This window comes from Neovison vison, chromosome 3 (genome assembly GCF_020171115.1).
Source record: "Neovison vison isolate M4711 chromosome 3, ASM_NN_V1, whole genome shotgun sequence".
NCBI classification, from domain to species: Eukaryota; Metazoa; Chordata; class Mammalia; order Carnivora; family Mustelidae; genus Neogale; species Neogale vison.
The window spans coordinates 137,309,045-137,453,223 of record NC_058093.1 but is presented as its reverse complement, the minus strand read 5'-3'; the positions used below and the strand labels follow the sequence as shown (position 1 = coordinate 137,453,223).

Below are 144,179 nucleotides of genomic sequence, written 5' to 3'. Positions count from 1 at the left end.
TGACGCCACACTCCCCTCAGGCTGGTGAGTCATCTTCCTCGTTCCGTGGCTCTGAGAGACCCACCAAGGCCCTCTCAGTTGACCACGCATTTTTCATAAGCTCCAGTCACTGAGGTCTTTGGAACTTCCTGACATGGCTCTTAAAAGGTCCAGCTCTTCTTGTGTGGCTGGCCGTAGGGAAGTAACCCAAGGACCATTTGCCTGTGGGCGCTGTCTTAGAACTGTGCGTGGTGGGGATGCCCCCTGTTTGTCTTTTCAGCGGGGCCCGGACTGGCTGGCTGCTCTCTGCGGCTGCCCCATCTGCTCTTAGGCCAGGCTTCCGCCTCTTACTCAGGCGCTGCAGGGAGGAAGCCCGCTGGACATCTTTTGCCCTCCTCCAACTCTAAATAAGGCTAGAAGTATTTTTGAAGTCATCCAAAGTAATTTAGTGCTGGCCAGGGCAGGAAAACAGAGGAGAGGATGAAAAATAACAGAAAAGTGATGAGAAAATTGTAGCATCTGTGGTTGTCATCCCTGGAGCCTATCAGGACATGATTCGCCCTGCTCTTTCTCGGTCCCTTCATGGGATCAGAAATCAGCCCTCCCCAACCCTTCCATCCCCACATTCAAGTATGGGACACTCATGGGTTTTCCTATCTTCCTTCTCCTTCTTATCTGTACCTTCCTGCCTTGAGTGAAAGATGCAAAGATCAGAATACAAATCAGAAGTCCTCTTCAAATCTAATAACTTCTAATCTAGTGACTTTTCTTTTCACTGAGTGTCATTCCCTTCCTCTGCGTTCCTCCTTCCATTTGTGTACATGCAACTCATCTGAGGGGTGCTGAGCAGCCGTACTGATTTTTGTAGATGCTCTGCTCCTCAGGAGCACGTGGGATTCTCCCAGTACTCGGTATAACTGTGTGTGTATACGACAAAGAGTCTCTTCTGATTCCGAGTAGTAAGAGTCCATAAGGTCGCCATGAGTCCTGCCCCACTTCTCTTGGGGGAAACACGGAGTTAGTTTTCTTGGAGGTTTTTTTTTTTAAGATTTTATTTATTTACTTGACAGACAGAGATCACAAGTAGGCAGAGAAGCAGGCAGAGAGAGGGGAAGGGAAGCAGGCTCCTTGCTGAGCAGAGAGCCCGATGTGGGCTCGAACCCAGGACCCTGAGATCATGGCCTGAGCCGAAGGCAGAGGCTTTAACCCACTGAGCCACCCAGGCGCCCCTTTTTGGAGTTTTGATCATATTTTCTTTCGTCAGCTGGTCAGTACTTAAACTTGCTTTCTGTGTGTTTCCTCTAAAAGACAGCTTATTTAATATATCTTGTTAATTAACTACATTGAGCTCACGCCAGTAGCGTTATAACGCAGGCCTGAAGGAGGCTTTTCTAGCCCACCCGGTTTCCCTGTGAGGCACAGCCCGGCCTTCTTGCACTTAGTGACTCAACTCTATAAAGTGCTTCAACTCTATACTCAGGGACATTTTAAACAGCAACATCAACAAAAAGCACCCAAAAATGCAAGAAACATGACACTAAGTCGATGGCGGAAAGGACACATGTTTGCATTGTGGTGGCTGAAGCAAGCCGGCGGCGCTGCCTGGTCCGCCCTGAGCTGGGAACGTGTCACATCAAGGGGTCCACATTTTTGACCGCTCCGCACAGCTCAGCAACTGACCACAGAAGCACAGGTATTGATTTGGGGGGTTTTAAGTATATTTTAGTGAGTAGGTGACTTCACAAACGAATAGTGAAAATCAGCTCTCTACACACAAGCACACACATACGTTTATACACGCGCATATACACATCCATCCATACACACACACACACACACACACAGAACTCCCAGGGCAGATCTCTCTGTCTGTGTTGTAACTGCCATGGCATAGGCCATGACACAAGCCAGGAGCTATGTTATCTGCTTCACCGGTGTACACACCATTCCTTACACCGGGCCTGGCACATTGCCCGACGAGGTCAAGGAGATACTCGCAGATGCGACAACCCCTCCATCACGTACTGTGTCCATGCAGAGATACTGCGCAGACATAGTCCGTAAGAATTGCATGTGATTTTATAGCAAACTACCAGGGCCTTTTTGAAGTTGCTCATCACATCTTCACCTTCATTAGATACATAATTTTTATTATGATTATTACACGGATGTAGCTCTTTGTGGATTGAAACATACATTCATGTAGTTTCCAAGCCTATAGTGTCTATTGTATGTAAATTGATTGTTGATTCGACCACCATCTGGAATTGCTGTGGAATGTTTGTTACTTTTAATAATGTGATGAATAGGGTAGTTCATTGGCCTAGTTCTGTGTGTTTTGACTCACTAATAATGTGGTTCTGGCTCTGTGGCCATTTGAATTTCAGGGGCCCAAAGAGGAGAGATGAATTCACAAATGTATTTGTTAAAGAGCTCAAGATATTTTGGAGATGAGAAAATGGGCACATTTCCATCTAGTGGTTAAAAGTAATATGTGGGGGCCACCTGGGTGGCTCAGATGGTTGAGCGAATGCCTTCAGCTCAGGTCGTGATCCCAGAGTCCCAGGATCAAGTCCTGCATTGAGCTCCCAGCTCCATGCGGAATCTGCTTCTCCCTCTGACCTTCTCTCCTCGCATGCTCTCTCTCTCAAATAAATAATTTTAAAAAAATCTAAAAAAAAAAGGAAAAAAGTAAAATGTGAGAATGTTGAAATGGGTTTGGACCATTTGGCATTTGTCTGCATACCTAAACCTGAGCTGCTCTTCTTGTGAGGCAGAGGTTGGGGTAAGGAAAAGGGGCAAGATTTATCAGGGAAAATCCGCCAGGCTGACCGTGGAAGATGTTATGTGAAGGTGGCCCAGTACAAGCTTTGAATCATGAACTCGAATCCAGATTCCACCTTTACCACTAAACAGCTGGTGTGATTTGGGGCAAGATCTCTGCCGCCCAAGCTCAGCCTCCTCATCTGTAAAGTAGAAATGATACTTAGAGCATAAGCTTATTTTAAGAAGTAAATAAAATGATGCATATAAATCAATTAGCATGATGTCTGGCACCTAGGAGCAGTCAGTCAATGATCAGCGTCGCTATTAAGTCTATTTGAAAGGAGGGATTTTCTATAAGGACAAAACTTAAGTGTTGCAAACATGCATGTGTTATCAGTAATAAGGCAATAGAGTTATAAAAAATATAAGGAATAAGAGTGTTGTCTGCTTTGGTGCAACAGGATATACTGAATTATCTAGCAAATAGATAACATAGCCGATAAGAAAGAATCCCAGAGGGACAGCTGGGTGGCACAGTTGGTTTAGCATCTGACTCTTGGTTTCAGCTCAGGTCATGATCTCAGGGTCATGGGACCCAGCCCCGCGTGGGACTCCACACTTAATGGGGAGTCTGCTTGGGAGTCTCCTTCTCCCTGTCCCCACTGCTCTCGCGCTCTCTTTCTCAAATAAGTAAATTTAAAAAAAAAAAAAAAGAGAGAGAGAGAGAAAGAAGGAATCCTAGGTAAAATGACTGAGAAGAAAGTTTCTGCATATTTCTGGTTGGCTCTTTTTCAGTGAAAATGCACAGAGAGTGTTAAATGGGTCATATTTATTTCCAGCACACCTACCAAAAATAAATGGCGTGTGTTTAAAATATATTTTGAGTCTTATTCTAATAATAGTATGTGATATTGGGGTCTTGTCTGGTGTGCATATGTAGCCTCCTGTAACGGATATCTGGAGGGGTAAGAATGTGGGAACTCGAGAAAACCACCATTGGCCATGATGGGGAGTCCCTGCCTCCATGATCCCCAACCCTTGACACTGGCATTGGTCTTGTGGTTTCTGCCTTGCTGTTGTCCCTTCCTATTTCTCATGAGTTGAACGTGTCCCCAAAAAGATACATTAAAGTCGTAACAATCAGTACCTGTGAATGTGGCCTTCTTTGGAAATAGGATCTTTGCAAGATGGCATCAAGAAGGAGGTAAAGATGGGGTGACACTGGAGGAGACTGAGTCCCTGATCCGTGTGACCGGTGTCTTCACGGGAAGAGCAGAGGAGATGCACGAAGAGTGCAGCATGAAGACGCAGGCGCACACAGAGGGAAGAGGATGGGAAATCACGGTGTAACGCTGCAGGGAGAGGCTCGTGTGCCACGTCTACAAGCTAAGGAAGGCCAGGGATGGCCAGAAGCACAGGAAGCTGGGAGAGAGGCCCAGATTCTCTCCTGGCACCTTCAGAGAGCATCGCGCTGCTGACACCTGGGTCCTGGAGTTCCGGCCTGCGGAACCGGGAGAGGGCACATTTCTATTGCTTTAACCAGTTTGTGGTGCTTTATCAAAGCAGCCTTGGAAAACGATACACTATTCTTCATGGAGTTCCAGGGTGGCTGGGTGGTGGGAGTTTATCTGAGCAGTTGATTCCCTGAAATTCTAACCCTACAACATTGTAGGAAGCTGCCTCTAAAGGAGAGGGATGAAAGGACTGAAATCATTTATGTTCAGAACACACTGGGCAACAGGCGATGTAGAAAGAATTTAAACATTTAGGATGTCCTGACAATGCCCACCTGGCGGGGTGGGGAGAGATGGGGATTTTCCCTCTGGGTGGCTGAGAGCCAGCTTCCAAAGCCTGGGAGTCTGCCTCTGTGTTCATAAGGACAGCATTCATTTACTCTGCCCATGCCTGATCTTACACAGAAATTTCCAGGACATGTGCCTTGTTCTCGCCTCTCCTTCCCTACTCCTCTCCACTACTGCAGCAGCCAGAGACTCCGTCCAGTATAAGATCCACTCTGCTCTCCCGGAGTCAAGAGGACGTGGCGCTCAAGCTCTCAGTCTTTGAAGTAGCCTCGCTCAGTTAACATACACCCTGCTTACATCCGCGATATGTTAACACGACTGATTTGGATTTGGGAAATGCCCAATCATCCCATTGACACAGAGCCTGAAAGAAGCCAGTGCCAGATCCCTTACGCAACGGGGACTCCCTTGGCAGCATAAAGCTTGCAATTGAAGGCAGTTCCGCTAGATGGAGCTCTGCTGAAGAGTAGGCCTTGACTTCCCGGTCAGTACTGGCAGTTTCGGGGCAATTCCGGAATGAATGAGAATCTCCAAAGGGTAGCCCTGAACTACTCTGGACAGTTTTAGAAGCCCACTGTACTTACCCTCAAATGTTTGACTTAATCTTCAGTTTGGACAGAACCTCTGACTGCTCATCTGTGGGTGGGTTCCTCCTACCTTCCCCTCATTGAAGGGTTCCAGATAAACCCAAGCAAACCTCAAGGTCACATGGAAACCAGTGAAAGGAGGCTCTCAGGGCCCTGGGGCTGTAATACAGGAAGCAGTACCCAACCAGGCTAGCCGAGTGCCTGACAGGGAGGTGGTTGGAGCAGGCAGAGAGAGCATGGCCGGCATCTCATCAGCCGATGCCATCTGGCCCTGGCTAGACGGAAGGGACAATCTGTGCCTGTTAATAACCTTCTGGAACACTCAGAGTGACCAGCTGAGAGGATGGGATGGATTGACATGACAGAGTGAAGTGCGTTTCTAGTTGGACGAGGAAAAGAACCTGTACAGGCTCTGCCCATAGAGATCCCTGTGAGTGTTTCAACATGGGAATACAGCCGGGCACCACATAAAAACAAGAGAGACTAAATAAAGAGTAATAAAACCGAGATGAACTCTTTGGCTGCCACCACTGTATACCTTGAAAGGAGCTTCCCCTTTGCATTGGCCACAGAAGACTGCTTTTACTAAGCAACAAAGGTTCTTTTGAACACCAGCCTCACAACATCCTCCTAATCCTCAATTTCCTCGACCGTGAGTTGGAAAAATTTGTTCTTTCCCTGTGAGATCACACTGTGGCTTGGAAATAAAGCACTGAACTTTCTAGCGAAGGGCCTGGTATATGGCAGGTCTTCAATAAATAAATTTCTCCTCTTCCTGCTGCTCTTCTCAGAACTCAGAGGAGACAAGGGCCCTGCAAACACAAGGGATTGATGTAGTCATTACACATGAATCACCAAAGCAAAGCTGCTGAATACTTTAGGGTAGATTTTTGCCACAGGTGCAACTAGAGCGAATCGATTCTCTCCACCTTCATTGGCATCAACGGTGATTATTGGTTTATGAATGGTGGGGAAGGGAGCACAGGGCTCCCTGCTGCCCTCCAGTCTGCCAGCTCAGTGACTGTGAGGAAGGACCCAGAATAACAAAGCCAGGTGTGCTGACTTCCCCCAGATGATCTGGACGCTGGAGCCTCGGTGGCAGCGACCCATTTTAAGCCTTCTCCAGGACACTGATGTAGACAAACCTGAAACAGGGTACCTTTCCCTTCTCCCGAATTTCCTTCTTTCCTCCCCCATAAATGTTACAGGCCTCCCTCTTTCTTCCCTTTTTTTCTCCATCAAAACTTAATCTTTTTTTCTCCATCAAAACTTGTTTTTTTCCTCCATCAAAACTTAATCTTGAGGAAAAACTGATTATCAATAACTTTAAGTCAACAGATGTTTGTAAACTGCTCTCTCTCTCTAGATAAGATTTTCCTCATTTATTCACCACCAAGAAGGTGGTGTAAGTGTACTGGAAAGCAGAGATCTTGTGGTGTCACTGACATCACCCCAGAGGACGCCTTTGCTCTTCGCTCTGTCTAGGTTGTTGGAAACGTATTTCTCGAGGCCCTCCTCAGGAACAGGTGGAGGTTTATAATAGTTGGGTATCTGCTGCTGGAATTCCTGAAATACAGCAAATATCTGTAAACAAAGTATTGGAAATGAAATACAAAATGCTTGGCATTTGGTGTGTTTTTAAAACTTTATTTACCCATTTCTTTCCTCTTTTGCCAATTGTTAGAGTTGCCAAGCAGCTCTTTAAGATTGGGCCTGGGCCCACCTCTCAGATCGCAACCCTGGCTCAAGGAAAACATCATCTGAATTCAAACAAGCCAAATGTGTATTTGTGCCTGCTTAAATATCCAGACTTTGTTCTACACCTTCGTCAGACACGTCACCTTAGGATGTGGGATACGCTCTGGGAGGCAAACAGAGGGATGGCAAATACGGAGCTCCGTTTGCCAGCGTTCTCGGCTCCCTCTGCCGCAGCAGGGGCTGCTGCTCAAGCTCACCCTTTGTTCTCGTGGGGCAGAGACAGAGCCTCACAACCCTCCTCAACGCAGCTGTTTGAGAGTGGACCCTGAGATGAGACTCTGATCGGAGTTTAATGTGGGTGCCCAATGGGAAGGCCAAAGCCACCTACCAATTGTTAGATTCTTTAAGACAATGCAGAGCAGGTGTTTCAAAAGAGATGACAGGTTGCCCCTAAAATTCCTCCCAACTCCACTGTTGGCTGAGCCCTTAAATCCTGTCATTAGACCATCCATCCCTAGAGTCCGTAGTCTTGGTGCCTACAGGGAAAACACTGTACTGAGTCCCCCTCATATGCTGTCTCATTTGATTTTCATAATCTGCTATTATCCCCTTCTTATAAATAAAAAAACCAAGGCTCTGAGATTGAAACCCCCGAGATCAGACAGCTGGTAAGTGGCAGAGCCAGGATTATTAAAATTAGATCTATTTTTCACCCCTCCCCAAGACCTTTCTTTCTGCGCCGTGCCACACAGGCTTCAGTGGGTGAGGACGGAGAAGGAGCCAGGGAAAGGGAGCATGGGAGGCAGAAGATTTCATTTCACAGGGAAAAGAGAACAGAAGGAAGGCTGCAGGCTTCCTAGGCCTGAAGAAATTCCTCAGGCTGGCCTTGGGTTGAAAGAAGAGAACCCGAGGAGAGGCATTTCCCCCAGAATCAAGGTACCTGCCTCCCCCAGGATTCAGCAGACTCTTTCTTTTTCTTCGGCGGCCACCTGAGAAGCAGATGCAGGCATCTGCTGTAGGATCACGTAACCAGAGAAGTGTTAGCATCGACGTTGGTGCTGTTGTTACTACAAAATTCTGTAGCCATGCTCTCTGAAAGAGTGAATGTTACCTTTGATGGGTGGGCGGAAACTCCTAGAGTGCTGTACCTTCTCCAGCAGTGGCCTGGAGCATGTCACACCCATGGCGGCTTCTTTCTAACAACTCCCCTACCATAGCGTACAGTTAATTTGAGTCTTCTCATGAAATTAAAGAAAAACCAGTAATGGCAGGGAAAGAAATGCAGACAATGAATTTTTTCTTTTATTAAACTTCACATACATAATCATGGCAGTTAAATATGTACATGAGTCAATTAGTAAATGAATAATATATTATCATAAGAGGGGGGGGTAAATAAATACTTATCAGTCTTTTTTTTTTTTCTTTAAAGAAAAGGGAGAACCTTTTGCCATATGTTAGGAACAAATGGAACATTACAGTTTTTGTCTATGAGACTTCTGCAGACTTGTCAGTGATTTCATCAAACTCGATCCCGAATAGTCACATTCAATAGGCAGCATTGTTGGATTTGTCAGTGTGTCTCATAGTTCACTGAGGAATGTTTTTTACTCATTTTAATTTCTAAAGTTTTCTCACCTTTTAAAATTGAAGTATAGTTGATAGACTGTGAAGTTTATTTTTACCTGTAACAAGAGACATATAAGCAGTTAAGGAAAGCCTGAAGTATGAGGATAAACTTGGCAGAGACACTTACCAATCCCATGTCATGGCAAATTCCAGAAAGGGCAAGATAGTTCGCATCTTTGTTCCTACAGAACCAATTCTAGCAGCTTGCTTTCTTTCTTTCTTTCTTTCTTTTTTTAAAATATTTTATTTATTTGAGAGAGAGAGCAAGAATGAGAGACAGCATGAGAGGAGAGAGGTCAGAGGGAGAAGCAGACTCCCTGTGGAGCCGGGAGCCTGATGTGGGACTCGATCCTGGGACTCCAGGATCATGACCTGAGCCGAAGGCAGTTGCTTAACCAATTGAGACACCCAAGCACCCGATTCGATTCTAGCAGCTTTCAAATGTCCTCTAGGTTGAAAAATTTTTTGCCAAAAACCGATCCCCTGGAAATTTATCACAGATTTCTATTGTATTTAGTTCTCAAATTTACACATGCAAAAATAGAGAAAGTGTCTGAATGACAGCAAATAGGGACTTATCTGAGCCATTGTGTTCTTGTCCAGTTCCTGGAGAAACTGACTCAGGCTTCAAACACTGCCCTATTAATTTCCCCAGGCAATGTCAGACTGGCACGTCTGCTTGTTTCTCCTAACATTTCTTCCTTACCTTTGATTCTTTTTTCTATTTATTTACTTTTTGTTTTGTTTTGTTTTTGGGAGAAGTCATAGTCCTCTCTGCAGTTCCTTTGCACTGATTTTGAGGAATCATTTTAAAGTGTTGTGTACCTTTTTCAAGGTCGATCCTGCCAGTTTGCATGCAGGAATATGGTTCCATTCGACAACATTAAAGTCACTCAAGTCCATGCCTCTGTCTATGAGGGCTCACACTATCTACTTCTCGTCCACTATTTGGAAACAAAGCCATGTGCTAAGTTAACTCCCATACAGAATACAGTATTTTTTAAAGGATAAAGAATATGAATGTGCTAATTTGGGTTTAAGATTATTCAGGGCAGGGCGCCTGGGTTGGCTCAGTGGGTTGAGCCTCTGCCTTCGGCTCAGGTCATGATCTCGGCGTCCTGGGATGGAGTCCCGAGTTGGGCTCTCTGCTCAGTGGGGAGCCTGCTCCCCGCCCCCCCGCCTGCCTCTCTGCCTACTTGTGCTGTCAAATAAATAAAAATCTTCAAAAAAATAATAATAATAAAAAGATTATTCGGGGCAGAACACTGTGTCATTAATGTTATTTAGAACTGCCAGTGCATGGCGAGTGAAAAGCAGACCAACTTTTAGATGGATTGACCACGTTTTAAAATTTCACTGCTCCGACATGGGTTCAGATCTCAGGAACATCCTGTTCTGCTCTTACAACCTCATAACTTCTTGCTGTCAAGCTGGTTTCATTAAATAGAATTAAACATTTAAAAACTGAAATCCCACAGGTTGATTTTCTCCCAGCCAAGCTGCAACCCCCTTACCTGGGAAGGGGCCCATGGATATCAGGGCCCAGCTGCATCCCGCTGGGGTCAAGGCCAGCTATTTGCAGGGAATATAGGGCTCCTTCTGGGCCTTCCCTCCAGCATCCTGCAAATTCTCTTCTTCCTGGCATCTGCAGAGTGGCATTCTCGTCTCCGTGCAGCCACTAATTAGGTGTGGGATCTCGGAACAAAAACTTTTCCTCCTGCTTGCTCACAAGCAAGCGTTTCACTGAGTCATATCTAAGGCTCCTTCTAATGTCCTCAGATACTGGCTATGAGGGCACATGACCTTGGCCGCCCATCCTGGGCTTCTGCACGTGGTGCCAGTGCAGTAAAAGGTCAGCTCCTGGCAGTCCCTCTTCAGATTGTTCCTTGTACGCCATCCCAGGGACACTGCTGACTGTTCAGACTGTCACATTTCCTTGTTTGGCATCTTTAGAACCCCTGGTCTTCGGAGACTTCCAGATGGCTTTCTTTAACCGTCAGAGCTGGATTTCCTGGGCAGTGCCCTCCTCAGCAAACGTTCTTATTTGCCATGGCACTGGCCTCAGAATGTGCAGGAATGATTTCTAAAAGACATTGCCAGCCTGTCCTGGGCCCGCACTCTTGTTCCATCCCCACTGCACACCAACCTATGGGGGAAGGGAGGGCTGGACTGGCTATACCCCTTTCACAGATGGGGACGCCAAGGTGCCAAGGCTTGAAACCATGACCATGGTGGTGCCTGCAGGGTCAGGACTGGGACGAAAGCCCTCCGATCCCCATTGTCCTATTTATTCTTCTAACTCCAACTCCAAGATGCTGAGCTCAGGCTTGGCCCAGGCCCAGTCACACTAGCTATACAACCGCTACCCAGCATGCCTTCGGCTGCAGAGGAGGAACTGACCCCATGCCTTGTGTCTAAGAATTTATGATTCAAAAATCACAAGATTTGTACACTGAGCATTAAGACGTCTGTAAAGATGTTAAAAGGTAGTGATAGCATGGTCATAGCTTATTTTTATGACTTTGTATATTTTTATATCAGGACATAAAAATCTCTTCCCTATGTTTGGCAGCAACATATTTAGGAATTGGTCCCCCCAAAAAGCTGTAGACCAGAGTTGGTGAGCATGTGGCATATGCCTGATAGTCCTTGGGGATGTTTGTGGTAGACGGTGACTCTGTCATGGCTCTCCTTCCACTTAGCACAGATGCGGCCTCAGAATCTTTCCTAACACAGCATGCCACGCAGTCACATAATTTACACTAGATTTCAAATAGTGGGCCAAGCTGAACTTGCCATCCCTGCTACACATCTGGGCCTGATTATTCTAGAAAATGGCGGAAGAGTGAAATTTTGGTGGTTTGCCCTTTCAGGGGGCTGCTCCTTGGTGTATCTTTTCTTTTCTCCCTTCACATCTTCCCCCAGCCCCCAAACAAGTGCTAAGGTCAACCGATGGCCAGGAAGTGGGTAATCCTGGTTGGAAACAGAAGTTACACAACTGAGATAGAGAAAACGTTTGCAGAGTGATGGTGGGTTACTATGTAGGGGACCCCTTCACCATGCACAGCTTCCTGCCCACCTCTTGCAGAATCCCAGAGCAGGTGTTCTTTGTAAGACACCCCAACCAGGCAGATGATTCTAATGCTCCCCACCCACCCTCCCCCCAGGAATCACAGCTTGAGAAATGATCTCTTGGATATTTGCCATTTCTCAGAGGATTGAGTCTTGAAGATCGAGTTAAATGATTTAGAAATTCTTCGTGGGGAAACTCAGCCATAGGAGTAAGTGGTGAGCGGGTATTTTGAGCACCAGTGATGATCTCCTCTCCTGGCATCCACTCCCCCAGTGCCAGCAGTAGATAATTCCAGAACTAAGAAAGAACCTGAGGGGAGCCTGGAGCCCTGAGCTGGGTTGAATAATGTCTCCCTAAAATTTCGTGTCCACTCGGAACGTCAGAATGTAATTAAGATAAGGATTGAGGTGACAATGTACAGAGTTCAGGTGGGCCCAAAATCGAATGAGAGTGATCTTAGGGGAGACAGAAGAGAGTGTACAGAGACACACAAAAGAAGGCCATGTGACAACAGAAGGAAAGATCGCGGGGATGAGTGACAAGCCGGAAATTGCCACGGATGGTGAGCAACCACCAGAAGCTGGGAAGAGGCAGCAAAGGATTCTCCCCTGAAATCTTCGGAAGGAGGGTGATCCTGCTAACACCTCGGTTTGGACTTCTGGCCTCTAAAACTGGAAGAAAGTATGTTTCTGTTCCTGTAAGCCATCTGTTTGTAGTCCTTTGTTTCAGCAGCCCTAGGAAATGAGTATGCTTTCCAAAGGATAAATCTGCTCCCAATTCTTTACTCAGGCTCTGCTCTCAGGAGAGAAGAAATCCAGACTAGGTGGAAATGTCCTCGTACTGCCGATGAGGAGCCCGAGGCAGTCTTGCTCAAAGAGCGGCTGTGGGAGGAAACAATGAGCAGCGAGGTGTGGCTTGTAGGAGACAGAGTCACTCCCTTGGCGGTGTGCTGTGCATATGACCCACAACCCACAGCAGCTCCGTGAGCTCTGGGGCCCAGCAAATGGCCTGGGAGAGGTGGTGGTGGGAGGGGCACTGGGTGCAAGAAATGTGGTCATAAAATGTAAAACGTGAGATCCTTTGTAAGCAGCGGTCCTAAGTGGCAGAAGGATGGTGGGGGATGGGGGTGCAATCTCTTCCCTTGCACCTTGGCTAAACAGATCTCTGACAGGCACTTCCCTCACTTGTCTGGTCCCAGGTTGGGAGGACACAGTGAATCAGGCCATTTTGCCCGAGAAAGCTGCTTTAACATTTGGCAGCTCAGAAGATAATACAAAAGTATTTGTCTTTCTCGTGTTTGATATATTTTTCAAGGATATATTTATTATTTTTTGAGAGCTCCTGGACACAATCCATATTTCATTTTCAGGAAGAAAAGTCCTCAAGTCTTCTTGCCTTTTCCTTAATTTACAGTTATCACTGAAAATAATAGAAAAGCATTAGCAACCTATGTTGTGTATTTTCATAAACTTAATCAGTTGGTCTGAAATCTTTTATCCCCTTTGGAAAGGACAAAGACCTTTTCCAATAAAGAAGTGTCCTCTTTACTGAAGATTTAAATCTCCATGGCATTGTTTGCGCCCCATTGGTGGACTGGAAAGAGGCCAGTTTCAGGGCACTGGTCGATTCTAGGCAGAACACAACCCAATCTCCTTGCGCTCCTGGGTGGCAGGGGCTTGGATCTGCAAACCTCAGGAATGGAAGGATCAACAGAAACAAGTGAAAAGGAGGACAGAACACCTGCCTGCAGTGTCTTTGCGTCCTGGGGTCCTCCAGGCTGCATTTCCCTCCACCTTCCCTGGAGCGCAGCCCACTTGTGCCCTGCTCATCTGCCTCTTCGCTTCTCTTATCTAAGGATGACTCAGAGGCGCCTCTGAGCCAAGGAATTTCTGCGGCCTGGAATGGCAGCCATTCCATCTCCGTAAAATAAAATGCAGATGGAGCCAAACTATGGAAAGAACCAAGATGCCCTTCAACGGATGAATGGATAAGGAAGATGTGGTCCATATACACTATGGAGTATTATGCCTCCATCAGAAAGGATGAATACCCAACTTTTGTAGCAACATGGACGGGACTGGAAGAGATTATGCTAAGTGAAATAAGTCAAGCAGAGAGAGTCAATTATCATATGGTTTCACTTATTTGTGGAGCATAACAAATAGCATGGAGGACAAGGGGTGTTAGAGAGGAGAAGGGAGTTGGGGTAAATTGGAAGGGGAGGTGAACCACGAGAGACTATGGACTCTGAAAAACAATCTGAGGGGTTTGAAGGGGCGGGGGGGTGGGAGGTTGGGGTGCCAGGTGGTGGGTATTATAGAGGGCACGGATTGCATGGAGCACTGGGTGTGGTAAAAAATAATGAATACTGTTTTTCTGAAAATAAATAAATTGGAAAAAACAATAATGCAGATGGAGGAAGGCCTTTGTGAGTGGAGAGAAAAGCAGTGAGGCTTCGTCTCTGGGTTTCCAATAAAGGCAGCAGCTACATACATCATGCTGCACAAAGGGCTGGCCGGCCCAGATAGATTGAAATCTTGGGACTGCTCGAATCTGCTTCCTCGTAGCCTCCGCGGCCTGTCCCATGAGAGGAAGGAGCCACGTAGAAGCACAGAACACGGCTGAAATGTTGCTACCTTAACATGGGTTCTAAGAAGGGCCGTTTTGTATTAGACGTGCACCAAACACGGGCCTTGTTTTCATGATTCCTGAACCGCATTTTGATACATCGGAGTGGTTTGTGGGGTTTATTCTAAATCAAGGTTCATCCCCCTCCGCCCTTTCCCAGGCATCACATTTCCCAGATTGCTGTAGAAAGTCAGTCCCTACAGAAGGATGGTACCTTTCAAAAGTCAGAAGAGACCCACAGAGCTGCCCAAGAAACAGCCATACTGCAGGGTGGGGAGAAGGGTAGTTGCCTCCACGGTGAAGGGGTAAAGGGGAGCGATCATGACCTGGTCTAGACCAGACCCTGATCTTCTACTAACGAGCTATTAACTATTGACTAGCTCTTAGCTGGAGAATCACTGGACTCTAGTTAGCTCGCCTGCTAGGCTAGGCAGGTGTCCCCTGTGACCACCCAGGTCCCATCTCTTCCTAGTAATTCCTGCAGTCAAATGCTCTACCACTGAGCTATACCCGCTTCTATCTTCCTAGTAATTCCTGATCTTGAAACCCATTTAGTGCCCGGGTTACCCCCAGGCCACTGGACAGATGCCCCGTGGTTCTCTTGGATGGTTCAAACTCCTCTCAGCCCTGAAAGGCTTGTAAATGAAAAGCAGAGAACTGCTAGCTCACCGGTGTCCCCTTCCCAAATAGTAAGCTTGAAAAACAGCTCCCTTTCCTGAGGAGTGGAGACAATAAATCAGTTAGAAATAAGAGGGTGACGGTTCAGGTCAGATGAGAATTTACAAGGGGCTGTTTCGGAAGGGCTGTTGAGGAGGAGGCCTGTGGATTTCCTCCCCATAAATTGTCACAAAGCTATAGAAGCAAACTAAGAATCATGTTGTCTACTACGTGACTATGTCTGCTGCAGCTGGGAAGGGGCGGGGAGAGGAAGAGACTACCCTCAGCTTCCAATTATGCTATGATGACTGTTTAAATTTTATTGAGTAAATAATTATCTCTGAATTGAACAAGGAACAAAGCACGGCCTAATTCCCATTAGTCGTCTGTCGGAGGTAAGACTTAAGTATGTATTTTACACATGTGTTTTTTGTTTTTTTTTAATTTAACGCCCTGATTCAGCAGAAGGCGTGAGCTACTCATACCTCCCAGGGGATAAAGGACTTGTTCTTTTGGTAAATTAGGTATTTGTTTTCCTCTCTTGTTAGAATCTTTGTTTTGGGTTCTTAATTTGTTTTGAACCAAAGGCAAGAAGGGAGAAGACTATGCAGGTGTTTCACGGGGAATGGGTGTGTTTGTGGGGGGTGGGGGAAGCAAGGCCGGTGGGGTTTCCATGGGTCTGGGTCACCTGAGAGGGACATAAATGTTGCTTTGAACCAGAAGGGAGGCATACAGCAGAGCTTTGGACATACTCATTTGTCTTTTAAAAGGACTAGTTAGTGAGGTCTCTTACAATGTCCATGCTGGGCTGAAAACAAAGGCTTTGTGGACAATGATAGCAGACATGACACTGAGGTAAAATGAAGAGGTGGACAGTGTTTCCCCCTTTGATTATAAGCAGTCACATCAAACCATTATGCGTGTGGCTGGTGTTGATTCTGCTGTCAGTTCAGATGCGTGCTCTCTCTAATTCAGGGTAGGAATGGGTCAGCTTCTGGGGTGCTGACTGCTGAAGTATGGTTTCCTACTCTTGTTCGTGATTACATCTGGATTTTCTTCCCACCCAGTACACGTTTGGGGAGTTGAAATCGCGATGGCCAGAAATGTGGGTGATTACGGTGACTTGGGACTAAATAGTAGAACTCTGTCCTACGCCGATGTGGTGGGGTTGCGGGCCGTGGAGGTTCTGGAGGGAGATGCCAGAGAACTCAGAGATGGGATCCCTTGGTGAAGTTGGAAAACTATATATTGTCACGCTTTGAACAGGTTTAGATAAAGCTGAGCCATTTGGTAGTGAAAATGTTGGGCTACATACGGATTTCCTCACCCTAGGACACCACTCTCTAAAGAGCCCTTTTGTCTTGGTTTATAACTAAACCCAATGCTTCTTGGGAAAAGGAGAAAAAAATAGGTAGATTTTGTGCTTTCCTTCATCTTTGCTGGCTAAGCCATCTTGTTCTAGTTGGAATCCCCTGGGAGTGTGAACTGATAGGCCTGGGTGCCAGTCCAGGAGCCCCTTACCTGACAGTGTACCTGTCCCCCAGCTGCTTAGAGCTGCTCGCCTAGAGAGCTGGGTTGGTGCATGGGCGCTGCCTTACCCAGGGGAGGGGTGGGGTAGCCCCTACTCCCATAAGCATCCTTCCGTGTGGCCAGCAGCCTGGGACTGGTGAGCCACCAGGGGACAATGACAGGAGGACATCAAGATGGGATAACTCTGCCTCACAGCTTGTGTTCCAGAGCTTTCTTCAGGTTGAGTGATCTTAGGCTTCAGGAAATCCTCGGACGGTTTTGTGTAAGAGATGGCGGTGGCCTTCTGGCTGGAGTCCTGTATTTAGGAGCGGAGGTATGATCTTCTCATTGGCGAGCGATGTACTTAAGATTTACTCCAGGTGGGTCAGGGAAGTAGGATCCGTACTTCTTTTTAAAATTCATTCATTCATTCATCCATTCATTTGAGAGAGAGAAAGAGCACTTGTGAGAGAGTAGGTAGAGGGGCAGGGAGAGGGACAACCCGAATCTCCATTGAGCCTGGAGCCTCATGCAGGGCTTGATCCCATGACTCTGAGGTTATGACCTGAGCTGAAATCCAGAACTGAACGCTTTCCCGACTGAGCCACCTAGGCGTCCCAGGATCTGGCCTCCTTAACCAGCTAACCCCAGCGTGCTTCTGAGTAGGGGAATGGCATAGGACCCAGCCGAGGCAGCTGAAACCAGGAAAACAGCACAGTCTCCAAGAAAAGACTTGTTACCAAAGCCAAAGCTTAAGGCAGTAATAACAACTTCGATTTATAACGAGAACTATTTGTACATAATTACTAAAATATTGATTGCACATTTAGCAGTATGCTTAAATTAACAACAAACCAAATCTGGTAACAGCGCCAAAGGAGTCTTCCTGCAAACAGTCACCATTTAGTTCTTTCTGGCAATAATCTGGTGGAATTTTATGGAGCGCAGTCTAGTCCAGTGTGTGCACTGCCGAAGCCAGTGTGGACACTGTTCAATTTATGGAGTGCTGCATTCATTGACTACGACTCCTCGTGGCCCTAAAAGAGTCCCCAGTTAAAGGCATAAAACAGTAACCATGATACAATGTCGGCTCTGATACAATATCAGAATGGGGATGGGGGTGCAAATAAATCTGGCAGAAGGGGTCAGGGAAAATACCAAAGACAGACGAGGGGGAGGAGAGAACTCCAGCCACAGGACGAAAAACATGGGACAAGCCGGGATCATTCCAGGGGTTGCTTGCAAGCCGTACTTTGCAGCTAAATTCAAATTTAAATTCATAACCACTAACTTCATATGGGCCTTGAAAGTGTGATTGCAGGCTGGTACATCCTGTCTTACTCGGCAGGGCTCCCAGGACCTGCCTCCCATCACCTCCCAGAGCCCCCAGCCCACTCTCCCACCCACACCGGCCTCTTTGCCAGGAGGTCACATAGATCAACTGGATCTGTACTCGAGGCCACTGTACTTGTCATTCCCTTTGCCCGCTGTGCTCTTCCCTCCAGTATGCCCACGTGTCGTTCCTTCATCTCTTTCAACCTTCACCCACATGTCCACTTCTTGGCGAGCTGTTTTTCCGTCCTTCCTATTTATTAAAACACAGCCCTGCTCACCGGCAGTGCTCTCTAGCCTCCTTCCCTGCGTTACATTTCTGGATATTATGCTCTGTATTTTACTTACTTGCTACAGTCTATTTTGTAATCTGTGTGTGGGCGGGGCCTTTTGTCTGTTCTGTCCATTGCTATAGTCTCCCAGCCTAGAATGGTAGTTGACTCGTGGCGAATATTAAAAACATATTTGTTCAGGGAATAAAGTGGCCTCCTCAGCTAAGTCTAATTGGCTGTCTCAACCCCTCATCAAGGGGCATTGTCTTTAACTTTTACAATTCTGTTTCATTTTTCACATTGACTTTTTTTTTTTTCCCCAAAACCTTCCTGGTCATTTTTCTGGTCTCTTACTGCTTGTCTACTTTAATGATCTCTCCCCGCAACTTTCTACATTGGCTCCATGGTTATTTTATATCTATTTGTGTCTGATAATTTCATTACCTAAAGGATGGAGGTTTAATTCTGGGATTCATAGTTTCTGCTGATTCTCACTCACGGTGGCCCGTTTGCTTGTAGGTTTCATGTTCTTTAATTCCGGATTCATTGGTTGATCTTCATTGGGCAGAATCCTGAGGGCCTTCGATGGGGATGCTTTTATCCAGAGAGGCCTTGAGTTTGCTTCTGCTGAGGGCGGGACAACCGTCCTAGCATAATGCAAGGGGCTCCATTTTTGCTCCTTACCCCCTTTGGCTGCTGGTCTGTCCCGAGGCTCACCATCTCCGTGCTGACTATGACATCAGAGCTCAAAGCAGCTCTGCCTCCCGAATTGGCTTCTTCCCTGACGGTCACATTCTCGGCTCATCTCACTCTCCTCCCTCCCTTACTTCCCTTGCGGGAGTCTGTTTTACACAGGAGTTAGTTCTATAGTATATGCAACTGCCAGACTAAATGCAGGGCTTTCTTCTGCTCCCGGGACTGTGCATTGGATTGTCAGCTCTGCTGGCCGCGGGTGCTTCTGGAGCTGTCTCACGACTCTTGCTCTCTCTCAAGCAGGGCACTTGCAAACAGTGTCCAGTATATAAATCCTGCTTTGTTGATTAATCTGTAAACATCCAATCAGGCGAGTGAACATGCTTCACAGCTGTGGCCCTTTAAGTGAATGCTCTAGATCCGTGTGATCTATGCTCACATTCTTCTCCAGAGCTCCCCTCCCGTTGCGCCGCAGGATTACGGCAGTGTTGACGGTACAGTTTCGCCCACCACCACCTCCGAGCCTGTTGCCACCCGTGGTCTGGAGTGGCTGGGCCAGCATCCCGGAGGCCTGTTTGTTTGTCCTAGTATTCATTACTCCTTGGCTCTCGTCCCATCTGCTGCCAGTGCAGAGTTATTTATAACAAACCAGAGAAGCCCTGGTGAGCTTCGCAGTGCTAACTCACATCCTCAGAAGGCCTTGCGCCCCCAAGGACTTTACACGTGGTATCCTCACAGGAAACCCTTCCCTGCTGACCCAGGGGGAAACTCCTGGTTTCCCTGGGAAGTGGCAGCTGCTCCATCCATCAGCTTGGCTGATAAAGCCTTTGCATTTAGATGCACAGTGCTGGCCCACAGAACCTGCCACGGAACTTGCCCACAGAGGTCATGACAGCTGAATCACAGAAAAGAGCGTTTACACCGCAGTCCTGGGGAATGGAAAGCATATCTCCAGACTGGGTCCAGAGTGCTGAGTCATGCCCCTCGGGCCAGCACTGCATGGTGTTTTTGAGAGCTCCCAGAAGAAGGGGACACCGCTCAGAAGTCACCAGCCCTCCCACCTCCGGGCCTGCCCTGTGCGTTCTGAGACCAGCCGTGCCTCCCCCTTGAAATGACTGCGTCAGTGTCACATGCGGGCCGCAGTTCATCAGCTCTCACGTGTTCGACCATAAAACCCATCGCCGCCAGGGTTACAGTGTTAGACACAGGACAGAGCCAAGTGAAGGTCTTCTGCTGGCCTGGCGGTGCTCTAACTCAATTAACAAATTCACATGAGTCTACAGGCACAGATCTCTACAGAAATTAGATCAGCTCTGAAAGATATCAGGTCGGAGGTGGAAAGGTCAATAGTCATTTTAAATGAAATTGAACAAATCATTGGTAGTCAAATCCATACTTCTGTTGGTGTTTGTAGCAAGCAGCATCAGAAACAGGATGTGGGGGAAGGAGCCAAAGAGAAAATGTATGGCCTGGCCAAATTTTGTGCTGAAAATAAATTTTCAGATAAAATGCATTTCTAAGTCTGCCACACACTATCAAATCACAGTGTGGGGGAAGCTGCTAGTAGAAAGCCTGCCCCATCCTATAGCCTCTGGGAAGGAGTTTCTGCCAGGGAATATCAACATTGCACCACCAGGCCAGTGTTGAAATTCAGTGGGTGCGGGGAGGTGGCGAGTGTGGGCGGTCAGTTTCAAAACAGTTTTGTAACTCCCATGGCGCTTGGCAGCCCGGGTTCGGTGGTGGCCAGACTCACAGCCGTGGAAGGTTATTCTGATTCTCCTGTTATAAAAAGGCCAGGGCCGGTTCCAGGAGAGCAAAGCAGGCAGTATTGTATTCTTCTGGTTTCATTGCCTTTTCTCTTAAACTCAGCACTTGCTGCAGAGTGTGGTCATAGGTTAAATTTTTTCCCTTTGCTCTAAAGGATTCCTTTGTCATTCCCTGAAGGTTAGTCAGAATAAATATTACAACTTGGACTTTAAGCTTAGGACAAGCAGATGGTAACTATTCCGTCACTTTTGTTTCTGGAGAAAGGTAAACAGAGTGCGGTTTGTAGAAATCCTCCAGAACTTGACGGTGTTCTTTGCTAGAGAAACTGGGCTTATGGGTTAGCAGTTTATTCCAAAGAGAAAACAGTGTGTTGACATTCCACTTTTGTTCATTAGTGAACATTTTAAGGGTTTTGTTTTGTTTTTGGTGTTTATCATGGGATATAAAAATTTCAGGAATAAAAATAAAAACCTTTGAAAGTTGATTAATATTATATCTGTTTCTCTCCTTTTCTCAAGCCTTCAACATCCTGCTCCCCTTCTTAATTCACCCAGAAAATAGAAGAACTTAGCAGAGAACTCCCGAGGTACCTACCAACTCCCTTGGTCTACTTGTCTGTCTGTCTCTGTCCTTATTTACTTTGCCTTCACTCCCCCTGTCCTTCCCTACCTGCTGGTGAGCTTGCTCTCTCTCTCTCTCTCTCTCTCGCTCTATCTCAGTTAAATAACTAATATCTTTGAGAGGGGAAAAAAAGGCCTATCATCACCATGAAGACAAACCAACGCTTTCCAACTTTTAGGGTTGATCACGATACTTACTCTGTTCAAATTTGTCCATGCAAAAATGAGGCAAACAGCGTAGAAAGCAAAACGAGCAAACAGTATGAACTTGCAGAGCTCCACAGGAAGCAGCACCAGTGGCCAATAAACACATCCCAAAATGCTAAAATTAGTAATCAAGGACATGCAAGTTAAAACCCATCAGATTAACAAAACATCTTAGTTTGTCCCACTGAATTGATGAGGCTGTAGGCAGGGGCACTTGAAGACACAGCCTTCTTGAGGAGCAGCTGGGCAAGATCTCTAAAAGTGAACACTGTGCAGCCATTTTGACCGCAGCCGTAGAGAAACCCACGGGAACCTGCCCAAGAGTGTGTACAAGAACATAGATAGCACCATTGTCTTTGATAAGGAAAGATTAGAAACGGCCTAAATATTCATTATCAGAGTTCAGATAAGCAGGCTTCCTGCGGAGCAGGGAGCCTGATGCAGGGCTCCATCCCAGGACCCTGGAATCATGACCTGAGCTGAAGGCAGGTGCTTAACATCTGAGCCACCCAGAGCGCTCTGTTCTTAACAAGGCCTGCCCTCAGGAAAGACTGGTTACCAGAGCCTAACTTACTGGGGTGTTCTCAGAGCCTGGCTGACCTGGGGAAGAGAAATAACCAATGCTGGTGCACACGCTCCACTGTGTCACACCTAAGGGAGAGAACAAAACTGAGAAATGCTTTTGTAGTTTACAATCCAGAGACAGAAGACTAGAAGACTGACATGTGTCACAGAACTCTGGGTTACTTCCCCTCCCCCACACCCTACCCCCATATTGCCAAAGAGCTATTTATATCCATTCCTCTTATCCAGTACACCACACCTGGTGAACTAGAAAAAAATTATAAGACATACCAAAAGGTGAAAACATACAACCTGAAGAGACAGAACAAGTATCAGAACCAGACATGTCAGGGATGTTGGAATTATCAGACTGTGAATTTTAAGTAACTGTGATGAATGTGCTAATGGATGAAGTTAACAGCAGGGAAGAACAGATGCGGTGTACGCAGAGAGGTGGGCGTCCTAAGAAAGAACCAGAAAGAAATGCTAGAGATCAGAAACACCATGACATCAATGAAGACCACTTTTGATGGTCTTATTAGTAGACCGGACTTGGCTGAGGAAAGAACCGCTGAGCTAGAACTATCCATAGAATGCTCTAGAACTGAAAAGCAAAGAGAACAAAAAACTGAAAACAAACCAATATTCAAGGACTGTGGGACAAGGACAAAAGGTATAAGGTGTGTAATGGGAATAGTAGAAGGAAAAGAGAGAGATAAAAGAATAGAAGAAATATTTGGAACAGTAATGACTGAGGATTTCCCCAAATGAATGTCAGACACCAAACCACAGATTTCAGGAAACTCAGAGAACACCAAGCTGGATAAATGTCAAAAACAAAAACAAAACAAAACAAAACAAAACCCCACAAAAGCCCTACAGCTTGGCATATCATTTTCAAATTGCAGAAAGCCCAAAATTAAAACAAAAAAATCCCAACAGAAGGCAGAGGAAAAAAATACCTATAGAGGAACAAAATAAGAATTATATCCAACTTCTATTCGAAATCATGCAAGCAAGAAGAAAGTGAAGTGAAATATTTAAATCATTGAAAGAAACCACCAGCTTAGGGATGCCTGAGTGGCTTCATTGGTCAAGCATCTGCCTTCGGCTCAGGTCATGATCCCAAGGTCCTGGGATCAAGACCCATGTCAGGCTCCTTGCTCAGTGCAGAGCCTGCTTCTCCCTCTGCCTGTTGCTCCCCTGCTTGTGTTCTCTCTCTCTCTTCCTCTGACAAGTAAGTAAATAAAATCTAAAAGAAAGAAACTACCAGCCTAGACTTCTGTAGCCTGCAAAATTAGCCTTCAAATGCAAAGGAGAAACAAAGACTTTCTGAAACAGAAATCGAGGTAATTTGTTACCAATAGACTGGCTTTGCAAGAAATGTTCAAAGAAGTTCTTTTTTTAAAATATTTTATTTATTTACTTAGAGAGCGTGTGTATGCACATGCATGAGCAGGGACAGGTAGAAGCAGAGGAAGAGAGAGAAGCTCTAGCAGACTCCCCCCAGTGAGTTTGGGGCTGGATCTCACAATCCTGAGATCATGACCTGAACCAAAATCAAGAGTCAGATGGCCAACCAACTGAGCCACCGAGGCGCCCCATCAAAGAAATTCCTTAGAGAGAAGGAAAATAATCCAGGTCAGAAGCTTGGATTTACATAAAGAAGGGAAGAACATCGGAGAAGGAATAAGTTAAGATAACAAAGTTTTATTTTTCTTATTTTTAACTGACCTAACAAATAATATTTTGCTCCACATAATAATGGCAACAATGTTTTCAACTATGTATACTTAGATGTAAGTGAAATGAGTGACTACAAGGGACAGGCAGAAGGAATTAGGATGAGGAAAGCCCTCACACCACCTGTAAAATGGTATAGTGATGGGGCGCCTGGGTGGCTCAGTGGGTTAAGCCGCTGCCTTCGGCTCAGGTCATGATCTCAGTGTCCTGGGATCAAGTCCCGCATCGGGCTCTCTGCTCAGCAGGGAGCCTGCTTCCCTCTCTCTCTCTCTGCCTGCCTCTCCATCTACTTGTGATTTCTCTCTGTCAAATAAATAAATAAAATCTTAAAAAAATGGTATAGTGATATTTGAAATTGAACCTGGATTCATTGTAAAAATTTATTGCAAATTCTAGTTCAACCACTAAAAAAGTTTAAAAAAGAAATAGAACTGATTTGCTAAGAGAGAAAAATGAAATCATAGGGAATGTTCAATTAAAACCACAAAAAGTAGAAAAAAAGTGGGAGACAAAACTAGGAACAAAGAACAAGGGCAACAAATAGAAAACAGTAACAAATACGGCAGAAATGAACTCAAGTATTTCACTGTATTCACTTAAACTATCTCCTCCTGATGGTGATTGAGGAGGAGCTGAGTGTTGAAAGTGTTCTGAGCTCTCTGAGCAGAATTTCAATGTACACCGCCCCCCCCGCCCCGCCCCACCAACACGACTGACGGCTCAGATAGACTTGTTCACCTCAAGGGCAGAGTGTATCAGAGTGAGGATGGTAGGGAGTCATCCTGTGTTAGCCTTGCAGGTAATTCTGGGATGTTCACTCCTTCCCCACCTACCCACCCTCCTTTTTCAGAATCCCAGCCTTCAAGGAAGATGCTGTTTGAATATAAGGCAAGAAAACCCACATACAGTCACTAGAGCTAGATGAGTTGACCTCATGGCTATGATCTCAGAGCCCTCATGATCAGCCCTTCCTACTCTGGCAAAACAAACAAAAAACAAAAACTGTCCCTCTTTGTCACCAGGGCCCAGAATTCTACAATGAACATCATTCACTGGGCTTGAGGCTTTGGTGTCAGATATGTCAAGGTCATTTGTGGAAGGGACTTGGACAGGTAAACTGGGAGACCTAACACTGAAGATTCCACAGTCACGTGCTGCCTTCCTTCAGGGTGAGTAAATTCCAGATTGTGACTTGAAAGGAGATTTGGGGAAAGGATTGTAATCTGAGGAAATGGGAATGAGAGCAGGAGGACACAAATCAAATTTGGGGTTCCTCACCTATGTGTGGGCTTTCCCACAAGCAACTTTTTCTCCTCTTGAAAGGGTGTGGGGATGGGGGGAGAAGAACCCGTCTCAGGGTATGAATTGACAAGCCTGATGGACTGGCAACTTCCCTGCAGCTTCGGGACGGAGAGTCTAAAGCTGGAAGAGAAGTGTCTGGAAAAAGCCCACCTAGATGGGTGTCGTGCTCTTTCGTCTCTCCAAAACTCACCTGTTCAAGTCCCAGCCCCTGGCCCTTCAGGATGGTAACCTGAGCTAGACATAGTGTCGTTGAGAATGTAAATTCTACATTAATTATGTTGGGTCCTGCATGGGTTATGATGGATCCTGCATGAGGATGGGCCCTAATCTGATCCATGTCCTTGGAAAGGGGGATGTTTAGAGTCTGATATGCACAGAAAGAGAACAGCACGTGGAGACTGGAGTCATTCTGCCAGAAGCCAAGGAACCTCCAGAGGCGGGAAGAGAAAGCTAGGGTAGTACCCTCCTAGAACCTTCGCGGAGAGCATGGCCCTGCAGACTTCGGGCCCCCAGAACCGTAAGAGAATCCATTTCTGTTGTTCTAAACCTCCTCGTTGGTGGGATTTCCTATGGCAGCCCTAGGAAACCAGTGCAGGGAGCTTGTGGGAGATCTGGCCTGGTCTCAGGGAAGGCTCATCAAGCCCTACACCAAAGAAGGGTGCGGGATTGGTTCCCCAGAGGCCCCTGGGCACTGGCTTCTGATCCCACTGTAGCCCTGGGGGCCCCTGTTTCAGAAGAAAGACTCTCTCCTAGGACCTCCCTCCTTGGACCCCCTCTGCCTCCCCCAGGAGACAGGAAGGGTTAACAGAAATTCCCATCACACAGAAGCCTGCTGCTGGCACATGGTTTATTTAACTATCTGGCCCATTTTTATTACTCCTGCTACACCCCTGTACAAGTGACTCATAAAATTGAATATAAAAGGAGGGTAGTATCATTTCTAATCCCTTTAATGTAATATAATGGGGAAATTAATCATTTATTACAGCAGACGATTGAAAACCACTCAGAGTGTTCTCTTCTGCCTGCAACTTGGCAGTAAGGCTCATTTCCCGCAGTTTTCTGAAATCTTTGCATCTTTTAAATCTTTGGCAAAGGAAACATCAGATAATTTAAATAAAGGGGGCTTTGTTGTTGTTGCTGTTTCTGTAAGCTTCTTCGTTCGAGAAGACCCTAAGAAGCAAAGTAAAAGTGGGGAACCCAGCCTTCTGGGGCTTCGCCGAGAGGGGACAGTGAAGGAATCATCTGCTCAGAAGGGAAGACCCACATCTAATCTGTTACTCCCATTTAGCAATCGCTCGCTCATCTCTACTAATGACCTTAACATATTTTGCAAAGGGAATTAAAACTTTATAATCACCCAAGGGGTAGAGCTAGGTCAGCTCAATTTGCAACAAAGTAGGGTAAACGAACATCTGGGGACAGAGCCCGTGGGGCCTGGACCGGCCAGTCCGACCTGGGCCTTCTCGGGCCGGCCCGACCTGAGCACCCCCACCGCCGTAGCTCAGTGCAAGTGCATCGAGTCTCAGTGCCCTGAGCAGAGGCTAACTGGCTGTTTAAGGCTCCTCCAGGTCCCCCACCAACCACGCTGGTCCCTTCCCTGTTCAGCCTCAGCGCAGGGAAGCAGAGCAGATGCTGCTGTCAACAGCCCCTACGCTGTCTGCAGGAGCGCAGCCAAGGTGACATTGTGGCACGTGGCCACCAGCTGCCCAGACGGATGCCGTGGTATGATTCAGAAGGCTCCGGCTGCCATGATGTGCCCGTCGCCCAGCTGACCGAGTGAGGAACCTGGATCTGCTCCAGGCAAGCCCCGAACACCAAAAACAAACAAACCCACAGCAACACAGGGGAGTTGTTAAAAGTACTTAAAAAAAAAAAAAAAGTCTCTGGCCTTGTTGGTGTATCATGGATTCAAATGGCAAAGCACGGGAAGGTTTCCAAAGAATTTTTGACTCAAGGTTGCATAGTGGTTCCAAGAGCCTGTCCCTGCGGCAGCGGGGCTGGAGCGAGCTTCCAGTAAGGAATGTCCTGGACCACTGGGAGTTCCGTGAGTCTTCATTCGCCACTCCTGCCACCTTTCATCAACAGGGGCGTGAAAATCACGGGAAGACCCCAGAGTAGCATTCTTCGCCCCCCTTCGCCGGTGCTGGGGTGCCCTGGCTCTGGAAGCTCCCCCTGGGGGGTCGGCTGTGATGGGGTGCACTCTCCCCACGGGACCCTGGGCCTCAGCCCATTGTCCCTCCCGCCTTCCTCTGGAAGACACCTGCTGCTCAGGAGCACACGGCCCCTCCCCCCCCTCGAGCTTTGGTGAGCAATATGATTTCTTCTCCTTCACAACTCACCAATGATTTGTGGGGTGTCCACTGGGTGCCCAATGCATAACGAAATGAAAGACTTGGGTGTAGTCGGTTCTGGAAAATGCCTCGTGTTCCTCAGACCCACGTATTTTGCACAGAAGCGTGCCCGCGGATTCAAACCTGTCGCTTCGCAAGTTTTGGAAAGTGGTAGCAAGAGATTGGATACCAAGGGCTGTTCTTTCTCCAAACTGCTCTATTTCAGAAAATTTTATCTAAATAATTCAGGTCCTGAGTAATGAATAATAAGAGGACAACAGACAAAGGAGGGACTGATGCTTCCAAGAGAGCTAACAGACTAGCTTCCCAGCACAATATTTGTTACCTACCTCAGGCTTTGTTTCCAACTTTAAAAAGTATTAGTTTGACCCAACGTCCCTCTCAGGAATGGACTTTACTGTATTTTTTTTTAAAAAGCTTAATTATTTCAAATATTAAAACAGAAACAACAGGGATATTAAATCTTTTAAAATAATGCAAAATTCCCATATCTCACAAACCAACCATTCCATTTGCCATAGTTCCTACTAGACTTTTTAAAATTTTTTATTTGTTTTTTATTTTTAAATTTAAATGATTTTTTAAAATTTAAATTCAAGTAATTAACATATGATATTTATTGTTTTCAGAGGTGGAGGTCAGTCATTCATCAGTCTTATATAATAGCCCGTGCTCATTGCAACATGTCTACCAGTCCCTTTTAAGTGTATTAACATTTTATACATAATTGTAGAATATAGATGGAAATGTATTATCCCTTCCCCCCTGTTTTTACCTTAAATCATAAGCATCTATGTAAATTTCACACTTAGAAATGCTTACTGATTCATGATACTTGGTCTTGTAAATATCTTCCAATTTACCTACCATCATTTGCCGTTACAAACACCTAGAACAAAGATCTTTCTTTGTGAGTCTATCGTTTTTTTCCTTTGGTGGACTATTTCCTTCGGAAAATTCCTAGCACTGTGAATATTTGCTCAAAGGGCATTTTTATGTTATTTTATTGTTTTTGGTAAATTGAAGTGTGTTTTGTTTGGAAAATTTCACAACAGCTCTCAAGGTCATGGGAGCACAAGGGTGTTGCAAAATCAAGGCTGGTGATCCTAGAGCCTGGCATCGCGTCTGCTCAGGCTATACTGCTGGCACAGAGACCTGCCAGACGGGCCTCGATGCACAGAGGAGGGTTTTTAAAAGCAGACAGGAAAAAGACACAAGTAAAACAATGCAGACACGGCATACGAATGACTCAACTAGAAAAATGGTCTTTTGCCTTCATTGATTTTTCTTCCTGCTCTTCCACAGCATGTTATGAAAATGTCGTTGCCAGTTTTCGTTTATCTGTGACTCATCAGAAAATCCTTTCAGCACTTTCAGGGCTAGCAGGGAGCCTTATGACAAGCACTCAGCAGCTCTTCCTTGAATTGAAGGGAACTTGAGTTTTATAAGAACTTCATTCCGTTTTCCCCTTTCTGCAGTGGACATACAGCATGAGCAATGAGTAAACCATCAAGGCTGAAAGCACAGAGCTCTGGATTACCCAAGCGTAATCCAGGCTCTCCAGGCTTTCTTTGAAAAAAAAAAAAGCCTGGACCCACAAAGGTACTTACTGTAGCAACTTACTTTTACAATGGCAAAAGAAAAGAAACTGGGAATTAGGGCACCTAGGTAGCTCAGTCGTTGAGCGTCTGCCTTTGGTTCAGGTCATGGTCCCAGGGTCCTGGGATGGAGCCCCTCGTCAGGCTTCCTGCTCAGAAGGAAGCCTGCTTCTCCCTCTCACTCTCCCCCTGCTTGTGTTCCCTCTCTCACCGTCTCTCTCTCTCTGTCAAAAAATAAAATCTTAAGAAATAAAAAAGAAACTGGGAATCATTGAGAACATAATGCAACTCCATCACTTTATCGTATCATCATTAAAATTAGTGTCCACACAGACTTCAAAACTACACGGAAAACCCTCATCCTGTGAGGTTAATATAATTATATTTTATTTTAAAAGAGCTCCTGCACATGAAGGGGGCAGGGGCAGAGGCTCAGGGAAAGAGCCTCAAACCGACTCCATGCCAAGTGCAGAGCAGGATGCAGGGCTCAATCCCACAACCCCGAGGTCACAGTCTGAGTTGAAACCAAGAGGAGGTCACTTAACTGACTGCGCGACCCAGACACTCCTGTAAGATTAATTTTAAAAGGAAGACAATTGCATATATACACAGTTAATGTGACATTTAGAAATTATGTATGTGGAAAAAGGATGAAAACAATGCAGCTGAATAACAATGATGGCTTTCAGGGCTCCTGGGTTGCTCAGTCAGTTAAGTGGCTGCCTTCAGCTCAGGTCATGATCTTGGAGTACCAGGACCAAGGCCCGCATGGGGCTCCCTGCTCATGGGGAGTCTGGTTTTCCCTCTCCCTCTGCCCCTCACCCTGCTTATTCTCTCTCTCTCTCTCTCTCAAATGAATAAATAAAACCTTAAAAAAATTAAATAAAAAACCAAAAAACAATGATAGCTTTCAAGTTGAGAGAGTTGTTTCTCCTTCTTTCTCCTTAATTTTCTAAGTGTTTTTAAAAGTGTGTATTCTTGTCACTCTGGAAAACAGTATGGAGGATCCTCAAAAAGTTGAAAACAGAGCTACCCTGTGACCCAGCAATCGCACTACTGGGTATTTACCCTAAGGATACAAATGTAGTGATCCGAAGGGGCACGTGCACCCCAATGTTTATAGCAGCAATGTCCATAATAGCCAAAGTATGGAAAGAACCTAGATGTCCATCAACAGATGAATGGATAAAGAAGATGTGGTATAATATATACAATGGAATACTACGCAGCCATCAAAAACCAGAAATCTTGCCATTTGCAATGATGTGGATGGAACTAGAGGGTATTATGGTGAGGGAAATAAGTCAATCAGAGAAAGACAATTATCATATCTCTGAGATGAGGAATTTGAGAGGCAGGGTGGGGAGTCATGGGGGATAGGGAGGGAAAAAAATGAAACAAGGTGGGATTAGGAGGGAGACAAACCATGAGAGAGTCTTAATCTCAGGAAACAAACTGAGGGTTGCTGGGGGTTGGGAAGGAGGGATAGGGTGGCTGGGTGATAGACACTGGGGAGGGTCTGTGCTGTGGTGTGTGCTGTGAAGTGTGTAAGCCTGATGATTCACAGACCTGTACCCCTGGGGCAAATAATACATTATATGTTAATTTTTTTTAAAAAGAGTGTGTATTCTTCTCATATTTTGGAGAAGACTTCTCTGCCTAGGGACCAGTTTTTTCTTACCTATTTCTCTTGTAGTTGTTCATTCAACAAATATTCATCACTGGGCTCCGCCTGTGTGCTACTCCTGGTTCCGTGCGCCGGCACGCCGTCACGAACAATGCAGACCAGACTCTTCTTGTTCCCACAGAGTTTTCATGTTAATGAAAAATTATAAGCATAAGATTTCCATAATAACCATTTATTTAAATTACTTTGGGACTTTTTGGAGGGAAAGGAAGGAGAGAGTTGTCTAAATGGGAAATTTGACCTTTTTTTTTATGAGATGTTTAAAGATTTAAAGAAAGTCATCGGCTAACACTTAAAAAAAACCTTCACTGTTAGAATTGCGTCTGCTTTGCAGTTTTAGTTAATATTAATAATTGTTACTAAAATATAGAAAATATTACTCAGTGGTTTCCTCATAAAGATGCCAGTTGTGGGCATGTACAGTATAGGGCAGGTACACAATTACTGGACTCCAGGTTCCATGGAAATGTTCAGCTTGATCCTCCGAATTCAGAATCAAAAGCCAGACTCGTCAAAGAGCAGGAAGGCATAGTCCCGCTGGCGCAGGAAGTAGCGGGGAATGGGATTTCCTCTGGCTCTCAGGGCTCTTACTTACCACGTTCTCCAAAGCCAGCCCAGAAAATTGCTCTGATTAACAAATTTTTTTTTTCCTGAAAGAAGCATAAAACACTTACAAATAAAAAACTAAAAAGAATGAGTGGGGCACTTGCTCTGATTTTTAATAACCTTTATTGTTTTACGGATTGTAAAAATATATGTTCTTCGAAGAAAGTATGAATCATGCAGAAAATGAAGGAGAGTCTGAAGCTCATCCATAATCCTGCCACACACGGATAACCTCTGTTACTAGTACGGTGAGCCTCGACGCGGTCTTCCAGAGCCTGGCTTGGCAAACTTGTTTGGCGTAGTGCCTGGTGGTAAGTATTTTCAGCTTTGTCAGGTGCAGGTGCCCACCTGTGGCGTAGCCAGAGAGGGGCCCTCCGTGACACCTGAATGAACGAGCGTGGCTCTGTTTCAACAAAGCTGCATTTACAGGAAGCAGGCCTGATTCATTCCTGGCTTATTCTAGAGCATTCCATTTGGAGAAGGACCGGCTTGGACTTACAGATTCCCATTTGCCCTCTTCTCTCCATCACGCCCATTGCCATCATCCCACTGGAGGGATCTCATTACTGTTCACCGTTATGAAGAAGTCAGCAAGAATTCACTGCTAGTCTACTGCTCTGCGTTTGAACCCAGTGAGCGGTGTCTGAGCCCACTGCCTCCCTGCCCTCCTTGAGGTAGAGGCGGTAGGAAACTCATTACAAACGTAAATAATAACGGGTGTGCCCAGGAGAACTGTTGGGTGCTCTGGGAGCAGAAGCCTGGAGGGCCTAACTGGACTGGGGCTTCAGCGACAGCTTTCAGAGGAGGGTCCGTGAAGCTGCGATCAGAAGAACAAGTGGGGGCTGCCCGGGCCACATGCTGGGAGAGTGTTAGGAAAAGGGAACAGCCAAGGCGACGGCTGAAGCGTGGGATGGCCTGGACAGCCAGAGGAGCTGAAGAGAGGCCCGTGTGGCCAGAGCATGGAGATACCAGACAGCCAGCAAGAGGCATTGACTGAAGCCAGGATGGGTTTGGGCTACAACACCGCCTGAGGCATGCACCTGAAGCATTTTGGACTTGATCATGAGTGAGAAGCCGCCTGCGTTTAAAGCCGGGGAATCATGAGATCAGCATTATTTCAGTGGATCCTGAACTCAGCACCCTTACCCCTGGCCACTAGGAAATGTCCCTTTCCATCCTCTCTGTGCGTGGTTGCAGAATGACCTCTCAAGTAGCCTTGTCTTGGCCTGGCTCTGCTAAGGCACCTTTACTGTCACGGTGTTGGGTGTGGAATGAAGATCAGACCCCTGGGGCAGGCATTACAGTCACCAGACCTCTTGACCTTTTCCCTCACTCTTCCTTCTCAAACAAAATCGTTTGCTATTTTCAGTCCATGCCCCCTAATTTTCCATCTCTGTGTTTTGGTTCAAGCCATTGTCCCCATCTAGAATGGCCTTATTCCAAATTCTGCAATCTAGTCCCACTTCATTCGTAGCCTCCTAGATCCCGGTTCATGTTCAGATGTTGGTGCGAATATCCGATCTCAAGAACAGAGGTAGCCCTCTCTCTTCCCAACTTCTGAAACACGGTGCCTTCCCTCTTTCCACCCACATCCTCATGTGTCTTGTATTAGAGTCACTTGTGCATTTGTCTTATGTCCTTCCCTTGGTGGTGTGAAGGAAAGAGACACGGTCTCTTTAAAAAATAACAAGAGCCGCTGTTTATAGAGAACTTGATGGTGGGCGCTGAGCTAAGTAACTCACGAATATTTTATTTCATGTTTACAATAACGTGGAAAGCTTGTGGTAGTGGTATTACTGTTTTATAGATGAATACTGAGGTACTTGCCCAATATTATCAAGCAAATAAAAGCTGGTGCTAGGATTTGAACCCAAGTGAACACTGCTCAGCCCTTACAGAGTTCTGGCTGGAGAGCAGCACCATAAGAGAGAGAATCACTGGAAAGGCCTAAAGAAGCATTCTGCCTAAAGCTTGACATTCCCTCCATCCCTGCCTGCCCATCTCATGCTTAGCAAGGGCAGTGAACCTCTTTTTATCATGAGGGTGGTGACTCACAGAAAAAGATCCATCAACGTTAAGGTTGCTAGGTTCAGCAAATAAAAATACAAAACAATGAATGATTTTTTCGTGTATGCCCAAGATTTATTGCTTATCTGAACTTCAACTATAACTGGGCCTCCTATATTTTACCTGGCAACTCCGATCAACAACTCAACAAAAAGCAAAAAGAACCCCATCACAGTGTTCTCTAACGTCATTAGTAGAGACTGGTTAAAATTTTCGTTGCTCCTAGAACCTTTAATTTCCAAAACTTAAAAAATTTAAAGCCTAACAGAGTTGATGTGCCAAGTTGTTACTAATATTTTAATGAAAATAATCTTTTGCCAAAAATGTAGAAACATTTAAAACACAGAAATGTATACATATTAAGGAAAAAAAAAACCTCTGAGAATAAAAATCACCTAAGATCTTGCCATCCAGAGGCGATCATTTATAATAGATGGGCTCTTTTCTTATGATTGGTATTTTAGCAGCCCTCCCGTTTAGGGAAAGGTAAAATGGGAACAACCTGAAGGCAACAGTGCTTTTTTTTTTTTTTTAAAGATTTTATTTATTTGTCAGAGAGAGAGGCAGAGAGAGCGAGCACAGGCAGACAGAATGGGAGGCAGAGGCAGAGGGAGAAGCAGGCTCCCTGCCGAGCAAGGAGCCCGATGCGGGACTCGATCCCAGGACACTAGGATCATGACCTGAGCTGAAGGCAGCTGCTTAACCAACTGAGCCACCCAGGCGTCCCGGCAACAGTGCTTCTTAGGGAGAGTGAATATTTTCAATCTATCTGCTTTTCAACAGGACAACGAAGAATGCAAAATCTTACTCAATGAAAACAACACGCTCGCTCCCCTTTCCTGCATGTGCCTCTTTCAGGGAGGGAGTGAAGACAAGAAATGGAAAACAATGACAGAGAAGAGGTAGAGCAGAAGATGAAAAGGAAGAGGGAGAGTAGTGTGTGACCAGAAGAACAAGACAGAAGAGAAAAAGTGCATCCAAGAGTTTGAGGAAAGCAAGGGAGAAACAAGGGGAATGAGAAGCTTCCAGCACATTCTGAAGCGAGAGCTTGATTATTTGTCCGTCATCTGCCTTCGGGACAAAAGGACAGCAAAGTGGAAACAGAGACCCAGGTTAGATAACGGCCCTTTTGCCAGACTCAGGCCCTGGGAGCCGAAGCACAGAGGGCCACAATGAGGTTTTGTTCCTATGTTTGCTTGGTTGGGGTTTTGGTGGGGGGGGGAGGGGGAGAGAGAATCCTAAGCTGACTCCACACCCGGCGAGTGAGCGGACGTGGGGCTCCATCTCACAAGTTCGTGACCTGAACCGAAATCAAGAGTCGGACACTCAGCTGACTGAGCCACTCAGGAGCCCCGTTGGTTGTTTTTTAAAGTATTTTTTTAGTGGAAGCACAACAAAAAGAAAAGTACGCAACTTACAATTTGTATCACTTGTTGAATTTCCCAAAGCACACACAGTAGTGGAACCGCTCCCCAGAACAGGAAATAGGACATTCTCAGCACCCCCAAACCCTCCAGTGTGTTTCCTGTCCTCCCAGTACTGACCCCTCACAGGTAATCCAGGCTTCTACAGTGTGGATTAGCGTTTGCCTGCGTGTTCTGACCTTCCGATATACATTTACATGTAAATTAAATGAGATTTCACCATAAATACCCTTGGAGACCCCGCTTCTTTTGCTCAGTATTACACTTATGAGATACATCAGTGCTGCTGTGGGTGGCAATAATTCGTTTTCGTTTGTCTCTCAATTTTCCTTTGCATGAGGATATCACAGTTCATTTACTGCTCGAACTGTTCATGGGTATTTGGGGTTGTTTCAATTTATGGCAATTATGAAGAACGCTGCCATGACCACTCTGGAACATGTCGTTTTTAGTACACACACACACACACACACACATTCATTTCTGTTGGGAATGAACCCAGGAGTGAAAATGCTGGATCACAGGGTCTGCATGTTTTCAGCTTTAGCAGAAATTGCCAAAGGGTTTTCCAAAGTAGTTTTACTGATTTGCGCTCTTACAGTGTATGAGTTCTGGTTGCGGGACATCTTCACCAGTTTGTGGTATTGTATTATCGGTTATTTGGTTTTCTTTCTGTGTAGCCATTTTGATGGGTATGATGTGGTATCACGTGATGGCTTTTTTAAAAGATTGTACTTACTTGACGCAGAGAGAGTGCGCACGACCTGAAGAGCACAAGCAGGGGGAGTGGCGGGCAGAGGGAGCAGGAGAAGCAGACTCCGTGTGAGGCTTGATCCCGGGACCGAGATCATGCCTGGAGCCTAAGGCAGACACTTACCAACCGAGCCACGCAGGCATCCCCATGATGGTTTTAATTAGCATTATCATGATGACTAATGAAGTTAATCATCTATTTATAAGCTTATCTGTCCTTTGCTCATTTTTAAATTGTTTTCTATACCTTTAAAAATTTATCTGTAGGGGGACGCCTGGGTGGCGCAGTTGGTTGGACGACTGCCTTCGGCTCAGGGCGTGATCCTGGAGTCCCGGGATCGAGTCCCACATCAGGCTCCCAGCTCCATGGGGAGTCTGCTTCGCTCTCTGACCTTCTCCTCGCTCATGCTCTCTCTCACTGTCTCTCTCTCTCAAATAAATAAATAAAATCTTTAAAAAAAAATTTATCTGTAGGTCTTTATATATTCTGGGAATGAATAAATACTTAGTAAAATGTGTGTATTAGGAATATATCTCTGGCCATGTAGCTTGCCTTTTTTTTCAATGGTTTCTTGGGTTGAACAGAAGTTCTTAACTACGATATGGTCTTTTCTTTATTATTAGTGTCTTTTGTTTCCTACTTAAGAAATCTTTGTCTATTCTTAGGGCACCTCGCTCGCTCAGTGGGTAGAACATGTGACTCTTGATTTCAGGGTTGTGAGTTCAAGCCCCATGTTGGATGAGTTGCCTACCCAAAATAAGAAGGAGAAGGAGGAGTGGAAGAGGAAGAAAAAGAAGAAATCTTTGTCTACTCCAAGGTCATGAGGTTTTGTGCTACAGTAGCCTTTAGAAATTTTATTATTTTACCTTTTACATTCATCCATCCATTATCTTTTTTTTTTCCAATTAGGTGTATTTTATTACTTCTTTCTTAAATATATGAATGACTTTACCAGTGAAGCCGTCTAATCCTAGAGTTTTCTTTGAATCAATGCTTAAATTCAGTTTCCTGGGTAGACATCAGAGTCAGATTTCTTCTTTCATCCTATATAAATTTGGATAAGTTATGTTTGCCTAGAAATTTATCCATTTGATCTAAATTTTGTTATTTATTGGTACAAAGGTATTCATGATCTTTTATATTATATTTTTCAAGTCTGTAAGATATTTAGCAATGTTCCCTACTCAGTCCTAATATAAGTGGTTTGTACCTATCCCTTTATTCTTTTTCAGTTTTGCTAGGGATCTATCCTATTTATATTTGTCTTGACAAAGAGCCAGCTTTCGGTGTTGTTGGTTTTCTCTATCGTACATTTGTTTTTTACTTTGTTAATTTGTACTCTTTATTTTTTTTTCTTCTTTTCTACTTTCTTAAGGTTTAATTTGGTGTTCCTTTTGAACTTCTTGAGATACTTAGGTCATTGATTTTCAGCCTTGCTTTTTTTTTCTAATACATACATTTAAGGCTATACATTTCTAAGTTCATCTTTGGCTATATCTCATACATTTGTTTCCATTCAATTCAAACCTTTTTTTTTTCAATTTCACTAAGATTCCTTTTTCTTTCTGTAGTTATCAAAAATGTTATCTGTGTTGAGGCAGAAGATGAAACAAGACAGACCATGAGTTGATCATTTTTGATACTTTTGGCAGGACTAAATGAGAAAAACCTCTCAACAGAGAATTCAAGATTTGGCAAAACTTGCCTTCACAAATGAAAGAGAAATAAGATATTTCCAGATAAATAAAAACTGAGAAAGTTTATTGCTAGTAGGACTGCCTGACAAGAAATGCTAAAGGGAGTCCTTCAGTCTCTAATAAGAGAACACTAGGCAATACCTCAAAGCCATATGAAGAAACAAAGAATCATAACTACATAGCTACTATTATATTATTGTATATTTGGTTTGTAATGGTTCATTCTTTTGCTTAAGGACAGATGTATATAGATTGGTAGACTAGAATTGAGAGTATAGAAATAAATCCATACATTTGTGGTCAATTAATTTTTGTTAAGATGCTCAGATCAGGGGCGCCTGGGTGGCTCAGAGGGTTAAAGCCTCTGCCTTCGGCTCAGGTCATGATCCCAGGGTCCTGGGATTGATCCCCACATCGGAGTCTCTCCCACCAAGGAGATGGGGAGCCTGCTTCCTCCTCTCTCTCTCTGCCTATTTGTGATCTCTTTCTGTCAAATAAATAAATAAAATCTTTAAAAAAAAAAAAAAGATGCTCAGATCATTCAGTGGTGGAGGAGTGGTCTTTTTACCGAGTGGTGCTGGGACAACTGGACATCAGCATGTGAAAGGATACAATTGGATCCTACCCCATACCGTAGGAAAAAAATAACTCAAAATGGGCCAAAGACTAAAATGTAAGCACTAATAGCATAAAAATCTTAGAGGAAAACAAAGGTACATCTTCCTGACCTCCCATTTGTCACTGAACTCTTAGAAATGACACCCAACACCACAAGCAACAATTAGACTCCATCAAAATTAAAAACTTTGTGCTCTAAAGGATACTATCAAGAAGATAAAAAGGTAATCCATAGAATGGAGAAAACACTTGTAAATAATATATTTGATAAAGGCTTAGAATCCAGACTACATAAAGAGCTCTTACAGCTTAACAACTAAAAGACAGACTACTCAACTTAAAAATGGGCAATGGACTTAAATAGATACTTCTACAAAGAACATATGCAAATGGCCAAAAAGGACTTGAAAGATGTTAAACATCATCAGTTATTATGGAAATACAAATCCAAACCACAATGAGATGCCACTTTCTACCAACTAGATGACTATTATAAAACAAAACCAAAGAGAAAATAACAAGTGTCGGTGGGGATGTGGAGAAATGGGAACCCTCATCATCACTGGGGGAAACGTAAAATAGTGTAGCCAGGGGTGCCTGGGAGACTCAGTCAGTTGACCAGCCAACTCTTGATTTTTGGCTCAGGTCATGATTTGGGGGGTTGTGGGATTGAACACTGCATAGGCCTCCATGTTCAGCATGGAGTCTGCTTGAGAGATTCGCTCTGTCTTCCTCCCTCCAACCCCTCCCCCGACTTGTGTGAGCACATGTGCATGCATGCCCTCTCTCTAAAAAAATTTAAAAAACCTAAAATAAAATAAATAGTGCAGACGCTCTGGAAAACAGTTTGGCAGTTCCTCGAAAAGATAAACAGAATTACTGCATGGCCCTGCAATTCCACTCCTGATAAATACTCAGAAGAACTGAAAGCAAGTATTCAAGCAAATGCTGGCACGTCAGTGTTCATAACAGCAGTATTCACAATAGGCAGACACAAGCAAATGTCTGCCAATGGATGGACCACAAAGGTGAAATATCTGTACAGTGGAATACGATTAAGCCATAAGAAGAGCTACAGTTGTACCAAATCTGTGAATGTATTAAAAACATTAAATTATACCCTTAAAAATTTATACTCAGGACCAACATGGAAGCTCATTCACTAATGTCTAAGTGACTGGTCTGCAGCTTATTCTGACTTACTCTATTTACCACTGGGAGAGCGAGAAGGAAAAAGTGGTGTAGGGAGGGTGTGTTTTGACAGGTAGCACAGCCTTAAATCAAAGTACTAAAGCTCTGGGTACATTTTCAGCGTCAGCCCACGGGTCTGAAGTGAGCTTTGGGGTCTCCTGGAACAGCAAGCAGCTGGCTTTCTCTGAAGGGAAGGCTCGTCAGCTTTGCCTTAAAAGCCATTATAATCTCCTTTCAAAGCTGTTCCACTTCAAATCTGCAAGGAAAGTCTTGCAGTTAACAAGCCTGATTGTGAAATATTTATAAGCCCTAATATAGCATTTACTCTGCCGTTAAGATATGTTGATAGTGTTAAGATTAGCTCAGGGCAACACTGCGTCACAAGGATTGTGACAGACTTAATACATATAAGGTTTTCTCATCTCACCCTCAAACATTCCTTCTGCCTTTTAAAGTAAATATTCCTCCCTTGGCATTCTTTGATCCTCTTTCCTTCTCTCCATTCCACAGCTTCTGTACTTAATGCTGCTTCCCCGCCACCAGCTCAGATCATTCCAATGCATCTGACGAGATCGCAGACTTTTTAGAAAAGCGATTCTTGGAATGCCATCTGGCTAACCATTAGATGTGTCCAGACAGACACTTTGCGGATTATCTCCAGGAAGGAAGAAAAATAGAAGAGAGTCTCAGAACTATTTATACAATGATACTGCAGGGTTTGGCCTGGAAAATAAGAAACTAGGACTTTAAGGTTTTTTGACTGAGTTTCTTCCTTCTTGTATTTCCTGAAGTTTAAATTTATAACCATCTGTTTCAGAAGATATAAAAATCCTGAAATCCATCCTCTTCCACATTAACAGAATACGAACACTTTGGGGAATCTTATGTTAATGGAGGTGCTCAGTAACAATGATACTAAAATCACATGATCTATCTACCTCATTTGCCTCTTGTATCTAATGATGAAGGGGGCATCTGTCTCCAAGGTGTGTCTTCCAATGTGAATGTTTGCCCGTGTGCTGACACTGACAGGTTTTTCTGCTCCTCGGATGACGGTGTTGCGGAGGTGATCATAGTAGTGATGGTAGAAGCTCTCTTTCCTCCATTTCTTATTAGAGGCCATTACCCATTTGGGCATATTCTTTTACTCATCCTTAATTCTTGATATAACCAAATCATTCCTAGTAGACTCAAAGGCCTTTCACACTTGGTGATTAATTTATTTTGCTTTCATTTTTACAGCCTATCAGACACTATCTGTGTGAAAAACACCTCTCTAAAATTCACCATCTGCAATGAATCTCATCCCATTCTTCCCATCCTGTTCCCCCATCCTGTTCTCTGTCCCCCACCAACCCCAATTCCATGGGTAATTCTCGGTACCTTTCCAATAAGCTAGAGGGAAAACATGACATTACAGCTGCATAAAATAACCTTTCCTATGGCACAGAGACTCATTGTGTTCCTTTTAGTTAATGTGCTAGACTCCAATTTTCTCTCTCAATAGGCTTTCTCTATTCTTCTCTCAGAAACACTTTCCCTTCTCCTTCCCATTAATAAACCTTCGTAGGACATCCACTGTTTTCTAAACACCATACCGGGGACTAGAGATGTGGAGGTAAGCAAAATCTGGTTTTTATCCCCGAGTAACCAAAATCCAATGTTTATAGGCCATGTGAACAAATACCCACAATGCAGTGAAACAAGAGCTTTAGGAGAGAAGAGCTGAGTGGCAGGGAGGAGGAACAGCCCCCAGAGAATGTAATCTACCATGGCTGATTTCCTAGTGTTCCCTGATGAATTTTTTTCTCTTACCATTTCATATAGCTTTCAAATCTCTAAGTTGTCAGTGTTTATCTTTTTCATCATCTTTTATTATCACACCATCTTTTGTGGGTCTCGCAGATAAATACAAGTTTTTATTGTGTCAGTTGGATCTTTGGGATCTGGAATGAAGTAAAGAGAAGGCTTTGGAGTGTGTGCTAATGCGGCATCTTGTTGGGGGAAAACTTGCAGGCGTTGCTGGGAGTGGAGGCGGCCCTTCAATGTCGCACAGCCTCGTGGGGAAATATGCCTCAATAAGTCAGAAGGCATGAGGAGGGGGACGTCTTCCCCCAGCCACAAAGAGAAAAGAGAAAGAGAAGGCTTGGAAGGCTAGAGAGGTTATACTCATGTGCCCTTCCAGGGAACAACAGAACACACTCTAATTTAATGACTGCGTCACTGCCAAGGGGATGCAGTTTTTAAGGAGTAGAACTAAAAGCAAGTGATTGCTCCTCAGCATGGTGCTCCTTTCTGTCAGGACCCCAAGGCCAAGGATGAGGCCAAACAATTTGTCTCAGAGTAAAGACAAACAAATGCTTTAAAGTGTTGTGTGGGGGCTGGGAGATGGAGCATGGCAAGAAAAGAGAGAGATGTATTAACTTGAGAAAGATCAGAGAAAAGGTAATCTCTTTTTATCTTGAAAAAGTGATCATGTTCTTGCCTAAGAGGAGTAGTTAACAGCTCATTTTTTTTTAAGATTTTATTTATTTATTTGACAGATAGAGATCACAAGTAAGCAGAGACACAGGCAGAGAGGAGGAAGCAGGCCCCCTGCCGAGCAGAGAGCCTGATGTGGGGCTCGATTCCAGGACCCTGAGATCATGACCTGAGCCGAAGGCAGAGGATTAACCCACTGAGCCACCCAGGCGCCCCTAACAGCTCATTTTGAGGGAAACTGAATTAATGGAATACTAGAAAGAATTTTCTGATAAGTGTTTAAGGCTTGAACAGCATGATCCATCCACCCTTGGAGTGAAATGTAGTTGCTCGGCGGTACCAGTGGGTACCTGAGGGGTTTCGGCTTGAGAAGGATTCTTTGCATCAACAGGGTGTTTTGGGTAATCTGATGGGAAGCCTCTGGGAAAGAGCCAGTTCGCAGAACTGAATTTTAAAAGTCAGCGTCAGAAACGATGGGTGTATGTAGACACCTTCAGCTGTCTGTCCCTTGGGGCTGACCACCAGAGTGCTAGTGTATTTTCAGTGAGAAGCCAAAAGGGGGATTTCATTGCAACCAGGAGCACAAGCAACTGGCTGGTGATGTTCCCAAGAGGTTGAAAAGGGCAGAGATGTTTGGCCTCTGCCACTGGGTGGCTGGCAGCTGGGGGACCTCAGCTGTGGGGCCAGCCCAGTCTGGGGCACTTAGCAGTCTCCCCCCACAACTCCTGGGGGTGCTTACATGGCTGGAAGCCCCGTGGGAGGACTCAAGAGCCAGCAGGTTTGGGGAAGCACAAGGAAGTCCTTGAATGCGACAGGCCATGAGACCTGAGAGCAAAACTCCCAAGGAGGGACTTCCCATAATGACACCGAAAAGAGCGCCAGGCCCTACCGACCATCAGCCACATTTTCCCACTGCACTCTCTGCCTCATACTCTTCCAAGGCAGGAAAGCCAGAGTGATGTTGCTGCTCAGGTTCTGGCATCCATAGGATTTAGTCCACCCTGTGTTAGTGAGGTATTTCTACCCTGGCTGTCCAGAATGGTGTCCCCAAGACAAGCTTGTCTGATTGCATGCTCCATCAATAAGACATTTGAGCATGCATCCTGGTGTGCATTTCTTTACTTCTAAATTATAGGCATAGACTCCTATATGGTATGCATGTTATAAAGCATACACAAAAATAGAAATTACAGAAGAATGAGATAAAAATTAAGGTATAATAGAAATTCTATTTCTTCCTTCCAGTGGAGTTTATTATGCATCCTATAGGGTACATAGAACCACTTTGAAGGTCCCAGGAAGTGATAGGAATCTCCTGGTACTGACTAGCTGGACGGTCCATTATCAAACCACTCTTCTGTCATCAGCATATGTGACATCAGGTATTTAGGTGATATTGGCTCAATTCTCACTCAGAAGTGTCATAGGAAAGTCACCAGTCACCAAGGGAGCGAAGTGGTCTTACTACAGTATTGTATGATTTAAACTTATCCCCACACCCAGGGCGGGATTAGTTGTTGTTTGCATATACAAATAAGCTCAATTCTGGCCTACAGACAAAGAAAACAAGTGGAAAAAGTTAGGTAATAGCTGTGAACTCATTGGAAGAAATAAGGTAGAGAGAGTCATTATATATAATTTCTCAGGTTTTTCTTTCTTTTCCCATTACTCCTGAAAGGCACTTTAATGACACTACATCTGTCTATTAAGCATTTTATCTGGTCCTCTATAATTAAATTGTGACTATTAGGCACAGATAGAAGAAGGCTGATTTTCCTCTGGTAGTTATTTCCAGAAGATTTGTTCAGTTTAAAAATAGCTCCCTTTAAATTTACTATGTCTAGTTTTGGAATGTCCCATGAAATAGAAACATTGACATCTTTTGAGAACATCTCAAATCATTATGATTCTTGGTTATCATATTGAGTTCTGGAGAATCGTGTGCAATTACACATGAACTTTGCCAATGCTACCCAGCCCGTTATTTCTCAAAGTAGTAGTGGGATTTTAGAATGATTAAATTACTGTTAAGCTGTGACCTCATAGTTTTCTTATGGACACAGTATGTAATGGTGGCATCTTTGGCATCTGTGTAAGATAGCACCAAGATGTTATCTCTGCCAGCAACACGCTTACTGCTAAAGATTCAGAGAGGAGTTTTCGGAACATAATCAAGAGACAAAAGACCATCGAAATTTATCATAGGCTAGTTTGAGAAATCACCATTCGTTCACTAGATCATAAGCTCCGCGATCGTACAGATTTTGTTTAGTTCTTTGCTATACCCCTAGTGCCTAAAATCACTCTTGGCATGCGGAGGTGCTTAGTGGATATTTGTGGAATGAATGAATGAATTTATATATGATGCAAAGCCAAATTATTATCATCATTAGAGGACTATAAATTTGCCTAAGGAACAAAGGACAACTACCTTTGGTGGGGGGATGTAAGTGAGATCGTTATAATTTTTTTAAATGAATGAACGAAACAGAAATGATAATGACAAAAGAAACTTTAAAATTGCCTTTCAAACTACGCTCAAGGAAAGCTTGATTGTGACCCAATGTTTACTGTACTTGGGAAGAGTAACACATTCTTTTTCTTTTTTTTTTTTTAAGGTTTTCTTTCTTTCTTTTTTTTTTTAAAGATTTTATTTATTTGACAGACAGAGATCACAAGTAGGCAGAGCAGCAGGCAGAGAGGGGGGGGGGAAAGCAGGCTCCCTGCTGAGCAGAGACCCGGATGTGGGGCTTGATCCCAGGACCCTGGGATCATGACCTGAGCCAAAGGCAGAGGCTTAACCCGCTGAGCCACCCAGGCGCCCCAAGGTTTTATTCTTGATTTGATGGAGAGTACATGCAGGGGGAGAGGCAGAGGCAAAGGGAGAGGGAGAAGCAGACTCAGGACCCTGGGATCATGACGTGAGCTGAAGGCAAGACACTTAACTGCCTGAGCCACCTAGGCGCCCCGAAAGAGTAGTACATTCTTATGATGTATTACTTTTTAAACATTTGCTAAAAATGTACCCAAACTAATATTATGCAAATTGTGGCTATGAGTCAGGAGATCCTGGAGTAAAACTATCAGAAAAGAGTCATTGGCCTCTGAGAGCTCCCAGACGCAAGGGAAGGAGGAATGGCAGCCCCTCCTTGATAGATACACCTTGAGCACTGCACAGGGCCCTGAGGCTACAGAGCAGACATTGAATTGGTCCACAAACTCGAAGATCTCAGATCTCGTAATTAAGCAAAGCAGCAGGTGTATGGTGGGGGGGTGGGGAGATGCCTAGGCTAGTGTGAAAATGTAGACCAGTGCAGAGAGCTGGCAGACTCTGGTGCAGGAACCCGGGACACGTGCACCTACACATCTGAGCACACCTGCCACACAAGGAAGGAGGGGAATGGCTTTCAAGGGGCAGTTGTGCCTGAGGCCATCTGACACACAGGGTGTGGGCATAAGGAAGCCCTCATTAGTCACTTGGACTGTTGGACTGCCGTAATAGAAAGAAGCGTAGTGGCTTAGACAGCAGAAATTTACTTTCTTATAGCCTGGAGGCTGAAAGTCAGCAGGGTTGTTTTCCTCGGCGGACTGCCGCCCTCTTACTGCCTCTTAAGGTAGTGGCCCCTCAGGGCACGCGCACCTCTGCTGTCTGTCGGTGCATCCTCATCTCTTCTTGTGAGGACATCAGTCAGATGGAATTAGGGTTGCCCTCAGGGTCTCATTTGAACTTAATCACCCTTTTTAAAGGTCCTGTCTCCAAACACGGTAGCAATCGGAGGCCCTGGGATTAGGGCTGCAGTGTATGGATCTTATGGGGAAGACAATTTCAGCCCATCACAGAAGGTGAAGCAGCAGTTCTCCAAGTGTGATGACATGGGCCCCTGGGGGCCTCCAAGACCCTCAGGAGGTCTGCAAAGTCAAAATTATTATGATAGCGCTAAACGTCAGTTGCCGTTTTCACTGTGTTGCCATTTGCTCAGATGCCACACAAGCCACCGGGTGGGGGTGGAGGGTCGGTAAAACTGCTGTCACCTTAACCCAAAGCATGGCACTGGCCCAGGCTGCCCCTCCAGTCATAGACTCTTCACTGCTGTCCGTGATGGGTTGGGAAAAAAAAGGCCAGTTTTTCCGTGAGAGTGTCCTTGGTAAAACAGTATAAACTAGTAGTTTTATTAAATCTGGACTATTCTGTGTGATGATGCAGAAAGTGCACATAAAGTACTCCAGCTGCCATCCAACCACCATGGTGACGTCAAGGAAGAGCACTTGTACAGTTGTTTGAGTTGTGGGCCGAACTAACTGCTTTCTTCATGGAACACTCTTTGTACTTGGAAGAACAACTGGCAACTATGGTCATTCAAACTTAACGGCTTGGCAGACATTTTCTTGAAAATGAAACAAATGATCTTGTCACACCAAGGACGAGCAACTGATGGTATTTGTTTCCTTTGAGCTTTTATAAGCAAAAATTAGATTATAAAAAAATCTTTTATCAGGCATCATAAGTTGGACAGCTTCCTGGTACTTAAAGACTTTTCAGATGAGATTGGTGCTGAAATTGTATAATGAAATGGGTCAATATTTGGAAGATCTCCACAACTCAGTGAACCAATATTTTCCAAATAGTTAATGCATGATGTTATAAAATTACGCATGGGCAGGGATGAAAGATCCATCCAAAGTGCAAGATGGACCAATGGACTAATGAAACCGACTAGGGAAATCTCACTGATACGGTTTCAGATTCCACATCACAGCTAACCTTAAGAAACTGTTCTTGTCTACTTTTGGTGAAATTTCAAAAAAGAATATCCAAAGAAAATTCTCCTCTCTCTTCCAAACACATATCTGTATGAAGCCAGACTTTCACCCTGCATTTGTAAACTAAAACAACATATTACAACAGACTGAATGCAGTAGAGGTGAGAAACCAGCTGTTTGGTATTGAAGAGGGTTTAAGCTTAATATTGAAAAGATTTGCAGAAATGTAAAACAATGCCACTTTTCTCACCAACTATTTTTGGTTTTTGAAAATACATTCTTCATAAACATATGTCATTCATGTTAACAAATGATGGATTTATTATTGTTTTTAAATGATTTAATCCTTTTAAAAGTTATAATACAGTAAATAACTATGGGGCTATAACTCACATAAGCCAGAGCCCTTTGGGCTTTCAACAAATTTTAAGAATATAAAGAGGTTGGGGCACCTGGGTGGCTCAGTCAGCTAAGTATCTGCCTCCAGCTCAGGTCGTGATCCCAGGGTCCTGGGATCAAGCTCCGTGTGGGCTTCCCTGCTAAGCAAAGAGTCTGCTTCTCCCTCTCCCTCTGTCCCTCACCCCCAATTTGCACTCTCTCTCTCTTTCAAATAAATAAAATCTTTTAAAAAATAAAAATAAAAAGTTTATATCAACACGTGCTGATATGATCCAGGACCAGGGGTTTGGGCTATGATGAGAAAAGGAAGCAAAGAAAGGCCCCAAATCTACATACTGAGAATTGGAAGATACTTTTGATTAGAAACAATGGACTCAAACTATGAAAGGCCTGGAAAATTAAGGGACTGAACCGAAAATAATCTTATATTTGAGCTGGATGAGAACTTAAACATGTTGAGTCTCATGGTGCTATTTTAGGATGAGGAATTTAGATGAGAAATCTCAGGCCCAGGGATAAGGTGACTTGCCCAAGGACAACATATCAATTTGTGGTAGATGGGACTCTCCTTTCTCAGCAAAGACAGTCATTCATTCTTACCTCGCATTGGGTATCAAATTGGGACCTGTTGCAAGAAGGAACACAAGCCATTACAGCCTCTGGTGTGAACAGTGACATTCATTCCATTCTGTTCCTGGGGAAGGATGAAAGCATTGTTCCAGAAACATTCACCCAGGAGAGGATTGCAGAAGGACTTTTGAACTAGGTGTCTCAGTCCATTCAGGCTCCAGTAACAAAGTACCATAGATTGGGTGACTTATAAACAACAGATGTTTATCTCTCACAGTTATGGAAGCTGGAAGTCCATGACTGAGGCGCTGGCAGCTTCTATGTCTGGTGAGGGTCTGCTTCTCTGTTCATAGACCGCCATCTCCTCCCTGTGTCCTGACATGGCAGAAGGAGGGAGGGAGCTCTCTGGGTCTCACAGAAAGCACTAACTAGTCCAATTCATGAAGCTCCATCCTCAGGACCTAATCACCTCCCAAAGGCCCGCCTCTTTTTTTTTTTCCTTCCAAATTTTTATTTAGATTCTAGTTAGTTAACGTCTAGTGTAATATTGGTTTCAGGAGCAGAATTTCGTGACTCATCACTTACACGTGACACCCAGTACTCACAACAAGTGCCTCCTTTATGCCCATCACCCATTTGTCCATCATGCCCCTTTAGCCCATCCCCCACCCTCCTTTCTCCATCAACCTTCAGTTTGTTCACTGTCTTGAAGAGTCTGTTATGGTTTGCTTCCCCTTCTCTCTCCTTTTTTTCCTCCCTTGCCCTATGCTCATCTGTTTCATTTCCTAAATCACACCTGTGTGTGAAATCATATGGTATCTGTCTTTGACTTATTTCGCTTAGCAGAATACACGAGCTCCATCCATGCCAGTGTAAATGGCAAGAGTTCTTCTTTCTGATGGCTGAGTCATATTCCATTGTACATATACACCACATCTTCTTTATCTATTCATCAGTCCATGGACACTTGGGCTCTTTCCATAGTTTGGCTATTGTTGATAATGCTGCTATAAACACTGCAGTGCACGTTCCCCTTTGAATCTGTATTTTTGAGCTAATCATGTCTCAAAGGCCCCCACCTCCTAATACCTTCTCATTGGGGACTAAGATTTAAACATAAGGATTTGGGGGGAGACCAACATTCGGTCTATGGCACTGGGGTTAGACAGTTGGCTGAAGTCCTCAACTCTGATGCTGGCAATGGGACTAGAGAAGAAGAGTTCAATCTGAAACATAGGAATTAGTGACAGGTTGGAAATGGACATACAGCATCAGAAGCACTCAGGAATGGCCGCCAAAGCTTCTAGTGTCCCGTGTTTGAAGCTTAGCTGTTTTCTGATTGCACCTCATTCAGCAACTGGCTATAATTCTTCGTAAACCTCACAACAATTTTTTTCCGGTTAAGTCCCACAAAAATATATTGTTTAACCGCCTTCTCTCTCCATTTTTGCTTTTCTCCTAAATTGCTTCCTGTTCTTTGACCTACGGTACCATCCATATCATACCAATGTCCATAGGACAGTTAGTTACACATCAACGAGATGAAGAGTTAAGATAAATAGTCCATTAAAGAAGAACACTCTGCATGAATGTTTCATGAGGGCTTCTGGGGAAGGCAGTGGGCTGGCTCTTCTGAGTGGCTGCCTCACCCAATCCCCGGACACTGAGGTCTGCTTTGTAGATAATGTCACAGGGATCCTTAAGTGAAAACAAACAAAATCCTGTATTTATATCGTAACACCACCAAAGCCCTATTCCTCAGTAGTCAACTAGTGAAAAGGGCGCTCTAGAATCGGAGCTAGGATCGGGATTGTATAATAAACCTTATTTGGATACAACCTTATTTGGAAACCTTATTTTGGATACAAATAAATGTATGGAATGTCCAGAATGTTGCGGTACTACTGGAGATTAGGAAGGCTATGTGCACGAATTTTTCTAAATCTAAGTACTATTTAACATTCAGTGTCTCCTTGTTAACCAGCCACTTTTCACGTGCTCAGTACCTCACATGGCCAATGACCGCCATATTGGAGGGTGCAGATAGAGAATATTTCTCTTGTTGCCGAAAGCTCTGTTGAGTAGAAGTTATCTAGAACATGATCTGTGGTTTTCAGTTTTTAAATATACAGCTGTAGAAAGACCATACCTGACTTTGAAAGAAGTTTAGTAATTTGAAAAATTGATTGCGTAAAAAAATGACTTTTTGTTTTGGAATTCCATTTACCAATTCATGTTTTTAAAGTAATTAAAATGAATACAGCCCAAAGCATGTATTTGCAGAGCAGCTTTCTTCCAAGTTGCTTATTCTCCCATGCCAACATCCATTTATTCATTCACAAAATATTTACTGAGTGCCTTCTGTGTGCCAGGCACTCTCCTGGGCTCTGGAGCAGCATAAATAAATGCCTGGCCTCATGAAGCTTACATCGTGCCCAGTGAGATGAGAGGCAAATATTATTTCTGTTTTCAGAGGCAGACAAAAATGTATTACATGCCAAACCAGTGAACAAAATGAGAATATTCCAGTTAGTTCTTTATTGCTCATTGAGAAGTCATAGAAAAAGGCAAATATATTAAGAATATAACTTCTGGGGCACCTGGGTGGCTCAGTCAGTTACATATCCAATGCTTGATTTCAGCTCAGGTTACGATCTCAGATCTTGTGAGATTGAGCCCCATATTGGGCTCTGCTGGGTGAGGAGTCTCCTTGGGGATTCTCTCTCTCCCTCCCCTTGCTCTCTCCCTCACTAAAGAAAGTAAAATAAAAAAATCATTGAGTTCCTGATCTCTCTTTCCTCTAAGGAAAGTATGTAAAACTTGGAAACAAAGGGTTTGCTCTGTTTAAAAAACAAAGAATATAACTTCTGATTTTAAATGATATTCTCACCATCAAAAACAAGCCTTGCAAAAAATAAAATCTTTAAATATTATTTCTGAAAAACCATGTTTACCTGACAAAGCATGAGAAGAACTTATACACAATTTCTAATGTCACCATCTTCCTTCATGGAATCAGAGCATCCACGGTTGGAAGTGGTTTGGCTTCTTCTGTTCCAGCTTTCCTCCTACAACATCTGGCCCTGAAACAGTTTTCACTATGGCTGAGCACCTCAGGCAACAGAGAGCTCACTGACTTAACGGACAAGAGGGGCATGTTTTCATCAGTCCCAACTTTCTTTAGAATTAGCATTAGTATTATAGTATCACATATCCATAGTTCAAAGTTTAGAAATAACAGATAAAACAAAAAATGTTATATTAGTTGTATTCCTGACACCCAGAGAGATAACTACCATCAACATTTTGATGTATATTCCTCACGAATTTCTATCTCTGTCTCTATCTCTCTAGCAACTACAAATATATTTCTATTAAATTAAAATTGTGCCATTTGTATCTTGCTTTTTCTATTTAGCCATATGGTATAAACATATTTTCATTCAAGTAAGTGTAACTCTACAACACCATTTTAACCACTGTATAATCCATTCAGTGGAAATGCATACGCCTGAGTATCTAGAGATCATGATTTAGGTAGAAAGTTCATGTTGTTCGAAATGTGTCATTATTGGGGCGCCTGGGTGGCTCAGTGGGTTAAGCCGCTGCCTTCGGCTCAGGTCATGATTGCAGGGTCCTGGGATCGAGCCCCGCATCGGGCTCTCTGCTCAGCCGGGAGCCTGCTTCCTTCTCTCTCTCTCTGCCTGCCTCTCTGCCTGCTTGTGATCTCTCTCTGTCAAATAAAGAAATAAAATCTTAAAAAAAAAAAAAGAAATGTGTCATTATTATAACCAATATTGTGTTGAACACCCATGTACACATATCTTTTTGATGCTGATAAATTTCAAAGAACAAAATCTAGAAATGAGACTCCAGATTCTCGAGTCAAAGGTTCTACGCATATTTAAAACTTCCATACATATTACCAAATTCTCTCCCAGAAAAATTGTGCCTCTACCCTCATTCCAGCAGCAGCGAGAATGCCCGGCTCCCGAAGCCCTAGCCCATGATACTGTCCTTGAGAAACTTCACCTTTTCTCTGTTTTTCACTCAGTGGTTCCCAGCTTGCTCCTGGGACAGACTTTATAGTGTTTGAATAAAACCGTCCTGTCCTGCAAAGTCCTCCTTTTTAGACTTAATATCTCCCCAATACGGATTAATAAATTATTGTCAACCTGGCACCTGCAGGATCAATAGTTCTGTCCTTGAGCTTTTAGGGCTCAACATTCTAAAAATGACTTGGAGGAATCTATAGAAAGCACACTTGCAGATTCTGCTCAACGTTTACTTAGAGCCTACCACATGTCAGTCGTGATGCCTTGTTCTTAGGTCATAAATACAAATGAGCGCCCTTTCCAGCCCTGGAGGAGCTCTTGGAGCCATCCAGGTGGAGAAGCATAAGATGTGGCTCAACTTAGTGATTTCCAACAAAGCACGCATGGTAAATAGTATTGGCGACAGAGGGTACCAGACATCCCTGGCCCTTCCACAGGGCTTCCTGCCACACACCGACTGGGACACTGTGACTCTAGGCAGAGGTGTGTCAGGCCCTGTTCTCTAGACCAATGCCATAGAAATCACTTTTTAAGGCATCTCGCCTTTTCTCCCAGTGTGGCCACAGCAGGAGTGTGTTTCTAGTACGCTGGGACGCAAGTGTCCTCTAGCTCAATTCTGGCTCTCCCTCCTTGACTATTTATTTTCTCTGACAATCTCCCAAGAGACGTTTTGGTTGGCAGATACAAAACCAAATGCATTTTGAAAAGTTTTAGGATCCAAACATATTAACCTTAAAGGGGATAAGCTGCTTCAAATCCTTGTGGGAGGAAAACTAAGCAGGGCATAAATACGCAAGACAGTAATTCCAAAAGTCTGCTGTGAAATATAACTTAGGCGGGGAATAGGGAAAGAAGTGCTCCACACGCTAAACATGCAGCACTTCGTGACTGACGGATGATTCTGTTACTGATAATTATGAATACTAATCCAGAAGTTTCTTCCACTGCGATTTGCTCTCCCCTGTGCCCTCCTTCCTCCTGTGCCCTAACAGCCTCACTCAGTTTATCCTCAGAGAATGGGCTTGTTGCGCTTCTCAGGAAGCTCTCGGCTGTGACAGGACTTGGCATGAGAGGCAGCCCCTCCCCACTGTGGGCCTCCTAGGCAGACATCCCGGTGGAGCCAGAAGGACCTAGAAAATGTTACTGTACTTGGAACTGTGGGTGCTGGATGCCAAAACCAACAGCCCTTCTTCCCAGAGAAGTACAGTCAACCTGTGATTTGAAGAGTGAAATGATGAAGCAAAATGCAGACATATACGCTTTCATCTTCGGATCGTGCCTGATGTTGGACTTGACGGCTAGTGAGTGGCCGGAGCAGAACAGTGGATCTTGCTTCTTGTGTGTCTTACAAACCATACAGGAGCTCAAGGAGTGGACCAGACTGGCTCTGCTTACTTGCTCTCCTTTCCAGAATTCTGTGGCTCCAGAGGAGAGAAACAACGCGCCTGCCCTCGTTCCTCACTGGGTCACCACCATGCAGGGTTACCAGCATCCTAGCTCTTCATTTGCTGAATCGAATGCTGTTCATAGTCTTTACAATCAGCCACCCCTTGGCCCACCCGGGGCTCTAAAGGTGTCCACACGGGCAGTGGGTCAAGATCCAGTCAGAGTGGCAGCAAGAAGGAAAGGCTGTGCAGGTCCCAGAAATGGGCTGTAGGCTGTTTCGGCAGGGAATTCCAAGGCCCTGGCTCCCTGGAGCATGATTTGGAAAGGAGGAGCTTGGAACGAGGAGTAGGCTCCTTGTGGACTCCTTGTCCCAAGTGGGGGGCTCCTATGAAGCAGACAGGCCTCGCACAGGGGCACCTCTCCCTTGGGTGTGTGGGCCATACTGCACACATACCCCCCAACACAGACTCTCTTTCTCTTCATTCTTTACTCCTCCCCTTTTAAAAAAAAATTTTAATTTTTATTGAGATATTATATATGAAATGATTTTTATTGAGATATTATATATGAAACGATTATAGTTACAATTATAACAAAAGGCAGAATAGTAGAGAACATGGAATGGTTGACTGGAGTGTCTACGTACAGATATGAAAGATTGTGGAACAAACCAAGAAGAGAAATGGGGGTAGGCCGTGCTCCAGGGTTAAATAGGAACCTGTCGTCCATGTCATGATGAAGTCACATCTACGTCAAGGAAGGAGGACGTGTCATTTGACAGTTTCCTAGTTGATTTATGGCTTTTAAATATGCAGACATACGCCTGTAACCTCCCCTTGCTCCTCTGCCTTCCAGCCCTGCCAAGGTTAGGGGTGGGCCAAGGACTGGAGAGAGGTTCATCCCTAAGATAATCAGCCCTAGAGAAAGCCTGAAGATTCTGGAACCTAATGAGAATAGCCTGTGAGGCCCCAGGAAAGGTCCTGTCCCTCTCTCGGGGCACCTGTAAAACTGTGGCAGCCAGGGGAGGAGCATGGTAGGTAGGGGTGGTGTGTAGAAAACTGGGGTTTAGGAAAACACCCTTCTAGTGAGACTGAAATCAAGAACTCTGTTCCCTTGGGATAAATAATCCATGTTCCGTGAACTTGTCCTTTTCTCTGCTTGGTTGTTTGCTTCTTTCTTCTTGTTCTTTGGCGATTTCCCTTAGCATCCCAGCAAAATTCCACAGGAGAGGCTCCTATGTGTCTTGGCTGAGCTGAGAGGCTAGGGGGCCCCACACCTGTGGACCTGACTAGCTGTAACTCGGAGTCCTGGGGCAGGACGCAGCTGGTGGGGCCCTGGAAAAGTGACTTCTGCTTCAGTGCCCTTTATAGGACCAACCGAGGACCCAGCAGCTATAGGAAGACAGGGCCTGCTCCCGCCTCATCCTGTGCCCAGACTGTGTGCATTTGTGCTCAGACAGTGTTCGCTGAATGAATACACAAATGTCATCCACCATGGTACACAAGGTAAACCCTTGATAAATTGTTGAGTTAAAGAGTTACTTTTAAGCATTTTCATGAATGAGGGATGACTAATAATTAAGAAAATAGAATAACACAATGTACTATAATTAAATATATAAACATACTAATAATAACATTAAAACATAATTAATACTTACTTAGTTAAAATTTAAATAGTAGATCGTAAGTTACTTGGATGACCTGATTGAATTTATTTGAACTAAATTTACTCTTAGAAAGTTTGATAATTTTGTCTAAAGAGAGAGAAAAAATTGTTATGTTAACCAAATGGAAAACAGGGGGATGATTTAAAGTAGCTTCAAGTTCACACATCATAATTTCTTCCTAGTTTTAGCCTACGGAGCACCATATTCTGAACTGTTTGCAGTGTTCGTGATGGATCTGCCCTTCCTTAAGATGTTTACTTGTATTTGTAGAATGAGTTCAGCCATCAAGATAAGAACCATTGCTTCTAGGACAGGTTTGCCAAGTAAGGCCGCTCAGCTTGTCTTTGTTTAGATATTTTTATTCCAAGTTCTTGAACAAGTCCCTAGATCGTGGCCTCTGCACATGCGTTTGCAGTATTTATGCTTAATGTTCAAAGCTCTGCTCTTACTCACATTTACCAAGAACTATGTGTCTCAACCTTTGTCCAGGTTATTGACATGTTACCGTGACTCTGTGTAAGGCAGATCACAGCCCATTCTGACACATGCTTATCCACACCCGTTCAAACTATGACATACAGATAAGTGGAATAGAATCAAGGGTCCAGACATAAATGCATAAGTCTGTGGCTAACTGACCAGGGTGCCAAGCCAATAAAATGGGGCTTTAGTAAATGACACTGGGACAGCTGGATCTCCACAAGCCAAAGAATGAGGTTGGACCTCTGTTTTACAGTGTGTACAAAATCATATCAAATGGATCAAAGACCTAAATTTAGAAACTAAAACTGTAGAAGTCTTAGAGGAAAACATAGTAAATCTTCCTGACCTTAGGTTTGGCAATGGAATCCTTAAAATGACAAAAAAAATACAAGCAACAAAAGAAAAAGTAATTGAATTTCATAAAAATTGTAAGCTTTTGTGCATCAATGGACTATTTATGAAAGTGAAAAGGTGACCTACAGAGTGGGAGAAAGTATTTGTAAATTATATATTCAGTAAGGGACTTGTATCAAACATATAAGGAACTCTTAGAATTCAATGACAAAGAGACAAACAACCAAATTCAAAAATGGGCAAAGAACTGGCATAGACATTTCTCCAAGTAGATGTATAAATGACCAACAAGCACATGAAGAGTTGTTCAACATCATTTGTCATTAGGAAAATGCAGATCAAAACCACAGCAAAATACCACTTCCCATTCATGAGGATGGCTACAATTAGAAAGAAAGTTAACAGAAGATAACCGGTGTTAGCAAGGAGGTGGAGAAACTGGAACTCTCCTACATGGCTGGTGGGAAGGTAAAATGGTGCAGCCACTGTGGTAACATTTTGGTGGTTCCTCGAAAAGTTAAACAATTACCATATGACCAAGCATCCCAGGGATGTACTCGAGAAGACCTGAAAACAGGTACTCAGACATTTGTTATCTGTGCACAGATGTTCATTGAAGCACTATTTGTGACAGCCAAAAGGTGGCAACAACCCACACATCCGTCAGTGGCTGGTATGGATGAACCAAGTGTGGTGTGTTGACACAATGGAATATAATTGGTCCACAATGCCCCAGTGCTACAGGCTACATTGTACAATGTGGGTGAACCTCAAAAACGTGACGGTAAGTGAAAGAAGCGAGGCACAAAAGGCGACAACGTGTATGTTTTCATTTCTGTGGTATGTCCGCGATAGGTAGTCGATAGACACGGAAAGCAAATTAGTGGTTTCCAGGGGTTGAGGGAAGTGGGGAATGGGAGTGACTGCTTCATGGGTATGGGGTTTCCTTTTGAGGGGACGAAAATGGTTTGGAACTAGATAGAAGCGAAGACTGCCCAACTCTGTGAGTGTACCAAATGCCATTGAACTCTATACTTTAAACTAAAAAATGGTTACTTTTACGTTACATTAATTTTACCTCAACAAAATACAGGGGGAGGAATGACAACAACCAGGCCCTTGACCCCGCTCCCAGATACCTCCGTGGAGCTACCTCTGTGGAAATGAATCCCAGTCCCCGTGAACCCTCAGATTAATCCTGTAGGTGCTAAGTCCATCCTCAGGGGACAGGAAGAACAATGCAGCCTTGTCCTACCATTCACTGGGTCATAGGAAAAAGTCACACATGCCAGGGCAGTTCTTGATTTCCCTGTGTCCCCCTCTTCACCTTCCCCCAGTGCTCTGCTAAGTGGGTCTTGGATGTCATACTGGGACTAGCTACATAATTGGTGGAAGCCAAGGTAAAATGAAATTATTAAAAGGTTATTAAGAATTTCAAGATGGCGATGGCAGAGGATTTAGACAAGCCCAGAGCTCTTCTCTTCTGAGTCCTGTGTCCTGTCTGCATGGCACCCTTACCTTGAGATCCCCATCACCATCTCCTGTGCCTGGCTTGGTCATCACTTGATGGTGCCACAGACCGAGCCACCTCGCCCCCTCAGCTGTCCCCACAGAGCTGTCGTATGAAGCCAGATCAGCCTCATGTCCTCAGCATTTCTTCTCTTACCCTGTCCCTCACGTTGCTTGGGACTCAGGTTGCCTGGGCCCTGAGTGGGCCCTGCAGAAACTGGCTGCCACGAGAGCTTGTCCTGATAGGAGAGATGGATTCATCCTGACAGGATGAATGTCAAGGGGACTGGGAGGAGGCATGGCTAGGACAAGGCCCTGTCCTGGTTGGGGGGTAGGCGGAGAGTCATGCCTGACGATCCCTAAGGCCCCCTCCATCTCTGAGAGTCTATATTGAATCTTGGCTGATGTGTGCTACCATACCCATCTTCACAGACAACTAAACGAACACTCAGAGGTGTTCAGTAACTTTAGCAAGATCACACAGCTGGTGACCTGTTTCATTTTGAGTAGACATGTAACCTAGGACAATTTAAGACCTTTAGTTCTCTTACTTTTGGTAATACTGGCTCTTATCTAGTTACCTGTTACGACTCTGTTAAGATCAGGACTTCTTTTCTTTTTTTTTTTTTTTAACAGCTTTTCTGGCTAGGTTTCAGTTTCGTTTCATTTCCTATCACTTTGGTTTCAGTTCTGTTTCTCAGGATACTCTCTTTCCCTTTCCAGGGGTAGTATCTGATCCTCTAAGAATCGTTCCTTTGTGATTCCTTCTGATTAAGATACACGAATTATTCTAAGGCAGATATTCCTAAATGGGATGTTTAAGCAGTTTTAAAACTTAGTACCAGGCAAATTCGGTCCAGCATTAAGCAAAACGCACTTGCTTTATTAGTATCATAAGTTTGCCTAATAGCTGCCTCAGTGTGTATGTCCCATGGCTGACTTATTTTGTGTGTGGTTCTTGACGTGTCAAAAGATCACCAAGAATCCCTGTCACCCTAATCAGTCAAACGTAAGGAACCAATGCCTCTTTGCAGGGGTGGGGTGTGTGTGTGGAGTACAGACTGAAAACTGCCTGACCGAGCTGGGAAACTGACCATAACGTGGAGGAAGGGAGGTGTGAGTCTCTTTCTTCAAAGCTTATCCTCAACTCTGTGGAAGTGCGAACAGTTCAAGGACGCCACAGGACAGCATGAGCAGAAAGTTTGAGGAAGAGATTCAAACTAGTGACCGAGTGGTTGGATCACTCTTCAGACTTGACCACACTCAGAGGGCGACAGAAAAGATCTAACGTCTATTTAGACAACCACATCTTCTTCAGATGCTAAATAACTAAGATATTTGAGTTCTTTAAAAAATGTCTGCTTGACACTTAAATCTTTGGTGTCCCTGTATTTGAAATTATATTGTTTTCCATTCCAAATTGAATGTATGCTCAATTTTGACAATGTGGAAAACAAAACAAAGCAAAAAAGTAGAAAGAAAAAAAGTTCAAATTGCAATTCTGCCATAAAAAGATAACGCCTTTTAGCATTTTAGTATACTCTCCTCCATTTCTTTTTTCTACTCATAGTTTTGCATATTGCATTTTTGTTTTTGTTTTTGTTTTGTTTTGTAAAGAGAGAGCATGAGCCGGGGTGGGGAGGGGCAGAACGAGAAGAAGAGAGAGAGAATCCCAAGGAGGCTCCAAGCCCAGCACTGAGTCCCACACGGGGTTTGATCTCAGGAACCTGAGATCACGACCTGAGCCAAAATCGAGAGTCAGGTGCTAAGCGGAAGGAGACACCCACACGCCCCTTTGCTTATTGTTTTGACCTTGCTATTTGTAAACGTTTATATCCTGATGTTTTTTGCTCAATACTATGTGAGACCATTTCCCTGTATTGGTAGACATTTTACCAACTACATTTGTAATGGTTACATAATATTGTCTCATGTGTATATGATATATTTGCCCATTCACTTATCTGGGGATAGTAAGATTGCAGATTAAGCTATTATGCACATGTTTTCGTATAAAGCCTTTTTAAAAAATTTTTCTGATTTAGGATTATTTCCTTAGAATACCTTCCCAGAAATAAGTATATTAAAAGGTACAAACACTTTTAAGATTCTTGATACATATTGTCACATTATTTTACAAATTGGTTGTAGCAGTTTATGTTCCAAAATAGCCTATTTAATATAAGTATTACTGGTAAAACAAGTTCTTTAAACTTATATGAAGCAAATATTCCATTAAAACAGTTTGCTACACATCTAATTTATATGAAAATGTCCTTCATTTTACCTATGCCTCTGAAAGGTTTTTAGCAGTTTATTAATATATTTGAATTTAAAAATCAAGCTTTAATCAGTTTGTTTATTTAACACAGAGTCATGAAAAGAAATGGAACATATGGCCCACATCCTATAGGATAGACAAGAATTACACATAGAAATAACTGGGGAGAAAAGAAGACTGGGTGGTAGGGGATGTGGTAGCGCAGGCGGGGGGGAGGCTCGGGGGGACCAGATGGTTGGAGAAGACGGGTTAGTTCCTTTCCTCTGGGACTGGTAGAATCTGACCCTGAAGCAGGGTGAGACTTACGCATACACAGACAGGGTAAGAAGGGCCTTCTCGACTGGGAAAACAGGTTTCACAAAGATGGTTCATCATAAACATTAGAAAAGGAGGAGACAGCAGGCTAAAATTTGCAAGTGATATAGACTATATTTGTACAGCAAATTCTGATGTTCCACTTCCTGATTTTTATTCAAAGAATCAGTCTGCAGAAGCTCATGTAATTTTAGAGCTCTAAGAGATTGTAGCAATCACTCAGCCCAATACCTCCCATATCCTATATTTTGCAAAGGAGGAGATGGACATTAGTGAGGGATTATAAGCTTTATGTCCTAATTTCAGGGACAGTGCTCTTTCTCCTGGGCCCTGCGCTCTCGGGCAACTATCTGGGAATCTGACACAGGCTGGGATTATTTAATGCTTTATATGGTGTTATATTTATATGGTTATGCGCGCTCGCGCGCGCACACACACACACACACACACACACACACCCCAGTCTTACAGAACCTGGAAAAATAATGGAGATAAGGGGAGCCAGGTAGGAGTCATTATGTAACTGTGACAAAGTGACAGACTTTTGAATAGTTTTAAAATTTAGTTCCATACCTGTATTGAGATATTTGGGGTGGAATGATTGAATAATATAAATATTGGAACTATTTGTGTCTTGCAAACTTCAGTATCTTTAAAGAAAGTCTACAAATGTAATCATCATATAAATTAAACTTCCCTACCCCTTACTAAATAGAAGCATCCGACTACATTTTTTTTTTAAGATTTTTATTTATTTATTTACAGACAGAGATCACAAGTAGGCAAAGAGGCAGGCCGGCGGGGGGGCAGGCTCCCTGCTGAGCAGAGAGCCCGATATGGGGCTTGACCCAGGACCCTGAGACCATGACCCGAGCCGAAGGCAGAGGCTTTAACCCACTGAGCCACCCAGGTGCCCCCCCAACTACATTTGATAAGGAATGTGAGTAATACGATGGAGGATATAGCCCAAGCAACTCACAATTTAACTGAGAAAATAAGATATAAACACATATCTGCAAGTGCGAAATGATTTGGTACAACTTTCCTAGAACTTCTATTTCCTAGTCGATGTCTTACAAAGAGTGAACCTTCAATACATATTTGCTGAAGGAAGGAAGGAAAGAGAAAAAGGCCATTTCCAGATGGGATGGTCATGGAAGAGTTCCTGAAAGAGGAGATGTGAGCTCAGCCCCTGAGGACAGCTGAGATTTAGAGGAATGAGGAGAAGATAAGCAACATTCCAGACAAGGAATAAAGCACAAACTTAGCATGCCTCTTCGTGGCAAGTTAGATAAACATGTTCTCTGATTGCTAAAAATTAACCTTCCACAATAGATAAATGCCATGTAACCAGACATGTGAACATACACATAGCAGAAAATTAACAGCATACCTCTCCAAGAGGTAATTTTGGGGCAAGAGAAAAAATATATATATTATGCTAATAATATATTATGCTATAAATGCTAAGAGACAGCATTGAAAAATAAATAAACTATTCGTTCTCCAAAAAGGAAACATGACTAAAACAAAGACCACACCCTAAAAAGTTTTCCTCAATTATATTGCTACGAACTAGTACAATCAGGAGTGGAAAATATACCATTTCTTGACATGTCAAAGAGATACGAATGATTAGTGATCACGTAGTCACAAGATAGTGGTGGATGCTGGTTCTCTCCTGATGTAAAAGTTATGTAAGTTCGGGTCTGTGTGATCTCATGGGGGCAAAGGTGTTGCAAGTACACACAGATCACTCACTCTGCACATAATACCTTCGCCCCAAATAACCCTCTGTACCTTTTATACAGTGAAAGAATTACAGCTATTATTCTAGGCACTAGTCCCTAAAACACAAAGACTTGCTTGTCCTTTCAAGAATTTTAAACTTAAGAAAAGTCACGTGTTATTCACAGATACATAACACATGTAAAGAGTTTTTGTTATAATTTTTTCTTCATTAAAAGCATTTGTGCTTTCTAAATGAAAAGGGGCTTCGTGACTATTCAATCTAAACCCTAAAAATTTTTTGCAGATACCCATAGGTATAGGATAGGACGGGAGATGGACTGAGTGTTTACATATGCCTCTTAGAAATGGTAAATGAACATATGTATTTTGAGATGAACAAACTTATGTATAAACCTAACACCAGTCAATGAACCTACACCTCACAAGGTTTCTACATTTTGCATAAAGTGGAAACAACATGAACTAAAGTAGACTGGGAAAAGTTAGGGTCGTATAGCTCGTCCCTACAGAAACCGCTGGGGTTGGGGCGTGGCTGAAGGCAGGGGTTAGGGGTGCCTGAGTGACTGAGGGAGAAGCGTGCCAAATCCTTTTCCCAAAAAGCACTGATGAAATTGGGCAAAACTATCAAAAATGGCCATTGCAGAACTCTGTAAATTGACCCAAGTCCTACAACTAATTGAGAAGAATTTGGTTGTGATCAACTGTTGAACTTCAGTAATATCAGTGGAAGTCTGTGGTGCTCTAGCCTAGGGCTGTTCCCTCCACCCCTTTCCCAGCTCCCAGTGACTTAGCTCTACTCAGGCAACCTAGATGATGAGAGGCGGCCCGCGAGAGAGCTGAAATCAGCAACATATAACAGAAATGATATATTACAACCAAGTGGGATTTACCCTAGGCATGCAAGATTGGTTCAATATTTAAATATCATTTAATATAATACACCATGTAATAGAATAAAGTACAAAAAGCACATGATCACCTCCAAGACCCAGAAAAAGCGTGTGACAAAATCCACTACCTATATAGGATAAAAACCCTCAGCATACTAGGAATAGAAAGGAACTTCCATAATCTAATAAAGGGCACTGATGAAAAAGATATAGCGAACATCATACTCAATAGTGAAAGACTGCATTTTATTTTATTTATTTATTTATTTTTAAAGATTTATTTATTTATTTGACAGAGAGAGAGAGATCACAAGTAGGCAGAGAGGCAGGCAGAGAGAGGGGAAGGGAAGCAGGCCCCCTGCTGAGCAGAGAGCCTGATGCGGGCCTCGATCCCAGGACCCCAGGATCATGACCTGAGCCAAAGGCAGAGGCTTAACCCACTGAGCCACCCAGGCGCCCCTAAAGACTGCATTTTCTTCCCCCACAAGATTGAGAATAAGGTAGGGATTTTCACTCTTACCTCTTCAACATTGCACTAGAAATTCTAGCCAGTGCAAATAGAGAATTTAAGAAGGCACACTAGCAGAAAGGAAAACGCAAAAGTTGTCTTTATTCACAGACTTATGATTCTGTACAGAAAATCTTTTTTTTTTAAAGATTTTATTTATTTATTTGACAGAGAGAGATCACAAGTAGATGGAGAGGCAGGCAGAGAGAGAGATAGAGGGAAGCAGGCTCCCCGCTGAGCAGAGAGCCCGATGCGGGACTCCATCCCAGGACCCTGAGATCATGACCTGAGCCGAATGGCTTAACCCACTGAGCCACCCAGACGCCCCCTGTACAGAAAATCTTAAAGCACGTGCGCGCGCACACACACACACCTGCACATACACTACTAAAATGAGTAAATCTGCAAAGTGTGGAATACAAGATTAACATACAAAAATGAATTTTATTTCTATATACTAGCAATGAACAACCCCCAAATTGGGAAATCTACAGTATAGTCTTAAGATAAAAGACTAGTTTATAATACATATATACTCTGCACAAATATACACACATACATACATGCGTGCTCACACGCATTCAATCACAGAAAAATACTGGAAATGGAATGTATAGTAGCTACCTGTAGGGAGTGGAATGATGGCTAAGTTCAAATTCTTAACATTAATCAAGGTTTTTTATTACTCAGATTTTTAATAGCGAACACCTGTGGCTTTTATAGTGAGGAAACTAGTGGTAAATGTTACTTTAAATCCTTTCGCTCCTGGAATTGAAAGTCTTCCACATTCTGTAGGTGGTACAGTGGTTGGAAAGGCAGTTTTGGGTGGCCAAGCAGGGTTGGAATCAGGCCTCCGTCACATTCTGGCATGAAACCTTGGAAAATGGCTCAGCTTCTCTGTCCCAGTTTATAAAATCATCTACAAAATTGCATTTATCTGTAGAATGTTATGAAGATTAAGAGAAACGATGTCTTGGGGCTCCTGGGTGGCTCAGTGGGTTAAGTCGCTGCCTTCGGCTCAGGTCATGATCTCAGGGTCCTGGGATCGAGTCCCGCATCGGGCTCTCTGCTCAGCAGGGAGCCTGCTTCCTCCTCTCTCTCTGCCTGCTGCTCTGCCTACTTGTGATCTCTCTGTCAAATAAATAAATAAAATCTTAAAAAAAAAAAAAAAAAAAGAGAAACGATGTCTAAAGTGATCGGTTCGACAGCACGCAGCTCAATACCCAGTAACCAGTCTTCACCACTGTCGCGGTTCAGAAAGACTTGGGCTTTGCTGCGGCGAAACGATCCTTCTCTCCCGCCGTCTCTTCGCTCTGCCGGCTTCGCGCCGCCGGAGTCGGGCCTACGCCGGCCAGTCCGGAAGACGCGGAGCTGGCGGGAACCAGGGCCACTCTGCGCGATTGGGTCCTCCGGCCGCTAGGGGACGTCAGCTCTTCCGGTCCCTCCGTTGAGTTCACGGGCAGGACGTGCAGGGACCCTTGCCGGAGCCTTCCCAGGTGGGAGCAGAAGCTACGATGAATCCACAGAAGGGCTTTCCTCCTGGCCATTGGACGTTGAACGTGGAGACCTTGGGGTCAGAGGCGGAGGCGTGGGAGGAGAAAGGGGGACGGGTTGGAGAAGGGGACGGGGTGCAGTCATCTCCTCCGTGGGGCTGACTGCCTGAGTTCGCCCGCCGAAGCCCAAGGCTCCTCGGAGGCTAGAAGTCGGGAAAGGACAGTTTAGCCGAAGTCCTTCTGTCATCCCCAGCCCTTCTGACATCAGCAGGCGAAGCCTCCCGATCGAAGTGAAATGGTTCTGCCCGCCCTCCGGATTTCAGCAGCAACCGTGACGTTCGCCGCGAGTTTGCCAACCTTACACGAGCACAGTTCAGTCTGAAAAACAGTAGATCTATGTAGATAAAATCTTAAGGTCTGGAGTTAGCTTACATTTCTGTGAAATAAAGCTATTCTCCTGGTGCCTGGGTGGCTCAGTAGGTTCAGTGTCTGCCTTTGGCTTTGGTCATGACCTCAGGGCCCTGGAATCCAGCCCCCCTCCCAGCTTGGCAGGGAGTCTGCTTGTCCCTCTCCCTCTGCCCTGCTCTGCTCCCAACCTCTCTGTCTCAAACAAACAAACAAATAAATAACTTATTTATTTATTTTTTGAGGGAGAAAGTGAATTTGAGTGAGTGGATCGGGGAACAGGGGGTAGCAGAGAAAGAATCTTAAGCAAGCTCCATGCCCAGCCCAGAGCCTTAGGGTCTCAGGACCCTAAGATCGTGACCCGAGCCGAAATCAGAACTCTGAGGCTTAATCCACTGAGCCACCCAGGTGCCCTCTCATGCCTTTTTTAATAGCAAAATATTTAAGAATTATGAAGAAAAACCTTTAAAACCTTAAAGCTGTAAATGTTGATTGAACATTTTAAGTACAAATATTGAATGCAAGAAAAATAAATTCTTACTTGATGTTTAAAAGCAAAATAAATATTTCTTTTACTATTTCAACTATAGTTAGTCTACAGCACTAGTGTTCTGATGTGTAGATGTGCTCTGGGACCAGGGGGCAACAGGACTTTAATTTAGGTTATATTTGCTTCACTTGTATCCACATAGTTCCATCAAAATCAGCTGAAAAAGTGAAAAATAAAACGAGTATTTTTCTACATCAGAAATTGGTGGTTTTTAATTGAATAGTTTTTTAATGAACTAAAATAATTCACCACTTATTTATATATATATGTAATACATATACTAAACATAAATTTTTAAAAATTAATTAAATCTTACACAGCATCAGTTGTTTACAGGATTTAAGTAATAGTCTTTAGTATTTTCCTCTTAACTTAAAAATTTGTAATCTGTCCTCTAAAGCTGCTAAGGAACATTTTTTAAATTTTAGAGTTATAAGAAATTGTTTCAAATAGTTTTTTTTTTTCCAAGAGAAAATCTTTAAATTGTATTATTTGGACATAAATGTGTAGAAGTTAAAATTATCTCAGACAAGAACAGTGGGCTGCTCAAGGTAGTGTATGTAAGCCAGGATCCAAGAAAGTGATCTTGTTTACTAGAACTGACAAGGTTCAGGGGAGTGACCCCCTCTAACTAAACCTACAAAGAATCAGTAAGCAGAATGGCAGTGTATTTATTTCAGTACGAAATGTTGCTTCCTTGGGAGAGGATTATATATCTCCATTCTCTAGGGGTATCCTGTTTCCCAGCATTAAGTCAATAGGAAACTGAATTGCTAATCAAAAGGTTATTAGGTTCCGAATCAGAATCCTAGGGTGAAAACTACATGGTCTTAAAGACTTTCCATGGGAGTGAGGGAAAAGCCCAAAGAGCTCAGTCTTCTGCCAAAGTTGTCGTTCTGGGGACAGCAAAGTCATATCCATCAGATGCAACGATGGTTTACACGGGGAAGTCCCACGTTAACCTGAACAAATGCATTGACTCTCCATCTTCCCTAGTTAGATTACAAGAAATCTCCTTAAATCGCTTTTGGTAGAAGGCAGATAAGAAAAATGAAGGTAATTTAATTATAACGTGCTCCGCATGGAACACCATCCTCCTGGTACTTAACCAAGATTTCTCTATTTTGGTTCCAGCAGATTATTTTGCACCCTTCTTCAGAAATGCTTCTGCCTGAGGATGACCTTGCTTGCATTTGGCTAGAACCCAGGTTTGCTTGGGAACATGTTGCCAAATTGACTCTTGGGACACTTCAGTTCTGCAAGCCCTTACAGGTTGATCTTGACCAGCTTCACTCTTTAATTTTCGGGGAGGTCAATATATGGAGGTAACAAATTTAGAAAATGAATTCTCCATTAGGCTTCCCTGTTCCTTTCACGAATCTTACTATTCCATTTTGTATATAGTTTTAAAGAGGACTTTGATTAATGTTTTGTCCCATTTATAAAACCAGTTAATTTGAAATGGGATAAAAGACATTCATAAATTTAATATATTATACTTTGTGCCTTTTACTCATCCTGTAGATCTATATTTGTAATCTCCACTTTCTCACTTTATTTTGAAAAGAAAATCACGCCTACAGAAAGGGGAAATGCTTCAATGTTCACCCATATACCCTTCACCTAGATTTGCCTATTGTCAATGTTTTGCCACACTTGATTTCTCTCTAATTTTTAAATAAATAAGTTGTGGATACCATGACGTTTAAACCTTCAATGCTACAGCAGATACCAACTGAAAACAAGGACATTTTTCTATATAACCACAAGGTCATTATGTCACCCAAGAAAGTTAGCATTGATAAAGCAATGATGGCTAACAAGAAGTCCGTATTTAAGGGACTCCTGGGTGGCTCAGCAGGTTAAGCGTCCAACTTTTGATTTTGGCTCGGGCAGTGATCTCCGGGGTCCTGGGACTGAGCTCTGCTGGAGCCCCGCATCTGAGTCTGCGGTTCCCTCTCTGCCCCTCCCCTCACTCACCGGCTCTCTAAAATCTTCTTTTTTTTTAAGACCCTATTCAAACTTACATAATAATCCCCAAAATGTCTTTTAGAGATTTTTTAAAAATATATTTATTTTAGAGAGAGAGCGAGAGAGCACGAGCAGGAGGGGTGGATAGAGAGAGAGACAGAATCCCAATGAGGGGCTCCACGCAGGGCTCAATCTCATGACCCTGAGATCCCCACCTGACCTAAAACCAAGAGTCCTATGCTCCTCCAACTGTGCCACCCAGGTGCCCCGAAGGTTTTTGTTTTATTTTAAGCCCACGGTCCAATCACCGATCATTGATTTGGTCATCATGCCCCTTGGCATGCCTCTTTGGTCATGTAGTCATCGTGCCTCTTTAGTTTTCTTTTCTTCCTTTTTTTTTTTTTTTTTTTTTTAGCATTTTATTTATTTGACAGGGAGATCACAGGCAGGCAGAGAGGCAGGCAGAGAGAGAGGGGGGAAGCAGGTTCCCTGCTGAGCAGAGAGCCCGATGCTTGGGCTCAATCCCAGGACCCTGAAATCATGACCTGAGCTGAAGGCAGAGGCTTAACCCACTGAGCCACCCAGGTGCTCCTCTTTAGTTTTCTTTAGCTTAGGACAATGTAGTCCCCTGCCTACGTTTGCTTTCATGACATTGATATTTTTTAAGATTCAGGCAAGTTGTCTTGTATGATTTGTTTTATTTCACCATGATTACATTCAGCGTAAACATTTTGGCAAGAAAACTACAAGTAGTATGTTCTTCCGATGGCATCCACAACAGGAGGAAGAATATGGTATTAGATTATCCCATTATCAGTAATGCTTATTGTGACCATGTAGTTAAGGTGGTGTCCATCAGATTTAGCCATGAAAAGTAGCTTTCTGAAGCCTTTTAACTGAGGTGTCGAGAACACATGAATGTTTTGCTTCCTAGCAACTTTGTACCCAATGGTGAAAATGTGTAAATTGATTATTACATTGGTGGTTGCAAAATGGTAGTTTCCTCATCATACATTCCTCCTACATTTTTTAGCTGGCATTCTTCTGTAAAGAAGAGCTTTCCCTGCACTCTTCTCCACACTTTCTCTTTGAACATTCTTATGGACTTGGATTCTTTTTTTAGTCACTGGGTACCATGCTATTCTTTTTGATACTCAAATTCTGCTAGATTTGCTGAGTAGGAGCCTCTCTGTGTGCCAGAGTTTATTGGCTTGGGTGTCCTTTTGACGTATCCCAATAGCTCCAGATTTCTGAACCAACTGGCAAGAAATCTGGGCTATCCTGATTGGGTTACTGCTCAAGATCTACCTATGGAGCTGGCAAAGGTGCCCCTCAAATGATATGGGATCTTTGGGAGAAGGCTGGATGCTTGGAAAAAAATTAGGCTTCTTTTATGAGCAAAAATATAAGCGATAGTGGGTTTGACCTGGGTTGACAACTAACAGCTCACCAGTACTTTGATGTAACCATATTTAAAACAGTATATGAATTCAACAAATTCCATTCCAGAGAACACTACTGGAATAGTGATTTTCTACCTAGCAAGCCAAACTTCTGACACTTCAGCTCTACCTCTCTATCAGTCCCTAGGAAGCAGTGTTGCCTTTTCTGGGGAGACAGCCTTTACCTTTCTGAACAGTTGGGCACAAGGTCTATTTGTAGACATCCCACAGACCCAGGCAAGTATCTAATGTCATCAAGCTCCTGAAATTTTTTTTAAAGATTTATTTATTTGAGAGAGAAGGGGGGAGAGAGAGAGAGATGGGGAGGGGCAGAAGCAGAGGAAGAGAGAATCCCAAGCAGACTCCGAATGGAGCCCAGCTCAGGGCTTGATCTCACAACCCTGAGATCAGAACCTGATCTGAAACCAAGTCAGATGCTCAACTGACCTTGCCACCAAGGTGCCCCTAGTTCCTGAATTTCTAACACGAGCCAGTAGCCTGAGGATTTTCCAAATCAACCCACTTTAGAATCAGGTTTATTTCTGGACAAGCTTCAAAGATTTGTGGATTCCACGGCTTCTCCACATTTCAATGTACAAGTGAGAGAACTTGGGCCATCTGGTCCATCTAAGTCCCTAAGAATCTCTCTAACAAATGAAACCACAGCTCCAGGGAGACTCTGAATTCAACCAAACACTAGTCTCCCAGGAAAGGTGCCGTACATTAGTGTTGGGCATGGATTCCCAGCTTGCCAATACTGTCATAGCATCAGTACTGATCATTTCTATATAAAATATGTTTTATAAGATGCTTTTGTAAGCCTTATCAAAACTTATCTTTTTAATTTTAAATATACACTTAATTTTTCCTTAAGTTATATACCAATGAATAACTTATGTGTTGTTTGCAGGAACTTAAGACCAGCTTTTTAACTGTAATCTTTAACAACAATATTTAATAGGCTCTTAAATGCATGATCTAACTAAACAAAAAAATATATATATATTTTAAAGATTTTATTTATTTATTTGACAGACAGAGATCACAAGTAGGCAGAGAGGCAGGCAGAGAGAGAGGAGGAAGCAGGCTCCCCGTCTAGCAGAGAGCCCGATGCGGGGCTCGATCCCAGGACACTGGGATCATGACCCAAGCCGAAGGCAGAGGCTTTAACCCACTGAGCCACCCAAGCACCCCCAAAAATATATTTTTGAGGTACCTTAAATCCATGACAATTTGTGATCAAAAGTATAGCCTGTAAGAACAATGGCACTGGACACACATTCATTGTTTCCCCAGTCATCCATGTTTCCCTCGCTTTCTTCCAACAGCCCTGGATTTTTTGAGGGGGACCCACATAGTTCCGAGGAAACGGACTCCACTTCTGTGGCTCCAGTGAATAATCAGCAATGGGCATGTAACCTAAGCCAATTCATTCAGAATGAATCTCAGGGACTCGTCTGGCAATATTGGGACACAGGTGTTTTCTTTTCCCTTTCAGGTGACCCCCCAGAGTAGTTGGCAGTTACTTTTGGTTCCTAGAGCATTATTCATTCAGTTGTTTATTCAGCAAACATTTATTAATATCTACTGTATTTTAAATACCAAGATATAAAACTAAGTACAAAACACATTAAGACTTGTCTTCTAATGGAGGAAACAGAGAGGTAGAGTGGGAGAGGGAGCAAAGAAGTCAACACTCACATAGACTGAAAAAGCAAATTCTTGGTATGGATCAAATTATTTGCTTTATCTGAGCTAAAAGTAGCTGTATCTGGGCATCCTTCTCATAGACTTGATATCATGATTAGTCTGCTCTGAACCATCCATTAACTGTGCTTTTACTGAAATTCCTCACAGTAACCTGATTACAAAAGGAAGGGTCGCAAAGTCTCCTTAATCCTCAATCACTGGCTAGTGTCTTAATCCAAAGTAGAATCTTGAAACCAGTCTTCTGCTTACATATAAATATTTGGACAGTAATGTCAATAATATGTTACATAGTTAAAGAGGCAAGTAAGATACAGTGAATATGCATTAAATAGTATATTGAATATGCCTTCAATATCATCTGGAGACAAGAGACAATAGCACTCTGTGTCCTTAAAGACGTCCTTGATGGTATATATCCTTCTGTGAACAACTTAGATAAAAATGTACCCACCATTACCACAGTACCAGTATCTGGTGCATCTGAATAATTACCAGGGAATATGTAAAATACCAGAGAATCTAGAGCAGATTGAGAAGCCTACCTCTTCTCAATAGGTAGGCTTGGTGGGAGGAATACCTTCCTAGGGTGTCTTATTAGAATCATCTGGGTAGTTTTCCCCAACTAAACATACCTACACCTAGCAGAATTTGAGTATCAAAAAGAATAGCATGGTACACAGTGACTAAAAAAAGAATCCAAGTCCGTAAGAATGTTCAAAGAGAAAGTGTGGAGAAGAGTGCAGGGAAAGGTCTTCTTTACAGAAGAATGCCAGCTAAAAAATGTAGAGGGAATGTATCCATCTGGGCGACATCCATCTGGGCGACTCCCAGAAAGGCACTGTAGTAGTACATCCCTCTTGCCCAATGAATGTATCCTCTCTCTCATTTTTAAAGGGTGGGAAAAAAGTTGAGTTGGTCTAGTGAATTGCAGTATGGAGAGAGGTCTGAAACAATGCACTGGGGTATAAATAGCAAATTGTCCAGCTGACAGAAGACAAGCAGAATCATTAAATCATTGTATATATGTCACATATATGCAAAAGCTCTGATCACTGCATTTTCTAATATTGGCCATAGATAGAAGGACAAATGTCATCATCTTATTTTACAAATCTGAATTCTAATATAAAATTCATGGGTCGGGTATTGCTGAGAGCTCCTACCAAATGGCTTCTTGTTGCCAAGGAAACTGTAAAGAACTTCTGCCTGGGTCACATATAAAAATCACCTCCCAATGTATATTATCTTACTACATGAGACACCTGGATCTAGACAGGTGACTCAGTAGGAGGCTGTGAGGATCTAGCTGGGCTAATAGAATTACTGGTTGCCTGAAGTATTTCAGCCCATGCTTTAGAAACGTGGGAGGTAGGTGAGATAGGGCAAAAGATTCCAGGGAAGTTGAAGAGGACAGCAAAAGGGAGCAAGGACTGTTAATAAAAGTCTTTACGAAGGTGTTACAGCCACAGAATGCAAAGAAATGGTAAGTTTCATGGAAGAATGGCTTTCATATACTTTGCCAATCTCAGATGTGTTGAAAATAATTCCCTTTCCCTGTTTTATTGCTGAAACTGACTTGGGCTTCAGTTCAGCCTTTTATTCAATTATAAATTAGCTTCTTAGGGTATAAAGTTGTGAGATAAAGGGCTCAGTGTATGCTCTCCCATAGATGTCCCAACATTTCAGAGTTACAATGTTATTCTTATTTTTTACATACTCCTGCTATATAGTTGGGCTGGAATAGGACTTAAAACATTAACGATTTAATGGGGCGCCTGGGTGGCTCAGTGGGTTAAGCCTCTGCCTTAGGCTCAGGGTCCTGGGATGGAGCCCCGCATCGAGCCCCGCATCGAGCCCCGCATCGAGCCCCGCATGGGCTCTCTGCTCAACGAGAAGTCTGCTTCCCTCCCTCTCTCTCTGCCTACTTGTGATCTCTGTCTGTCAAATAAATAAATAAAATCTTTTAAAAAAAACCCCAAAACAAACATATTAAGGATTTAAAATCAAACCCACCTTTTAAAAATCAACCCTCAGAAAATCCAGATGGGTATTAAAAATTGGGGCTATGTTAAAAAAAAAAAAACCTACAATGTGAGAGAAACATTTTAAAGGTCCTTAAACCTTAAATATGTAACAAAACTTAAAAAAAAATAAATGTTTAAAGCCTGTCAAGGTGGTAGCTTATTACGTTCCTCGAAATCACCAGGAATTCACACCGGCACAAGGATCCAAAATGTTAGTGTTAGGCACCGATAAGGTTATTTAGCAAATAAAATGATCCCCAAAAGATGGAGGCTGAGGGGTGGGGGCGGAGAGGAACTTTCGCTAAACTGTCGTGCAAAAAATTTCCCGAGAGCGTTACAGACCAGAGGCCACCGTTAGGCCAGGGGCGTCCACATCGGCGCGTCCCCCCTCGGCCCGGAGGCCGCGGAAGTCCCTCGGGTCGGGTCGCCTCTGCGCCCCCGGGGCCGCGCGTCCCCACCTCCGCTCTGGGCAGCCAGCACCCGGCGTGGGCGCTCGCTCGGGCTCGAGGCGTCCGGGCTCCCCAACCACAGCCACAGCCCTGCCTCCCGAGCCAGCTCCCCGATCCGCAACTCAGAGGGCCAACGCCACCGATCCGTGTGAAGTTGTGCGGAGAATTCTGCCTCCGCCGACTCCCCGAGTGGAGGGCTGAGCGAGCCCGTCTGGGGCTTGGCGCGCGCGCTTCAGAGGAACCTCCGCTGCCGGGACACGCTCCATGCGGCCTCGGAGGAAACCCGGCGGCGCTGGCCGAGGTGGGGCGGCGGCCCCCGCGAGGAGACAGAGCAGGGGAGGCAGGAGTCCAAAGTCGGCCTAGGGCCCTGGGAAAACGTGGAACAATCCCCCTCAGTCCTCTCACGTGGGCCTCGCACGCCCTTCGTCGCGCTCGGGCGCACCTGGCCACCGCCCCTCCGTCCCACCCGCGTCCGACCCTAAACTGGCAAAGACCTGCTCTTGGGACCGCGCGGAAGCCACTGAAAGAGAGCGAGCCCGTCCGGTAGCAGTTGGGCGTGGCTTCTCAGAGAGGCGGCCCCTGGGGGCGGGGAGAACTACGCAACCGTCGACTCTGGCCACTGATTGGCTGAGGTACCTGCGCGGAGCCCGCAAGCGTCTCCGCCCGGCCCGGGCGCTCCTCCTCCTCTCCCAGCCGCTGGGTCCACACCGGCTCGCGAGGGAACCGCTCAGGCGCCGCCGCCCCAGCCCAGTGCGGACGACGGGAGAGAGGGAGGAGGAAGGAGAACACACTCGCTTGCTTGCTCCCACCCGCACTCGGGCTTCCAGAGCCGGCGCGGAGCCCAGGGGGAGGAGCCGCCGCGGGCACGCCCCGCCTCCGGCCCGGGAAGACGACGCCGGCGACCCCGCCGGCCGGCCACCGCCCCCCTCGCCGGCCGAGACCCGCCCCCGGCCCCGGCCCTGGCCCTCCCCCGGCGGCATGGAGGGGCCCCGCTCCTGACGGCCGCGCCGCCGCCTCGGCCCCCGCCCCCCCTCCCGGCCCCGCCCGCCTGCCCGCCCCCGCTCGCATGTCCGCGCCGCCTTAGCCGAGGATGCTGAGGATGAAGCTGCCGCTGAAGCCGACGCACCCCGTGGAGCCGCCGCCCGAGGCGGAGGAGCCCGAGGCAGACGCACGGCCGGGCGCAAAGGCGCCGCCGCGTCGCCGCCGAGACTGCCGTCCCCCCGCCGCCGCCGCCCGCGGGCCCGCCGCGGGGCCCCCCCGCCGCCGCCGCCGCCGCCACCACCGCCGCCTCCGCCGCCGCCCCGGGGGCTAGGGCAGCCTGTTGCTGGCGGAGCAGCGGCGGGGGCGGGCATGCCGGGCGGCGGCGGAGGCGGCGGGCCCGCGGCGGCGCTGCGCGAGCAGGAACGAGTGTACGAGTGGTTTGGGCTGGTGCTGGGCTCGGCGCAGCGCCTGGAGTTCATGTGCGGGCTGCTGGACCTGTGCAACCCGCTGGAGCTGCGCTTCCTCGGCTCGTGCCTGGAGGACCTGGCACGCAAGGACTACCACTACCTGCGCGACTCAGAGGCCAAGGCCAACGGCCTCTCGGACCCGGGGCCGCTGGCCGATTTTCGAGAGCCGGCCGTGCGCTCGCGCCTCATCGTCTACCTGGCGCTGCTGGGCTCGGAGAACCGTGAGGCCGCCGGCCGCCTGCACCGCCTCCTGCCCCAGGTGGACTCGGTGCTCAAGAGCCTGCGCGCGGTTCGGGGTGAGGGTTCGCGGGGAGGCGTGGAGGACGAGCCCGGCGAGCGCGGGGAGGACGGCGAAGGCGAGGAGGACGCAGAGAAGGACGGTTCCGGCCCGGAAGGCAGCGGCGCCGAGCCCCGGCCCGGCGGCGGGTTGGGCTTCAGGGCCCAGGAGGAACTGCTGCTGCTCTTCACCATGGCTTCTCTGCATCCGGCGTTCTCCTTCCACCAGCGGGTCACCCTGAGGGAGCACCTGGAGAGGCTCCGCACTGCGCTCCGCGGGGGCCCCGAGGACGCAGAGGTGGAGGTGGAGCCGTGCAACTTTGCCAGCCCCCGGGCCCAGGTAAGGCGCGCGAGCCTGCCGGCACCCGCGCTGCGGTCACCGCCCCGGCGGCCTCCCCGGCCTGGCTTTCGGACGCCGCCTGGCCGAGCCTGGCCCAGCGCAGGTGGCTCGGAATCCCTACCCCACGACTCCCGGCCCCGTAATACTAATTTTCGTTCTGCTGGGCGGTTCAGTTCCACTCTCCCACCCTCACCCCCCACCCCCACCCATGCACACTCAGGCACCCGCCATAACAGAATGCTCTAGAAGTCTCTTCCGTGCCGGAGTTGCCACGGAAAACATGGAGCTCTCAGCCTGGCCCCCGTCTTGGAGGAAGGGTCTTAGGACGTTTTTGGCTTAGAGCATCTCCCGCCCCAGGTGGTTGGAAAGGCGAAGCGCTGGAGGTGACTGTGTTAGCCTCAGTCTAGCCCCGGGCAGCGCCCTCTCTTTCTCGTCATCTGGCGCTCTGGTTGCTGTTTCGAAGCTCTGCCTTGTGCCCTCGCTGAGGTGTTTCCAAAGGTGCGCTCTCGGCGTGCTGCCCTTGTCTTCAGCACAAAGGGGCTCTTTTTGCTCAGTGAATGCCTGAGTTTTATTGAAAGGGGTCGTAGGGCTTTTGGCTCTTGTTGCTAACTTGGTGTTCCCAGAAAAAGCTTGATGTGGAGAGCTGCGAATTGACTCAAAAACTAGAGGAGCCGTAGCGCAGGTTGTCTGGGTCAAGAAACCTCTGCTAGAGCGGGCTGCTTACACCTTTTACCTCTGGCATAACTTATTTTCTGTCGGACTTGAGTCTTGCCTACAGATTTAAATCGGGGTGTATTTGCTGGGCCTTTAATGTACGCATACATGTTATTTTCTAAAAGTTGTTAAACACGATAGTGTAGACAAGAATTCAGATGAGTCACTTGTCTCAAACATTAAGGTGAAATTTTATAGAGCCGTGAAAGCAGTTTAATAGTAATCTAGGCCCAATATAAAGTCCTTGATCGTAATAATTTAATGGAGGAGAGGAGAGCAGGTTTCAGTTAGAATAAAAAATTAGGTACAATAGGTTTATTTTCGTGGTTTACAGTCATTTAAAAGGTAGTAATTTGGTTGTCATACTTTTCAACTTAGGTGATCTCCAGGAGTGATGTATTGGAAAGGGGGATTTTTTTCTGCTTCCTTTCTTGAAAGTTAATTCTACTTATGTATTGCTGTCATTCAATACTCTGGAACTAAAACTGGGCATTGTATTTCTCTAACGGCTGTGTGGGCTCAGTACCATTGAATCAAGGAATTTGGGGGCTGGAAGGGATTTAGGGATAATCTAGGCTGAGATCCTCCTTTTAAAAACGAGGCTTCTGTGAAGTGACTCACATTTTAGGGCATATTGTATCAGACGCTAGTGTAGTAATGCTAGTATCCAGTATTTTAGTGAGCTTCAAATTTTGTCTTCTAGTGTCTATTTACTACTAATATGCAGCTGTGTATACTGTTGGTAAAAGCCCTTTTCCACTCTTAGCCTAGTCACTGAAATAATTGCAGAAAAGTCCTATAAGCCACTTATATTTGGAGAAGAGAGCCTGAAATCAGAAGGAATACTTTTATCTTTTTTTTAAATTATATAGTGTAAAGGTGATCTTAGATTGTATGTATCTGAAAATGTCACAGTGGAACAGTTTTATTCCATTCGTATCATTCCAATGATAACCGATTTCTGATTTTAAATGCTAGGAGTCTTTTTTTTTTTTTTTCTCCATTAAATTTTGCTTGTAATGAGAGGGTCGGAAGGCGACTAGAGAAAGGGAAATATGCGTGTACACTATAGTAATGAGATTTTCATCAGGACTGCAGTGTATGGCCTTTTCTGGCTACCGGCGAATGCTGGGCAAAGTGAGGTTGGGCATCTTGCCATTAATTTCAGCACATCGTTACTTCTCAGGCAGTACCCTGTGCTGGGGCCATCCGTTGAGGTAGGAGAATAAATCATACGGGATACACGTACTACAGGTGACGCTGAAGGCTATTTTTAGACACTGGTGGCGTGATGAACTTTTTCCTCGGGTAGCTTAGGTTACCTTAACAAATCATTCACGTCTCATTAAATTGTTCTGACCCCGCACTTTCTGCTTGTTAGCCTGGACTCCGAGGTCCTCAGCTGTGGCTAGTTCTGGCCTTGAAGACATTTCCGCCGATCTTGTTGCTCCCAAGCTGTCACTCCAAAGGCAGCTGATGGGGGTGGAAGGATTTGCATCTCGATTCGCCGCAGCCCAGACCGCTGATGCTCGGCCTTGCGCCGCTGGGACGCTCCCGGTGGGGCAGGGCCCACCTCCGAGTCTGCAGGGAGGTGCCCGAGTCTGGCACGTCCCTCGCGGGGACGCGCGGTGGCGCGTCGGAGGCCCCCCCCCCCCACCTTTCCCCGGTCACGCGCCGCCGCGGACAGGCCGACGCGTTTGGGGACCCGTCCCTCGGGGCTCCTCCCCTCCCCCTCCCTGCAAGATGGCGGCTGCGGCCGTCCACGTGACTGGCGCGCGGGTTCCGCCCCTGGGAGGGCGGGCTGGGGCGGGGCCGCACCTCCCCGGGGCTCCCTACGGCCTCTGCGGGCGATAGGCCCCTGCGCGGGGCAGAGCTGAGAACCACGTGGGTGGTGCGCTCTGGGACTGGCCGGGGGGAGCTCGTGGGGCCGACTTTTATTGCCCCGGAAGTAACCTTCTAGGCACGTGTGTGTAACTTTCGGCTGGGAATCATTCTATTTTTCACTACTTTGACCCATACTAGGCGCATAAAGTGAAACTGATTTATTTTTCCATTAGAATAAAAGCCCCTATTAGAGTTTCTGGCTCTTTCAAGACTCGTATTCAATATTTAATATGGAGCAGCTTCTCTTTTCAAGTTTTCTGTGAAAAACTAGTAACGTTTTGCTGTCTCTCTCTCTCTGACAAATAGATAAGTAAATCTTTAAAAAAAAAAAAAAGCAACTTGTGTTTTAACACGAATTTTATGTTAATTATATGCTTTCGAGTTGACCAGTCCCAGCAGCTGTTTAGTGACCTACCATGTTTACCATAATAACTGATAGTTGAGGGGACAAGTCCACAAGCTTACTGCTAGAATATACAAATTGGGTCATTTTCGAAAACTGAAGGAAGATTCAAATAGATTTTTACATTGAAAAGTAATATTTCTCGAGCTTTTTTAAAAATGTGATTTGGAAAATGTTACATTAGATTACAACTTAAATATTGCTTTTAGGAGACTTGTGCATAAAGTTTATCTTCTTTAACTCCTGTGGACTGCCAGTCACTTATATAAAATTCAGCATGCAGTATACGTTAGCAGTGTCCTGGGAAGTGTGTGTGATTGATGTAGTTTGTTCTGTTGATAAAGTTACAGATTGCCTATATAGCCTAGCTGAAAAAAAATTGGTTTTAAAAAGGGGTCCCTTATTAGGAACCCAAACTGTAAATGGCCTGTTAGCAATAGTGACAAAAAACTGCATAAGTTTGGTTTTTTTTTGTTTTGTTTTGTTTTTTTAAGATTTAATTTGTTTGACAGAGATCACAAGTAGGCAGAGAAGCAGGCAGAGAGAGAGGAGGAAGCAGGCTCCCTGCTGAGCAGAGAGCCCTATTCGGGGCTCCATCCCAGGATCCTGGGATCATGACTTGAGCCGAAGGCAGAGGCTTTAACCCACTGAGCCACCCAGGAGCCCCATGCATAAGTATTTTAAAAGATGTAGTTTTGTTGGTGTTTCATTGAAAAGAGAAGAGCCAAGCTTCCTATCTTTGCATGCTTAAAAGACTCTCCTAACTGCTCCTGAAAATGGATATTCTAATTTTGGGGACTTAACCCTCCATTAGCAACACAAAGGCTGAAAAAAAAAAGCATAAAATGCATAGACTATCATAGTAGCGGTTAGTAGTTAATATTGTTTGTGTGGTGGTGTTTCTCTGGAGATTGTGTTTTCAGTATCCTTCCTCAAAACATAGTTGCTTGGCAAATATATTGAATAAAACAGAAACTGAAAACTTCAGATAGTATTTAGTGTGGTAGATAGTATTTAGTGTTGTTTGAATTCACAAGAAACATACCTGAACTCAAAAAAATTAAGTGGTCCTGTGTCTTACAAAAATCAATGAAGAGAACTCAAAAAATTGTTACTTTCTTAGGTTAATTAATACGGTACTTGACAGAGTAAGTATAGCAAGTCATTCTGATAGAACAGAAAATGCACGGGTAGTGTTGGGGCCTGGGAAAAAAAAAGAGTGTTCACACAAATGCTCCTACTGTAAGAGAACTTGAATGTGTATGTGGCAACACTAATCCCAGTGCGAGCATGACTGAAAGCGAGAGGGGAGTTGTCAGTGGTCAGGGTTCCTGCCATGAGGCACTAAAAAGATGTTTTCTAAAAGTGATTTTTAAGAAGAATGACTCTAAACTCCCAGACAAGAAATACCTTTATTTAATTGTTGGCCACCACTGGGAGATTTTAAACTTAATAGCAGGACTGGAGCCGTAGGCGTGGAGAAGGCTTTCCTCCCTCCTACGGTGGGGGGATAATAACAGTGCTTATGTGAGATTGTTAGGATCAAATGAATGAGTACTTGTAGAGTAATGTCTGGCACGTGATCTTCACTAAATGTTAGCAATTATAAGTAAAAGTTTAGTCTTGTTTGGAAGGTGCTGGTAAGAGGAATGGGAATAGCATCTCACAAATTACCAGTGGGAGACAGAACCAGCCGTATCTTTTTTTTTTTTTTAAGACTTTATTTATTCATTTGACAGAGGTCACAAGTAGGCAGAGAAGCAGGCCGAGAGAGAGAGAGAGAGAGAGAGAGAGAGAGAGAGAGGAGGAAGCAGGCTCCCTGTTGAGCAGAGAGCCCGATGCGGGGCTCCATCCCACGACCCTGGGATCATGACCTGAGCTGAAGGCAGAGGTTTTAACCCACTGAGCCACCCAGGCGCCCTCCAGCTGTATCTTTTGTGGGAAATTTTAGATTGGTTTGGCTGCAGTAAAATATAAGAGCAGTTCAGTTAATAAAGGCCGTTTTCCTGGAAGAGGCTTTTAGAATATGAGAGTTAGTGATTATTTTAGTAGCAAATGGGAGCTACTGGTATCCTTCTCCAGGTACTTCTGTTTTTCTGTATAGAGATTTTACTCAGGCAAGAGCTCAAGGAAAACAGACCCACAATAGGAGGAGAGGGTGGTAGAGAGGGAGAGGAGGAAACTACTTTTCCGCATGTTAACTAGTGTGATACATATTGATACACACACACACACACACACCCCTTTTGTACACTTTTGTACCGTTTGTACTACCTTTTATTTTTTTTGTGGGGGAGAGGACAGGAAGTATGCTGCAGAGGTGACCAGAGGCCTTGAGTGATTGCCTGTTTAGCAGTAGACTCGGCTTCCATTCCTGCTCTGCCATTCCCTCTGTGACAGTAGCCAGGCTATTTAAGTTCCTGAGCCTCAATCTTATCTGCGAAATGGCATTAATAACTTTCTTTTGAGGTTGTGGTAATTGAATTAATGAGATAACATGTAAAATAACATACTGTCTTGAGTACAAATCTTCTGTTGAGAATGATGCTCAGTGCACTTTTCTTTTCCACTAAGAGGGAGCCTTCCGCATTGTTTTTATCAGTTGTATTCAGGAATGGGCTTTCATTTTTTTTCTTCCCATTTACATAGTATTCTCCGTATTGTTCTCTATTACCATTCCTCTAAAATGATTGGCATTCAGGAAGGATGGATAATTGTAAAGGTAGTGTTTGAGGCATTTATTTGGGGCAGTTATTTTTAACTTTTTAAAAATTTACCTATTTGAGGGGCGCCTGGGTGGCTCAGTGGGTTAAGGCTCTGCCTTCGGCTCAGGTCATGATCCCAGGGTCCAGGGATTGAGCCCCGCATCAGGCTCTCTGCTCAGCAGGGAGCCTACTTCCTCCTCTCTCTCTGCCTGCCTATGATCTCTGTCAAATAAATAAATAAAATCTTTAATAAAATAAAATAAAATTTATATATTTGAGAGAGCATACGGGGAAGCAGAGGGCGAGGGAGGGAATCTCACACATATTCTGTGCTGAGCTCCGAACCCAAGTCCAGGCTCAATCCCGTGACCCTGAGATCATGACCTGAGTTGAGATTATGACCTGAACCCAAATCAGTTATTGGACCGTTAGCCAGCCAGGCACCCCTGAGGCATTTATTTTTAATATTTACATTGTAAAGATCTGGTATGCCACAGATAAAAGAAAACCAAAGGAAGCATTTCTCTGGGTCACAAATTATTAAAATATTATTTTCTCCATAGTGGGTTCAGGGATAGAAATGGGGAACATACATATTCTGATTTTGGATAATCATTAACTCCCATGCAACCATAATCTACTTTAAATCTTTATCCAGTTTTCGCATTTATTCAGGAAACTATCCTATAATTTAAAGCTGTTTTGCATTTTTGTTAGATTACATAATTTTTAGTTACTTCCGAGCACGGCCTGCAATCCATGCACAATAAAGGAACATTTTATGCTTTTTAAAATAGAAGTTACTAAATTGACTATTTTTAAGCTTATTATTTTTTTCTTTTCTTGAGAAATATTAAGCTAAACTTTTTAAAAAAATTTTTTTTATTAAAGTCAGAGGCAGAAATGACATGCACTAGCCTCGAAGCCAACTGAGCTTGTTTATTGACTTTTTCATCACTGAGGACTGTGCAGCAGCACTCCCCTTCCTCACAGAGAAGGCTTTGTGGCAGAGCCTGCTTCTCGCAGCCTGTGTAAACAGCCACTCTAGAAGGGAAGTGCCTCGTTGCGTGTTGCTGTTACACGTGGCGAGACTCCTGGGCCCTTGGTAGGACATTTCCCTCCTGTCCTTCCTATGCCCCAGGGAACCTTTGGCCTTTAATTCCTTTCTCAGTGTCTTGGCTAGTTCAAAATGTCTCATGCTTATTCAAGAATTAACTTACTTGAGGTCACATACAGGTTTTAAACAGGCCGCTTTGGCAAGTTGTTTAGTCTTTCCAAGTTCCCGGCTGCTCAATCAGAAATCGGAGAGCATCCGCGTTCCTTGCCTGGAACTGCTGGGCAGATGACCCCGGTCGCATGTATGAAAATGCCAGCTAAACAAGAGTAAGAGGTACATATCCGTGGATCTGTCCAGTGTCCAAAGAGGGACTAGCACAGTCGGGCTGCAGTGGATGAACAGAAATGCCAGAGTTGGAAGGGCTGGTAGGGGTTGGGTCACAGAGGGCCTTGACAGACAGGAAAGGAGAGGGTTGCCAACAGGTTGCAGTGAAATTGAAAATCTGTGTGGGTGCACTGGTCGTGTGTCTTTCTGCCACATCCACTGGCCCTTTATGTGTGATGTGTATGAAAAGCCTGAATCATTGATTTAGGGAAAAAAACCCAAACTCTTCCAGGCTAATCCCATTCTCTCAGTGGTACCATTAAACTCCTAATCACTCTGATTGGTTTGATAACCTTAATCCTCTCCTCCCCTCCTCCTTGCTGGGCCATTTTCTTCTGGGACTCGATTCAGCACGGATTGGGCTCTTCCCTGTTGGATACCACTGCCAGATATGTCTTGCTAAAGCAGTGTTGAATCGCATCACATACTTTGCATTGACTGAGGGAACCTGGCCTGCAGTAAGTCTTTGGTTTTAAAGCCTGTCTCCCACTTTCTTCACACATCCCATCTTCCATTCAGAGCTCCCACGTGATGTGTGCTGGAATTGTCCCTGTGGCTGTCTTCTCATAAGATTCTTTGCTGCCTCTGAATGCCAGCAGTGTGTGTATTCTCTGCTGTAATTTTGGTACTTCTGTGACTTTTTTCCCGTTTTTTTTTTTTTTTAAACTTTACTTTGAAATATTCTTAACTTATAAAATTGACCTTCCTCCTAAATTTTAAGTTCCACAAAGACTTAGGCTTCATGTTTCATTTTTTTTTTCTTTTTTCTTTTTTGTCAGCAATGTGTATATCCTAAAAGCTCACTCAAAATTTCTTATGCTTAGGCTTTTTTGATATGGCTCTGAAAAATACAAGTATGATAAATTGCTTTAAGACAAAGTACATCAGGAAGTGGTTTTTTTGCCTTGTATGAATTATGCTTCTCGGCTACTTTATAACAGTCTTTGCAGCTCTGTAGTACAGGCACACCTGTTCTGGAAGTAATAAAGGGAGTTACTGCTTTAGGTAAAAGCGTGGAGCTGTATAGATTTGAACTGATTCTTCAATAGATGAATGGTCAGTAATTGTATTTATTAGTTATTATTCCAAAATCAGGCCATTTATAGTCCGAGTTAAGCTTTTTGTGTGTGGGGCATGCATAAGTTGGGCACACCTGTGGATGGTGCTGTGCTAGGATGAAGAACTCCTCAATCGTAGGCCAGCCTCTTCCTTAAGTAGTCGTTTGTAGTTGCCTGGTGTTGATCTCCAATCGTGATTCTTTTGAGGAGCGGAAGAGTCAGATGCCCAGCAGACCCAGTATCCTGCTTAGGATCAGAAAGTTAAAAACTGCTCCCTGAAGTGAGCCATCTGCAGTGTAAGAATGGGGGATTTTTACGTTCTTGTTAGGAATATCTAAGGAAACCTAACTTTCCCCCAGCATGTTATTTTTCATGAGGGCAGGGTGTCACATGACTGTGATTTGGTGGTGGTCCTAGAAGCCACCATGAACAGCGTCGTGTGTGTTTGGAGCTACTTGAGAGAGAGGCCATCAAGCTTAGGGGAGGTTACCCGATGAAGAGAGCGGTCTTGGGTGGGTTTGTTTGGGGATAGTGCCTGTTCTGACAGGGGGCATTAAATGCAGGTCCTAATACAGCGTTTCTCTGCGCTGTCCTGTTTACCAACCTATCCATTAGTCACTGTCAAAGATCCATTTTAAACACAGTGAGCTTGCATGTCTGCATGGTTCCAGGAACGTTTCCCCGCTGGCGCCGAAGGCTGGGGCTCTGCTGCAGGAGCTGGAGGGCCCCGCAGTGCCGCGGGCGTCAGGCTTCTGAGCCCCGGTCTCGCTTCCTTCCAGGACCCTTTGAGCCTCCTCCCTCATCTCCTCTGGATTGGCCAGAGAAGGCAAGGGCAGCTGGCAGGTGTAATTCGCTGGGGAGGAGAGCGCATTCCTCGCTGGAGCTGCTGGATTGTGAACGGGGTGTGTTCTGTTCACCTCCCCTGAAACATCTGGTAAAGTGAGATTTAAAGGTTTGGGGGGTCCTAGCCCAGGGGATGTTGCTGTTCCTGGTTTAGCCTCCTAGTTCGAGGGAACAAGAGGAGATCTTTTCCCTTCTGTAGTAGGAAAGCAGAAGCTTGGTTGGTAAACGCAGATGCTGGGTCTGAAGGTGGTGGAGGGATCCCAGCTTCGGTTTAGGATGGGAGGCTGTCCCCTCCCCCAGCCCTGCCTTCCATACTTTCGCAGCTTGTGGTCTTAGTTTATAGTCCTCCCCCATCCACCTGTGAGCTACAGGCGCCTACTAGAGACTGTGTGTTGGCACTGAAAGCAGAAACATGAGGGGAGTTTTGCAAGGAAAACCTCAAGGCCAGCGACACTTTTCTGGGATGAAAGCTGCCGACCTCCTCCTGCTCCCCAGTAGGCTTCCCTGTCAGCATTTTTGCTAACTGCATATCCTCCTAGTTTAGCTCGCTGGACAAGACAGTGACGGCAACAATTTGGATGGTTTTTCAAATTCGTAATAAATTCCCGGAGATCTCCAGAATCCGTAGAAAGTTCTGTTTCCCTCCCACCTCTCGTTCCACCTGCCCAGCTGCCATCCAGCCGTGCTCTGCACAGGTCACCACTTCGTGTCACGTCGAGGAGACCTTGCAGAGCTGCAGTCGCAGTGGCCACGGCGGGTCTGGGGGCTCCAGTGGCAGAGAGGACACAGGGGTATGACGAACTCGGCCCCCCCCATTCAGTGGCTAGGGTGCATTGACCCCTGCTTTATGGTCCGTTCTGCCACATTCGTCTACACCTTCTAGCCAGAAGAAACAAGAAGTTACAAGCGAGGTGAGCCCCGATCCCAGCAGAAACTCGCATGGTGCTGTCCCCCAGCCCCTGAGCTGTGGCGCGGCACGTGCTGGCAGCGGGGCCCTCCTGCGCTGCTTACCGCTCCTGCCGCTGCCCGCACAGCCTTTGCCCTTTCTCAGTTGCTGAAAGGTGATGCCAGGCGTTACCGTGGGTTGAGTGGAAATGAGGCAAATGCCTGCCCCTTCTCAGCAGCCTCTTGGAGAGGCAGCAAGGAACTCTTCCCTTCTTCCTGGCGCCTTCCCTCTTCTTCCACGGAATTGGACATCTCAGGACATGTTTCTTGTAACTGATCGTTTTCTCCCATTCAAAGTAAGGCTTTCTATGAATCTTGCTTAAATAATAACATGCTTTAGTTGGGACCTGGTGATGGAGAGAAGAGAATTTAAAATCTATGACTATGTAGGGGCGCCTGGGTGGCTCAGTGGGTTGAGCTTCTGCCTTCGGCTCAGGTCATGGTCTCAGGGTCCTGGGATCGAGCCCCGTGTCAGGCTCTCTGCTCAGCGGGGAGCCTGCTTCCCCCTCTCTCTGTGCCTGCCTCTCTGCCTGCTTGTGGTCTCTCTCTGTCAAATAAATAAAATCTTAAAACAAACAAACCTATAACTGTGTAACAAGTTATCCCCAGACTTGGTCTGGGCTTAACCCAGACCCATTTTATTATCATCTCCCAGAGTTCCATGGGTCAGGGGTGTAGACGGGCGATGAAGAGTGAGGGAGGCTTGTCTTGGTTGCAGGGTGTCTGGAGATGGTGGCTGGGACCTAGAGCTTCCCCCCGCCCCCGCCAGTGCGGCCTCCTCAGGGCAAGTGCACTATGTAGGGGGTGGTTGGGGTGGGGGGACGGTGCTCAGGCCCCAGGGCTTCTGGGGACTTGCCCCCAGCAGTCCCGAATGTTCCTTCCCTCACAGTCTGTGGGTCAGGCATGTCTGGGAAAGCCAGCTGAGACCCACCGGCTGGGGGGTTAGATCCACCTTTCAGTGGGAGGGCCATCAAAGTATTTTTAGCTCTATTTAATTTACCACAGAAACTTAATAAGATTTTATGGTTAGATACTAATCATCATCAAGTCTCACTTGATGAGTGTAAAAAAAAACTTCTGAAGAATTTAGTCCATTTTAAAAAAAAAGCTATAAAATTCTGAATTTCTTTATTTTTTAATAGAGAATGCCCTGGTGTTTTTAAATTTAGTCTGCATCAAAGGACAAGAGGAAGCATGCAGAACACTGTTAGATGAGCTAAAATAAACTCCATCTACAGCTTGACCTTTGTTAAAATAAAAGGAGATCACTGTGACCTTTATTCTCCATGGTATGTTAGAAGACTCTTGTTTTTTTTTGTTTTTAAGATTTTATTTATTTGACAGAGAGATCACCAGTAGGCAGAGAGGCAGGCAGAGAGAGAGGAAGGGAAGCAGGCTCCCTGCTGAGCAGAGAGCCCAATGCGGGGCTGGGGGCTCGATCCCAAGACCCTGAGACCATGACCTGAGGGGAAGGCAGAGGCTTAACCCACTGAGCCACCCAGGCGCCCCAGAAGAGTCTCTGTTGGACTGTCCAGGCAACTGACTATTTTAGGCTTTCCTCACACTGGTGAAATCTCAAGTCTGTAATTGTGTTGGATATACCTGTATAAAAGTTAAATTGGAGTAATCTCTGGAATGAATGAACTGTCCAGCCTGCTGTGTTACCTGACGTAGATTTGTGCTAACCAGGAGCTCTTAAGGCTCTTAAGGCTCACCTTAGCACAGAAAACGCTTTACTCCGATGACTTACAGAAAGGGGGAGGGAGAGCACACACATTCTCATGTTTTTTTGTGTGTTCCTGTGCATATATTTTATAGGCTTAGATTTTTAAATTTCATTTTTTAATCCAAGCAGAGAAAAATTCGCCACTTTTCCCTTGTTCCTGACTCTTTAATCTAACTAGTCTTTGTAAAATGCCAGTTTTGGCACGTCTTCTATAGTGTGTTTTCCTGGAATCTGAACTTAATAGAGAAAGGGAGTGTAACGTCTCTCTGGAAGATTCCATAAACCAGTGCTTCTCAACTTTTATGACACCCTTCTCCCTACTGTGAGTAAAGGAAGCATATTTGACATGTGGAAAGGGGAGACAGCAGAACAGAGAGCCATTCGCTGTTGGGACTCCTAAACTTGATTCTGACCTCTGAAACTCACGAAGGCGTCAGATTAAATTTTTACTAGAGTGATAAAATTGCGAATTTTATACATAGTTTCTGAACTTAGTTTAAATAATTTTATAGCATTGAAGCATGCTGAGATGTAGGGTGGAAGAAAACTTAAGTAGTAGGTTTTTTCATGGGTTGATGAGCTTAGGTCCTTGGAAGGACTCTCGAGCTTCATTTTTCTCCCTAGGTTATTAAATAGGAGACCTTTTCCTGGCTGTTAAAAAGTATAACTTCAGACTTTAAAAATTTGATTTTGACTGTGAAGCGGACTACTTTCTCATGGTTGCTTCAGTGTAATATTTGTGGAGGCAGCATAATAAAATTATTTTAAATTTTTTATTTTTTGTTATAAAATGGATAACATAAAATGTGCCATTTTCACACCTTTTTGAGTGTACAGTACAGTAGCATTCAGTACATTCACATTCTTGTGCAACCATCGCCATCATCCATTTCCAGGACTTTTCTTTTATCCCAGACTGACCCTCTACATCCATGAAGCAAATTCTCCTCTGCGCCCCAGCCCCACACCGGTAACCCCTGTTCCGCTTCCTGTCGGTGACGGCGACCGTTCTGGGTACCTCCTGGGAGTGCTTTTGTGCCAGGCTTATGTCACTTAGCACCACGTCCCTAGGACTCATCCATATTGTAGTATGTATTCGAGTTTTATTCCTCCCGTAGGCTGAATTGTGTACACTCAGTTGTGTGCACAAGCCACATCCCGTCTATCTGTTCGCCCGTGGTAGACATTTGAGTTTCTACCTTTTGGCTGTTGGGAGTGATGCCGCCTTGAAAAAATTTACTTGTCACGTCCCTTGCTTCTCTGCCTGGGAGCCGCGTCGCGGGACCGCGTGGTAACTCGGTGTCTCAGGGACGGCTGCTCTGCCTCCGCTGGGGCCGCTCTATTTTCCCTTCCTCCGGGGCGGGGGGTGCACGAAGGTTCCAGTTCCTCCACATCCTCACCAGTCGTCCTCGTGTTCTGTGTTTTTTGGAGAACAGCCATCTTCATGGGTGCGAAGCGGTATCTCAGTGTGATTTTGATTGGCGTTTCCCTGATGAAAACTATCTGGTTGGTTTGTTTGTTTGTTGTTTTTTTGGCGGATTTTGCATTTCTATTTGAAGGTGTTATTTTTAATTTATGAATCACAAATGAGCAGTGTAGAAAAATATTCTATAAAAAAGTGGTTGACTTCCTCAACTAAACTTCCAGTGAACACAAGTATTTGAGAGGAGTACAGTGCTTACTTACATTGATTTTTTTGAAGTTTTGACAGCAGTGTTAGGCCAGTGCTGTTTTATGACTTTGTCATTGAATATATGATCTAGATTAGGAAACAGATAAGTTTGTTGTTGCTAGAAGGATTCTTGCGGTCTACCTTTTTAAAATAATTAATACTGAAAATTGGTGAATGCCATCATGCTAAATGATTTGGAAGTTGGATGTTGAGGAAGAGAGCTGTGTTGTCCTTCTTATTAAGTGGTTCTGTGTAGACAAATGCTTATTTCCTTGGGTTTCTACAGGAAGACAAGCTATATATAAGGCTGAAGCTTAGCTCCCAGGAGTGTCTAATAGGATGCTTTCTTCCCAGAAATAGAGCTGTCAACGTGCAGCTCATACCTGCTGTCAGGCCAGCATGCGTGAACAAAATATTTTTAAGATGGCAGAACAAAATATTTTAAATGAGGATTCTAGGGAAGTGTTGGGTCTTGTGTTTGCTTCATTTCTAAATTGACACAATTTAAAAAAATTAATGTATATTATTGCACGTTTGTCAAATTGTAATTGTCTGTTGAAACTGGGGTGGCTTGTTCTGAGTAGTATTTTGAGATTCTGAATGTGAAGGTGTAAGGTGTACGTTGTGATAAAGAGTTGTAAGGCTGTTTTATTTTTTTGGCTTAATCAGTGTGTTGTGGGAACAGTATATGCACTGCTTTGGTTCTGGAGAGCCGTGGGTGAGATAAGAAGGCCCTTCCTGACTCCAGGCAGCAGTTCTCTCAGAAGTAAAACTTCCTCCAGCTCACTGAGGATAGTGATTGGCTGAGCAAACTCAGATTTAGGGCCCAGTCGCTGTTAGGTGGCTACCGTGACTAATGGTAAACCCACTGGCCATACTCATTCTTGTTCGAAAAGATTTGGCAGATACTGATGATAATATTTTGTAAAACTTTTTCCTACCAAAATTTCTTGTTAGATCATCATTAAAATCAAGTAGTGAATAGAAATTGCGAAATTAATGTAAAAAGAAAATTCTCATGTATATGGGGTGTTACCATAAAGGATATCTTCCTTTATCTGTGTTCCTTTGATTCTGGTTCACTTTGGTTTGAATTGACATTACTGGGAAGTCCCAAGTCATAATGTGCAGTATGTCCCAAGAACATTGGGACAGGAAATAATGGATAGAATATTACTGTGAATGAAGATAAACATTGATTCTTTTTCCTTACTGATGAATGCCAGTTTGTACCTTTATACCCGTAACATATAATCAGCTATTTGAGCTCTAAAAGTTGCTGTTAAAATCATTGCTGTTACAAGTATAAGACTTGAATATGGTTTATTTCTGTGGAGTTGACTCTTCTTAGACTGTGCAGTAGACTAACATGTGCCCCTCTTTCTCACCTAGAACGATTCTGCTCATGGTGATTACACGCCAAGTAACGAGGCCAGTTTACTAGAACAAGCCCCAATACCTCACGATGGACTTCCTGTGGCACCTCATAGAACCCAGCGAGAAGGTATGCTTGTTTTTTTGTTTTTGTTTTTTTAAGGATTTTATTTATTTATTTGACAGAGAGACACAGTGAGAGAGGGAACACAAGCAGGGGCAGTGGGAGAGGGAGAAGACAGGGAGAAGTAGGCTTCATGCCAGGCAGGGAGCCTGATGCTGGCAGGGCTCGATCCCAGGACCCTGGGATTATGACCTGAACCGAAGGTAGACGCTTAATGACTGAATCACCCAGGCTCCCTGGTATGCTTGTGTTTTGTAAACTACAGGGGAAGGCTGCAGAGTGCTAGTTACCTTGGTTAACTCTAATTCTTCTCTCTTTTTTGGAGTAGATAAATCCTCCAGGTCCTAGGTTTGGCTCAGGCCCAAGTCCCTTACCTTTCGGATCTGCATCTGGGCTCCTGCTTCTCAACCCTTGGCCCGTCCTGGCTTGTGTTTACCTGGTTCTGCCTTGCAGTTGGTTTTCTTAAATCTAGTTGCATACTTTTGGAGTGCAAAAACCTTCACATTTTCCCAGAGTATTTGGTTGAGTGCTTTATCTGGAGAATGTGCTCAGCATTTCCTGAAAAAAGAAATTTTACGGAAGTTCACTGTAAGAAAGTGAAGAAATTTCTTACAAACCCATGCTTCCTACAGTAAGGCAGATTTCAAGAGGGCTGGGATGGGGGAATTGAAAGGACATTTTTATCTGAAAAGAAGGGAGTTCAGATATTCACTTCTCTTAATATTCGGGGAGTCAGTTAACCTGAGGGGAAAATTGAAATGGAGAACATAGACGCCCCCCGGGTAGCCTGGGCCCAGCGAAGCGTCACACACAGTTACGGCAGCTTTGAATCAACATCATTTTGTTTCCTTTCAGTACCAACAATAGTCCTTTTTGTGTAGTGCATTTTTCCTCACAAGAGGAAAAATAGGTATGCATGTTTCATGTATTTTAAAAAGTCTGCATAATTACCTATTCCAGCCTGTTCAAGACTATAGAACTACCTGACTGATAGTCTCCTTCAGCCACACTCATTGCACGTGCGAGTGACCCGAAGCAGAGTTTGCTTTTTCAATGAAGGTCCTTTTTTTTTTAATAGAAAATATTTTAGTAAAACAAAAAATGGCATCAAAATGCTAACACCCACAAGATGGTACTATCGGTGATTTTTCTCACGTTCTTTAGTTTTGAACCAACGCATGTGATCTCTGCTGCTTAGTTTTAATTTATGAGGGCCGGAGGGATTTATGAGGGATGGCTTACCGGCCATCCTTCACCATACTCTTGTCTTGCTCATCTTGATTCTGAGAGATCAGGCTGAAGACCTAGCCCCATTCCCTTACCCCATAATGCCCCAGTGGTCCCCTACCCTTGCCTAGCCCACGGACTGGCGGAAGTAGAGGTGTTTTGTATTTTCTGAACGTACACTGGTTCGGATGGTTGTTACTAAATAATTTTTACATAATTTAATAGGAAAGAAAACGGCAACCCTCCTTGCCCCACACTCGCCTTGGTTGTACTGCATCAGATCTGCGGAGTTCCGGGCTTCCCACCTGGCTTTTGAGATTTTCTTTTGTTTCCGTCCTCAGCATTTCTCGCCCAGTGAGGGGACCTTTTCCTAGAAGCGGGCCACCAAACACTGTATATATATGGAAATTTGGCACAAAATAATGGTGGTGGTATCTCCTTTGTTAGGAGTGTCTGCTTTCCCCCAAATTTCTGTTCCTTCACGTTTCCTGTTTCCCCATTGCTCACTCTCCATGGTCTGTAACAGTCTTAATTCTTCTGTCTGCTTCTGTTACTTTGTGTATTCTCCTTCATCTATTTTAACTTTTTTCTCTCCGAGTAAATCCTTTTCCTTTTCTTCACCATCTCCTGCCCCCTGAATTTAACAGTGACCCTAGTCTGTGGAGTCCCTCTCCTGACTCCCATGACCTTTGTCGTGTTCGTGACTACAGCCTCATTAGTGCTTACATGCTGTTTCTTCTATTCATACCCTGAGAAACAGCTTCTCTTGCCTTCCCCCCCCCCAAGTCCCTGTATTGCGGTTAGTAGCCTGGCTGTTTTCAATTTGTAAAGACACTTACTTTCTGAAAGATGGTATTAAATGAGTAGTTCTGGAATTTGCACATTTGCTTACTTCATTAATAAGGTGCCATCTTACCTAGTTCAATTCAGAGTTACATATGTAATTTAGGACCACTACTTTAACTATGTAGTCAGTTGTGAAAAATTTTGCTATAGTGAAGCTTTACAGTGAAGTTCATTAATAACATTACATTTATAATACTATTATATGATATTAAGGGTCCTGTTGAGAACAACAATTTTTAAATTCCCAATTGGAAAGAAATTTTTATCAGTTTTATGTATTACATTTGAAAGTTCTCTTTTCAGTTTACTTATTTTTTTTTAAAGACTTCATTTATTTATTTGACAGACAGAGATCACAAGCAGGCAGAGAGGAAGGGAAGCAGGCTCCCTGCTGAGCCAGAGAGCCCCGCAGGGCTCAATCCCAGGACCCTGGGATCACAACCCGAGCTGAAGGCAGAGGCCTTAACCCACTGAGCCACCAGGCGCCCCATAGTTCTTTTTTCAGTTTAAACAAAAACTAGGTATTTTCTAGTTTATACCTACCATGCATGAAAAATTGAATAAAGTGCTGTCGGCAGTAATTGGAATAACAAACATTTTGAAGACGGTCCTCTTTCCTGTAGGTGTATTTTATTTATTATTTATTGGTGCTTAACCGGATGCTCGGAGAACTGCTGAGGTCCTTGGCATGCTCAACGGATATAGGAAAAAATTCACGGATGAACAGCATGTTGCTGTGCTTCCGCGCTTTTCAGTTTTGTCATGATTTAAGACCAGTAGTAAAGGTGAAGCTAAATAGCTTAGTCGTTTAGCACTTGTCGGACTGGGTGACTGAAGCCTGCATCTGTGGAACCAGTCCTCGTGTTTTCTGTCTTTCAGCCGTGCACATTGAGAAGATAATGTTGAAAGGAGTCCAGAGAAAAAGGGCTGACAAGTACTGGGAGTACACGTTCAAAGTAAGCCCCTCCGCCCCAGCGGGGTCTCATGTACCGTGTTAAATGACCTTGCGGGAAAAATGAAAATTGATCTTTGGAAAAACTTACAGCAGGTTTGCTAATTTAAGAAAAAGCTGTACGAATACATACGTTTGTCTTAATTAAGAGAATGTCCTGTTTTCATATGTGCTGCATGGTTTGCCAAGTTTTTAATTGTATCACGTTAAAGTTACTTGACGATTTTATTTAAAAAAAAAAAAGTAAGAGCCTTCGATTTAAGGTATAAGCTGTGTCTTTAAAAATAAAAGTAAACGTTTTCTCTAGTATTTTTTAAATGGAGATCATGGGCCTTGTCTTTTCCTGGCATGGTTTTCCCTGATATTTTTCTCCTCCTCTTCTTTCTCCACGAAGGTTTTATTCCCTGGCCTTTGTCGCCTTGTCTTCTTATCTCTAATTGCTTTCCTGTCATTCTGTCCTTCAGACAGCTGCCTAGTTAACCGTAGAGTCCAGCTTTGTCCCTCCCCATATCTCCTTTTTGCCTGTTGACTGTCATGTGGATTCCTCGTCCACGTCCTCCTTACGCCTCCCTGCTAGGGCTTCACTGTCCAGCCCTTTCTCCCAAGGTTGGACTGAGCGCCTTGAAGCCCAAGGGACCGAAGCCACGTTTCTGTGCTCACTCACTTCAGTTCTTCCCCAAAGGTATTGCTCGCCAAACTTTAGCTGTGCCTTTCTCATGAAGTCATTTCTGATGCCCCGGCAGAGTGTGTTTCTGTTCATTCCGCGGTAGCCTCCCTTCACCAGCTTCCCGGTCTTCCGTTTGGGTGACGTTTTTCCTCTCCAGTAGGTCATTAGCTCATGGAGAGCAGGACTCTTCAACCTTTGTCATCCCACTGTGTCCGACTCGCTCAGTGCATTTGTTGAGTGAATGTCAGAGCTCTGGCTTCTGCTCCGTGTGAGGAGTAGCCTCAGATTGCAAATTTTAAGTCCTTGTCTCCACATATTTCACTTAACATGATGATAACCCGTGACACAAGCCACTGCACTCTCTTCAGGCAGTTACACGAGTTACTCCGTTTGTTGCTGGAGCTCTTAGCTTGTTCCTTCCTCCAGGCCTTTGTCATCCCCTGCTCTGGAACAGCCTTTCCCAGGCCATGGCACAGCTCCCGTCCCTTCAACTCCTAGGCCTGCTCAAACGCACCCTCCTGTGAGGTCTTTCTTGGCACCTTTCTGATGTGCTGTCCTGCTCCTGCCCCATGCCCTGTTCATTTTCTCTGGAGCCCGGATCCCCGAGGGGAAGTCTTAACTATTCATTTGTTGTAATCTGTCTCATGCACCAGACCCTGAACCTCAGCCAGCAGAGACTTCGGCTGTCTTGTCCACGCCTGTGTCCCGTTCACTGAGAACAGTGTCTGACACAAGTAGCTGCTCAGCGAACATTCAAATAATTAAAAATCACTTAAAAGATGTGCCAGTTAATGAGGATATTTGCTTTGAGGGTTGGTAGATACAATCTCTTATCTGTCATTAATTATCTGATTAATAACGGTATGATTAGCCAGTAAGACTGAGATATTTGCATAATATAAGTTTCACTTGGCTCAGATCATTGTAAAGTAGACATTATTAGTGGGCCGCCATTCAGTCCACTGAATTAAAAGTGTCCTAGAGGTAAAGTGGCATAACAGATTTCAGTCTGGCTCTTCTGCTTCCTTGGGGTCAGACGTCAGTAAGGGAACCGTTAGAGTTTTAGTTTCTCCATCTGGAAATGGGAGGTCATCATACCTGTTTCATCCACCATAAAGGATTTTAAAGAATTGAGATAAAGATGAAATCTCTTCATAAGCCATATATCCCATAAAAATACAATGTGGTACTATTGAAGAGGGGCAGTAAACTCTTAACTATTTCTCTGAAGAATTTATGTTCAATAATTTCCAGGAGATAGAATTTTTATCTTTCTTGCTATATAGATCTGTACCGTCAAAAGTGTCATTTTAGAGTCATGCAACTTCTCCCTTTTGAAAAATTACTATAATGTAGTCACATTTTAAAAGACAACTTTACCAAACCATGCGATGTGCAAGGGATTATTAAAACATTTTTTTGAGTAGAGTATGTCAATGTGCCGTTAATTTTAACGATTTTGAGGAAATTAATGACAATGCCAGATTAACTTTATACTTCTAGTTGTTAATTTTAATAAAATTTAAGGTCCTTTGTTTTACATGTGGCTTTTTTTCAGCCAGTTCCTGCCTAAGAAATAACTATATAATATGTGTGTGTGTGTGTGTTTTTTTTTAATCAGGTAAATTGGTCTGATCTTTCAGTCACAACAGTAACAAAAACCCACCAAGAACTACAGGAATTTCTACTGAAGGTAAAAGTACAGATTTTGTTGTTAAAATGATTTTTACGTATTATGTAGAATCCAGAAACCTCAGTATCAAGACAGACACCAGGAAGGTTGAACTACATATATGAAGGTTGACTTAGAATTCTCCACGAATATTACCTATAGAAAGTGTCATGTTATTCTAAACCCAAGTTTTCTTATGTGACCCATAGAAGGAAATGAAGGGTTTTCCACATTTAAAAGAAGTGGAACCTTAACTCCTTGTTCCTTGTCAAGGTGTGCATTAATGGTGGCTGCTTGCGAGGGTGCTTCCTGTGAAAGGGTGTGTCTGCGCCGTGGGAGGAGGCTTGTCAGCCTTTGTTGTGCTTCTGAGCCCGAACAGCTCTTCAGCTCCCTCTGTGGACTTCCTTAAATCCATGTCCCTTGGTTCCTTCTTTGAGTTCCAGCCCCCACCCCCCACTGTGCTAGACTCTCCAGAGTGTTGAGAATAAGGGATAATGGAAACATCTTCCATTGACCTGCAGAGGTAAAAGGTATCTCAGGTCATTTTGGTCAAACTCTTGCCCGTTTCTTTAAATTCTGTTTTATTGAAGTGTGTATGAGTCGAGCTAAATATTAAAAGGAGGAAATGGGCTTAAATGGTTAACCAGTACCTTCCTATTTCTCAATAAGCAAATATACTTTAAAATGTATTGCTAATAAGGAGATAGAAAGTCCAGAAGCCAGGGAACATTCCCACCTCCATTACTAACTTTTGGGTGAAGGAAGGTGGGATGTAGTTATTGAACCTGTAACATGGGAAACTTTCGGCACCGTGCTGGTTTCTAAGTTGTCTGCTTGTCACTGTAAAGGTAGTCTTTCAGATCACGTGCTGGGTCTCCGTTCTGAAAGCTGGAAGTCACTGTGTCGCCAGGCGGCAGAGCTAAGAGCAGCCTGGTAGGTGCTGGCTCTGCGGGCGACATGGTTCCGTGGGCTGTCACAGTGTTCGTCCGCTAACTCCCAGGGACAACTTGAATGTCTTCCTTCAGCTTATTTTAAAGTGGGCCTTCCTGGTTCAGGGCTGAGAGCGCCTTCTGCCACTTGAAGATGGTGACCTAACTGCGGGGCGGGGAGGGGTCATTCATTTCAGTTGGTGAAGGTCCCACGAGGATGGCCCGTCAGCGGTCCACGGCACGGTGAGGAAGGAGAGGCTGGTGGAAGGACCGGGCGCAGGAGCGCTGTTGTGCAGAGAAGAGGGCCCTCGGCTCCCCAGGAATGCTAGCTCCTGGCTACCGGTCTGCCTGTTGAAGAAGCTGGGAAGGGCCGGCCCGCACCACCGCCACACCTGTGCTTTTAAAATCTCTCCCATTTATATCTGACTTCTCTGTCTCAGTAGAATAAATCTATCCAAGTTGAAGGGCAGGTAGTCATGAACCGGTGTCCTACGGGTCAGAGAGCAACGTGCTTCGTTTCTTTTTCTTGGGTTGCCCTTTCCATGGCGGAGTCTACCGCTGGAGGGTAGGTTGCAGGGAGATGGAGCTGAGGCCGAAATGTCTTGCGGTGTGGAGTTGGCACGGTGGGGGTCCAGGGCTGCCTCGTGTCAAGGCCAGTTCCCTGAGGCGTCATGGAATCGGGGTGCTACCCATCTGTCCCGTGTGCTGCCAGGAGACTTCAGCGGAGAGCACGTGACGGACCTCCAGCCTCGGGCCTGGCATGGGGCAGAGTCTCTTCTCTTGGGTTTCCCTAAGCTTCAGCTCATTCTTCATCTTGACAGATTTTTTTTTGCAATTGTCCAATTTTTCTAAAAGCTTAAGTGCTTGAAGAAAATACCTCCCTCTCTAAGTCACTCTTCAGAATCATGGTAGTTAATGATACCTCTAGTTAGTCAACTTTTGAATATAGAATTTTTCTAAAGTGGGACAGATGCCTTATCATTACATGAAATAATTGGCAACGTTGCATGCTTCCGGAAACTAATTGCCTCTTCTCAAACATCCTTTCAAGTTTACCATTTATCTTTTCTCCTTTTTACCTTTTAAAATTGTCTATGAAAGTTATGAGCAGAAGTGTCCTTTTGACAGCCTGTGCATACTAACAACCTTTAACCTTTGTAGATGCTGTTTAACTGCACTTACTATTTGCTGTAATGTGGAAGAGGGAGTCTGAGGTCAGCGCTTTCAACCCTTTTTTCCCACGTAAATGGCAGCCTCTGTCCTCGCACCCGGGCCCTCATCCCCTGCTGCTCCGAAGCTGCGTCTGACAGCTGTCTGCGTCTCACTGCGAGGCTGGAAGCTCCACGCAGGCAGGCTTCGCGGCTTCCTGGCTTCCTACACGGCTGTGTCCACGGAGCCTACGGCAGGACTAAGGACAGGGTTGGGGGTTGACTGCTTGTTGATTGAATGAATGAGGGTTGACTGAGAAGAGTTACGAAGACCGAATGGGAACGGTGGTTCTCCAGTAGGCCTCAGCGTTTTGAATTTTTTTTTCTGAAGATTTTATTTGAGAGAGAGAGGCAGGGATAGTGACAGAGCGTGTACAGGGAGGAGAGGGAGACACACAGACTCCCCCCAGAACCCCAAGATCATGACCTGAACTGAAGGCAGTCGCTTAACTGACGGAGTCATCCAGGCGCCCCAGGCCTCAAGGTTTTTAAAATGAAGCTTGTGCTAGCGAGGAGAAACGCTTCCCAACTCTCCACGCTGGTGCGAGGCTGAGCTGGGGCCCGGGGCTGGGGGCTGGGCCTGGAACGCAGACCGAGAGGTGAGGAAATTCAAAAGTGACTAGAATAGAAGAGACATGATTTAAAGCTGTATTTTTAGCAAATGTGCCTTCCTCTAGGACTAGAAATAGTCCTTGGAAATGGAAGATAAAAACCACTTGAAAATAAAGCATTTCGCAAATACTGATGACTGCACATCCGTGCTCTGGCCCGTCACGTGCGCCGTCAGTGACCAGCGGAGGCGTGTGTGCTTGTGCCTTCCGGCGCTGCAAGGGCCAGCAGTGATTCCGCGGTGGAAGCAGACCGCACCGACGCTGGTTCGCCTCGGCTGTATACAGATATGCCGGAAATACATGCATAAAATGGGTACTACGGCATCTGTATTAAAATAATATAAATACTGGGCGCCTGGGTGGCTCAGTGGGTTAAGCCACTGCCTTCGGCTCAGGTCATGATCTCAGGGTCCTGGGATCGAGTCCCGCATCGGGCTCTCTGCTCGGCAGGAGGCCTGCTTCCCTTCCTCTCTCTGCCTGCCTCTCTGCCTACTTGTGTGAGGCGAACGTGATAACCACTACACTACGGAAACTCTCTGCCTACTTGTGATCTCTCTCTGTCAAGTAAATAAATAAAATCTTCAAAAAAAAAATAATAGTATAAATACTGAAATAGTCCTTTCTCTGGAAAATGTGTAGATTCGGGAGCTGTTTCTTCCCGATAGTGACCAGAGGCCTCGCTCTGCGCAGCGGGTGTGAGGGTGCAGGCCGGGCCTCCCGCCGTACCCCGAGGTCAAAGAACCAGGAAGAGCTTCATTCTGACAAAACATCTTGATTCCATAGTCTCACTGCGTAGAATTAGTGATACTTTATGCTGTCTTTGTGAAGTTTTCCGTTCCTGAATTGTTGACTCAGAACGCGGATTTGTTGAAAGCAGCGTGTGAGCTGACAGTTTGTCACATTGTTCTCTTCCCACAGCTCCTCGGGGACTGTGTTAACGCTTCTGCTCCTCGTTTTAGTGAAAAGTGCCAGGAATTCAGGAGTTTGTTGTAAAGACTCGTTATCAGAGGTTAAGTTTAAAACTTGAAATTCTTGAAAGACTTGGGAAGTAAGTTTTATAAACGATTGCTTCATTAGGAATTTTAAAAAGTGAGCTACTTAATAAACAAAATGACCTAAAATTTTGTTTTTAAATTAAACCTTTCTTGGCCAAGTCATGATTTTCTGTGTGTGTGGCTGCTGTTATATCGCTGTGCGGGCACCACTGGCACGTGGTGGGGAGGGTTACTCGCCCTTCAGTTAGTGCGTGAGCAAGACAGAGAGTTGCCCCCCCAGCCCCCGCCCAGTTCTTCATGTGGTGCGTCGGCCTGTCCGTCTGGCATTGCCTGAGATTCAGATGCGGAGCAGGAGGCGCGAGGGTGGGAACTGTAAAGGCAGGGATAACACTTCTCGGAATCCTGCTTGAGGATTAAAATAATTGTGGCCACGCTAGGCAAAATGTAGTTCCATGTCACTGAAGCACTTCTGTGTGGATGGTCATTTCCATGTGGCACGTGGCACCCAGAATGTGAGCGGTTTGTGGGCGTATCCCAGGAGCACGCTGAAGGCTGCCGGGTTGTTCTGCCCTGTTCCAGAGCCCTGAGGTGTGCCCAGAAGGCAGAAGACTGTTTCCTAATAGAAAAATCAATGCTGCTTTCAGTACGGCGCCTGTGTCCTGAAGATTTGGAGAAGGAACTGTTTTGGGACGATGACTGAGCAAGAGACATTTATCTTCCTTTCATGCCTCTGGTTTGTAACCTACTTAGCGTTAAGTGAAAGCTTAACATTGGCCTTGCTGTTTTTCTTTTCTAGCTCCCAAAGGAAGTGTCTTCAGAGACTTTTGACAAGACCATCTTAAGAGCCCTGAATCAGGGTTCATTGAAAAGGGAAGAACGGCGACATCCTGACCTAGAGCCCATCCTAAGGTAACAGTTCACTGACGCGGTCACAGTGGTGTCACAGATGAGAGAATAGGCATCGGGGGTCTTAGAATGGAGTTCAAGGGAGATCACTTCCTGTGGTCCTTCTTAAAATGGACTTTTTATCTGTATGCTATTTGGGTCTAGGCTTACACTAGGAAACATCAAACTAAGTACTTTGATCACTGGACTCCTCAGCTCTCCGATATAAATAATTGCTTCTAAAATATACCAATATACAGTGACCCTCTTGTTTTCTCCATAAAATATTTATTAAAAGAGCTCCTTGTCCAAGAGCTCCACTTTAGAGATGTTTTCTATTTTAAGTTGTTAAGTAAGTAAGATTAGGCTAATGGGTTGGAAAGTAAAAGAAATTAACGCTCTGAAGACCAGCTCTTCTGTAGGACGGGGAAGTTGCAGTGGCGATGGCTGGGACATGGTGAGTCAGGCACAGCACTGGGGTCAGCTCCCGGAGCGTGCTGTGGGCAAGTGGGGTAATGGTGGCCCAGGGGCTCTGTGTGGGCAGGATGGGTGTGGATGTGGGTAAACATGCTTATTTCGTGATGGGAAATGGAGGGATCTCTTGCCTATTGGCTTCTATTTTTTCCTAAAGTAAGAATCTGCTTAAGAGTGGCCACCCTGAGGTTGGGGACCAAATGTTGGAGAGCAGAAGGGACGTCCAGGACTTGTGTGGGGACGTGCACAATCTGATGCAGGAAACCTCATCGACTGGCCAGGGCGTGGAGCCCATTTGAGATAGAATATCAGTAAATTATAGTGGTCTCGGGCTGTCCTGCTGTGTGGATTTTTTAAAAACATCTTTCCACCATTTCAGGTTCAAGTGCTAGGAAAGCAGATGGTTGGATAAGGACTTTTTGGCTGTGATGAAAGGACACCGGGGCAAAGGGGTTTAGGGAAGCGCGTGCATTGTTTAAAAACAGACCGCATCCCAGTGTGAGCATAGGGGAGCCGGACAGGAGCGTGAACCGCAGCTGAAGAACCCGGCGCCATGGGAGTAAGCGGTAATGAAGCCAGTCAGAGCCTGAAATGCCTGAATTAGGGAATTCTGAGGCGGAGCCAGTGGTTGTGACTCTGAGAGGTTTGGGGTGTGGTTTCCGTGATTGTTAAATTGCTGCAACTCTCCCCTCTGTGAGGGTTTCCCTTTAGGAGAGAGAAATGAATGGCGGGGGAAACAAATGCCGTTTTCCTGGAGACTTGTAGGTATTAATAAGTAAACTAAGGAAAAGCAGAGTTGAAACATATGGGCTAGATTCCGGGCTTGAGGGGGGCATCCCGCCTGCCTTCCGATCCCGAGCTGGCCCCAGTCGCCTTGCCTAGCCTTGCCGAAGAGTGGGCAGAGGGGGTGTTGCTCAGTGCCTGGCGCTCCCCCTGTGCCGGGGAGCCAACACTCTCAGGATGGGGTGGGCTGGGAAGAAGGGGGCATGTTCCCTCCCCGAGGGAGAGAAGCAGAAATCTGGGAAAGAGAGGGGTGTGTTGTGTGTTCATTGAATGACAAGATCCAGGGTCGAGCAGAGGCAGACACAGACGGAGGAAATCCCTGGGGAAGAGGCAGCGAGGCTAAGAGCCCAGAGTGTTGGCTGATCACCCATGTGGGCTTGGAAAGTTCTGGACACCTTGGAGGACCAGGAATGGGGGGAGACAGCGAGGCAGGGGCTAAGCCGAGTATGACTGCTGGAGAGTGACTACGACAGAGGGCACAGTGTCTGGAAGGCAGCTGCAGGGGAGTCCCCCCACCTTCGCAGCCCTCGTGATAGGGCAGGGGAGCACCCCCACCCGGACGGGCTTACAGGTTTCTAGTCCAAGCAGGAGGTGCGCAGCTGTTCATTGAAGACCTGGCTCTCTGGGGTGGCTCAGCACACCCAGCGGGAGGGCTCAGAGACAGCCCCAGAGCATTCCGGGGATGATGGTGAGGGAGAGGTGGTCGAATTCCAGGGTCCCCTGTGCTTCTCAAAAGTCAGGGAGCTCATGCATCCCTGGGGATCTCGTAAAGGCGCAGATTCTTAGCCCACAGTGCAGGAACGGGCTTGGTCCTGCAATGTACTGGGCTGTGGAGTGCTCCTGGTCTGCGAGGCATGCGCTGAGCACCTGGCCATAGGGGGTGGGGAGCACTCAGACCGCTGCCTCCAAGGTGACTCAGGAGGGAGCTTCTCCAGCTGTGACCCTGGGGGGTGGAAGGCAGTCTGGAGCATGAACCTGGCGGGCGGTCCAGGAGGAGATAGAGAGGAGGCCAGCTGGCAGGCTCTGGGGTGTGGAGAGCGGCGGAGTGTGCATCTTTAGGACATGTCCAGGAGGAAGTCCTCTTTCACCCTGTCCGTGTTGGCGTCAGGGTCTGCTTTGTTCCCAGCCAGACGGTGCTGGCTACGAGGCCTTTACCTTGCCTGAGACCCTGTGGCTGACAGTCCTAGACTCCCAGTCCTATTGCATACTGTTCCCGTTGAGGGGGATAAAATACAGTAAAGTCTTACTTAGTATATTTGTATATAGACTGCTCCATATAGAGTCACTCAGTTTGTTTCGTAGCTTGGGGCTTTCTTAATAAATCTGACAGATGCTCAATATAGAACTTCTTCTTTTTTTTTTAGATTTTATTTATTTATTTGATAGAGATCACAAGTAGTCAGAGAGGCACGCAGAGAGAGAGAGGAAGGGAAGCAGGCTCCCTGCCGAGCAGAGAGCCTGATGTGGGGCTCTATCCCAGGACCCTGGGATCATGACTTGAGCCGAAGGCAGAGGCTTCAACCCACTGAGCCACCCAGGTGCCCCAATATAGAACATTTGGGAAATACAGAAAAGTAATGAAAAGATGACAGTTACTCAAATAACTATTACTGACATTTAAAATTTTCCTTTTAGTTTTTTGTTTTGCTTGTAATATTAGTGAGGCAAGTTTTATATCTATTTTCCTTCTCACAGTATAAGGATTTTCTGTTTAATTCTTCAAGATTATTTTGAATGGCTACAGAGTATGTCCCATCAGGCTGTGTAATCCTTTGACTCTTTCTTTGTTGGGAACAAAGACAGTTTCCATCTCCCCACCCCCCATACAGCTTTGACCATTTTTATGCATAAAAAACTTTCCAGATTTATGAGTTATTACTGAAGAGAGAGTCTTTGTAATTGATTTACTGATTTAAAGAGTATGATACTCTTTTTTGATCCCTGATAATTCATATATTATTATTTTTCTTATGAAAATGTTACATAAACAGTATTTACTGTTAGTGTTTGAGTTTACTAGTTCATTAGAGCTTGGCTAGATTTGAGTATCATTTAAAAAACTATTTCCTCATTTGGTAGGAGAATGATTATCTCACTGGCTTAATGTTCACTTTCTTTGTTAGTGAAATTCAGTATCTTTTTCTAAGTTTAGCTGTTTGTGTATTTTTTAAGATCATCTGTCCTTTACCATTTATCTTTGTAGGTCTTCGTGTTTTTAGACTTTTAACAATTTAACTTTAGTAGTATAACATTTCTCAATGATGATTTCTTAGATGAAGATTAAAATACTATATTAGGTCTATGTGTCTATGTTTCTGTGTTTCAGTTTATCTCTTCATGAATACAAAGTCATTCCCAGGCTGTTTGTTAAATGTTAGGTGCATCTCTGTAGCCATATGGGGAAAAAGTTAGGCTAGAACCATATGTCATTCCTTACATCAAAATTAACTCTAGATGGCTCAGAGATTTATTTTTTTTAAGATTTTATTTTATTTTTTTAAGGTTTTATTTATTTATTTGACAGAGATCACAAGTAGGCAGAGGGGCAGACTTGTGAGAGAGGGAGACACAGGCAGACTTGAGAGAGAGGGAGACGCAGGCTCCTTGCTGAGCAGAGAGCCCGACGCAGGGCTCGATCCCAGGACCCTGGGATCATGACCTGAGCCTAAGGCAGAGGCTTTAACCCACTGAGCCACCCAGGTGCCCTAAATTTTAAATATTTTTAATTTAGTTTTTTTTTTTTTTTCCAACGTAAATTTCTTTTGGGTGGGGAGGGGCAGAGGGAGAGGGAGAGAGAGAAATCTTTAGCAGGCCTGAGATCATGACCTGAGCCAAAGTCAAGTTGGATACTTAGCTAAGTGAGCCACCTTGGTACCCCTAAATTTAGTTTAGTTTGTTTTTATTTTTTAAAGATTTTATTTATTTATTTGACAGAGAGATCACAAGTAGGCAGAGAGGCAGAGAGAGAGGGGAAAGCAGGCTCCCCGCCGAGCAGAGAGCCCGACGTGGGGCTTGACCCCAGGACCCCAAGATCATGACCCGAGCCAAGGGCAGAGGCTTAACCCACTGAGCCACCCAGGTGCCCCCCTAAATTTAGTTTTAATTGAAGTATAGTCATCATACAACATTGTGTTAGTTTCAGGTATGTAACAGCAATCTGACAATTATGTATATAATAGGATAACAGGACAACATGAGTGGTCCCCATCTGTCACTACACAAAGTTATAGTATCATTGACTATAGTCCCTGTGATGTACTCTTCATCCCATGACTTATTTATTCTTTAACTGGAAGTTTGTACCTCTTAATCGCCTTTGCCTATTTCACCCACACCTCTACCCTCTTCCCTTGGCAACCACCAATTTTCGGTATTGGAGTATGTTTCTGTTGTTTTGTTCATTTTTTAGATTCTACATATAAGTGAAATCATATGGTGTTTGTCTTTCTCTTTCTGGCTTATTTCGCTTAATGTAATACCCTCTAGGTCCATCTATGTTGTCCCAAATGGCAAGATTTCATTTTTTTTTTTTAGTGGCTAAGTAGTATTCCATGGTGTGTACCACATTTTCTTCACTTGATCTTAGCCCGAAGCCAAGAATTGATCCATTCGCCTGTCGATGGGCACGTGGGTTGCTTTCGCGTCTTGGCTGTCGTGAGTAAGGATGCGCTCAGTACAGCGGTGCGTATGGCTCTGCTGATTCGCGTTTTCCTGTTCTTTGCGTAAATATTCACAGGTGGTATTCCTGGATTGTGCGGTACTTCTATTTTTAATACTTTGCGGCCCCTCCGTGCTGTTCTCAGAGTGGCTGTACTGTTCACATCCCCAGCAGCAATGCACAAGATTCCCTTTTCTCCACGTCCTCACTGACACTTGTTATTTCTTGTCTTTTTGATACTAGCTATTCTGACTGGCCTAGGCTGATGTTGTGGGATTTCTAGTAATTTATCATACAGGAGTAGTCCCACTGTCATGCAAAGATTGAGTGCTGTAATTTTTGACTAGAAAAGACTAGAAACAGCTAGATGTTGATGGAGACTTGGTTAACTCACAGGATGAGTCATTTTAATGTCATGGGACATTCATTGGAATGCTCTGTGGCCTTACTGCAGAACAACAACAGCAGAAGGTGCCTTCAGGAGTGCTCGGGGAGAGCCAGGCAAGAACAGTTACTAGAATGTCACCATTTTAAAGGATATGTATGTGTTTGTGTGCAAAGAATATTTCTGAAAAACACAGTAGTAAAGACGCGTGTGTCCAGGGAAGAAGAGGGGCTCTGGGAGTAGGAATGAGACCGGCTGTTCACTTGGTAGCTTCTGAATTTGGGCCATATATGTTCTTCACTTACTTCGAAAGGCTTGAAGCTATCCCTCTCTTGAAACACGATCAATTTACTTTTTGTGGGTGGGATAGTTTCTGTTATTTTTATTGTCTGTTTTGGATTTATTTTGTTTCACCAGGTGAGACCAGGATCGAAATCTATTTTTCTTTCCAAACAATGAATTGATTCTTTCCTATAGTACTGATTTCCCACGTTTCTAGATAGATAACATGTTCCTGGATTTTTCCTCTCAACAATCTTATTTTTGTTCCAGGATCACTTTTTAATTATTAGAACCCTTAGAGTTTATTAGTAGCTGATCAATCTGGTTTTTGTGCTGCTGGTGCTGTTTCTGAAATACTCATCTGTGTTCTCAGGCATCTGTTACTCAGCTTAGGTATTAGAACTTGATGCATGTGACCTCTAGGAGATGCGCTAAGCAGTGGTTCAAGTCTTAGTAATCCCAGTGCCTGCGCTCTTCATAGGGCTGTCCTTGTTAACAGTCGTCATCGATTCCCTCCCTGTCCCGAACACATACGTCCTCAAGCCACTCAGAGCAAGGCCGAAGGCAGCAGCGCTTTTGGAGGACGCACCTTAAGGGACTAGAAAAGGGGCCCTAAGTGGAGTGAGGCGTCATTCAGTCACAGGGATGGTGCTGGGAGGCCTGGCACGGTGGGAGAGTGGCCGGCGGGCGCTCGAGGTCCACTGGTGTCAGGAGGGCACCTGCACAGGACGTGGGAGGGAGCAGGAGTGGGAATAGATGACTACGGGGTTGACCTGCTGTAAGTATGTTAAGAACCGTGAGGCGCAGGTGTCTTTCTGCTGGGGAACGGGGTTACAGTACGGGAAGGAAAACCGCCAGAATGCACCCTGGAGCATCTGATGGGCATCGAAGATACGGACGCGATAAATACGGCTGTGTGCGTACACCTGTGTTCCCTGGCCTTGTTCTTTGAGAAGGTCTGGAAGCAGCCACAGCCAGTTGCCATGGGAATGCCTGGTGCCCAGAGCTTGACTTGTAGCCGTTCCGCTCTGCACGGAACTAGGGCTCCTAGTGATCATAGCGCTGGCGCAGGAGAAGTTCGAGATGGGCCTTCTGGGCCAGACAGCGTGGCAGCGCTCCGGGCGTGGAGCGGCTCGGTCACGGGGCTCCAGACACCGGCTGGAAGGGGCTCCTATGGTCCTATCTGGAGCAAATTGAAACATCAAAATAAATAAAACAGTAAGATCGAATAGAGGAGGAAGCCACGAGTCCTTGTTGAAATAAATAATGAGTAGCTTGAATGAGGATATTTTGTAGTATCAAAGTCCTTTCCCACACAGTAATGCTTATTATTCCTAAAAGGAGGAAGGGCGGCTTTAGAGTGGTGAAGCCTAACAGGCCCCTCTCTAATCCAGGACCGGGAACTTGGTGAGTGATAGGGCGTCAGTCAGAATCACCACACAATAGGCTGTAGCAAAAAAAAAAAAACAAACCCAAAGCCTCAGTCCTCTAAGATTCCTGCTACGAATCTGGTCGCGAGGGCACATCAGACAAACCAAAGTTGTGACCATTCCACAAACCACAGGGGCTGTCCTCTTAAAACCGTGAGAGCCACGGGAGGGCCGAGGAGCTCCCATGGCAGCTGGCTGCGGCGTAGGACCTGAACTGGGTCATGGTGGTGGAAAGGGCACTGTGGAGTCAGTTGGAGAAACTTGAATGGGGTCTGAGGATTAGGTCTTAATTTATCATGAAGTGTTAATGTCCCATTATTGATTGTAAGAGAATGTCTTCGTAGGAGATACCGATGTCTCGCCAGGGGTTGGGGTGTCCGAGATCAGCTGTCGATGGTTCAGAAAGGTATTTTTTACTGTATTTGCAACTTCTCTCTAAGTGTGAGGTTTTTTAAGAGGGGAAAAAATTTTTCCATAAGGAGCCACTTTTAGAAATTTGGTTCCTGGCTAAGATGGCAATTAAGAAGTATGTGTCTGACTCTTCCTTATTAACAGCTTTTAGGGTTCTCCTCAGTGATGATCATGGAGGTGTGTGGGTGCGTGTGTTTTAAGATCATTTTTACTATAAAGGTGTTATTTGAGCTACTTGTGAAGAATGTAGAGGAAGGTGTGATGCTGAAAGTCCTGAATTGCCCTTTCTCCACATTTAGTCACTAGAAATAGCCTTCCTTAAAAAAATTTTATGTAACTTTTCAGAAATTTTCTGTGCATATGCATACCCTTGTATTTATGTATTTGTGCATATTTACTGTGCAAATGAAATGATCCTGTGCACACTTTCCTGCCACTTACTCCTTATTAAATATATGGGACATGGTAGTACATCGGTACCTGTCAAAAGATTGCTGCCTTTTTACTTGCCACATAATCTATTTTTGTTGGTATCATAATGAGTGTACTTAATGACCGTTCTGATTCTAAATATTCTGAGACTACAAACAGTATTACAGTGAATATCCACATATGTTTCTTAACACATTTGGATGTGTTTATCTGTGAGAGAAATTTTTAGAATTGAAATTGTTTGGTCATAAGTTATGCATTTTTAAATATGTGATGATTCCAAGTTACTTCTGAACATTCTAAGGAGGTAGCAGCCCTTGATACCCTGGAAGGCTTGCATTTGGATCTCTGTACCTCAGCAGACGTAAGATATTCTCCATCTCTCATCTTTGCCAATCTTAGAGAGGAAGATTGTATCTTCTTTTTTTTTTTTTAAGATTTTATTTATTTATTTGACGGAGAGATCACAAGTAGGCAGAGAGAGAGGAGGAAGCAGGCTCCCCCCTGAGCAGAGAGCCCGATGTGGGGCTCAATCCCAGGACCCTGAGTTCATGACCTGAGCCGAAGGCAGAGGCTTAACCTTCACTGAGCTACCCAGGGCCCCTGAACACTCTATCCTATTTTAGTCTGTGTTTGAGTCAGTAGTTAGTCTCTATTTACACTTTCCTGTGAATGGCTTTTTCAGTCCTTTCCACTTTTTATTGGTCTTACTGATTTATAAGTTATTTGTTGAATTAAAGAAAGGAGCTCTGTTTGTTGTTATTTCTTGACCATGTGGGCAGTTTAAATTTTTCTGAGATAGGATTTACCAATCTTTTTCTCTGATGGTTTTAGGGTTTTGTATCCTGCTTGGAAAGACTGTACTCTTCCAAAACTATATTTTTAGACTACGTCCCCCCCCCAATACTTCCCTTAAAAAAAAATCTTTGATTTGTGTGACTGGTTTGTGGTCCCGAAACCATTAATAGGATGTGAAAAGACCTCATTCTCAGTTTGTGAATTTTGGGTTAGTATGATTAATCATTCATGTCACTTAAGAAAAGGAGCGATTGTAGAGGAAGGGGCAATTATTGTACATGGGAAATAGAAAATGAGCTTATAGGAGCAGTAGAGGTGGGACTGGTACAGGACATGGTGTGTGAGTTCAGTTCCAGATCTCTGTAAATTAGGAAGAGAGAAATATGGCACTGAAATGTACCTTTGGGGTTGGGTGGTTTTTGTCCTTTCAAAATATAATCTTGTTTTTCTTATTTAATATGTTAGTTTATAGCCAGTTTGGTTTTTATAGACAGGTATGATTACCATTTTGTGGTTCTGCATTCCTGAAACCTTGACTTTAGTGCGGATGCCAGTTTCCGGCCTGTGCCTTGATCTCAGGTGCGGCTTGTCTGCGTGGCTCAGTGTTCGCACAGTGGACCCGCACGGTGGACCCGCACTTGGTTCGTGGATCGGTGGGTGGTATCTAGGCTGTCTCTTGGGACTCAAGCCTGAATTAAAGGTGTGTCTGTCTGTCTGTCGGTGGACAGGCTGGTGTGTAAATGTAACCAGTAATAGGTTTCACCACTGCCGTTGGGTTTTAATCCCCAGCTGTAGGTAATTGTTCAGACCTGGAAATTTAGATCAGCTCGTTGCTCAGTTTTCCTCCCATCCCTTCATTTCCCCTGTTTGTCTTCCAATTGAATATTTATTTCCACATTTGCATACCAAGAAGCAATTCTGCTTAATGTACAAGGTAATTTTGGTCCACAGGGTCATCTCTTGGTACGGTATCTAATGACTTTATAATTAATATGAATGACAGGTCAAACACCTTGGGGAGAAATTTAAGAATTTTAAATGAGCATTTAACGTGTTCAGAAGTAATGGAAGGAGGTGTGTATGTTGAGCAGGGCGAGCAGTTGCGTGTGCTCTGTGTGTGTCATAACCTTGATGAGCTGGTAGTGTCATTCCCTAGGAGGGGAGGAGAGCTGAAAGGGTTAGTAACTGGCTCAGGGCAGTTCAGCGTTTAAGTGGTTGGGCTGGTGTTCCGATCCGTGAGGAAACTCTCCAGGAGACGGTCCTGTAACTGTGCGCCTTGTTGCTGGGTCCCTTTGCCGAGAAGACTTCCCGCTGAAGTCTTAATGACATTAATAAGATGTGAGGAAAGCTGGTTTTCAAAGATAACGGCTCAGACCCGTGGTACGAAGCACAGCGGAAGGAATCATCAGTGAGTCCTGCCTTAGGACGCAGTCCTGTTCGTGACTGCCCAGACCTCTGCGTCCCACACGTGCAGGCCCCCCGCACCGCGGCGTCCTAGGCTCTTAGGTTCAGAGGGTGGGAAGTGCCCTCGTGGGACAGGCAGGTGAGGAAACAGCACCTGTGCAGAAAAGTGAAGGAATTGCCGTTCTCACTCTGAGCAGAAAGATGGCTGTTGGACCACTTGGGCAAAAGATGGACATGATATGTATATATATTTTTTCTGCCAGAATTGCAACCGTACCACTAGATTACAGAAAATTAAAAATACACCTGTGTATTAGATTTTTGCAAATAGGTTTCTTTTGTCCACTTCCTCCTATGGGAAGTGCGTTAGAAAATAATATTCTTTTCCTTAGGAAAACGGTCTGTTTTTTATACCTGAAGTAAACCGCTGTGTGCTCTGGCCTGGGCGTCCAGGCTGAGGCCGGGCCGCATGGCGCTAACCCCCGTCTCCTCCTTGTGCGCAGGCAGCTATTTTCCACGTCCTCCCGAGCTTTCCTGCAGAGTCGGCGGGTGCACAGCTTCTTCCAGGCCGGACCGGCGGACCCCCTGCACAGCCTCAGTAAGTGCCTCCCCTCGCCTGTCCCCAAGCCGGCGCCGGGGTCCCGTCGGGGCAGGGCGGCATTTGGTTGGGAACTTCTGTAGTCGACCGTGACGCTGCATGAAAGCTGCTGTCCCAGATCTGACCGACCCCTGGGCGGAGGCCAGCTCTGTCCCACCCGTGGGTCCCACCCCTGGTTCCTCCTGGGCTCGTCACCCTGGCGTGGGGGTCGTGGAGCTGCCATGCTGAGCGCCTGGTGTAGACCCTCTCAGCGTCTGCCTTTCCTCCTGGGTCCCCTGTTCCCATAATGACCTCCTCGGCCTCCAAGGCTGGAAACCCGGGCCTCACCCTCTTCCCCTTTCCTCTCTGTGCTCGGTCACTGGCAGGCCAGGGCGCAAGGGACGGAGCAGGTCTTCCTTTCTGCCCCTCCTCCCCAGCTTGGTGTCGGCCGGCCGTGAAGCCTTTCTTCCCTGCACACCCTGCGCAAAGCCTCGCCCCTCTTGGGTTCTAGCTTCTCACTTCACTTTAACCTGTCCCAGGATTACAGCAGGGATCAGTGGCTTAATCCCCTTCTCACAACTTTAGAAGTTTGCTTTGAAATTGGAGCCGGGCCATGAGCCTCCTTGTACCTTATTTGCTAGTCTCTCTGGCTTGGTGTCCACCCAGTACACCTGCCATTTCCTGTCCCGGTATCTTGGCTCGTTCTGCACCTGAACTTTTAAAAGTCCTTCCTTTTGGCACAGCCTGTTAAAATCACACTTGTCTTAGGACCCAACTGAAATACCGCCTCCTGAAGATTTCCCCATTTTTTTTTTCCTTCTATTCCTGTGGGTTGATGTTTGCCCTGATGTCTCAGCCTTCATCACAGTTGGCCTCGTGCGTCATTTTATGTCATCTTTCTCAACTGCCTGTTTAAACAAATATTTTGTCAGGAATGTGGACGTGTGCTTTAGGATAACGTGCTGACTTCCAGCACAGCCGCTCTGGCAAGTGGCTCTTCACTTTTTTTAATCTTTTCTTCTGCTTTCAACAAAGTCATATTTTCTTGTAACCAAAGGGGAAAGAGAATGCATATTTCATCATTTTGAGGTGGAAGAAAAAGAGGTTATAAAAAGTAAGATGATTGGATATTATAACCCGGGCTAACTTGTCACAGTTTCTCTCATGGGGCACTTGTGCCTTAAATATTTTAAACAAACAAGTAGCCAGTAGAATGAATGACTTTCGATGACAAGTTAATAAGACAAGATGAACGACCCTGTGGTGGTTAAATTTATGTCTGAATGGTGGCAGTAGCTGTACCTTTTTTTTTAAAAGGAAAATCCTAATCATTATAGCACTATCTAGGTTTAACAGTCAGTGCTTCCGCTTGGACTGAGTGTAAGTACTTTTAAGGAATACTCACTAACTAGCATCTGTTTAATTTTAAAAAGCACTGAAACATGCAGTTAAACTTCACATTCAGGTTTTTAGCAGGCTGCCTGGGAAAACTGGCCCAAGTGAGTAGTGCTTAGTTAAATAATAAAAAACCCATCATGAGAGCTTTACAGTATTTCAAGTACACAAGCAGCGCTAAAGGTATCAGATTGCTGCGAAATGAAATGTATTAAACATACATGTTTTGGGATTGTGGAAAATCTCATCAGGACGACCCCATTGTTTCACCAAAGAATACATTGTTGTCAAAGTTCATTTGCACTTCTTTTGAAAAGAATGACTGCTCTACCCTTTTTCTCCCTAGGATAGAGTGTAGTGTTCTGTATTCCGACGATTGAGAAAACAAAATTGTTAAACTCCTAAGTGACTTCAGTTTTAAGCTCTGGAATCGCACTGGTCTGTATCATAATGGAGAAGTCTTCCGGGGCTTTGAGAATGTGTTTGGTGACCAGCCCGTGTTGGCCTCTGAATCACTTGTCCCTGCTCTGTGATAGAAGAATAGAAAGTGACAGTAGATGGAGTCTGGGGAGCAGTGTGACATGGCCAGACAGGATCGTGTTTTATAAAAGTAGTAGTTTACAGCACACGAGAGGTGTGCAGTCCTCAGCCCCCAGTGACGTTGGGAAGCGCTCACTCGTGTTGCTTCTCACATGGCACCTGAGCCCGTTTTTATGCTCTGGCCCTTGGGTTTCTTAAAGGACCAAGCTAGTAGAAATGTTCCCTTTAGCACTAACTGTCCATTCTCCCCCTCTTGGGAGAAAAGGAATCCTTCTGTGTGTTTTCTTTTGTTATAGTCTTCCTAAAGATTAATGATACTGAATACTTCCTGCAGATAACTTACAGTCCTCTCTGAAGACTTCTAAAATCTTAGAACACTTAAAGGAAGATAGTTCGGAAGCTTCAAGTCAAGAAGAAGGTAAGTGTGGATTCACCGGAATCAATCATTCCGCCTGATACGGGCACAGGGAGAGGCAAATGGACCAGTAGAACAGTTTAAGGAGCCAAGAAACAGACATCTGGGAACTCGGAATGTGACAGGTGGCATTATAAATAAGTGAGGAAAAAATAGACTAGTCAATAAGTGATGTTGGCTGGCTTTCCGATTGAAAGAAATATTATCTCATTAGATGTATACTTCTGTCAAGCCCAGAAACTGCAAGTGAATAACAAAATATATGTCACATCAACTTAATGTAATGTGTAAATTATAAAACTGAACTTTTAAATGTTCATCATCTGGGACAAGAAGGCTTTCTTGACAAAGCAGAGCATGACTGTAGCAGAGATCTTTCTAATCTAAAATAACTGAACATGTGACCCCAAAACCAGACAATTTGAAGACATTCAGAGGATATTCACAGTTGGAGAAAGACTCCATCCAGACACTAGAAATACTCTTTCAAAAAATCAATGAGAACATCAGTCTGGAAATATGGGGCAAAAGATAAAGAGAGCTTATGGAAGAAATTCGATGTCTATTAAACAGTGTTTAGCCCCACAAGCAGCCTGAAAAATGCACACTGTAAAAACAGTGAGGTATCTTTTCATGCTCATCAGATCAGCAAATCTTTTTCGAGTGACATTACCAGGGGTATGAAGTAATGGGAACTCTGATCCGCCGCAGATGGGACAGAAATTGGTACAACTCATTTGGATAGGAACTTAACACGGTGCAGTGAGGTTGGAAGTAATTAATTTTATGCTGCTGCCCAGTGGTTCTGCTGCTTTGAAAATTGTTGTCCATGTGCCCAGGGGACATGAAGTCTTCACAGCAGCCTTGCGTGTAACAGCAAACACCTGGGTCTGAGCAGGTCAGGGGCTGTAAGGCTTAATAAACACACTCACTGGAATGTTCCAGCTAGCTCACCCTTGGGGGGGGGCGCGTTGAAGGGAATGGAGGAGGCCTTTGGTTGTTTCTGTGATATATTTTTGTTACAACATGGAGGTTAGGGGTGCTGACCCCCATGCAGTTGAAGAAATGGGCAGAACTTCTGACTCCCCCACAGCTGAGCTTACAGGAAGCCTTACCAAAAGTGTTTAACACATAGTTTGTATTGTAGGTGTACTGTCTACTGTGTTCTTATAATAGAGTAGGCTAGCGAGAAGAAAATGTTCAGACAATCATATGGAAGAGGAAATAGGTTTCTAGTACTATACTTACCCAGGAGTCAGTTGAATAGACCGGGGGGCTGGGAACGTGGGCGTTTCTTATATTAAGAGATAAGTATTCTTTGAATGTTTGAGATGCTTCATTTTTTTAACGGTTAAAATAAAAGTCTGAAACGGAAAGTCGCCGTTTCATAGTGGCACGTCACAGCGAACTTCCGTAGTTTCAGACAAAACCAGTTTGCCCTTAGGTGGCCAGGACCGCATTTGAGAGGATATTTGAGGAAATTCAGTAGTTCAGTATGTCTTTTAAAAACTGCCTCTTTAAGGAATTTTCTGTGGAAAATGCTCAGAAGTGTTCTGCACGGTCTGTCGACACTGTTACAGTCCCATAAATGAGTTGCATCATCCTTTTGGATTTTTGCAGAAGCATTTGGCATAATGAGCTGTTTTTTTCCTCTGCTCTAGACGTGTTACAGCACACCATAATCCACAAGAAACACCCCGGGAAAAGTCCCCTCGTGAAGTATGTATCTAATTTCTAAAACGTAAATGTCTTTGTGCATTTTTAATTAACTGGGTCACTTTTGCTTGAATTACCAACACATTTGGCTGTAGGTCTGCCATTCTACTGTTTGCTTGTTATATGTCCCACCTTTTCTGTGTTGCCTTCTTTTTCTCTCCTTTCTGTTGTAGGGTGGCTTTTATTCTGTTTTTCTCTTGTCTTGACCTGGATTATTCTATCCCACTCTTAGTTCTTCTGGGGGTTACTCGAGAGATAGCATTCTGCGTCTGTAACTTACCCCGGCCCGGTGTGAACTGTGCTGGCACCGTTTACCCCGTGAGGACCTTTAATCACTGTCACTTCCCTTTCCCTCTTCCCCATATGAACTGTAAATGTCACGTATCGTTGTTCCTGTATTTTAGAACTTGGCGAAACTCTTTTTCACTCGTGGATCAGAATTCCAGGGTCCTTCATTCTGGCCTGCGGGTCTTAGCATCGTCTGAGATTTCCTTCTTGCTGCAGAACACCAGAGTATTTCCTGCATCCTGTCTGCCAGTGATGCGTTCACTTTGTTTTTACTTGGAAAAAGTGTTTATTTGGTCCGTATTTTTACTGGATATAGGATCTTAGGTTGGCGGTTACTTTCTGTGAGCACTTTTAAACTCAGTTTTACTGTCTTGCAGTCGAATGCCTTTGGTCACTCACGTGATATCCCCTCAGCCCAGCTCTGGCTCCCCTCGTTGTCTCCCGTCCTGCCCAAGCCGTAAGACTGGCCACCTTCCCCCTTGGGGCACTTGCTGAGTCTGGGGACCGAGTTGGCTCTCAAACAGGCACAGTCCAGAAATGCAAGTTAATTTGTCCCTGGGGCTCAGCACTCAACTGACTGCAGAGCTCAGCTTCCGATCCTTTGGTTAGATAATTCTGGGAGGTCTCAGCTGCTTTGAACCTCTGCTGCTTCTGTTGGCAGCCTCAGTAACAGACCCTCACGTTGGTTCTTCCTCCTTTCCTATTTCCGTGTACTCCTCGTTCCTGCTTCCTGGGGTCGCCTCCCCTGTCAACCGTGCCATCCCAGACCCTGCTTTTCTAGGGGCGCTAAAGGATAGCCGGCCCTCGTCGCTTCAGTCTTCTTGTTGTTCTTTGGAAGTCGATGCACTTTTCAAACTCTGCTTGCTTTTTAAGATTTTCTCATTGTCTGGTTTTTAGCACTTCCCCTAGGACATGTTTGTAACTGTCTTTGACTGAATTCTACTTCTCAAGTCTGAATCCTGATACCTTTTGGGGTTAGAGAAGTCTAAGCCATGCTGTCTTCAGATACTGCTTCTGCCTGATTCTCTTGTTCTCTTTTCTGAGACCTGGATGACTTTGGATAATAGGTTTCTCACCGTGCCCCGCGTGTCTTGTCCCCTTCTCTGTGTGCTCTGTATTTTCCTTCTCTTGGTGCTCCAGTCTAGTTTCTTCTGACCAAAGTTCCTCCTCGCAGACTCTGTTAGTCTGTTTCCATCCATTGAATTCTTACTTTCAGTTCCTTCTACAATTCCAGAGTTGAAATTTGGTTCTTTTTTATATTTTCCAAGATTCTTCCAAAAGGTCTCATCATCCTGTAGTCAGTGACCTCTGAAGCACTGTTATTTTAAAGGCCCTGCTCAGTACCTCCCTTTCCTGGATTCTTTCTGAGTCTGTTTCTGCTATGTTTCTTTTAGTTTTCAGTCATGTCCTCCTGTCCTTTTAACATGCCTTAGACATATGCACCTCTCAGTGATCCTCCCCCTTTGGGGCTACGCTCCCCTGTGGGTGGTACAGGACGACCATAGCAGAGAGCCTGAAGACCACGTGCGTTTGTTACTAATTTACTTGGAGAAAGGGATTAACTCTTAGATAGCTGTGTGATAGTCTTTTAATATAAACTATACTTTTTTTTTCCCCCCTGAGAGAGGTCACTAGGCATTATGTAAAAAAACAATATACTGAAGACAGAAAGAGTCACTAGAGCTTCTTCATGCTGTGATATAGTGGGCTCCATTATTGAGGGTAAATTTTCATACTTCTGTGAACTTTTCTGATAGCACTATTGGTACAAGTTGTTCTCCATTGGATGGACTCACCATGCAATATTCCGAACAGAATGGAATCGTGGATTGGAGGAAGCAGAGCTGTACCACCATTCCGCACCCGGAGCACTGTGTGGCCTTAGCTGATCAGGTATTGGAGGGTTTTGTTTCTGTCCTTGCACATCGCTGCTCTAGACGAGTCGAGTCCTCTTGTGCATTATTATCTCAGAGAGTGGAGTGTCAGGCGTTGAATGTAAATGTCGGATTACATATACTGGAATATAAAGTCTGAACTCTTCTGAGGTCTGAAGGAATACCTTGAGATTGCCTTTATTGCTCAGAAATTTAGTACATTTTGATACAAACCCTGTCATGCTTATTCTGACTAGGGATACATTAAACGGTTTTGCCAACAAATTTTTTTGCTTTTGAAACAATTAGTCACATGTCAATCACCATCTTCCTGCTGGTGACGTGAATTCGGAAACAGACCTTCCCTCGCAAATTGTTGGGGCTCTTCCCCCGAGTCCTGTCATTAGGAAACGCCTGCTTTCTTAGGAGTTGGTGGAGGGAGAGCGCAGAGCGCTGTCTGTGTGTCCGTGAGGTGGGGTCGCGTTGAAGGCAGTGGGGTGCTTACTCTGCAGCTTGGGGGAGAACCACGTTCTTTCTAGAAAATAGATGGGTTAACCTGGTTTTTATTTCTGGCCAATGCTCAGATCCAAATGTTAACCTTTACTGGAATGCGTTTTTACAAACTAAAGCATTGAAGCATATTTTGAGAAATTGTATGTTACCTTAGTCCTACTTAATGGCCTATTTTCGGAGTCAATTGGATTATACCTTTTCTCTCGCTACTTCAGTGCCTACATCTTCTCTTCTTAAAGTTGACAAAACCGTTTGGAAGTTTTAACAACCTGGACTTTAAGAGAATACTGTTGAAGGTATAGCAACTACCAGTTTCTTGACTGTGTGTTATTTTGTGGTCAGAGGAAAGAATACAGGTCCATTTTAAAAGCAAAATACAAAGTAGGTATTTTTCTTAGATTAATAATAAGTATTTATCAGAGAATGCGCAGATTTTAGTGCTTCAGGTAGGTATCTTTAGGAAGTAGGTTAGAAATCAGAATTTATTAGAATGTTTGATCTCAGAAAGATAACTCCACACTGTGGTTTATTGTTAGTCTGTTTGATTTCTTTTTATTCTTTCCATTAGCATTCAACTGAGAAACGAGGCTTATCGTCAATAAATAAGAAGAAAGGAAAGCCACAAATAGAAAAGTAGGTTCAATGTAATGTTTCCAGTAATAGAAATTGGTAAGAAAGGCAACATGGGGGGGCCTGTTTAGTTGACATCATACAGATGGTATTTTTCGACTAGTTTTCCTCCTATTTTTACTGCAGGGCTTAATTTTTTTTAAATTCAAAGTTATCAACAAATGCAAATGATTGAAATAAAGCTATTGCCAAAATCTGCTCAGTTTGGAGAGGTTCAGAATTCTCAGATTAAAGGTGAATCTTGCATTTAGATTATAGCTTACTAAAATTTTTTTATTATAAAAAAATTGAGGGGAACTTTATTTATTTAAAAGTTTTATTTATTTATTTGTCAGAAACAGAGAGCACAAGCCCCGGGGGTGGGGGTAGTGACAGGCAGAGGGAGAAGCAGGCTCCCCACTGAGCAGAGCGCCCAAATCAGGGCTGAATCCCAGGACCTTGGGATCATGACCTGAGCTGAAGGCGCTTAACTGACTGAGCCACGCAGGAGTCCCCGAGGGGCATTTTAGTAATACTACTTAACTGTGTTCTCTAGACAAGCTTATAAAAAATGTCGCTAACGTGTATACTTTGGGTTTAGGGAGAAAATGAAGAAAACTGACAACAGATTGAATAGTAGAATAAATGGTATTAGACTCTCTACTTCTCAACATGCCCATGGTGGTTCTGTGAAAGGTAAGGAAGTTTTTCTGTTAAATACCCATCACCTAAATGTATTTAGCATGATACCCATTATAATAGGTATTGGAGTGTTGTGTCAAATCTTGATACTGTACTTCACACTGATTGGAATTCGCACTGATGCAAACAGCAATGTCTGAATCAATAGCGTTAATTGAGGACGTAGGATTCAGCAATGGGGGTAAATGTTTCCTTTGCCACGGTTCTACTTACCACCTCCTCTTTCCTCTGGTAGCAACCGGCCCCTCACTTGTCTGCTTCTCAAGCCAGTCACTGCTGGAAGATCTTTTCTACCCTCGTGGAAACCTGTCCTTGTTCTTGTGTAAAGTCATTTTTTGGTTTCTTGTTGACATTTTCCTGTTCTACTGGCCACCCTTCATGGGGTTTTATGGAGCTTTAAGGGAATGCAGATACTCGGATTTTTATTGTGCTAGATTTGTCTAGTTTCCATTTACCCACTTTTATTTTAAGGTCTCTTTACTTTCTTTGCTTTTGTATTCATTTGAGAAATGTCCTTTCTGCTGGCTCAATGGTAACTTTTCAAGGTCATGTTTACTATCAATAGGAAAGATAAAAGAGAATAAAAGGCCGTAAACTGGTAGGAGAATGTTTTTTGTTCATGTGTGTGCCTAACACAATTGTTGAGTGGACTGACTCACAAGTTAAGGGTTTTTTAGATGTAAATTTTATTCAAGTAATAGCACGCTCGGTTGTGATACAACATGAATAACCAGAATATGTATTTTTAATGGAGTTTGCTTTTAAGCCAGCTATTTATTCAGAGAGACTGAAAATTGATACAGGAAATAGAGTTACGTTTTGATTCTAAAATCATCTGGCCAGCTCATTGAATTAGCCAACTGAACGGTCTTTGGGGGGAAAAATGACATGGGAAAAAACCCCGCATTGTTGATGAGTTTATTGTAACACTTAACTATCTTTGAGGTTTCCTGTGGTAGTGGCAGCTAAGAGGAGGAGGAAGAGCTAAAATAAGAACGACGAAAGGTCTCTGTCAGTGGATGGTTGGAAATTACTTCCAGCACATCTCCCGGTCTCTGGTGTTCCTCCCTCCAGCTCATTTTCTGCATTGCCCACGTGTTTGTCTCCTAGATCCATTACCACATTGGGTCATTTCCCAGTCGAAATTTGTGCCTCCCTCAGAACATTGCTCTGATCCTTGTCTCTCACATAATGTGGGAACTGCTGCTCCCCAAAGAAGCATACAACTCTTCCCTGCTCATTAGCTTCCTCTTTGCAGAGAAGTTCTGTGGACTTTGATCTCAGCCCAGTGTAGGTTTGACTGTTGTACTCCCCTAGTTTTGTGAACGTGTGGCCTCTCTGAAGCCTTATTTTTCTCATTTGTAAAACAGGAGTAAGAACCTCTCTCCCTGGATTGTAAGAATTAAATATGGCTGCACGTGAAAAGCATTTCACCACTGCTGAGCCCCTTGGTGCCCAGTAATTTAGTTCCTTTTCCCTATTCGAAGGTAGAAGAAAACATACACTGTAGGTTATTAAGAACTTCTAAATAACATCCCAGCCTTCCAATTCCTTGGGCTCTTTATTTTCCAGTATTCTGAAAATATAACATCAGGATTTTTTTTTTTAATTAAGATTAACCTTATTCTGTGTTACATACACTGTATGTAAAATCTCTAAATTTGCACTAATGTCAAATGTAGCTTGAATGTTTGCCGACTCCAATTTTAAAAAAACAAAACACAGAACCCTCTATTTATTAATGTCCCTTTGAAACATTAGGGTGTAAAGAAGGAATTACCTTTAAGCATTCGGTAAACTCAAGATATATTTAAGATTTTTTTTCTTTATGGAAAAATCCTGCATGTCTTAAAGTGTAGAAACTGTATTTGAGTTGAAAATACCAGATCCTCTGATGGGGAGGTTGTCTGCATCTTTAAATAACCAAGAGGAGTATTGCTCATTTTTGATCTTAAAATTTAACTTCCATTTTGAGTAATAATACATTTATATAGTTCAATATTCTAAAGATACGAAAGGGAGCAAAAGAAGTCCCTTACTGCCTCCCTTCATGTTGTGTCCTCCCAAAATAGGCATCCTATTTGTCATCTGTATTCTTTGCAGTATATTTGCTTTTGAAACCTCCAGCTTTAAATCTGTCCACTAAAAGGCCGCTTGCTTTACTTCATCTGCGCTGTTAAGAACTTTGTCCCACTGTATCACCTGTGTTTCTTCCACCCCATTCTTCCGTTGTGGGTTGTGGCACCAGGAAGTTTGGAGGGGCTGTGAGATAGTTGACCTCTCAATAGTTCATTCAAGACATTTCAGAGACTTAAACATCTCCAGCTTCCTCTCTTATGGTTCTGTCATCTGACAGATCTACATACTTCTTTGGTTCACCCGAACTTCTGTTGGTTCAAACATACTAATAACCCGGATTTTTACTGTTAGACTAGAATATGACAAGTTTTGAGGTTTTGTCTTCTTAATAGCATGCATAACCTTTTACCCTTTGAGAGAGAACAAATAAAAAAAAAAAGTATGCTTCTGTTCGAAAGGACAGTGGGTGGACTGTCCTTTGGCATAATTGTTTCATCCTCCCCATCCATGCCTCCTGACTCCAGAGGATCACGTACTTCCTGATGAGAAAAGTTCGAGACTCTGTACCTTCTGGATCCTTGAAGAGAGGATTATGTTTAGTATAGATTGATGTGTATAGCTCCTGAAAAACTGCAAATGATTATATTTGGCAGTTTGGTGCTGAGAGTATTTACTAGCTATGTAATCTAGAGTGAATCATTCTATAAATTGGCATTTGGAGAAATAGCCGCTCTTTTTTTTTTTTTTAAACACATTCCAGAACTTAGGCTTTGAAGTTTCAAAGACTCCACTGGGGTTTCACTGTCCGAGTTTTAGTGAGCAAATCTCAGCTCATCCTACTCCAGGGGCTCTCTTTTAGTGTACCATTTCCGGTGTGAGAACTGTCCTTGGATCTTTGATTCCCTCAGTAGAATTGTTCATTTTGTTCATTTTGCTGCTTGAGATATTTATATGCGTGATTTCCACACACACCACAGTGGTATAGGTTTTACTTTTCATCAGTCCAGTTTGGTGCTGGGCTGTTTGGCCGCCATGGCGCATTAGATGGTCTTCTGATCGCCATTAGTGTTGGCTCGCATCCCTTTCCTTAGTCATGTTGTGAACTGGTAATGCAGAACCTATTACCATGCGTAAGTACCCTCCAGCTTACTTTTCTGTAAAACTAATACTTGCCCAAGTCACTCCTCTGCCACTCTTAGAGGCTCATGAGATTTTGTGCCGTTTTCCTTTGGCAGTTTGGCATTTTATTACCCAAAGGGAATTGCAGCATCTACATTCTTAATGACTTTATTCTTTAGTATCTCCTTACCATTGGAGTGGGTGGGCTAGGCTAGGTCATCCTTAACCGTACTAACTCTGTTATAAATTGAATACCTTCAGATGACACAGATTAGGCAGCTAACTAGTTCATTGTTACACAAACCATATCTTTTTTCTAAAACATATTTTGTCCAAGCAGTTACCTTTTACTGCTTCTACCAGGTTGCCATAGAAATGGTTCACTCATCTATATAATTCCAAAATGCCTCCAGAATTCCTTATGTGTGGATTTGTACACTAAACACATGTTGAGCGCTTGCTGCGAGGCAGAAATTGTTAGCTGCCGAGTTTACAGAAATGAATAGAAGAGTTATCTAAGTTTGCTCCAGTGCAGGAATGTCTAATACTAGGTATACTAATAATCTTTCCTCTGTGCCCAAAACAGATATGACTAATTGATCATGACAAGTTCTGTACTACACCCCCTACCCCACCTCGATGTGGGCCTGGTTTCTGGGCAGAACTCAAGGGGCTACTCAGTCTAGATGGGAAGCATTTGAGTCTTTTTAAATACTCAGGCACAGTGATTTCACTGAATAAGCATTTTTGGCAGTCAGTTCTATTCTTGAATTAAAGAATGTATTTTTCAATAAGGTCTGAGAAGCTAAAATATCTAGACTTAGATAATGGCTTCATGTGCTAGGACTGAGCAGTCACTACAAAGAAACTAAACTCTGATTTTTTGAAAAGCCAGTAAGATTGACTTGTTCCCTCTGCTTTTATTTGAAGAATGTATTTGTTATTGTTATTTTCGATTAAAATTGTATTTTAATAATGAATTTTTACCTGGGTCGAGGACCAGCTTTTTAGGTGTTTGTAGACAAACTGAAAGAAAAAAACTTTTATAGCTGTAACTAATTCTAATGGTTCAATTTAGAAATTAATTTAACTACTTAACATGATTTTTAAAAACTAGAATTGTTATTTTTAGATGTGAACTTGGACATTGGATCTGGACATGACACATGTGGAGAAACCTCTTCAGAGAGTTACAGTTCTCCTTCTAGCCCACGACATGATGGAAGAGAAAGCTTTGAAAGTGAAGAAGAAAAAGACAGAGGTTTGCTCTCTGGAAGGGAAGTGGGGGTGGCAGAGGAAAATGTATATTGTCTCTTAAAATCAGTCAGACATACATAATTTTATGTTTCTATAAATGTCATTATTGATTTTAAATTTAACTGGTATAAAGGGTGTCTTATAGACCACTGACTTGGCAGTTCCTAGAAGTGTTGATTTTTTTAAAGCTTTATTTCCCTGCATATGAAATTAAGTAGAAAGAAAACAGTCATAATAAAATAAAGAGTTCAGTGTAGAAAAATTAAAAATGTGTGTGTTGCTGGAAGTACTTATTTATGATATGCATATCTTCTTAATGGATTGATCCTTTTGTCATTATAAAATATCTTTTTTGTCTCTAATAACAGTTTTTGTCTTAAAGACTATTTTATCTGAGAATAATACAGCACTCTAGCTCTCTTAGATATTATTTATAGCATACTTCTTTTTCTGTCCTTTTACTTTAAGCCTATTCATGTCTTTGAATCGGAAGTGTATCTCTTATAGACAGCGTGTAGTTGGATTATGACTTTTTAGCCATTTTCCCATCTCTGCCATTTGAGTGGAATGTTTAATCCATTTAATTTTACTGTAATTGCTGATAACATAAGATTCACATCTGCCATTTTGCTATTTATTTTCTGTATGTATTATGTTCTCAATTCTTCCTTAAACAGAAGCTCAGAGTCAGCCAAAAGTAAGAATGTAGGGCTTTCTCAGGTCTTTCCTGGGCTTACATACAGCTCAAGATACGAGCATGGCCTTTTAAGATTTTTAGGAATATGTGGAAGCTTTTTAAAACTCCTTGTGGACATCTCATTCTTCGTTTTTTTTCTTTTAAAGTTTTTTGGTCACGCTCTTGTTAGCCCCAAGTGGTAATGCTGCCTGAGGCAGCCAAGTTGTTAAACATTTGCTGCTGGTTGATTGTGACAAATGCCACATGGGTAAGCAGATGTTAACAAGTGAGCTCTAATTGCTAGGCCAATAGTGACAGCTCTTTGGGGATGGGGCTTTTAGATAGCTCCAAATGCATGCTTTTTCTAGTGGCTGCTAGTTTTATAAAGCTACTGTAGCTGCAAAACTTTTCCTTTATAAAGCTACTTCTGGGGGCGCCTGGGTGGCTCAGTGGGTTGAGCTGCTGCCTTCGGCTCGGGTCATGATCTCAGGGTCCTGGGATCGAGTCCCACATCGCGCTCTCTGCTCAGCGGGGAGCCTGCTTCCTTCTCTCTCTCTCTCTCTGCCAGCCTCTCTGCTTACCTGTGATCTCACTCTGTCAAATAAATAAATTAAATTAAATTTAAAAAATTCTTATAAAGCTACTTCTGAACTGGAGAAAATATACAGGAATTAGGGCAAGGTAAAATGCCACAGTGCTTGCTCTTCCTAAGACAGTCAATAGCTTTTCTGCACTAAACACTCCTCAGGTTGCTGCAAGCCTTTATTAGTTAATTTCTAGAGTTCTGAAAAAGTTGATTTTGACAGTTTTTGCCAGGATTCTTGTTCCTTTTATGCAGAAGTGAAGTGAGAAAGAACCTTACCCTACCATTCTGGAAATGAGATCTCAAAAATGTATATATTGAATGAGGATATCATTCTCTACACATGATAAACACATCTGGTAACATCTTGGTTATAAATATCTGATTAGGAACATTTTGGTTATTTGACGGTTATAAGATGTACCCATGCTAGTGGGAAGTATTAACTGATTTCTCTTGGGCCACAAAGTATTTGTGTAAATATTCCCACCACAGTATTTCAGCCATGTGTGGCTTCTTGCTGGGCAGTGTATAGCTTTCCCAGACCTTTGCTCCTGTGTTAGAGTATCAGGTCATGTCTTAGGGAGCTACAGCAGGAGTGCTCCTGCATCACGATGTCCACTCACAGCCCGTCTCCACTGTGCGGTTGTTCTCAAGCCCTACCAAGGCAGCATGTAGTGACTGGACCGCGAGTTCTCCTCAGAGGCAGCACTGTTTCTGATCTGCACTTTGCTAACGGAAAAGAAAAAAAAAAATGGACTGCCCAGAGCTCTTATGAAGGTTAAATGAGAGCATTTTTATGCCTTATCCAGGATAGATAGGCTTTCACTGTGCTTCATTTCACATGCTCTGCTTGATTCTGTAGGATTTGCCAATAATCCGGGGGCTCTTGAGCTAACAGTGCACATTTGACCCCTTGGTCAGAATTGGGAAGAGCACATCTGTGCACCCGGGTTACTTTGCAACCTCCCTTTCCTGCCGTCCAATAGAGTGAGTTGGCAGCTTGGATGGAGGAACTTGCCGTTTTCAGATAGGCTCGATTTTCAAGTGACTCAGCTGAGCCTTCCCTAAATGAAGAATCATTTGGAATGTCTAAAACCAGCAGGGGGAAAAATATCCACTGTGGGAAAAAGCTTTAATCATTTTTAGAATTTTGAGTGCATGAAAAGGTTGCTTTAAAAAGCATGTGACTTTGTTGTTCTGTTGCTCATAATGGGGTTTTGTTTTGAGACTTCCTACTTTTGAAAGCCAGTGCAGAAAAGGGAGAGACCATCTCTCATTAGCTAGAGGAGTCCCTACAATACTCAAAACCACTTGGGATTGTTTAAACTCATAGGGCCATTTGCCATGACTTGAGATTTAAAGAAAGCCCAGTTCATACAGAAATGTAGTTAACCACCTGAAAAATGATCTGTCTTCTTTGGACTTAAATGTTGGTCTTTGTGTATTCCTATGATGTTACAGAACAGATAAAATGCCTTGAATAAGTTACTAATTTTTGGATACATTTTGTTTTGAAGTGTTTAGGAAGATATACCTCAGTTACTCAGGGAAGTTTATGCTAGAATCACTTACTCATATATTGAAACTCTTCTTCCTAAATTGTTATAATCGATTCAGTAACACTGTTGACATCCTTTGTCATTAGGCAGGTTCTGTTTAACCTTTCTTGAGAAAGACTACTAGTATGATTTGTTTTTAGTATTGTTTCAGAAGTTTTTAACATCTTTGCTGAGTATAGCTAGCAGTTACCTTAATACGTGTAAACATTTTTCAGTATATGATGCAGTTCTGCTTGTATTTATGAGCAAAAAAAAAAAAAAAAGTTAAAATAGGCACTACATTTAATTGCATGGTTTCTCTACGAATTATTGCAGTATCTGGGTTTATAATACGTACCTATTGTGGTCTAGACCTTATCTTTTGCCCTCTTTATACCAGAAGTCAAGACATCCAAGGGAAGTCTAGATTGAAGCTATTTCTGCATACAGCCCTAAGAGCGATTGCAGCAGTAATACCATGTAAAGTGTAATTTTGGATTTGCCACTTTGCTGTTTCGCCCCGGGAGAAACGGCGGCGCTCTCGGGTTTGCCTCGCTGCTTGTGCTCGAGCGTCATTTGGTCTAGGACTATCCTAGGAGCTTTAAGTGTTCTTTTTCCCACTGAAATATGTCAGAGTACGAATATTTACCAGATATTTATTCCATTCTCTTCTGTTCCCTACTGCTAGATGCTTGGGTGAAGGATAGTCTTGTAATTGAACTCCTTTAAGTGGCATCATGTGTGTGAGACCCATGTGAAGACCTTGGGTTTGGCAGTGCAGAATACAGATCAAGTGCATTGCTTAAAATTGATTAAAGTTAAAAAGACCCAATCCTTTTCTCAGTAATAAGGTGATATTAAATAAAGCTCTCTGTTTATGTTGTGCTTCATTCAGTCTCCAGTTAACCTTTTGTTGCTTATCTTTCCATGGTTTGGTTTTGTTTGTTTGTTTTTTTGTTTTTTGTTTTTTTTTTTTTTTTTTTTTTTTTTTTTGGTAAAGACTTAATCTTTTTAGAGCAGTTTTTGGTTTACAATAAAATGAAGAGGGAGGTACTACAGAGCTTTCCCCTGTACTGCCACCGCATAGACCGCCTGCCCTGTTAATCACTAGCACTCACTGGAGTGGTGCACTTTTTACTGAGCATGAACATCCGTTGACATGTTATTATCACCCAGCGCCCACAGTGACCTAAGGGTTCATTCTTGGTGGTTACACCTTCAGTGGCAGTGGACAAATGTATAATGTCTTATCACCACCCTGAAAGTCCCCTATGCTCTGCCTCTTCGTCTCTGCCCTCAACTCCCCACCCCTGGCGTCCACTGGTCTTTTTATTGTCACCGTAGTTTTGCCTTTAACAGAATCTCTATATTTTTTAAATGAAGTCCATAGGAAGTAAAAAATTAAATGAAGTTCAACTTGGTGGTCAGGAAACTGAGGGACATATCTCCTCCAGTTCTAAACTTCAGAGTTCATTTTAGATACACTTAAAATTTGGGGCACCTGGGTGACTCAGGCGGTTAAGCGTCCGACTCTTGATCTCAGCTCAGGTCTTAATCTCAGGGTCATGAGTTCGGGCCCCGCATTGGGCTCCACTCTGGGCATAGAAGCTACTTTAAAAAAAATAAAATGTAAAATAAAAGTTAAAAAAAGATAAAATTTATTTCTAGCAAGGGATGGGAGTGATGCATGCTTTAACATCTATTTATATGTTTCCCTTAGACACAGACAGCAATTCTGAGGATTCTGGGAATCCGTCAACAACCAGGTTTACAGGCTATGGTTCTGTCAACCAGACCGTCACTGTCCAGCCACCTGTTCAGATTGCTTCATTAGGAAGCGACAACGGAGGCCTTTTAGAAGATCCCCTAACCGCACCCAAGTATCAGCATATTTCTTTTATGCCAACTTTACACTGTGTCATGCACAATGGTGCCCAGAAGTCTGACGTTGTTGTTCCTCCACCCAAATCTGCCGATGGCAAGACAATAGGGATGCTCGTTCCCAGTCCTGTTGCTATTTCCGCAATAAGGGAATCCACAAATTCTACCCCTGTTGGAATCCTGGGGCCAGCAGCTTCTACTGGAGAATCCGAAAAACACCTTGAATTACTGGCTTCCCCTTTACCTCTTCCGTCAGCCTTCCTCCCCCACAGCAGCGCCCCCGCTTTACACCTCACAATCCAGAGGCTAAAGTTGCCGCCCCCACAGGGGTCTTCAGAGAGTTGCCCAGTTAACATCCCACAGCAGCCCCCCGCGAGTCTGAGCATTGGATCACCAAACACTGCCTTTCTTCCTGTCCACAGCCCAGGTAGTTTTCCGGGATCTCCTGTTGCTACCACGGACCCCATCACAAAATCTGCATCCCAGGTGGTAGGACTCAATCAAATGGTGCCTCAAATCGAGGGAAACACGGGGACCGTCCCTCAGCCTACCAATGTGAAGGTAGTTCTTCCAGCAGCCGGCCTGTCAGCCGCCCAGCCACCAGCTTCCTACACCTTGCCCGGCTCGCCCCTCGCCGCCAGCGTGCTGCCCAGCCAGAGCTCCAGCGTGCTCAGCCCGGCGGCCACGTCGGCCCCGTCGGCGGGGGCGGGCCTCAGCCAGGCCCCGCCCGCCGGGCCGCCCGCCGTCCCCACCCACACCCCAGGCCCCGCCCCCAGCCCGAGCCCCGCTTTGACACACAGCACTGCGCAGAGTGACAGCACGTCCTACATCAGTGCGGTGGGAAACACGAACGCTAACGGGACGGTGTTGCCGCCGCAGCAGGTGGGCTCGGGCCCTTGCGGTTCGTGCGGGCGCAGGTGCAGCTGCGGGACCAGCGGGAGCCTGCAGCTGAATAGCTACTACTATCCCAACCCGATGCCCGGACCGATGTACCGAGTCCCGTCGTTCTTCACTCTGCCGTCCCTCTGCAATGGCAGCTACCTCAACCAAGCACATCAGAGCAACGGAAACCAACTTCCTTTCTTTCTGCCTCAGACTCCGTACGCAAACGGGCTGGTGCATGACCCGGTCATGGGGAGCCAAGCCAGCTACGGCCTGCAGCAGATGGCGGGCTTCGGGAGGTTCTATCCCGTCTACCCGGCACCGAACGTAGTTGCCAACACGAGCGCTTCGGGGCCCAAGAAGAACGGGAACGTGTCATGTTACAACTGTGGCGTGAGCGGACACTACGCACAGGAGTGCAAGCAGTCGTCCATGGAGGCCAGTCAACAAGGTAATCATGAGAGCTCCCAGAGGACTTGTTTTTGAGTGTGCCCGTTTCTCCCTGCCTTACTGAGCACGGTGGCCCCGGTGTGGCAGAAAGAGCTGGTGTGTGTTCCTTTATGGGTGTTGTGCTTTCGGTAACGAATCCCGAAATGCAAGTGGGAAGACCTAGTGTAGACCCAGGGCACGCAGCGCAAGGAAGGTGAGAGGAATTCAGTTTCCAAGGAAAGCATAAAACCACTGAGGCACTTTGGAAGGAGTACCATGGGGATTTGCGTTATATATGTCAAATCTCTTGCTTGCAGCACTTTTTTTTAAGCTATAATCCTATTGCCTAGAGTAAGCAGACTTCTCAGATACTGAAGATGTAGGAAGTCACGTGGTCCTCTGGCGATGTGTGATTTCTAGTTTCTCTTGAGTGGATCGGTGCCTGGCCAGCTGGCCTCACACACATTCCCTCATGCTGCCCCTTTCCCTCCCAGCAGATGCTTCCCCAAAAAAAAAAAAAAAAAATGCTGTTGCATTTTAAGGGACAAAATATTTAAGCACTGGTCTTGGAATAAGGGAATTATTTGAACTCTGTTTAATGTTATTACCACCAGAAACAAGAAAACGTTCTTAGAGGAGTCTGCGTAACACCGCACATTCAGCGGAGACGCCAGACTGTTCTCTTTCGCCTGGATTTGGCTTTTGTCGTTTTGCCAAATCTCACCCCCCCCCACACACACACACACAAAAAGCTTGAATTGTGAGTGTATACTTGGCATTTTTACAGGAAGGTCGAGTTTGATAGCTTTAGGTTGAACTTAAAGCACAAACTTCATACTACTTTTTGAAGGTAGTTTATTTCCCCGTTTTGGAGTCATAGTAGTGCGGAGGACGCTGCCTTCTGCCGAGCATGCCGTTTGCTGTCTTGTGGTTTGTGATGCCTTGCCTTGTAAGCAGTGACTTAGCAGTTCTGTTTTCCCGTTTTAGGCACTTACAGACTGAGATACGCACCTCCCCTCCCCCCTTCTAATGATACGTTGGATTCTGCAGACTGAAACAAGTAAAGCTTGACTGCTTAATGCCCTGACGTGTTGGGGAGTCATGGTGGGGTGTGGAGGGGAGGAAAGGAAAGGTATTTTGTTTGTGTTTCTTTGTCTATACATTTCCTAGATTTCTATGCAGTTGGGATTTTTCATTTCTCTTGTACCGATGTCCAAAACAAAAAAGAATGCATTGCTTTTGAGCCTCTGGTCTCCTGGTTCAACAACAGGCTTATCTGTATGATACATGTAATTTACACTTCCAGACAAACTATCAAAAGGAAAATGTTTGCTGTGCTTTTTTTTTTTTTTTTTACACTGAATACTTGCTGTGTGCAATGTTTACTGAATCTTTAAAACTGTGTATTTGGCCCTTTTTTACAACACTGGTGATAGTCATATGGTTTTCAAAAAGAGAAACTTGGCTTCTTCCGCACTCTTCTCACTTTCACCCCAAAGGACACACATCACCCCGCCACCCTCCGCCACCCTCCTTCCAGCGCCCGTGGCCGGGGCAGTTGGCCACGCATCGGTCTCCACTTCCATGACCTGCCCTTCCTATAAATTGAGGGTGGAATGTTTCACCTTCCTGTGAAAGGACACATCAAGTCCCCTGAACTGTGTGTATATATGTACCGGACAGCATCCCGTAAACACATATATGCAGTGCTTGTGGTCCAAATCAAAATTAAAGTCAGTGGAAGAGAGCGGAAGAAGTAAAACCATATGAAACAAAAAAAAAATACGAAGTCTGAAGAGGACAAAGAGCTTTTTCTTAAAAAAAAAATAAAATAAAATAAAAAAATAAAAAACAAAAAACCCAAAAAACTTTTTACTTCATCATACTTTTTTAGCCTGTTGCTTCAGAGAGACATAATAAAGTAAACAAACTAGTGTGAGTGTTGTTCTGTGTGTCTGTGTGTAATGAAAGTCGACAGCCGATCTTATTTGTAGTCTACCACTGTGTCGTGCTAAAGAGACACTACCTGAGTAAAGAGTTCTTCTTTTCTCACACCAACTGTAGCAGTGTTACGTTGTGTTTAAAAATGTGTATGGTTTATTGCAATCTGAGCAGAAGCTGTGGTTTCTGCAAAAGTCAGGTTTGTTCCCTAACCCGTCTCTCGTAGCAAAGTCACTTTGATAAGTTTACCACTATGCTTGATTATAATGTGAAAGACTGAATTCTGAGTGTGTAAAGATGGTATTAATCATGTCAGTGTCATGTCACTACGTTTAATGCTGCTGTTTTAAAAAAAAAAAAAGTTTTTTTTAAAGCCAATCTATGTACTAAATTGCTTCCAGGTAATTTTTGATTTCCTAAAGTGCACTGAGATTATCTGGAAGACTGGGTGTATTTTTGGAACTGCTGCGTTCAACAGCAGTGAGCAACTACCACTGTATAGTCTGAGATAAGGGTCGGGGCCGGTTTTGTTTTCCCATTCCTCAGTACGGAGCAGAAGGGATAGGTTTTTGTTGTGTGGAGTAACGTCGGTGTACAGCAGAGGGACTTAAATATTCGGTCTTGGTGCAGAAGCCTAACAGATTGCTAGATAAAAGGAAAAACTTGAAGACAAAAGAAGCTTCATTTAATGCTTCATAGGTAGCATTTATATTTATAGCAGCAATGTACATTTTGAAACTAATTTTCAGGGTGGGAGTTAAAGGGGAAAGGGGAGGGGATGCAGGGGTAGATGAAAGCTTTAATTTAAAAAGAAAAGTTCAAGTAAAGGAAATTATTTTGATTAAATATATTTTATTTGATCTGGGTATTTTTGGACCACATTATTAAATTAATTGTTAAGCTGCAGTTGAGTTGTTCCAGTGAGAGTTTTGATAAGCCACGTGCGGACCGCATTGTGAATCCCTTGCCAGTTGTACTTCATGGAGCTTATTTTATGATTTAAAATACTGTACTGTACATAGGAGGTATGTTACCTTCTCCTTATTTGTATGTTTACCATATACTTTGATATTTGAAATGTTATGTACTGGAAAGGCCACTTATATTTCTAGAACAGATTGGATTTTATGCAACCCTTTTTCCTTGAATTAACAGCAATAAAAAAAATGAAAAACAGCTTAAGAATTGTGGTTTATTGCACATTGTGTTAAAGTGAAAGGAGGAGGACATCCCACGTGCTGGTTTGTTTTTTCTTTTTAAAGAATCACCCCATTACCCCTATAATGTGGGGCGGTGAATCCCCAAGTTTTTTGTTCGTTTGTTTTTTACCATTTGGATGTTCTTGAGTTTCTTCCCCACCCCCCACCCCTCAGTCTTACTCTGTAGGTCGCCTGTGTGACATTGGAAGGAGAGCCTGTGTTTCTGTCCCCGGGGCCTGCGCTGTGTGCCCAGGGCTGTTTCCGATGGAGGCTCCCCGCCCCGCAGGTGCAGGGGACCTGATTTACTCTCTCGGATTTACGACGATTGTGTTTTCCAGGCAGCTGTCGGGACAGTATGGAGTAGCTTGTGTCCCCCCGGTTCTGTCTTCTCCAGCCCAGTGTCTAGTCCGTTTCTGCACACCGAGTAATTCACGGGGAGACTCTGGCCTCGCGGGCGTGCACAGCTCGGTCCCGCCTAGCGGTGGTGACCGGGGGCCTGACCCAGACCCCTCTGGCCGTCCCCCAGCACGTGTTCCCTCCCTCCGGGCCCAGTCGGACAGTGGGTTTGAGCAGCCCCCGGAGCCGGCTCCCCACTCGGCCAGCAGATGCACCTGCGCTCGGGCCCTCGTGAGGAACCGCCTGCCAGTTAGTGCCCAGGCCACCCGTGTTGCCACCTGTGTCCCCTGCCTGTCCCTTGTCCCTTCTCCTCCTCCCTCCGCTGCCCCAGGAGCCCACTGTCTGAAACTGGATTGTTGCCCGAGGCCCTCCTCCCCGCACCACACTGGCTGGCGCTTTCCTGAGCTTCGCAGAAAAGGCTGCTCGCGGGTAGTCTTCTGTGACTGTCCCTGCTCATCGGGGTGGCGGGCCTGATGTCCCGTGGTTTATTTGTCTTCACTGCCTTGCAGAGGGGAAAAGCACACACACACAGTGTAGCCGTTCTGTCCACACTCGGGGGGCTTTCGATGTTTGCTCCCGCGGGCGCGTGTTGGCAGCAGTCCCCCGGCCCGTGCGTGCGACGGTTCTCTAGGCTTCAAATCCAGGAGTGCCAGTGCCGGGCTGTAAGACCTTCCCAAATCCTCAGTTTTCCAGGACTTGCCAGATCGTTTTCCGAGTGTTTGCGCTCACGCGGACCGCATCCCCGCACAGTCCGTAGCGACACCCTCCCGGGCGGACGCGGTGGCACCACGGAAGGCTCGGCTCGCGGGAGGCCCGCGGACAGTGGCTCTGTGCAGGGAGTGTGCAGAGGGCCGGGCCTTGAGGGTCCCCGTGTGGCGGGGGCACGGGACCGTAAGGGACAGTGTTTGGTGGCTGGGGCAGGAGGAGGAGATGAAGGCAGGTGTGGGAGAGGGAACGTTCTAGAAGAGGTGTGAGGTTTGTGGTTCAAGAGATAAATCAGACTCAGGCTGGAGGTTTTGAGGCTGATGGAAGGCTACATTGGAAGTTTCCAGGTTTTCAGTAGAGGAGGAACGTGTTGATTCTGGTATTTACAGAAACTTGGCTGGTGGAGGCCCGAAGGTCTGGCCGTTTGGAGACTGGTTAGGGTGCGGGTGAGGCAGGGGGAGAAGCAGGGCCAGAGGAGGCAAGTGGAAGGAACCTGGGGCCTCTTGAGTTTCGTTTTTCCCAAAGAGAAAACGAGACTGTATTTTAATATAAGCAAAAGGCCCAACTTTGGGAAATAGCACCAAGAAGGCACTTGGATGGCTGTTGAATTTGCTTTTGAGGACCAGGAGGATGGAGGTTGTTGGCGAGGAGACCTGAAGACCGGAAAGAGAGCTGAGTCCCGGAGGAGGGCGGCAGGTCTGCTCCTTTGGGTGGTGAAGGACCTAGCAACATAGTTCGTTCTTATGTTGCGATTAGCTACTTCAGCTCTGTCCACTGACAAAAACCAAAATATTCCTTGTCCTCAAAAATCAGCTCTCGTTGGAGAGCTTACCAAATGACAGCAGCCCTGGGCTGAGTGGCCCAGTCCCGATTATTCGACACTGGAGTAGAAGAAGTACATTACAAGGCAAATCCACATTTACTTTTTTATGTAAGTGCTAAAAATCAAATCTTTCTGAGAAGCTTCCATAAAGATTAAAGCACAGTGTAAAATAATCTTTTTTTTTTTTTTTTTTTTTGACAGGTAGCATCTAGTACTTAAGAGCGTTGTCCATTTGAGCTTGGAAGACACCTTTTTTCAATTCTACATACTGATTACAAAAGCTCTCTAAGGTTAAGGCCGTGAAACCAAATGGAGGCAAGCTGGGGCAGTAGCTCAACCCCATAACCCTTCGATCACTTCATCTCAAAAGAATAAAGAAAAATGCTGACTTTCCCCACCCCGGCGCCCCACAGGAGGGCCCATTTATTTTCAGGGAAATGAGGTGTGGGGAATGAGGAAAACATGGTCACCGTATCTCTGGACCTTCCTGGCATGGTGGGGGACTGGCGGCTGGGAGAGGGGTGTTGGGGGACCAGCTATTACGAGAATGGACTCTAGTGTCCAAGGGCTGAGAGGCAGGGGTCCACTCAAGGTCCCCTTCACACTGACCGTGCCCAGAGGGCAGCACTGTCCTTTCCCAGAGAACGCCCGTTAGCACATTGGCCGGCGCGGTCTGGATGCCGAAGGCCAGTCCGACATCAGCATTGCATCACTGCTTACAATTTGCAGCTCTTGTGCCCATAACATGCAAAAGTGACTTTCCTGGCCGTACCTTGAGAAATGAACCAAATTCTTAAATTCTTCTTTTGCAAAATGAGAGGCCTCTGGATGGGAGTGGGGACACGTTGCCTGAGCTGTGTGCATGTGTGCAGTGTGTGCAGACTCTGTCCATCTTGGGAGCACAGGCCTGGAGGCTTCCTCCTGTCTACTCTGGAAGTTGGGGCACATCACTATGGAGGCATCGGAGACCCTCCGGCCCGCAGTGTACCCCTTGGGCAGTGACTGCAGTTCTCCGTCACCAGCGCTCTTACCCCCAGGTCCCATTTTGCTCACTTGGAATTTGGGTGGGGTGGGGGCGTGCGGGGGGGGGGGTGGTTCTTCATTTTTTTTTTCTTTTTCTTCTTGCAGCTCCAACTTGATCCGTGTAGAAGGAGGTCTCAGCCAGCCTCTCGCCAAAAGAAATTGCTAATTGGGAAGCAGCGCCACCTGGTGGGGGACAAGGACAGTGCAAGCCCGCAGATGTTCTTTCCCACTGACCTAATTGAGAGAAAACTGAACGTAAGACAGAAAACATTTGAGATTGTAAGCCTGTGCCCCAAACCTTAAAGAACACAGGCAGCTGGCCATAAAAGTAATTTGGGCAATCTCCTCTTTCAGTCATCGCATTCAAAGTTTATTATAAACCTTTGAAACACACTGATGGTGCCTGATGGTTTCCTCTGCACTTTGTCCCTATGCTCCTTGGTCAGCACTCTGTGGAGGGTATAGGATCTTCCTCTTTACCATCTCACAGATTGGGAACTCGAGGTTCAAAGGGGGTGAGTGCCACAGACACACCGATGGTGAAGACCAGGCTTCAGATTCGTGCTTTACCTCCCGTGCCGCTGCCTGCCCTCACGGGTGTGTCTCTGCAGAGAGACCCATGGTCTTAACGGCCCTGGGGTTTCTGGGTTTCTGAGAGAGGATAGGGCCGGGATCCTGGTAGGTCCGAACATCTCTTTTCTGTGTCTCATTGAGGGACTTGAAGATGTGGGATGAGGGAAACTCTGCAAAGATCGGAAACCCTGGGACTTTAGGAACTAGCTTCTAAGCATTTGCCTATCTCAGGTACATTCAGGGAGCAGCAACTCTCACCAACATCCGGGGTTTTAAACATGCGCAAATATTCTGTTGGAGCTCTGAGTTTTTCATTGTCCTCAGGGGTCTTGATAAATTGAGCAGTATGTGAATATTCCATTAGCTATAAACTTACAGACCTTCAGAAATGGGCGAGATAAAGTAGCAGGGCAAGCAGGAGAGACAGGTAACCACTGGTGGTTGGAAGCTCCAACATGTAGATGGTCCCAGGCATTCCCTCTACCAGCTGCCACCATTCACAAACAATCCAAAGGCCAAGAGTGACGGCAGCAAGGTCACCTCCAGGCAGGAACAGTGACGGGTCACACCCATCCCAAAAGCCTTCCTAAATGCTAAGAACGCTACCACGGTACCTAACAGTTACTCAGTGCTCATTCTTGCCAGCACATCAGGGTTCGGTCATGTTTGTCACATGGTCACTCCGTTGTGTACTGGATGCTTAAATCACATGAACGTGGGGAAGAGCTGACACCCTTCATGATTCCACACCACACCACCACCCAGCCACAGTACACCTATTTACTTGTGTGTATATATACAGGCTTGTTTACAGGATGGAGGAAAGAGTTCACTCTGTAAGACAGTTACAAGGATCTCATTGGCAAAATATAGAGAGCACTCAATGTCTGACACGTAGTAGGTGCTCAAGAAATTCATCGTGGTAGCTGATACCTTGAGGCCAAGATACCCTTAGCTCATTTCAGCATCCAGCAACTCTCTGAAGTAGGTGTTTTGCCCCGTTTTAACAGTTGGGGAAATGGCACAAAGGCTAACCACCCAGGACACAGAGCAATTCAGTGACGCACTGGAGTGGAACCCACGGATCTTACCCACTGGGCTTCTCCGCTACTTTGTGCCCACGTCGCAGGACTTTTGCAGGCATGGCTGTGTGATGGTACAGATCTTCCTGTGTTGCAGGCCAGCGGGACTCACGGGCGGGCTCGGCCTTAAACTCCATCATCTTGAACAACTGGCCCTTCCAACCTTTCTTTTTCTTACCCGAAAGCTGAGTGCTTGCCTGGGAAAAGGTAGTAAAAATTGGACTAATCTCAAAATTCCGACTTAAAGCTTGCTTTTTCACTTTAACAGGTTTCTTGAAGGTTTAGAGTTCTTTGCCTTCACCCTTACTTTCGGTTTAACGGATTTGAAGTCCTTGTTGGGTGTGGTCAGGAACACAAACCCCAGCCATGGCCCTGAACTCATGGGAGGGGAGAATGTTTTCCAGGTCCTGGGGGGCGGAGAGCCCTCAGAGCCGACCTCACGAGAGTTGACCGCTAGATGGCGGCATAAACAGTTCTGGCTGCAAGGGATCTCGGGGGAGCGCCCTTTCTGTTCCTCCTCACCCCTGTCCAGCCGTTGTTCTGTTCTTCTCTGCTTGTATTGATAAGTTTTCATTTGCGAGGCCTTTCGGTCAAAAAAAAAAAAAATCAAGCTCTTACACGGAGTCTATGGTTGAAAAAGAGTAACTCTTCATGACACGTGACAGTTATATGAAATTCAAATTTCAATGTCGACCAATAAAGCTCATTGGAACACAGCCACTCATTTATGTATTATTACGGCAGCTTTTGTCCTAGGACAGCTAAGTTGAACAGTTAGGACAGAGCTTGAAATAGCGACAGTCTGCGTCTTTATGGAAGAAGCTTGCTGACCCCCCAACAGAGATCAGCCTCATCTAAATAAAGATGCACCTTCTAGTGTCTTTGAAGTTCCAATGTGTGAGTGTAGGAATTTGCGGTCCCTCTTCTTGGTGCTCTGTTTCCTTGGCACAAAAACAGCATCTGATGGGGAGGCCTGTGCACAGTTCGGCAGCCACTGTGCAAACATCCCTTGGCTGGGACCTCAGAGTGTGGCAAGGGGTTCTCACTCACGCCTGACCTGGTGACCAGCCCTGGGATCACAGGGAGGGTGGAGAGGTGACCTCGGCCTGCCCACAACTGGGGAAGGGTTTTCAAAGGCCACAACATTTTCATGTGGCCTGGAAGCAGGAGGTCAGATGTTCCTTAGCGAAGGGGTGAGACAGGGCGAAGAAAACCTCGGCAAAGCTGAACCACTGCGGGGGAGCGTGCTGGGCTGGGAGCAAAGGCAGGTGGGGCTCGCCAGAGCTGGGGCAGCAGCGGTGAAAGAGGGGGAGCCCGGGGGAGGCGGGAAGGCAGGGAGGCAGGAGGAGAAGCAGACGGAGAAGGCAGTCACGAGTTTGTCTGCTCATCCGTTGAGTTTGTGGCGCTTGAGTGACATGTGCCAGTCCAGTGTTTGTCGCCAAGTGTGGCCTTGGATCCCCTGCCGCATCATCCGGTAAACAAACAGGTTCCCGGACTCTCCCCGACCCAAACTCAGACCTACAGAACGCAGTACCCAAGTTCGGGGCGGGGGCGAGTGGGAGCAAAGCGGCGCCATCGAAGCAGGTTGACAGGAGAACTCGAAGATGGAGATCGAGGGTGTGCCCCGAGGAGAAAAAAATACTCCCCCGAACCCCCCGCGGGAAGAATCGGCCATCAGTGGCCCATGCCGACGGGGTCCGGAGTCGCGGCCGGGGAGCGTGGCGGTGGCCGGGGACCGTGGCAGGCGCGGGCCCGGGAACGGACAGGGAAAGGGACCGAGGGCCTCTCCCCCTCGGCGACCTGGGCGCCAGGCTTGCCTGGAGCTGCTGCTGGGAACTTAGGGAGCCGACGGGCCGGGGAAACCGCATCCCCGGGTCGGCCGGGGGTGCGCAGCGCGGTCGCGGGCCGCTTCTGAGCGGTGGGGAGCGGGGGGCGCAGAGCGGACCTTCCCGGCGCGGCCGGGGTGTTGGCTCCCGCCGGCACCAGCCTGAGCCTGAGCGCGAGCGCCGTCCGCGGCCGGCAGGGGGCGCTGTCGCGACTGCGAGCCCGGTCCTGGGCGGCCGCCGCCTCCCGCCCCAGGCTCGGTCCCGGGGACCCCCACCTGCCCCACAAGTCACCACTCAACCTCACTCCAGCCAGGGACGGAAGAGTCCCCGGGCCACCGCAGGAGCAGCGAGGCCTCAAGGGAAGCCGCCTCTGATCCGCACCGGCGGATTTATGGAGCCAGAGAAAGGTGAGTCCAACTTTGCCTCCACCTTGCTCAGCAGAGCTGCAGGAATTCGATTTCTGGGGCAACGCTGAAACCGCTAGGCAAGCACTTTCCGAGCGTTTCAGAAGGATCTGTTTACTAACAAATACGTGATGTTATAGCTTTGTTTTAAAGCGGTTCCTGCACAGCGTTTTGAACTCAGTCGAATTGCTAATTTTTTTTTAAGGCAGTATGTCCTAGTGATGGGCACGCACCTGTTTGAATCCCAAGACGGCCTGGGAGATGGAGCCTCTCTTTGAGCGAGCTCCCTTATCCGTAGGTACAGACGACAGGTGTCACGGGGCACTGTGCGGGTTAATACGTTCAAGGCCAATGCCCGCCCTAGCGGATAGGGAGCTCTAACACATCCTTCCATTTCCTTCAGGAATGTTTTCTTATTCAAGACCCACCTTCCTGTGCTAGCGCCTTCCAAAATTGGGAATGCCTCTTTTCTGTGGATTCAATTGCGTTGTTAGCTATTTCTATTTCATAAAATTGTAATCATCCTATGTGTGCATTTTATATCTTTCCTTTTTCTAATGGATGAGCCAATATTGATACCTTAATTACTAAAGTTCATGGCATTAGAGTTCAGGGCTGTGTTGTACATCCTGTGGGTTTTGACAAAGATGTGACATGCATCCACCGTCTTTTTTTTTTTTTTTTTTTTTGAGAGAGAGAGAGAGAGAGAGCAAGCACAAGTCTGAGGCAGAGGGAGAGGGTGAAGCAGGCTCCCCACTGAGCAGGGACCCCGATGCGGTTTTCTATCCCAGGACCCTGGGATCATGACCTGAGCCACCTAGGCGCCCCCCACCAGTGTAGCATCCTATAGAACAGTTCCTTAAAAATCCTCTATGCTCTGCCTCTTCATCCTTCCCTCCCACCCTCAGTAACCACTGATCATTGTATTATCTCCATGGTTGTGCCTTTTCCAGAATGTCATATAGTTGGAATCATACAGAATGTAGCCTTCTGACTTAGCAGAAGGTACTCAGTAATTATGGTGACTGAATGATTGGCTTTGTTCAAAAGTAAGTTGCATTTTTGGTCCCTTCATGTCTTTTCATGAAATAATAACTCTTTTCTTTTTTTGCTGAACAATCCAGTGTCTGGATGGGCCACAATTTATATATCCTAGGATTTGGCAATTGCTCCTAGGATTTGGCAATTATGAATAAAACTGCCCTAAACATCCACAGGCAAGTTTTGTGTGGACGTCCGTTTTCAACTTCTGGAAAAATGCCAAGGAGCATAATCACTGAACCACATGGTAGGATGTGTTTCGTTTTATAAGAAACTGCCAACCTGGCGTCCATTTTGTCTGGCTTCCATTTTGCATCCCCACCTGTATGGTGCGGGAGTTCCTGTTGCTCCACATCCTCGCCGGCGTTTGGTGCTATCAATCACTCTAGTCTGCCCACAGCGGTGTGTTACATATGAACCTGCAGATGCCTAATGACCTGTGATGGGGAGCAGCCTTTCACAGGCTTGCTTGTCATCTTTTTTGGTAGGTGTCTGTTCAGGACTTCTGCTGATTTTTAAACACTGGGTGGTTTGCCTTCTTATGTTGAGTTTTAAGAGTTCTATGTATGTTTTGGGTATGAATCCTTCATCAGATAGGAGCTCTGAAAAGATTTTCTCCTTGTCTTTTGATTCTGTGAGTGCGTCGTTCCTTCTGGTGCAATGAAATGGAAATGTGGGAATGTTAGGAGACGGAAACCAGTCAGAGGGTTTCACTCTGTCGTTATTCTCATCAGAGACAACACAGAACAGTTGCCCTTGGTACCTCCTTAAACAGTCAGCAGTGTGCCAGGAGTGGACTCCTTGGTGGTGGCAAATCTCTTGACCTGGAGCTGGCACCGATCACTTGGCAGCGGGGACATACCCCGGGGACTTCCAAGTCCCTTCCTTGTAGGGACAACCAGCACTTTCAAGGGACTGGGCCACCGCCAACCCCATTTATTACTTGCCCGGAAGACAGACACTGCAGGCCAACAGTGACATCCCGTCATAACTTCTTCCACCTTATTTGGGATACACAGGCCGAGTTCCTCCCCCATTCATTTCTGGAGACATGCGTTGTAAAAGAAGAAGTAAGTCAGTTTTAAAACTCAGGCCCAAGCTGGGTTTGCAGGTGCTGCCTGTCCCTCCGTGGTGCAGATGGGATTCCTTTCTGGAACACAAACGCGCAGACCTTCACAGGGCCTTCGTGGAAGAAAAGACAATAGGCTAGACCATTAATCCCATCCGTTTCCCACAGGATGGAAAATCTGTGCTTGGCACTGGGAAGGAAGTTCAGCTCCAGAGAGAGGCTTTTCCTGTGGGTCTCCAGAACCCTCCTCCGACTCTACCCTCCTCACCACACGTTGATGTGACGTCCCAATGCTTCACAATACCGAAGGATCTGTTCAGTATTAAGACAGACATATTTTCCGTATGGCTATATGGAAAAACATGGCAAAGCGAAAGTGAGCTTCTCTACAGTGGGTATGGCCCGGGTGAAATAAATCATTGTGCCTGCTGAGCTGGTGCGAAATCCTGTTCCCCCTAAATCAGACTTTCCACCTGAGGGAAAGGGAAAGCTGGAGGTGTGTTTGCTCTGGCTAACGTGGCAGTAATTCCTGGCTGCACATGAAGTTGGAAGGGTCCGGTGCAAGAGAAGGAGCGCCGTGGGTCATGGCGCTTCTCCGAAGTGTCACCCAAGGGCCATCTGGGGGCCCGTGACATGCAGACTCCAGGGCACAGCCTGGCCTGACTGCACAGAACCCCCAGGAGAGACCCAAGCAGGGGCATCTCAGAAATTTCCAGGGTGCTCAGAGGTCCATTGACTTTGAACATCATTAAGTTAAAAGCACAAAGTTTACAAACCTCGAAACCTGGATTTAGACGCCCTGTCTCATTCTTCAGAATAGCAAAGTCTCTTCTCTGAAGTTCAGTATTACTGGAATATTAATTAATTCAGTAGTAACTGTGGGCCTGCAGTGACATCCCCTCATGACTCCCTTAACCTTATTTGGGACACAAAAGACTGAGTTCCTCATCAGTGTATTTTTAAAGATCTGTGCAGTAAAAGAAGAAGTAAGCCCGGTTTTCAGCTCAGGCCTCAAATGGTAGTTGCTGTAGCTGACTGATTTTGGACAAATATTTAAGTACCTTAATTCTCATGTGCAAAATGGGTATAATGGTCCTAGGACCTGCACAGCTATGGAATATACCGAAGCTAAAGAGTTTGAGACCCACACTAAAACACAGCAGAGTGTCTCTGAAGACAGGAAACGGGGGTTCAGAAAGTACACAATATCTCCCTCTTCTGCTGCTGTGTTTTATTTCACATGAAATAATAATAATGACTAGCTTTGAGGCTTTATCGTGTACTAGGTATTTGCCTAAGCACTCCATGCATTATTTAATTCTGAAACAATCCTATGAAATAGGTTATACTCACAATGCCCATTTTATGGATGCAGAAACTGAGGAAGGAACATGAAGCAGCTTGCTTATGGCTGCATAGCTAGTAACTTGCTAAGTCAGGATTTGAACATGGGACCTCAGAGCCTGGAGTTCCCCCGTCTCTTTGGGCCTCCATCCCTTAAAGACCCAATAATAAGCTGGAAGAGGAAAATTGAAGTCTGCTTTCTGAGAAACAGTGAAAATTTAATTCCTCTTTAGCAGTCATATGGTAAGAAGGTCCAGATAAAATTATTCTGGTGCCTAAGGCAAAGCAAAAAGTTTTCTCTGGTGAGATTTATATATAGCACCTGTTCTGAGATGCTTACAGTTTAAACCTGAAATGTCCAATTTGGTAGCCATTAGCCACAGGCATTATTTAAGTTTAAATTTTAATTCATCAGTGGAATATGAGAGTCCAGATATAGGCCCACACATGTGTCAAAAACTGATTTTCTTTTTTTTTTTTTTTAAAGATATATATATTTATTTATTTGACAGAGAGAGAAAGAGAGAGCACAAGTAGGCAGAGCAGTAGGCAGAGAGAGAGGGAGAAGCAGGCTCTCTGCTGACCAGGGAGCCGGATGCGGGACCTGATCCCTGGACCTGGGATCGTGACCTGAGCTGAAAGCAGCCGCTTAACCCACTGAGCCACCCAGGCACCCCCAAAACTGATTTTCCATAAGGGTACAAGGTGATTCAGTGGACAAAGGATAGTCGTTTCAACAAATGGTGTTGAAACAATTGGAAATACATAAGCAAAAAACTGAATAATCCCCACCTTGCTCCAGATACCAAATAGTACATTTAATGGTCCATTTAACTCAAATTGGACCATACATCTAAATGTAAAGACAAAAACTATAAAATTTATAGTAGAAAACATAGGGGGAAAAACCTTTGTGACTTTGGGCTAGGCAAAGATTTCTTAGGTGCCACACTGAAAACACGATCCATAAGAAACAATAAATTAATAAATTGGGTTTCATCGAATTCAAACTCTGCTCTTTGAAAAACACTCAGAAAACGAAAAGACAAGTCATCAACTGGGAGAAGATATTTGCACATCATGTATTTGATAAGGTAAGGGACTTGCATCTAGAATATGTAAAGAACCCTCAAAACTCAGTACCAAAAAAAATATTACAAAATGGGCAAAAGATATGAACACTTTACTTAAGAAGATATACCAATATCAAACCCATGAAAAGATGTTCACCATCATTAGGCAGCAGGAAAACGAAAATTAAAATGGCAATGAGGGGCGCCTACGTAGCTCAGTGGGTTAAAGCCTCTGCCTTCAGCTCAGGTCATGATCTCAGGGTCCTGGGATCGAGCCCCGCATCGGGCTCTCTGCTCAGCAGGGATCCTGCTTCCCTTCTTCTCTCTGCCTACTTGTGATATCTGTCTGTCAAATAAATAAATAAAATCTTAAAAAAAAAAAAAACCACGGCAATGAGACAAACCCATTAGAATGATTAAAGTGAAAAGGCTGACAATACCAGTTGTTGGCTGGTTTGTAGAGGAACAGGCAGGAGTGGACAATGGTACAAGCACTTGGGAGAAGTTTGTCTGTTTCTAGCAATGTAAACAAAACACCTACTCTCATCCAGCCGTTCTGCTTTTAGGAATTTACCCCAGAGAAGTGAAAGTGTTGGTCTTTATGAAGATCAGTGCAAGAATGCTCATAGCAGCTTTATTTGTTCATAGCCAAAAAATGGAAACCACCCAAGTATCCATCAACAGGTGAAATTACATCTCCAAACCATGGGATATTCTTTAGCAATAAAATGAAACAAACAGACAACATGGATGGATCTCAAAATAATTTTGCTGAGTAAAAGAAGCCAAACCAAAAAGAAAGAAAGAGTGAGTACAGGGGCACCTGGATGGCTCAGTGGGTTAAAGCCTCTGCCTTCGGCTCAGGTCATGATCCCTGGGATCAAGCCCCACATCAAGTGCTCTGCTCAGTGGGGGGCCTGCTTCCCCCTCTCTCTCTGCCTGCCTCTCTGCCTTCTTGTGATCTCTCTCTCTCTGTCAAATAAATAAAATCTTTAAAAAAAAAGAGAGAGAGAGAGAGAGTACAGACTGAAGAAGGCAGATCAGTGGTTGCCTGAGTGTGGGGGGCAAGGATGGAGGGATACAAATGGGCATGAGGAAATTTCTGGACCTGACAGGTTTATTTGTTGTCTAGATTGTGGTAATGGTATCCCGGTATATATGTCAAATCATCCATCTTAACACTTGATATGCTGTTCACGGATGCTTTTTATACCTCAAAATAGCTGTTAAACATTTTAAATGTTTAAATAAAATTTAAAAATTCAGTCGCACTAGCCACACTTCCAGCGCTCAGTAGTTGGTCGCCATATTGGATGAGAAC

General features: G+C 44.8%; 1 protein-coding gene across 1 annotated transcript; it reads left to right on the top strand.

Moving 5' to 3' along the window:
- The first annotated feature begins 73,371 nt into the window (after window positions 1–73,371).
- On the top strand, window positions 73,372–131,476 carry ZCCHC2 (zinc finger CCHC-type containing 2). The gene is made up of 15 exons (XM_044242858.1): window positions 73,372–73,501; window positions 73,534–74,345; window positions 89,129–89,240; window positions 92,187–92,263; window positions 94,548–94,619; window positions 99,138–99,250; window positions 109,787–109,881; window positions 112,130–112,213; window positions 113,872–113,929; window positions 115,972–116,107; window positions 117,170–117,234; window positions 117,812–117,906; window positions 122,243–122,371; window positions 126,888–128,381; window positions 129,347–131,476. The coding sequence occupies exons 1-15, from the start codon at window positions 73,372–73,374 to the stop codon at window positions 129,412–129,414; spliced, it is 3,540 nt and encodes a 1,179-aa protein (XP_044098793.1). The 3' UTR covers window positions 129,415–131,476.
- Window positions 131,477–144,179: the final 12,703 nt, after the last annotated feature.

Bases quoted from the DNA above. Each gene is read 5' to 3' on its own strand.
- ZCCHC2 (XM_044242858.1), top strand. From the start codon at position 73,372: ATGCTGAGGATGAAGCTGCCGCTGAAGCCGACGCACCCCGTGGAGCCG. The intron at 94,620-99,137 runs GTAAAAGTACAG...TTTCTTTTCTAG, and splicing joins TACAGGAATTTCTACTGAAG to CTCCCAAAGGAAGTGTCTTC. The intron at 112,214-113,871 runs GTAAGTGTGGAT...CCTCTGCTCTAG, and splicing joins AGCTTCAAGTCAAGAAGAAG to ACGTGTTACAGCACACCATA.